Here is a 144,179-nt window from a genome sequence, read left to right on the forward strand (position 1 = left end):
CAAGAGTATGCAAAACAGAATGAGAACTATAACCACAAATAAATATACATACACTAAAACCACATATAAATATGTATACACTATAACTACATATACATCCATCCATCTTCTTCCGTTTATCCGAGTTCGGGTCGCGGGGGCAGCAGCCTAAGCAGGGAAGCCCAGTCTTCCCTCTCCCCACCCACTTCGTCTAGCTCTTCCCGGGGGATCCCGAGGCGTTCCCAGGCCAGCCGGGAGACATAGTCTTCCCAATGTGTCCTGGGTCTTCCCCGTCGCCTCCTACCGGTTGGACGTGCCCTAAACACCTCCCTAGGGAGGCGTTCGGGTGGCCTCCTGACCAGATGCCCGAACCACCTCATCTGGCTCCTCTCGATGTGGAGGAGCAGCGGCTTTACTTTGAGTTCCCCCCGGATGGCAGAGCTTCTCACCCTATCTCTAAGGGAGAGCCCCTCCACCCGGCGGAGGAAACTCATTTCGGCCGCTTGTACCCGTGATCTTATCTTTTCGGTCATGACCCAAAGCTCATGACCATATGTGAGGATGGGAACGTAGATCGACCGGTAAATTGAGAGCTTTGCCTTCCGGCTCAGCTCCTTCTTCCCCACAACGGATCGGTACAGCGTCCGCATTACTGAGGACGCCGCACCGATCCGTGTGTCGATCTCACGATCCACTCTTCCCCCACTCGTGAACAATTCTCCTAGGTACTTGAACTCCTCCACTTGGGGCAGGGTCTCCTCCCCAACCCGGGGATGGCATTCCACCCTTTTCCGGGCGAGGCCCATGGACTCGGACTTGGAGGTGCTGATTCTTATGGTCATGACCCATAGCTCATGACCATAAGTGAGGATGGGAAAGTTGATCGACCGATAAATTGAGAGCTTTGCCTTCCGGCTCAGCTCCTTCTTCCCCACAACGGATCGGTACAATGTCCGAATTACTGAAGACGCCACACCGATCCGCCTGTGGATCTCACGATCCACTCTTCCCCCACTCGTGAACAAGACTCCTTGGTACTTGAACTCCTCCACTTGGGGCAGTGTCTACTCCCCAACCCGTAGATGGCATTCCACCCTTTTCCGGGCGAGGCCCATGGACTCGGACTTGGAGGCGCTGATTCTTATGGTCATGACCCAAAGCTCATGACCATAGGTGACGATGGAAACTTAGATAGACTGGTATATTGAGAGCTTTGCCTTCCGGCACAGCTCCTTTTTCTACACAACGGATCGATACAGCGTCCGCATTACAGAAGACGCCGCCTGTCGATCTCACGATCCACTCTTCCCCCACTCGTGAACAAGACTCCTTGGTACTTTAACTCCTCCACTTGGGGCAGGGTCTCCTTCCCAACCCGAAGATGGCATTCCACCCTTTTCCGGGCGAGAACCATGGACTCGGACTTGGAGGTGCTGATTCTCAATCCGGTCACTTCACATACATATATATATATATATATATATATATATATATATATATATATATATATATATATATATATATATATATATACACACTATAACCACAAATAAACCTGTTTGATGCTTCGAAGAGTTGCTGGGGATCAATTTTGGTTCAGATCAGGTGGAGGTTGAGCTGGTCCATAATTTTATGGCATTTTTAAAATTTAGTAGGGAAGTTCGAATTTGAAAGTCTGCTGGTAGTGCAGAGGTGAACGAGTCGTGTGCAGGAAATGTTCCACAAGCCCCTCAAAAGTTAGTTTCTTTTTCTGTGACACGGTGCAGTCGTCGTATTTACGTGTCAAAATGCGTGAAAAGGAGAAAAAAAAACGTGTGCAAGTCGGATGTTCTGCAATCAGCTCTTCATTGACATACCTGCACATCAAGTACAAACACACAAGCATGCATAGTAGACAGCAGGTGAGTGACACTGGAAAAAACAAAAGGTGTGATTCAAGCATGAGTAGTGACACACTCCTTGTTGCTAGGATACGAAAAATAACAGAAACTGTTTTGATATTTTGACGACTTGAATGTGACAGAGAAGAATTCCCGGTGTTTTTCCCCTCTCGTACGACTGTAAAAGCTGATACAGTAATCTGGGTTAAATTTCAACCTGGTTAACGATGTTAAATACCATTAAAAAAAAGTTTTTTCCTTTGACTTTAGTCAATTACAATAAATGTCGCCAACACTGCTCAGCAACTCTTTTATTGTCTGGGAGCCAATCCTTTTTGAGGGCAAAGACAAAATGTCCCATGATGGACAAGTGGCACTTTAGAACATGTTAATGTACAAACCAACAGTTGGCACGTTGTGTAAATCATAAATAAAAACAGATTAGAATGGTTTGCAAATCCTTCTCAACTTATATTTAATTGAATAGACTGCAAAGACAAGGTATTTAATGTTGGAACTGGTAAACTTTGTTATTTTTTTGCAAATTATAGCTCATTTGGAATTTGATGCCTGCAACATGGTTCAAAAAAGCTGGTACAAGTGGCAAAAAAAGACTGAGAAAGATGAGGAATGCTCATCAAACTTATTTGGAACATCTCACAGGTGAACAGGCTAATTGGGAACAGGTGGGTGCCATTATTGGGTATAAAAGCAGCTTCCACTGAAATGCTCAGTCATAAAGATGAGGATGGGGGGAGGGTCACCACTTTGTGAACAAATGCGTGAGCAAATTGTCCAACAGTTTAAGAAAAACATTTCTCAACCAGCTAATTCAAGGAATTTAGGGATTTCACCATCTACTGTCCGTAATATCATCAAAAGGTTCAGAGAATCTGGAGAAATCAGTGCACGTAAGCGGCAATGCCTCGTGACCTTCGATCCCTCAGGCGGTACTGCATCAAAAAGCGACATCAGTGTGTAAGGGATATCACCACATGGGCTCAGGAACACTTGAGAAATCCCCTGTCAGAAACTACAGTTGGTCGCTACATCTGTAAGTGCAAGTTAAAACTGTAGTATGCAAAGCCAAAGCTATTTATCAACAACACCCAGAAACGCAGCCGGCTTCACTGGGCCCGAGCTCATCTAAGATGGACTGATGCAAAGTTGAAACGTGTTCTGTGGTCTGACGAGTCCACATTTCAAATTGTTTTTGGAAACTGTGGATGTTTTGTCGATCTGGATTGTTCTAAGCGCAAAGTTCAAAAGACAGCATCTGTGATGGTATGGGGGTGTATCAGTGCCCAAGGCATGGGTAACTTACACATCTGTGAAGGCACCATTAATGCTGAAAGGTACATACAGGTTTGGGAGCAACATATGTTGTCATTCAAGCAACGGTATCATGGACGCCCCTGCTTATTTCAGCAAGACAATGCCAAGCCACGTGTTACAATAGCGTGGCTTCATAGTAAAAGAGTGCGAGTACTAGACTGGCCTGCAGGTAGTCCAGACCTGTCTCCCATTGAAAATGTGTGGTGCATTATGAAGCCTAAAATACGACAAGGGAGACCCCGGACTGTTGAACAACTTAAGCTGTACATCAAGCAAGAATGGGAAAGAATTCCACCTGAAAAGCTTCAAAAATTGGTCTCCTCAGTTCCCAAACGTTTACGGAGTGTTGTTAAAAGGAAAGGCCTTGTAACACAGTGGTAAAAATGCCCCTGTGCCAACTTTTTTGTAATGATTTGCTGCCATTAATTTCTAAGTTAATGATTATTTGCAAAAAAAATAAGTTTCTCAGTTTGAACATTAAATATCTTGTCTTTTCAGTCTATTCAATTGAATATAAGTTGAAAATAATTTCCAATCATTGTATTCTGTTTTTATTTACGAATTACACAACGTGCCAACTCCACCGGTTTTAAGTTTTGTAAGTAGTATGACTTCCACACTACACGCCGCTCCTTTTTTCCCCAATGTTTTGAACCCTGGACTTTATACAATGCTGTGTATAATTTATGAATTTGTCTGGGTTCACAAGCTTCAAATGCCGCCAATAAATTTAGCATCGTCACATCAGACCATTGAAAATGTCTTACAGCTCACGGTGGACCAATGAAATTATTGACATTAAAGGCCTACTGAAATGAGATTTTCTTATTTAAACGGGGATGGCAGGACCATTCTATGTGTCATACTTGATCATTTCGCGATATTGCCATATTTTTGCTGAAAGGATTTAGTAGAGAACATCCACGATAAAGTTCACAACTTTTGGTCGCTAAGAGAAAAGCCCTGCCTCTACAGGAAGTCGCAGACGATGACGTCACACGTTTGATGGCTCCTCACATATTCATATTGTTTTTAACGGGAGCCTCCAACAAAAAGAGCTATTCGGACCGAGAAAACGACAATTTCCCCATTAATTTGAGCGAGGATGAAAGATTCGTTTTTGAGGATATTGATAGCGATGGACTAGGAAAAGAAATAAATAAATAAAGTAAAAAACAAACAAAAAAAAACGCGATTGCATTGGGACAGATTCAGATGTTTTTAGACACATTTACTAGGATAATTCTGGGAAATCTCTTATCTTTCTATTGTGTTGCTAGTGTTTTAGTGAGTTTAATAGTACCTGATAGTCGGGTGTCATGAGGCTAGTGTCTGATGGAAGTCGACAGCAGCTGTACGGACGGCACAAGCTCAGCTGATCTCCGGTAAGTAGTGACTTTTTACCACAATTTTCTCACCGAAAACTGCTGGTTGACATTTGGTCGGGATCCATGTTCGCTTGACCGCTGTGATCCATAGTAAACTTTCACGTCCGGGAACAAGGAATCACCGTGTGTTTGTGTGGCTAAAGGCTAAAGTTTCCTGACTCCATCTTTCTACTTTGACTTCTCCATTATTAATTGAACAAATTGCAAAAGATTCAGCAACACAGATATCCAAAAAACCGTGTAATTATGCGGTTAAAGCAGACGACTTTTAGCTGTGTGTGTGTCTGCAGCGCTAATATTTCCCAACAGTCCATGACGTCACGCGTACACGTCATCATACCGCGACGTTTTCAACACGACACTTCGCAGGAAATTTAAAATTGCAATTTAGTAAACTAAAAAGGCCGTATTGGTATGTGTTGCAATGTTGATATTTCATCATTGATATATAAACTATCAGACTGCGTGGTCGGTAGTAGTGGGTTTCAGTACGCCTTTAAATCAAAAGCACTCACTCAATCATTCAGTCAGCCAGTTAGTGCATTATGGACTCACCCTCAACACGGAGAAGATGTGAGGAAATTGCACATGAAACAGGCCCAAAGCCATAGGCGATCGACCCGGCCATCAAAATAGGAAACAGCCGCCGTAAAGAAAGGAACGGAAATCCACCACCACTAAAGAGGACTTTAGGGTTACTGTTTCGAATCTTTTGGGCAAGACACAAGTATAAATAGTCCTTTTCAAAGCAGTCTAACAATGTCTACTGACTTGTCAGTAGGTTGCCTCTCCATCCATGTTGTCATCACTGGCCTCTGCAAAGTCTTCTCCGTTGTCAAATAGATGGCCACCTGGGCCATCTATTCACCTGTCGCTGTCTTCGAGGCCGGTCCTTGCACACCTCGCTCTGCGGCTCTCCCCTACATACTCACCGTTGTGCATTCACGCACAGCATGAAAGTTTTGGTGGACAAAATGAGACAAAGAAGGAGTGGAATATTTTATGTGTAAACAAACTGTTGCGTCACAGTCCACACTATGGTGAGTTCAAGGACTGGACTCTCACATTATTAACTGTATCTACTCGGCATCCATTGCACCGGTCACCCAAGGGGGGTCCCCACATCTGCGGTCCCTTCCAGGGTTTTTCATTGTGCCCGTTGGGTTGACTTTTCTCTCGCACTGATGTGGCCTCTGAGCCAAGGATGTCGTTGTGGCTTGTGCAGCCCTTTGAGACATTTGTGATTAAGGGCTATATAAGTAAACGTTGACTGTTTGATTGCTTGAATTAAAAGCAATGCTTTTAAATTGTATGTAACCATTAACATTTATTTACAAATGAACAAACACAAGTAACGAATATTGGAATCGTGGTATCGTTGAGTATGTCACGTTCGGTGCGCATTGAGATGCGCGGAGTTGTCAACTCAAGATGCATGGGACCAGACAAGCAAGTTAGCAGGTTGGAGCTGGATTTAATTTATAAAATGACAAAAGAACACTGATGTAAATACAAAAGAAAGCGCGTGCAACGCACGGGGAGCTAGGCTAACACTAGCACCGGGTAAAAGTCCAAAAGCTGCGCGTGTCATGCGCCCAAAAGCTAAGGTGGAACTTAGCAAGCCAAAAACAGGACCAGATAAACGAACGTACATGTAATTAGTTACTATGGTAACAGCTCAGGCGAGGCACCAAGCAGTGTGGGTGGGGAGTGTTTCCACAGAGTGTTTCCACAGAGTGTTTCCAGAGCGGAAAGTGGTGTCAGGGACAGACGTGGAAGGAGATTTTTACAATAAAGTCCTAAAGCTTAGTGATGTTTCAGATGTATCAGATTTTAGGTGGGTTTATTTTTTTTACCCTTCGCGGTAATATTTCGCTGTTTGTTGCATTTTTGTTGCGTTTCACTTCATTGTAAAATGTGTCGATCGAAAGGGGGTGTGACGTTCATATGTTGTCAATATTCAGTGTTTTATAGGTACAAAATGCGGCTGCTAGACTTTTGACAAGAACAAGAAAGTTTGATCACATTACGCCTGTACTGGCTCACCTGCACTGGCTTCCTGTGCACTTAAGATGTGACTTTAAGGTTTTACTACTTACGTATAAAATACAACACGGTCTAGCTCCATCCTATCTTGCCGATTGTATTGTACCATATGTCCCGGCAAGAAATATGCGTTCAAAAGACTCCGGCTTATTAGTGATTCCCAAAGCCCAAAAAAAGGTCTGCGGGCTATAGAGTTTTCATTTGGGGCTCCAGTACTCTGGAATGCCCTCCCGGTAACAGTTCGAGATGCCACCTCAGTAGAAGCATTTAAGTCTCACCTTAAAACTCATTTGTATACTCTAGCCTTTGAATAGACTCCCTTTTTAGACCAGTTGATCTGCCGTTTCTTCTCTTTTTCTCCTATGTCCCACTCTCCCTTGTGGAGGGGGTCCAGTCCGATCCGGTGGCCATGGATGACGTACTGGCTGTCCAGAGTCGGGACCCAGGATGGACCGCTCGTCCACAGTCGGGACCCAGGATGGACCGCTTGCCTGTGTATCGGCTTGGGACATCCCTGCGCTGCTGATCCGCCTCCGCTTGGGATGGTTTCCTGCTGGCTCCGCTTTGGACTGGACTCTCGCGGCTGTGTTGGATCCACTATGGATTGAACTTTCACAGTATCATGTTAGACCCGCTCGACATCCATTGCTTTCGTCCTCTCCAAGGTTCTCATAGTCATCATTGTCACCGACGTCCCACTGGCTGTGAGTTTTCCTTGCCCTTATGTGGGCCTACCGAGGATGTCGTAGTGGTTTGTGCAGCCCTTTGAGACACTAGTGATTTAGGGCTATATAAGTAAACATTGATTGATTGATTGATTGATATCCTTCATAGTTAATATCGTAAATACCACATTATTGTCCTTTCTAGGTGTCTCATTCGGTAAAGAAATTTAAAATTCCATTACGTTTTTTTAAGGCTGTCTGTCATAACGTTTTCATCATTTAGTCAGACATTATTGTTAGGTTTTGTATTGGTGTTCCTAAAAATAGATATACCGGCCCCAGACACATTTTTTTTCTCAAAATTTGGCTCTTTAGTCAAAATAATTGCCCAGGCCTGATATAGTTTATATGTGCAATCATTTAGCGAGTTCCCTCTTTATTCAGTGAATTAGTAGCATTTATGTCTAGCCGTTGTTTTGGGGGGGTTTGTGAATGGTTTTGTATTTGTAGTGTCACACCTATGGATCATGTTTTGTTTTGATTTTGGACATTCAGTCACGTTTAGCACTTCCTGGTTTTGTTTGTTTCCATGCCACCTTGTCACACCCCTGCCCTCAGTCCCACACCTATTCCTGATTATCACTAGCCAGTATTTAAGTAATTTTCTTTCTGTTCATCAGTCTGGGAACTTTGCTTTCATTGCCGTTCATACTTCATGCCATGCTTTTCGATTCATCCACGCCAAGTAAGTTTTTGTTTGTATTTATGCCTTTGATAGTATCTTTTGTTTGTTTATAGTTAGTATTGCCATTGTGCTGTTTTTGTTTTAGGTTTTAGTATAGATTATTATCCGCCATCGAGCGCGCTTTTTGTTTTGCCTTTTTTTATTGTATTTTGAGTATAAATAAAAAAACATGTGCCTGAATTCTCGCCTGGCTCGTCCTGTAATCCCTCTGCGTCGAAGGAGCACAAACAATCCTTGTCCAGGTCTGACATGTAGTAATTTTCCTTTGCATTTTGTTTTGATTTATGTGACCGCAGCATTTTTAAATTGCTCTTTTTTACATTGGTGAGTTTTTGCTTTCGGATAACATCTGTTTTTGCTGCCTTGGGACGTTGCTGCACGTTTTTGCCCCCTTTCAGTCACTGTAAAAAAATGCCCCCAGTTAAGCACTGAGTCAATTGTATGCAGGGGCACCGTATAGAGGGGACAAGTCTGGACAATTCCAAGATCCCCGAAAAACAGGACTATGGTGACGGGGGAGGGCGGTCTGATTTTTTTTCAATGGGGCCTAGAATTCCTGGCATTGTCCCTTCTTGTATGGCTAAATAGATAAATAAACTCTTTGACAGTGTTATTCAACTGGCCAGATCCAACCATACCGGCTACCGAGTTCAAATCAAAACTTGAGAGACAAACATTTTTGAAACAAATTTCTAAAACCACTAGAGTGCTGGTGTTGTACATTGCTAGATCCTTGCATTGACATTTTAATCTTGCAATCAAACATAGAACATTGGGGTCCAAATGTGTAATTGACATAACTAAGGCACCCCTTTAAAAAGTAATCTCCATTTTGGCAGTTACAAATATTTTTTAAATATTATTATTATTATTTTTTTTTTAACTAAACCAGGGGTCAACAACCCAAAACATTGAAAGAGCCATCAATTGATTTAGATGGACCCCGACTTAAACAAGTTGAAAAATGTATTCGAGTGTTACCATTTAGTGGTCAATTGTACGGAATATGTACTGTACTGTGCAATCTACTAATAAAAGTTTCAATCAATCAATCAATCAGCCATATTGGATCAAAGATACAAAAAACACATTTGTTTGTTTGAGGCATGACGATGCAATATGTACATACAGCTAGCCTAAATAGCATGCTAGCATTGATTAGCTTGCAGTCATGCACTGGCCAAATACGCCTGATTAGCACTCGAACAATTCAATAACATCAACACAGCTCACTGTAAATGGTCTGTTTGCCGTGAGTGTTCTCCTGAGTCCGAAAGATCCTCCGTGAGCCCGGTAGACAGTTTGAATACAGTCCTTTTTATTTAAACACAACAGTCTGGAAATGCTTTTCAGCGGTCTGTTTTAGGTGTGTGTCCCCTCGCTCTCTCTCCAGCTCCCAACTCCAACTCCGTGTCTCTAGATAACAAGGCCCACCTGGGTCATCTATTCACCTGTCGCTGTCTTCGAGGCCGGTCCTTGCACAACCCGCTCTGCGGCTCCCCCCTCCATACTCACTGTTGTGCATTCATGCACAGCATGAAAGTTTTGGTGGACAAAATGAGACAAAGAAGGAGTGGAATATTTTACGTGTACACAAACTGTTGCGTCACAGTCCACACTATGGTGAGTTCAAGAACCGTTGATATTAGTAGGACAAAACAATACTCACCAAATCCTCTCATCGGTGAAGCATACACACAAACATATTAAACAGTGGGCTTTCTAACATGTGGGAAGGTTTGTGTCATGTTTGTCCTCAAACAAAAAACATACTAAAACAAAAAAAAATATTTTCCCCCCATCTTTTTCAAGCCTTTTTTAAAAATGCTCCAGAGAACCACTACGGCGGCGCTCAAGAGTCATGGGTTGCTGACCCCCGCGTTACTGTAGCTTGTTTACTTCAGATGCAGTCAGTAGTCATCTGTTCAACTACTTTAGTTATTGTAGTTTATCTCAAGGTTCCATTTTAGGTCCTCTTTTTTTCATCATTTGAGCTATTCAACTGGTGCCCCCCCCCCCCCCATCCCCCAATAAAAAGTCTAGCTGTCAACACTGAATGTTGGATTGTTGTATTATTTTTTCACAGCTTATGAACTTACATTCATATCTCATTGAAGTATTATCAATTAAAACATTTATATAGGATTTATGAATTGCTGCTATTTTTTAGAATATTTTTGTTATTTCTCACTTGACCCTTTGCATATACCTTCAAGTATGTCTTCCGGGGTTCGCACACTCCTTAAAAGAGGATTACTGCACCACTACATGTCCTCTCGCACGCTTTTACATCACACAATCAATTTGCCAGCTTCACAACACATTGTGTGAGGCTTGAGCAGAATACTAAGGTACGTGGCTGCAAGACATACTTGGTCAACAGCCATACAGGTCACACTGAGGGTGACAGTATAACAACTTTAACACTGTTACAAATATGCGCCACACTGTGAACCCAAACAAGAATGACAAACCCTTTTTGGGAGAATGTCCGTGCCTTAAAGGGGAACACTATCACAATTTCAGAAAGGTTAAAACCAATAAAAATTAGTTACCAGTGGCTTATTTTATTTTTCGAAGTTTTTTCGAAATTTTACCCATCCCGGAAGATCCTGAAAAAAGGCTTTAAAGTGCCTGATTTTTGCTATCTGCAAAGCCACTGTCCATTTCCCTGTGACGTCACATAGTGATGCCAATACAAACAACATGGCGGATACCACAGCAAGATATAGCGACATTAGCTTGGATTCAGACACGGATTTCAGGGGCTTAAGCAATTCAACAGGTTACGCATGTATTGAAACGGATGGTTGGAGTATGGAGGCAGATAGCGAAAACGAAATTGAAGAAGAAACTGAAATTATTGAGCGAATAGCTATTGACGCTATTCGGCCATGTCTGCCTTAGCATCGCCGGTAAAATGTGCGGACCAAACGATCGGGACTTTCGCACTGACACTGGAGCAACTTAAATCCGTCGATTGGTAAGTGTTTGTTTGGCATTAAATGTGGGTGGAGGGAAACGCTGGATGCAATTACAGTTACAAATGTACATACAGCTAGCCTAAATAGCATGTTAGCATCGATTAGCTGGCAGTCATACCGCGACCAAATATGTCTGATTAGCACATAAGTCAAGAACATCAACAAAACTAACCTTTGTGATTCCGTTGACTTAATCGTTGGAAATGCATCTGCTTTGAGTGTCGCAGGGTATCCATTCATCTCTGTGCCATGTCTGTCGTAGCATCGCCGGTAAAATGTGCGGACCAAACGAGGGATTTTCGCATCTCTTGACACTGGAGCAACTTAAATCTGTCGATTGGTAAGTGTGTTTGTTTGGCATTAAATGTGGATGGAAGGAAAGGCTGGATGCAAATATAGCTACAAATGAGGCATAACGATGCAATATGTACATACAGCTAGCCTAAATAGCATGTTAGCATCGATTAGCATGTCGTGCTAATCGATGCACATTCTACGTGAATCAACTCGAATCTGTCCCTGATCGTGTTGTTACACCCTCCGACAACACACAGACGAGGCATCATGTCTCCAAGGGACCAGAAAACAGTCAAAAAAACGGAAAATAACAGAGCTGATTTGACTTGCTGCGTGCAATGTGTTTGAGAAAATGGCGGTTGACTACCTAGGTGACGTCACGTTTTGACGTCATCGCTCCGAGAGCAAATAATAGAAAGGCGTTTAATTCGCCAAAATTCACCCATTTAGAGTTCGGAAATCGGTTAAAAAATATATGGTCTTTTTTCTGCAACATCAAGGTATATATTGACGCTTACATAGGTCTGGTGATAATGTTCTCCTTTAACACAACTTAAACACAAGAGAACAAATACCCAGAACACCTTGCAGGGCTACAATATACAACACCTCAACCGACGCAAGTAGGGAGGGTGGGGGGTTGGTGGTAGAGGGGGTGTGTATACAGTAGCCCTGAAGAGTCAGGACTGCATGGGATTATGGGTAATTGTTATGTTGTGTTTATGTTGTGTAACGATGCGGATGTTCTCCCGAAATGTGTTTGTCATTCTTGTTTGGTGTGGGTTCACAGTCTGGCACATATTTGTAACAGTGTTAAAGTTTTTTTACAGCCACCCTTAGTGTGACGTGTGTAGCTGTTGATCAAATATATTTTGCATTACCACATTGTCGTTTAGCTTGGCCAAATGCAACATACGACTGGGCTTGTTCACCGTTAGATCGGGTTGTAGGAGTCGCCAAAGACAGTGCCATTATGACACTCCCTGAATATTGTTGATCTGGTAGATATCGACAGTGGTTACTGGCTTTGATAGAATTGGCCTCCTAAGATTGGAGATATACTGGGGAAAATTGGGGACGTCGGCAAGTATGACGCTATCGAGCGGCCTTCACATTAAACTCGCGGGCCGCACCAACATTAAATCGTCATTTCGAAGTGCGGGCCGCATAATAACGTCTCGCGGGCAGCATTTTTGAGACCCCTGATTTCAAGTATACAAATGAGTTTTGAGATTGGACTTAAATGCTTCTACTGAGGTAGCATCTCTAACTGTTATCGAGAGGGCATTGCAGAGTACTGGAGCACAAATACAAACCCTATTTCCATATGAGTTGGGAAAATGTGTTAGATGTAAATACAAACGGAATACAATGATTTGCAAATCATTTTTCAACCCATATTCAGTTGAATATGCTAAAAAGACAACATATTTGATGTTCAAACTGATAAACATTTTTGTTGTTGTTGCAAATAATCATTAACTGTAGAATTTGATGCCAGGAACACGTGACAAAGAAGTTCGGAAAGGTGGCAAATACTGATAAAGTTGAGGAATGCTCATCAATCAAACACTTATTTGGAACATCCCACTGGTGTGCAGGCTAATTGGGAACAGGTGGCTGCTATGATTGGGTAAAAAAACAGCTTCCCATAAAATGCTCAGTCTTTCACAAGAAAGGATGGGGCGAGGTACATACCTTTGTCCACAACTGCGTGAGCAAATAGTCAAACAGTTTAAGAACAACGTTTCTAAAAGTGCAATTGGAAGAAATTTAGGGATTTCAACATCTACGGTTCATAATAGCATTAAAAGTTTGAGAGAATCTGGAGAGATCACTCCACGTAAGCGGCATTGCCGGAAACCAACATTGAATGACCGTGACCTCCGATCCCTCAGACGGCACTGTATCAAAAACCAACATCAATCTCTAAAGGATATCACCACATGGGCTCAGGAATACTTCAGAAAACCACTGTCACTAAATACAGTTGGTCGCTACATCTGTAAGTGCAAGTTAAAGCTCTACAATGCAAAGCGAAAGCCATTTATCAACAACATCCAGAAACGTTGTCGGCTTCTCTAAGCCCGAGATCTTCTAAGATGGACTGATGCAAAGTGGAAAAGTGTTCTGTGGTCTGACGGGTCCACATTTCAAATTGTTTTTGGAAGAATTCGACATCCAGACTGTTATCGACGCAAAGTTCAAAAGCCAGCATCTGTGATGGTATGGGGGTGCATTAGTGCCCAAGGCATGGGTAACTTACACATCTGTGAAGGCACCATTAATGTTTAAAGGTACATACAGGTTTTGGAACAATATATGCTGCCATCTAAGCGCCGTCTTTTTCATGGACACCCCTGCTTATTTCAGCAAGACAATGCCAAGCCACATTCAGCACATGTTACAATAGCGTGGCTTTTTAAAAAAAAGAGTGTGGGTACATTCCTGGCCCGCCTGCAGTCCAGACCTGTCTCCCATCGACAGCAGAAACCCCGGACTGTTGAACAACTGAAGCTCTACATAAAAGAAGAATGGGAAGTAATTCCACTTTCAAAGTTTCAACAATTAGTTTCCTCATTTCCTAAATGTTTATTGAGTGTTGTTAAAAGAAAAGGTGATGTAACACAGGGGTGAACATGACCTTTCTCAACTACTTTGGCATGTGCTGCAGCCATGAAATTCTAAGTTAATTATTTTTTGCAGAAAAATAAAATACATTTTGTGAGTTTGAACATCAAATATCTTGTCTTTGTAGTGCATTCAATTGAAAATGGGTTGAAAAGACTAGACAGCAAACACGGACTAATTAGACAACTGAATACACCTGGACTAGACACAGTAGGAAACGACACAGGTGCAACTCATGACACAAACAAGCACTTGGGGGGAAAAAAAACCATAGTACAACCAGAAACATATTGGGACAGTACCCGCCCCCCAAGAGTACTGGTACAAGGGTACTGATACAAGACGTTCCGAACGGAAGAGGGCATTCCGGAGTACTGGAGTATCGTTCCAAAACCCGCAGACTTTTTTGGGGCTCTGGTAATCACTAATAAGATGGAGATTATTGAACACAGATATCTTGCCAGGACATGTGGTACAACACAATCAGCAAGATAGGATGCAGCTAGACAGTTTAGAATTTTATACATATGTAGCAAAACCTTAAACTCACATCTCAAAGGGGACGGCGTGGCGCAGTGGAAGAGTGGCCGTGCGCAACCCGATGGCCCCTGGTTCAAATCCCACCTAGTACCAACCTCGTCACGTCCGTTGTGTCCTGAGCAAGACACTTCACCCTTGCTCCTGATGGGTGCTGGTTGGCGCCTTGCATGGCAGCTCCCTCCATCAGTGTGTGAATGTGTGTGTGAATGGGTAAATGTGGAAGTAGTGTCAAAGCGCTTTGAGTACCTTGAAGGTGGAAAAGCGCTATACAAGTACAACCCATTTAACATTATCACCAGACCTATGTAAGAGTCAATATATACCTTGATGTTGCAGGAAAAAGACCATATGTTTTTTTAACCGATTTCCGAACTCTAAAAGGGTGAATTTGGAAATTTAAACGCCTTTCAATTTTTTGCTGTCGGAGCGATGACCTTTCACCTGTGACGTTACAATGGGAAGCAATCCACCGTTTTCTCAAACACATTACACACGCCAAGTCAAATCAGCTCTGTTATTTTCCGTTTTTTCGACTGTTTTCCGTACCTTGGAGACATCATGCCTCGTCGGAGGGTGTAACAACACGATCAGGGACAGATTCAAGTTGTCTAACGTGGAGTGTGCATCGATTAGCACGGCATGCTAATCGATGCTAACATGGTAGAAATGCCAAGAATGTGTGGATATCCTGCGACACTCAAAGCAGATGCGTTTCCAACGATAAAGTCAACGAAATCACAAAGGTGAGTTTTGTTGATGTTATTGACTTATGTGCTAATCAGACATATTTGGTCACAGCATGACTGCCAGCTAATCGATGCTAACATGCTATTTAGGCTAGCTGTATGTACACTTGTAGCTATATTTGCATCCAGCCTTTCCCTTTAATGCCAAACAAACACTTACCAATCAACGGATTTAAGTTGCTCCAGTGGTCAAAAGAGGCTATCGTTGGTTAGAAGGCAATCGCCGAATAGCTTCAATAGCTATTCGCTCAATAGCTTCACTTTCTTCTTCAATTTCGTTTTCGTTATCTGCCTCCACACTCCAACCATCCGTTTCAATACATGCGTAATCTGTTGAATCGCTTATGCCGCTGAAATCCGAGTCTGAATCCGAGCTAACGTCGCTATATCTTGCTGGGCTATCCGCCATGTTTGTTTGTATTGGCGTCACTATGTGACATCACAGGAAAATGGACGGGTGGATTGACAGATAGCGAAAATCAGACACTTTAAAGCCTTTTTTTGGGATATTCCGGGATGGGTAAAATTTTGAAAAAAACTTCGCAAAATAAAATAAGCCACTGGGAACTGATTTGTATTGCTTTTAACCCTTATGAAACTGTGATAATGTTCCCCTTTAAGTGCACAGGAAGCCAGTGCAGGTGAGCCAGTATAGACGTTGTGATGACTCTTCTTCGGCATTGTAATGCCGGTGTGGTTTTCCCGTGGATGCGTCGAAGCAGAACACAGCATAAGTAAGATAAAGGGTATTTAATAACAAAAGTCTATGAACAAAAATACTGGTGTAAAGAGAAAAAGTAAACAAAAGACGCTAGCGTGAAAGCTAGGATAAAACAAGGAAAACTAGAACTTGGTACGAGGACACAAAAGAGTAAACAAAACATTTAGCATGAAAGCTAGACAATAAAGTGGCTTGGCGTGAGAGCTAGCGAGAAAATACATACGAATGATGAGAGTCGTCACTGATGCGCGTGGGCAAATTAGGATCCGAGAATGAGTGAACAGAAAAGGTGAGCTTAAATAGGAGGGTGATAATTATTAGCAGGTGTGCGGGGCGAGACTAACAGGTGGACTGATGTGTAACCATAGTGATGGACAAAAACAGGAAATAAACGGGTCAGACTGAGAATGAAAAAACAAACACGTGAAGATCTGAGCAGCAGATCGCAACAGTATTCCCCCCCAACAAAAGACAGATACCAGATGTCTTAAAAAACAAACAAAAACTTGAACCCCCTCCCCAAAACCAGAAAGTTCACAAACGAAGGGAGGGCGGAGGGAGGCCACGGTGGAGGGTCGCCAGATCGCATGTCCCCGAATCCACCGAGGACACATCATGTGGCGGCGGCGGGTGGAACGCTGCTGCCGAAAAAGTTTTGGCGGGCGACCTCGAAAAGGCCACATTAGTGGCCGCCTCGCAGGATGAGGTGCCCGGCGAGGCGGACGACCCGGGCACGGCCACATCCGTGGCCGACATGGAGGAGGGAGTGTCTGGCGAGGAGGATGACCTCGCAGAGGCCACGCCCGTGATCGACGTGGTGGACGACGCCTCAGCACCGAAATCCCAGCAGGCTTGGAAGCAGCAGACGAGGGTGCGGGGACTGCAGCCAAAGCAGGCCCGAGTGCAGCTGGCGAGGATGATGCGGGTGCCGCAGGAGTCGTCGGAGGCGGCCTGGGAGCCGCAGGAGTCGTCGGAGGCGGCCTGGGAGCCGCAGGAGTCGTCGGAGGCGGCCTGGGAGCCGCAGGAGTCGTCGGAGGCGGCCTGGGAGCCGCAGGAGTCGTCGGAGGCGGCCTGGGAGCCGCAGGAGTCGTCGGAGGCGGCCTGGGAGCCGCAGGAGTCGTCATCGACGTGAATGCAGGCGTAGTCGTCGGTGGTGCTGGTGTGGGCTCCAGCCCCGTCGTCGACGCTGGTGTGGGCTCCAGCCCCGTCGTCGACGCTGGTGTGGGCTCCAGCCCCGTCGTCGACGCTGGTGTGGGCTCCAGCCCCGTCGTCGACGCTGGTGTGGGCTCCAGCCCCGTCGTCGACGCTGGTGTGGGCTCCAGCCCCGTCGTCGGCGGTGCTTGGCGGCGCGGAGCTGGCACCGGTGCTTGGCGGCGCGGAGCTGGCACCGGTACCTGTCGTGGTGCTGGTACCGGAGTGGGCTCCAGCCTTGGAGTTAGTGCTGGCGTGAGAACCAGTTTAGAGTCTGAAACTGGCGTGAGAACAAGGCTAGAAACATCTTCTGGTGTGAAAACCAGGTCAGAGTCATGTGCTGGTGTGAGAACCAGACTGGGAGCAGGCGTCGGCTTCAGCCGAGGAGCAGGCGTCGGCTTCAGCCGAGGAGCAGGCGTCGGCTTCAGCCGAGGAGCAGGCGTCGGCTTCAGCCGAGGAGCAGGCACAGGGGTCTGCCGAGGAGAACTAGGGGACTGGCTGTGAGCAGGACTAGGACTATGATGAGTGATAAGACAAACACTAGGACTCGGGCAAGGACTTGAGAGAGGACCAGGACTTACAATCACACTAGTGCTTTGAGAAGGGCTTGGGCAACGACCAGGACTTACAGTCATACCAGGGCTTGGGCAAGAACTAGGACAAACGGTCAAACTAGGGCTTGGGCAAGGACTGGGACTAACAATCAAACTGGTGCTCGGGCAAGGACTAGGACAAAGACTAGGACTTACAGTAACACTGGGGCTCGGACAAGAACTTGGGTAAGGACTAGGGTTCGGACTAAGACCACGAGGGGAATCAGTACTAATATTACAAAGGCAAGAAACAAGACTCGGGACCGGACTCGGACTACGGATCAGTCTACGAGTGGAACTAGGACTACGACGACTACGAGAAAGACTAGGACTACAACTAGAATCAGAACGGAAACTCGGACCAGGACTTGGACTACGACTCAGTCTACAAGTCGGTCTACGAGTAGGACTAGAGCATGGGCTACGAAGAAGGCTGGGACTCGAACTCTGAGAGAGACTGTGACTAAAACTAGAACTAGGGCACAGACGGAACACAGGTGGAGGAGGTATAAGAGGGCGTGACTTGACCGGGGAGAACACCGGTGGAGGTCTAGGAGGCCGTAGTGGTATAACAGGGGTAAACACCGGTGGTGGTCTACTTGGCCCTTGAGACTTGGCCGGGGGAAACACAGGTGGAGGAGGTCTACTAGGAGGAGCTAAGCGTTTAGCGGGCCGAAAAACAGGTAAAGGTGGCCTACATGGAGGTTTTTGTTTAGCAGTTTTAAGAAGAGGTAGCGTCTGCCCTACCTCCGCAACACAGCTATAGGCCGTAGCCCCCCCCTCCAGACGGGAATCCCAGACCCGTTCCCTGTGGTCAGGGACTGACCATAAGGGAGGGTGGTGGGAGGTTTGGAGGCGGGCAGACCCCTCCCCTCTATATTGTCCAGAGTGTCCCTTTGAAAAGGGAGAAAAAACCTTGGACTTGGGCAGAGAATGAGGTTTAAACGGTGGGTTAGAAGAAAAACTAGGTGACTGAGGTTGACTAGAATAATAAGAAAAAATATCCTGATACTTTTGTATCTTATTATTAATGTTATTGTCATTTGAAAATGGCTGAGAAAACGAATCTTCCCCAAAAAATTCCTTGTTGATGACGTCATCATCGGAAGACGGGTTTGCGTTACCGGGGGGCGTCGACGAAATGACGTCATCTGCGCGGGACACAAGTTGGGAATTTGCCCAGTCGGTAAAACTGTTAGCAAAGTGTGTTATTGGGTCCCCAAACAATGGTGTAGGGGTTTTGTGTGCTGACTGTAGGTTGCTGTGTTCGTGAGGAGGGAGACATGGAGTGGGCAAGTCACTGTCGCCCGACGAAGCCATACTTCGCGGCTTCCGCCTACGCGGACGAGCGCGAGCGCTGCGGGAGGGAAACTCACCGCTCCCGGAAGCATCGATCGGAACCAGTTTTCCCTCCAGGTCCCACATCATGCTTTCGTCTGGATTGCATCGGAGAGTTTCAGCCTCCATCGCTCGGAATACCCTCCATGTGCCTTCGTCGAAGGTCTCCTCGTGGTTGCCAGACGCGGAAAAACTTTTTAATGCTCGGATCCTACTGTGATGACTCTTCTTCGGCATTGTAATGCCGGTGTGGTTTTCCCGTGGATGCGTCGAAGCAGAACACAGCATAGGTAAGATAAAGGGTATTTAATAACAAAAGTCTATGAACAAAAATACTGGTGTAAAGAGAAAAAGTAAACAAAAGACGCTAGCGTGAAAGCTAGGATAAAACAAGGAAAACTAGAACTTGGTACGAGGACACAAAAGAGTAAACAAAACATTTAGCATGAAAGCTAGACAATAAAGTGGCTTGGCGTGAGAGCTAGCGAGAAAATACATACGAATGATGAGAGTCGTCACTGATGCGCGTGGGCAAATTAGGATCCGAGAATGAGTGAACAGAAAAGGTGAGCTTAAATAGGAGGGTGATAATTATTAGCAGGTGTGCGGGGCGAGACTAACAGGTGGACTGATGTGTAACCATAGTGATGGACAAAAACAGGAAATAAACGGGTCAGACTGAGAATGAAAAAACAAACACGTGAAGATCTGAGCAGCAGATCGCAACAGACGTAATATAATCAAACAGTCTTGTTCTTGTCAAATGGATGGTTTCAAGACGTTCCAAAGTTCAAGAATAGGAAGATGTTCAAAATTCCACAACAGGCAGGGAAAAGGGAGGCCTTAGGTCCAACATGACAAGTAGCCCGGCTAACCAACCAGAAACAGATCATTAGTTTTCCCTCCCTGACATCCCGCTAATGATATTCCAGCCAGATGTTATCATTAGGACAAGCATGTGAGGTAACAACTCTGGAAGAAAACGCAAAAGGCAAAGGTAAGCAGGTCTTGGATGGCACACGGCCAAGTCCAAATCTGCTGCCGACGACCACTCATCATTTCCTGTTTTCTGTTCTGAGTTTCAAGTCTTGAGGGGGGGGATCTTATCTGGGATTTGACTTCAGCAACTTCACTAAGCACTGGGATTGTAAAAAAGGGAGTGGACAGAAGATATTTCGCCGACTCATGCAGTTTGTAACCTTTAAAAACTCCCTTAAAGCACACAGAGCGTTAGATATAGTTAGCAGGAACATTTTATTTTTGTAATTTTTTTTTTTTTTTTTTCCTGTCCAGCTTCTCAGGCAAATCGAAGGGGGCAACAGCCTAAGCAGGGAAACCCAAACTTTCCTCTCCCCAGCCACTTCGTCCAGCTCTTCCCGGGGGATCCCGAGGCATTCCGAGGCCAGCCAGGAGACATAGTCTTCCCAACGTGTCCTGGGTCTTCCCCGTGGCCTCCTACCGGTCGGACGTGCCCTAAACACCTCCCTGGGGAGGCGTTCAAGTGGAATCCTGACCAGATGCCCGAACCACCTCATCTGGCTCCTCTCCACCTCGGATAAGCGGAAGAAGATGGATGATGTACAATAAATGCCCATATCGATATGTTCAGATTTACTTTACAAAAGAGAAATGTAGGATACTTCTCTTGTTGCCTTATTTGTGTTTGACTTTATTAAATGTATTTACATTATTATTTGGTGCAGCCAAATCATTTTTCTTTTTCTACCCGGAGCGGATAAAAAAAGAAAAGAAAGGAAGACAGAGGGGGAAATTGTGTGGACAACAACAGCAAACACAACAATAACAACAACAATAGAGCAACATCAGCAAATACGACATGTACAAATATGTGATAGCAAAGAAGCAGTTAGCAAAATAAATATTATTAACACAGAAATGACAATGAGCATTATTACACTACAAATGGAGCAAAACAAATAACAATAGAAATAACACTATTGATCAGGAACAATACCAATAATGTACCTCTATTATCAACAATAAAGTTGTTCAAATGCAACAATTCATATATGTAATAATAACTTGAGATACAAAAGAATGCAGAAAAATGGAGTGGAAGAAAGAGAAGCAACCTATATTAGCCTTGTAGATTGTTATAGCAACAATAGGATAAGCTTTGTCAGTGTGCCATGTGTTATCCAGTTTCCCCTAGGGCTTGGGTGTCAATCTCTGGCCCGCGGGCCAAATTTGGCCCGCCATGTAATTTAATTTGGCCCTTGAGGCAATATCAAATTAACATTACAGCTGGCCCGCCGTTATTACACAGCAGCGGTGCCGCTGTAACACCGCAATTTCTCACACTTGCCAATCCTCCCGAAGTTCAGTGCCCCTCCCGAAAATCTCCCGGGGCAAGCATTCTCCCGATTTCCACCCGGACAACAATATTGAGGGCGTGCCTTAAAGGCACTGCCCTTAACATTCTCTACAAGCTGTCGTCACGTCCGCATTTCCTCCATACAAACAGCGTGCAGGCCCACTCGTATAATATATGCGACTATTACACACACATAAGTGAATGCAAAACATACTTGGTCAACAGCCATACAGGTCACACTGAGGGTGGCCGTATAAAGAACTTTAACACTGTTACAAATATGCACCACACTGTGAACCCACACCAAACAAGAATGACAAACACATTTCGGGAGAACATCTGCACTGTAACATAACATAAACATAACATAACAAATACCCAGAATCCCTTGCAGCACTAACTCTTTCGGGACGCTACAATATATTTTGATATTTACCTCAGAAGGCTGCAAATAGAAAAGATGCATTAAATTTGTATTTAAATTGTATTTGATTTGCCATTGATATTTTTTAATTATTATTATTATTATTTGAAACTCAATTTTGCATGTCACTATAAAGTTACTGTATATAAGCCTTGCTTGTTCAATGTTTAATGCAAAACTTGTTTGGGTCCCTATTAAAAGGTGAATTTGTTCAACCTTGGCCCGTGGCTTTGTTCAGTTTAAAATTTTGGCCCACTCTGTATTTGAGTTTGACACCCCTGCCCTAGGGCAAACATCGTTAATATTTGTTTGATGAAACGTGATTATGTGCATGAGTGAATGCATATGTACAGTATGTGTATATGTATGTTTGTACAGTGAATGTATATGTACAGTATGTGTATATGTATGTTTGTACAGTGAATGTATATGTACATGTATGTGTATATGTATGTTTGTACAGTGAATGTATATGTACATGTATGTGTATATGTATGTTTGTACAGTGAATGTTTATGTACATGTATGTGTATATGTATGTTTGTACAGTGAATGTATATGTACATGTATGTGTATATGTATGTTTGTACAGTGAATGTATATGTACATGTATGTGTATATTTATGTTTGTACAGCAGGAATTAAAAAAAAAATGTCAAGACTTAAATAGTTACTTGGGAGGACAGATTTAGATGTGTTGTTACTGGAAGAGTGGTCATCTTTTTTTTTTTTTTTCCTATTGTGTCACACAGACTTTGCTCCAAATCCTATTGAAATCATACCGGGTACAAGTCTAAAGTTCATTGGAGAATCTGTACTGTTGCAACAGTCCAGCACACACACACACAGTGATGGCAGTCTGAATATGCAAATGTCACTAAAAACAAGAGAAGTGTGTAATTGTGGAGGAGATTCAGTCAGGCATGAGTCATTAGTTTGGTTGAAAAAACGCCCACTTTTGTCATTGTGTGTCCATCTTCTTCACAATGTTTGGACTCCTTCTGTCATCAAGGTTGACTAAACATGTCCCAGCTCCTAGAGGAGATGTGAAAGAACCTGTCCACCCCCCAACTGTCCTTTGGTTCTGGTGCATCTTGCATGTCTGTTCTCAAAAAAAAATGCCTCGCTGTTTTTTTTTTTTAAGTTGAGCAGAGACAAGCCCGCTGTAACAATATGTCTTTGACAGCTGCACATGTCTTGAATGTAAGCGGTTGACAAGCAATAAAACAAGTTATTTATTAGGTCTAGGGTGGGCCCAGCCTTTCGCCCAAAGTCACCTGGGATAGGTCCCAGCTTATCAGTAACCCACATAAGTAGTATCAAAAAAGACTGATTGAATTAATTTTCTAGTTTGGCATTTTGCCAATCACTTAACGACTTATTTTGATTTGATTATTTCTAATGGATGACATTAATTACATGAATGATGTATTTGTTATAAAGGCCTGCAAAATGTTTTAAAAAAAGCTGGCACAAGTGGCAAAAAAGACGGAGGAAAAAATTGAGGAATGCTCATCAAACACTTGTTTGGAACATCCAACAGGTGAACAGGCTATTTGGGAACAGGTGGGTGCCATGATTGGGTATTAAAGCAGCTTCCATGAAATGCAAAGAAGGATGGAGCTAGGGTCACCACTTTGTGAACAAATTGCCAAAGAGAGTGAGAACAACATTTCTCAACAAACTATTGCAAGGAATTTAGGGATTTCATCAAAAGGTTTAGAGAATCTGGAGAAATCACTGCATGTAAGTGGCAAAGCTCGTGAACTTCGATCCCTCAGGCGGTACAGCATCAAAAAGAGACATCAGTGTGTAAAGGATATCACCACATGGATTTAGGAACATTTCCGAAAGCCACTGTCAGTAACTACAGTTGGTCGCTACATCTGTAGGTGCAAGTTAAAACTCTACTATGCAAAGCGAAAGCCATTTATCAACAACACCCAGAAACGCCGCTGGTTTTGCTGGGCCCAAGCTCATCTCAGATGGACTGATACAAAGTGTATGAATTTATCATTGGTCTACTGAAAATGTGAGCAAATCTGCTGGGTCAAAAGTATACATACAGCAATGTTAATATTTGCTTACATGTCCCTTGGCAAGTTTCACTGCAATAAGGCGCTTTTGGTAGCCATCCACAAGCTTCTGCTTAAATTTTTGACCACTGCTCTTGACAAAATGGGTGCAGTTCAGCTAAATGTGTTGGTTTTCTGACATGGATTTGTTTCTTCAGCATTGTCCACACATTTAAGTCAGGACTTTGGGAAGGTCATTCTATAACCTCAATTCTAGCCTGATTTAGCCATTCTTTTACCACTTTTGACGTGTGTTTGGGGTCTTTGTCCTGTTGGAACACCCAACTGCACCCAAGACCCAACCTCCGGGCTGATGATGTTAAGGGGGCCAGCTTGCTGCGGGGCGTTCTCCCAGGAAGGCAGACGGACTACTCGGGACATGGCGTGCAGGTAAAAACATGATTTAATCTTTAACTCAGAAGCTACAAAAAAGTACAAAGAAGAGGCGCGCACAAGGAGGAAACACAACTTAGACAAAACTATGGACAGTTAACAAAACTTACTTGACAGGAAAACGAGCATGGTTCTATGAACTTTGGGGTGTAAAAACAAGCTATGTCACCAGACCGACTGACGGACAAAGACAAGTTTAAATACTGCCTCTGATTAGTGCTCGGGATGCAGGTGAGCGGGCGAGCACTAATCAGAGACAGGTGAACACAATGAGTAACCATGGTGACAAAACAAACAAGGCAGTGCAAACGGGAACTAATGAAGTCTTGAAGTAACAGAAGACAACTAAACAAAACATGATCAGAAGACATGACAGATGATTTCAGGTTGTCCTGAAGAATTTGGAGGTAACCCTCCTTTTTTTTTTGTCCCATTTACTCTCTGTAAAACACCAGTTCCATTGGCAGCAAAACAGGCCAAGAGCAAAACACTACCATCACCATGCTTGACGGTGGGTATGGTGTTCCTGGGATTAATGGCCTCACCTTTTCTCCTCCAAACATATTGCTGGGTATTCCGATCAAACAGCTCGATTTTTGTTTCATCTGACATCACATGGACAAAGATAAGATCATCTGGAGGAAAGCTCTGTGGTCAGATGAAACAAAAATTGAGCTGTTTGGCCACAATAAGGCCAATCCCTCTGATAAAGCAATACATTCCTCTTATCAATCCTGATAAGGCACACCTGTGAAGGTGAAACCATTTCAGGTGACTACCTCTTGAAGCTCATGGAGAGAATGCTAAGAGTGTGCAAAGCAGTAATCAGAGCAAAGGGTGGCTATTTTGAAGAAACTAGAACATAAAATATGTTTTCAGTGATTCACACATTCCTTTGAGACATTTGTGATTTAGGGCTATATAAATAAACATTGATTGATTGATTGATTGATGTTAAGTCCATAACCCCACATGTGTTCATTCATAGTTGTGATGCCTTCAGTGACAATCTACAATGTAAATAGTCATGAAGATAAAGAAAACACATTGAATGAGGAGAAGGTGTGTCCAAACTTTTGGCGAGTACTGTATTTGCATTACCGTGTGACTGAAAGAAGACAAAGTAGAAATCTTCTCAGAATATTGTTGTGATATTACAAAAATAATGTAGTCATTTTAGCGAGGGAATGTGAAAATTCCCACACAAGTGCAATGCATCACTCTGGGACCAGCAGCCTGCACCACCACTACAAGAACACCACATCACAAAAAAATGAGTGGTGTTTTAATTAAGGGAACTGTAAAACTTTTATGAAGTAGTCCGTACACTTTTTAACTTAAATTTCATTGCAGCGCAGCATGTTTTTTTTTTTACCGCTCATTTGCAAGTATATGACGTTGTTGTGTGTTCACTTCAGTTCCTAACAAAGTGGACACACAACAATGAAACGTGTACAGCATAGTTTAATAAAACATATCAGTGCAACCTCTCTCAGCAGTACCGCAGAACCAATCCCTGCTCATGCATGAAGAACATCAGAGGCATGAGTCATTTTCCTTTTGGCCGAGAGGTGATGACCTTGCAAGCCTCTCCCATCTCCACCAGTGGGGAGAAGTTGGCCCAGAGCCCAAAAGTGAGATAAGGAGGTACATTCACACACAAAACGACACACAATACACACTGTATCCGCCCTAAAACATGCAGTGGTAGAGGCCAAAAGCAACACACTCAAGAGCACACACACACACACACACACACAGACACAAACACACACACACATTCTTATATTTGTTACCTTCTTGAGACCACCGAAAAATGCCTACCTCTTTAGGACCACCATTTCTAGATATATAAAGATTTGTATTTACAACATTAATAATACAAACATAATACGCAAATATAAAAAAAGCTTGTTGTGAAAAATTTGTTGGAATGTCACAAGAAAAAGGTTACAGTATTACAATAAAAGTCGTAATTTTACTCAACGCAACTCAAAATCTTGCAAGGAAAACTGAACATGTGTGCAGTACTATTATTATATTTCGGGCTCCAGTACTCTGGAATGCCCTCCCGGTAACAGTTCGAGATGCCACCTCAGTAGAAGCATTTAAGTCTCACCTTAAAACTCATTTGTATACTCTAGCCTTTAAATAGACTCCCTTTTTAGACCAGTTGATCTGCCGTTTCTTTTCTTTTTCTTCTATGTCCCACTCTCCTTTGTGGAGGGAGTCCGGTCCGATCCGGTGGCCATGTACTGCTCGCCTGTGTATCGGCTGGGGACATCTCTGCGCTGCTGATCAGCCTCCGCTTGGGATGGTTTCCTGCTGGCTCCGCTGTGAACGGGACTCTCGCTGCTGTGTTGGATCCGCTTTGGACTGGACTCTCGCGACTGTGTTGGATCCATTATGGATTGATCTTTCACAGTATTATGTTCTCATATGTTCTCATAGTCATCAGTATCATCAGTATCACAGTATCATGTTCTCATAGTCATCATTGTCACCGACGTCCCACTGGGTCATTATTGTCACCGGTGTCCCACTGGGTGTGAGTTTTCCTTGCCCTTATGTGGGCCTACCGAGGATGTCGTAGTGGTTTGTGCAGCCCTTTGAGACACTAGTGATTTAGGGCTATATAAGTAAACATTGATTGATTGATTGATTGATACACACACTTGTTATTTCATATGTTGACCGGAGGGGGAGCACTTCAATTTTTTTAAACAAACTTGTTATTTCATATGTTGACCAGAGGGGGAGCACTTCAATTTTTTACACACACTTGTTATTTTATATGTTGGCCAGAGGGGGAGCACTTCAGTTTTTTTACACACACTTGTTATTTCATATGTTGACCAGAGGGGGAGGACTTCAATTTTTTACACACACTTGTTATTTCATATGTTGGCCAGAGGGGGAGCACTTCAATTTTTTTTACACAAACGTGTTATTTCATATGTTGGCCAGAGGAGGAGCACTTAAATTTTTTACACACACTTGTTATTTTATATGTTGGCCAGAGGGGGAGCACTTCAATTTTTTACACACACTTGTTATTTTATGTGTTGACCAGAGGGGGAGCACTTCAATTTTTTACACACACTTGTTATTTTATATGTTGGCCAGAGGGGGAGCACTTCAGTTTTTTTACACACACTTGTTATTTCATATGTTGACCAGAGGGGGAGGACTTCAATTTTTTACACACACTTGTTATTTCATATGTTGGCCAGAGGGGGAGCACTTCAATTTTTTTTACACAAACGTGTTATTTCATATGTTGGCCAGAGGAGGAGCACTTAAATTTTTTACACACACTTGTTATTTTATATGTTGGCCAGAGGGGGAGCACTTCAATTTTTTACACACACTTGTTATTTTATGTGTTGACCAGAGGGGGAGCACTTCAATTTTTTACACACACTTGTTATTTTATATGTTGGCCAGAGGGGGAGCACTTAAATTTTTTACACACACTTGTTATTTCATATGTTGATCAGAGGAGGAGCACTTTTAAAACCGACACATACCCCTTTTTTTTTTGGGACCACCCTCATTTTGATAGATTTCACTACCCCGTGCAAATTAGGCATTTTCTATTAGATGTAATGGTTTTACGTGTTGGGACCGTGATTTCAGTGCTAACTTGTTCACCGGTCCTCACATGGAAGCTACTTTTCCTTCACAGTGGTTAGAGTGTCCTCCCTGAGATCGGTTGGTCGTGAGTTCAAACCCCGGCCGAGTCATACCAAAGACTATAAAAATGGGACCTTTTACCTCCCTGCTTGCCACTCAGCATCAAGGCTTGGAATTGGGGGTTAAATCACCAAAAATGATTCCTAGACGCAGCCACCGCTGCTGCTCACTGCTCCCCTCACCTTCCAGGGTGTGATCAAGGGTGATGGGTCAAACGTAGAGAATAATTTCGCCACACCTGGAGTGTGTGTGACAATCATTGGGACTTTAACTTTAACTTTGTTGAAGTCTGAAGAAAAGTAGCAATACAAGAACACACACACACACACACACGCACACACACACATGCACGCACACACACACACACACACACACACACACACACACACACACACACACACACACACACACACACACACACACCCATTCTTATATGTGTTACCTTCTTGAGACCTCCAAAAAATGCCTACCTCTTTAGCACCACCCTTTCTAGATATATAAAGATTTGTATTTACAACAATAATAATATAAACATAATACGCAAATATAAAAAAAGCTTGTTGTGAAAAATTAGTTGGAATGTCACAAGAAAAAGGTTACAATTTCACAACAAAAATGTGGCAGTATTATAATAAAAGTCGTAATTTTACGCAACGCAACTCAAAATCTTGCAAGGAAAACTGAACATGTGTGCAGTACTATTATACACACACTTGTTATTTCATATGTTGACCAGAGGGGGAGCACTTCAATTTTTTTACACAAACTTGTTATTTCATATGTTGGCCAGCGGGGGAGCACTTCAATTTTTTACACACACTTGTTATTTCATATGTTGACCAGAGGGGGAGCACTTCAATTTTTTGCACACACTTGTTATTTTATATGTTGGCCAGAGAGGGAGCACTTAAATGTTTTACACACACTTGTTATTTCATATGTTGATCAGAGGAGGAGCACTTTTAAAACCGACACATACCCCTTTCTTTTGGGACCACCCTCATTTTGATAGATTTTACCGCCCGGGGTGCAAATTAGGCATTTTCTATTAGATGCAATGGTTTTACCTGGGGATAGGTTGATTGGCAACACTAAATGGTCCCTAGTGTGTGAATGTGAGCGTGAATGTTGTCTGTCTATCTGTGTTGGCCCTGCGATGAAGTGGCGACTTGTCCAGGGTGTACCCCGCCTTCCGCCCGATTGTAGCTGAGATAGGCGCCAGCGCCCCCCGCAACCCCAAAAGGGAATAAGCGGTAGAAAATGGATGGATGGATGGATATTAGATGCAATGGTTTTACGTGTTGGGACCTTGATTTCGGTCCTAACTTGTTCACTGCTCCTCATATGGAAGCTACTTTTCCTTCACAGTGGTTAGAGTGCCCTCCCTGAGATCAGTAGGTCGTGAGTTCAAACCCCGGCCGAGTCATACCAAAGACTATAAAAATGGGACCCTTTACCTCCCTGCTTGCCACTCAGCATCAAGGGTTGGAATTGGGGGTTAAATAAATGGGTTAAATGATAAATAGGTTGTACTTGTATAGCGCTTTTCTACCTTCAAGGTACTCAAAGCGCTTTGACAGTAAATCACCAAAAATTATTCCTGGGCGCAGCCGCCGCTGCTGCTCACTGCTCCCCTCACCTCCCAGGGTGTGATCAAGGGTGATGGGTCAAACGCAGGGAATAATTTCGCCACACCTGGTGTGTGTGTGACAATCATTGGGACTTTAACTTTAACTTTAATTTTAACTTTGTTGATGTCTCAAGTAGGGTTGAAATACAAGAACACACACATACACACGCACACACACACACACAGGAACTGAGGGGGGAAGTTGAGCGTGATATGGCGAACAATGGGGCGGCGGATTCCTTTTTGTTGCTACCGTCAATAAGTAACAATATAAGCTGTCTCGTAGTTAAGAAGAACAACCCTGAGATAAGAAGTTATAAAACAAGAGCAAGGGTGAATGCATCATGGAGTCTTTTTTATTTTTTTTTCATGATGATGTGAAAGTTGTGACAGTAACCAACTTTCCATTTACATGCCACTATTCAAACCTGAATGAAGGAGACCAGACAAGCAGGTATTTAGATAAGCATGCAGAAATTAAACAGTAGAGGTGTCACACACACACACACCAGCAGAACTCTGTGAAACATGAACACAAAAGCAGAAACACACACACATTCCATGAGAGTGCCCTCATAGGGGGAGAGAGGGGAAAAAAACCCTGGTCCTTAAAGGAAAACAAATGGTGCGTCTGTTGAGCCAGTGGAGATCTTGCAGAGGAAAACTCCCTCTTCCCCTCCCTCCCTCCCCCAGCCAGGCCCGCCCCAGGACCAGCACTATATCAGGAGGCTGCTTCTCGCTAACGGACTCCACTCCTGGTTCCAGTTCTCTAACACCTCTCGTCTCCTCTCCTGAAGCCTCTCAGCAGTTATGCAGTCCAGCTACAGCATCAGCAGCGGGCCAGCGATGAAGTCCCGGCAGAGCTACAGCTACTCAACCAGAACCGCTCCGAGGGCTCAGAGCTTGTCCGGTCTGAGCTTTGGGGGTCCTCGCATCTCTTCTGCCACAATGCGCACCGTCTCCTCCGGGTTTGGCGGCGGCTACGGATCCGGAGCGGGCACCTTCGACCTGTCCCACGCTTTGGACCAGAACAGCGTTCAACTGAACGAGAAGGCCACCATGCAAAACCTGAACGACCGTCTGGCCTCCTACCTGGAGAAAGTGCGCTCCCTTGAGGCTGCCAACGCTAAGTTGGAGAAGCAGATCAGAGAGTACTACGAGCAGAAGGGCCCTGCAGCTGAGAGGGACTACAGCAACTACTGGGCCATCATCAACGACCTGAAGGACAAGGTACTTCTGCACTATTGTCAATCATTATAAAGTTTAGCAATGTTACCACCCTGAACCATGATTTGATTGACTTAACTCATCCTTGCTTCAAATGGTAATGCTTGGAGCCAGTAAAACAAACTCATTTTTCTCCAATTAAGATCATGGCCGCCACCATCGGCAACGCAAACATCCTCCTCCAGATTGACAACTCCAAACTGGCTGCCGATGACTTCAGAACTAAGTAAGGAGGTTGTACCTCCTGCTAGCAAACATTGGATTTCCTTATCTTACCCTCTTCTCCAAAATAGATTCGAACACGAGCTGATGATGCGCCAGTCTGTTGAGGCCGACATCGCCAACCTACGCCGCCTGCTTGACCAGACCACTCTGACCAAAGCGGACCTGGAGATGCAGATCGAAGGCCTGCAAGATGAGCTGGCTTACCTCAAGAAGAACCACGCCGAGGTACAAGAAGCGTCAACCTGTCCGTCGGACACACACACCTGACCGGATGTTTAAAATGTTAAAATATTTGCCTTGCTTAGGAACTGGCGGCAATGCGATCACAGCTCTCTGGCAACGTCAATGTGGAGGTTGACGCCGCACCCCAGCAGGACCTCAGCAGAATCATGGAGGAGATGCGCGCCCAGTACGAAGCCATCACCGACAAACACCGCCGCGACCAGGAGGCTTGGTTTAACGAGAAGGTAATCCAAATTGCCGCGAAAAACCCAACTAATACCTTTCGAAGGGCATTGAATCGATCGCAACTGAACTGTGCGGTTTGTCTTAGAAGACTTTTCACCTGTCATCCAAACTCATCAATTCATGCTCATAGCCTTAGATCCGTCAGAACTGAACCGCCCACTTACGATCTACTAAAAACCTTCAGAATACGATGACCTGAATGAACTAGAACAACCATAGACAACGGAATCTCTCCATTTAGTCTCTTTTCCAAGGTGATTTTCCATTTTATCTTTCTAGTCGGCTGCCCTGTCTAAGGAAGTGACCGTCAGCACAGAGATCATCCAGACGACCAAGACAGAGGTCGGGGACTTGAGACGCACGCTGCAGGGTCTGGAGATCGAGCTGCAGTCTCAGCTCAGTATGGTAAGAGACAAAACAGAGCGCCTCACAATCCGGCCTTATATGAGCAAACCTCAAAGCAGCCTCTCTTGTCCGCTGATAAAGGCTGCAGAAGGGGGGGCTTTTGAAGAATGTGTTCGGGGGGGGGGGGGGGGTGGTTGGCGGGGAGACGAAAACATTTCACAGGCGTTTTTCAGATCGTGGTAGACATTAAAAAAAAGCTTGAAGGAAAGGGAAGGAATGCAGAACTTGACTTTGTAAGGCCAAAGGTTCCAGATGGTGACCCTGTGACTTTTGCAACAAAGATGTCAGTTATCATAATCCGGGGTGTGGCAGGTTTGCCGTACTCCTCTGAGCTTTGAATGACACCCGCTGTGTCGACGCTGCAACTAAACGCTTGCTTCTGCGCCGCTTTCTTACGCCTATGCAGAAAGGGGCGCTGGAGAACACGTTGGGGGAGACGGAGTCTCGCTACAGCGCAATGCTTGCCAACTTCCAGACCACCATCAACATGCTGGAGGGGGAACTAGCCAACGTGCGCGCCAGCATTGAGCAGCAGGGCCAGGACTACAGGATGTTGCTGGACATCAAGACCAGACTGGAGCAGGAGATTGCGACCTACAGGAGCTTGCTGGATACCGAAGAGTCCAGGTAGAGCCAAGACACACATTTTCTTTAAAACCTCTCAAAAGATCGCTCGAACATACCATTTATTCTTGTCTTTTTCCTTTTTCTTCTTTGTGTAAGGCCAATTGTCTCAGGTGAGTGAGGCCCCCCTGGCAGTCATATCCCCCTCAGGAACCAGTGTCCACTGCTGTGGACTTTTGTGGGCAAAAACTCGGACAAAAGACACAGAGCAACCACAAATGTCCACTGCAGAGGACACTCGTTCTCAAGAGGTTGAATTAAAAATGGCATAAACACTGATACTAATGTTAATTTTTGCCCTTTTTTCTTCCTCTTCTTCTTCCCAGGGAGCACTAAGACCACAGTCACAAAAACCACCGTGCGCACTTCCAGCTAAAGGGTCCAGTGGACAGGACAGCACACACATGCAAACACACACACTGAGTAATAAAAGCTGTTACACCAAATAAGCAAAGTGGGAAAACACGAGAGAGGAGATGAAAGTTGTTTGATAAGGAGAGGAGAGGAAAATGGACAGGTCACTATAGTAAGTTACTTTTATTAAAAATACCCTGACTATGAAGTAAAGGTCTTTACCTCCCATACTACTGCTGCCTTAAAAACACACCAACCTCCACAACACAAAGAAGCACATTTTAAACATACACGCGAGTTTGAAAAGTCGGAAATGTAAGACAGGTCCCCTTTGGGTTTGTAAAACCGCTCCGAAAAAAAAGTTTTTATGTGTGTGTGTTTGCATGTCTGGAAAAAAAAAATAAACCAGCATGAAAAAAGTGGTGTCCTTTTTTTTTTAATCTTTTCGCCATGACATGGCTGTGTTTGAGCGGTTGTCACGGCGACGGAGTACCATTTTTGGGTGATGGAAATGTGTGTTACGTAAGGGCGGTGTCGAGACGGGGAGAAAATGCAAGTATAAGATAAACAAGGCAAACGACCCCACGGTTTACACTGAGGTTCTTTAACCAGACACGCCTAAATGGATGACTAATCTTTGCCTTTGAGGCTGTCAAAACTCTTACTTGTGTTGCCGAGCAACAAGTACATGCATACTCCCTATATGGACATAAGCAAAGCAAACACTGACAAACTGGTCAAACACACACAATATTGCTACTGGACTTTGGACCTGTACAGTGCATGGGTGCAGTAATGAGGCCTTCACTTTTTTCCAGCAACAGTGTTGTGTTTGCTTTGGACACACACACACACACACACACACGCGAGCACACACGCACGCACGCACACACACACACACACACACACACACACACACACACACACACACTTGTACTCTTGAGACCTCCAAAAATGCCTACTTTTTCAGGACCACCCTTTCTAGATATGTAAACATTTGCATCTACAACATTAATATTATATATATATATATATATATATATATATATATATATATATATATATATATATATATATATATATACATATATATATATATACATACATATATATATATATATATATATCCATCCATCCATCCATTTTCTACCGCTTATTCCCTTTCGGGGTCGCGGGGGGCGCTGGCGCCCATCTCAGCTACAATCGGGCGGAAGGCTAATATATGTATACATATATATATATATATATATATATATATATATATATATATATATATATATATATTCTATGCAAATATAAAAAAATACTCTTTTAGTAAATGTATTTTTTGTTTTGAATTGAATTTTAATCCTCATTATTTACTTAGAGTCTCTTTATAAATATTTTTTTTATTAACTTTGGCCAAAGGTGGCACATTTCAATTTCTTACACACACTTGTTATTTCATATGTTGACCAGAAGGGGAGCACTTTTAACACAGTCAATTTGAAAAATCGCTTCTTTTTGGGACCACCCGATTTTTGATAGATTTCACCACCAAGGGTGCAAATGAGATCTCTAGTTTTTGTTTTTTGTAATGTGCTTAAGGCCGGCGACAAACGAGTCACAGACCACGGATGGTCCCTGTGCCGCACTTTGGACAACCCAGCTGTAAAAGCTAACTGTTTCCGCCTTTGCACTTGTCAATGTTTTCTTTTGTATATACATTAAATCAACCAAAAAATCCTGACTTTGGAGCAATGTTCACAGACTCTGATATTTAGCTCTCTATTAGATGCAATGGTTTTCCGTATTGGGACTGTGATTTGGGTCCTAACTTTTTCACCGGTCCTAATATGGAAGGAATTTTTCCTCGTTGATGTCTCAAGAAGGGTAGAAATACAAGAACACACACACACGCAAGCACGCACACACACACGCACACACACACACACACACGCACACACACACACATTCTTGTTACCTTCTTGAGACCTCAGAAAAATGCCTACCTCTTTTGGACCGCCCCTTCTAGATATATAAAGATGTGTATCTACAACATTAATAATAAATATATTCTATGCAAATATAAAAAAAATAAGCTTTTAGTAAATGTATTTTTTGTTTGTAATTGAATTTTAATCATCATTATTTACTTCAAGTCTCTTTATAAATATTTTTTTTATTAATTTTGGCCAAAGGTGGCGCATTTCAATTTCTTACACACACTTGTTATTTCATATGTTGACCAGAGGGGGAGCACTTTTAACACAGTCAATTTGAAAAATCGGTCCTTTTTGGGACCACCCGATTTTTGATAGATTTCACCACCAGAGGTGCAAATGAGATCTTTAGTTTTTGTTTTTTGTAATGTGCTTAAGGCCGATGACAAACGAGGTACGGACCACGGATGGTCCCTATGCCGCACTTTGGACAACCCAGCTGTAGAAGCTAACTGTCAATGGCCACTATAGTCTTAGTACCGTAGTGTATTTGTTCATCCCATGGTCACATATTGGACACAGGTTGTCTTACGTCAGCACTAGAAGTCGTAAAATCAGCTGGGTTTTTTTCGGGAATGAATAGGGAAGTCCTTTTTTAGCTGCTGTCTTGTTTTATCACATATTTCCGCCTTTGCACTTGTCAATGTTTTCTTTTGTATATACCTTTAATCAACCAAAAAATCCTGACTTTGGAGCAATGTTCACAGACTCTAATATTTAGCTCTCTATTAAATGCAATGGTTTTCCGTATTGGGACTGTGATTTGGGTCCTAACTTTTTCACCGGTCCTAATATGGAAGGAATTTTTCCTCGTTGATGTCTCAAGAAGGGTAGAAATACAAGAACACACACACACGCACGCACGCACACACGCACGCACACACACACACACACACGCACACACACACACATTCTTGTTACCTTCTTGAGACCTCAGAAAAATGCCTACCTCTTTTGGACCACCCCTTCTAGATATATAAAGATGTGTATCTACAACATTAATAATAAATATATTCTATGCAAATATAAAAAAAATAAGCTTTTAGTAAATGTATTTTTTGTTTGTAATTGAATTTTAATCATCATTATTATCTTCAAGTCTCTTTATAAATATTTTTTTTATTAATTTTGGCCAAAGGTGGCGCATTTCAATTTCTTACACACACTTGTTATTTCATATGTTGACCAGAGGGGGAGCACTTTTAACACAGTCAATTTGAAAAATCGGTCCTTTTTGGGACCACCCGATTTTTGATAGATTTCACCACCAGAGGTGCAAATGAGATCTTTAGTTTTTGTTTTTTGTAATGTGCTTAAGGCCGATGACAAACGAGGTACGGACCACGGATGGTCCCTGTGCCGCACTTTGGACAACCCAGCTGTAGAAGCTAACTGTTAATGGTCACTATAGTCTTAGTACCGTAGTGTATTTGTTCATCCTATGGTCACATATTGGACACAGGTTGTCTTACGTCAGCACTAGAAGTCGTAAAATCAGCTGGGTTTTTTTCGGGAATGAATAGGGAAGTCCTTTTTTAGCTGCTGTCTTATTTTATCACATATTGCCGCCTTTGCACTTGTCAATGTTTACTTTTGTATGCACATTAAATCAACAAAAAAATCCTGACTTTGGAGCAATGTTCACAGACTCTAGTATTTGGCTCTCTATTACATGCAATGGTTTTCCGTTTTGGGACCGTGATTTGGGTCCCAACTTTTTCACCGGTCGGAAGGCACTTTTCCTCATTGATGTCTCAAGAAGGGTAGAAATACAAGAACACACACACACACACACACACACACACACACACACACACACACACACACACACACACACACACACACACACATTCTTGTTACCTTCTTGAAACCTCAGAAAAAGGCATACCTCTTTTGGACCACCCTTTCTAGATATGTAAAGATGTGTATCTACAACATTAATAATAATATATATATTCTATGCAAATATAAAAAAATAAGCTTTTAGTAAATTTATTTTTTGTTTGTAATTGAATTTTAATCATCATTATTTACTTCAAGTCTCTTTATAAATATTGTTTGTATTAATTTTGGCCAAAGGTGGCGCATTTCAATTTCTTACACACACTTACTATTTCATATGTTGACCAGAGGGGGAGCACTTTTAACACAGTCAATTTGAAAAATCTCTCCTTTTTGGGACCACCCTATTTTTGATTGATTTCACCACCAAGGGTGCAAATAAGATCTCTAGTTTGTTTTTTTTGTAATGTGCTTAAGGCCGATGACAAACGAGTGCCACAGATGGTCCCTGTGCCGCACTTTGGGCAACCCAGCTGTAGAAGCTAACTGTTAATGGTCACTATAATCTTAGTACCGTAGTGTATTTGTTCATCCTATGGTCACATATGGGACGCGGGTTGTCTTACGTCAGCACTAGTAGTTGTAAAATAAGGGTTTTTTTCCAGGGATGAATAGGGAAGTCTTTTTTTTATCACATATTGACGCCTTTGCACTTGTCAATGTTTACTTTTGTATGCACATCAAATCAACAAAAAAATCCTGACTTTGGAGCAATGTTCACAGACTCCAGTACTTGGCTCTCTATTACATGCAATGGGGTTTTCCGTATTAGGACCATGATTTCGGTCCCAACTTTTTCACCGGTCCTCATATGGAAGGAACTTTTCCTTGTTGATGTCTCAAAAAGGGTAAAAATACAAGAACACGCACGCACGCAAGCAAGCACACTTACAGACACACACACACACACACACACACACACACACACACACACACACACACACACACACATTCTTTTTACCTTCTTGAGACCTCTGAAAAATGCCTACCTCTTTTGGACCACCAATTCTAGATATATAAAGATGTGTATTTACAATATTAATAATATATACATGCCATGCAAATATTAAAAAAGCTTGTTGTGGAAAATGAGTTTGACAAGAAAAACTTTGAATTTGGGCATTATTGTAATAATGTCGTCACTTTACTCAATGCAAGTCAAAATTTTACAAGAAAAATGTAACATTTGTGCAATATTATGAAAAAAGTTGGAATTTTACTCAATAACAGGCGCAATTTTACAAGAAAAGCTACAAATGTTGGCAATTTTAGGATTTCTCTTGACAAAAGTCACAATTTTATAAAAAAAAATTAAAAATGTTGGCAATATTATAATAACAATCGGAATTTTACTCGGCAAAATGATGACAAAAGTCATAATTTAACTCAAAAAATGTCACTATTGTGCCAAAAAAAAATGGCAATATTGTGATAAAAGTCTGAATTTTATCTGAGAATGTCACAATTTTGCATTAAAAAGTAACGGTTTTAATTTAAAAAGTTAGAAATTTTACAAGAAAATATTGTAATATTACAGAAACAGAAAAAATATGAGAATTTGTTCCCAATTTCAAAAGAAAAAAGTTGACAGATTGTGAGAAAAAAACTGCTTTTAGTTCATTTTTTGTTGTTGAATTTTTTGTTTGTAACTGGTTTTTAAACTTCATTATTTACTTCAAGTTATTGCAGTATGTCTCTATATACACATTTATTTAAAATACATTTTGGCCGAAGGGGGAGTATTTCAATTTCTTACACACACTTGTTACTTCATTATGTTGGCCAGAGGGGGCGCACTTCAAATTTTTACCATACTTTTTATTACATATGTCGACCAGAGGGGGCGCACTTTTAAAACCGACACACAGTCAATTTGAAAAATCCCTCCTTTTTGGGACCACCCTCATTTTGATAGATTTTACCACCAGGGGTGCAAATGAAAAATTCTCTATTAGATAACTGTATTTTTCGTATTATTCTCCGTATTGGGACCGTGATTTATGTCCTAACTTCTTCCCCGGTCCTAATATGGAAGGTCATTTTCCTTTTTGATGTTTCAAGAAGGGTAGAAATACAAGAACACACACACACACACACACACACACTGTACAGAGGCCAGGAACTGATAAAGCAAACATCCCCCTAAAAAGCTTGAGGCGCCCATATTTGGATCCATCTGGCCATGCACAAGCATCTCCAGCACTCTGTTACACGCACTGTTTGTTTAAAAGTCCTACCCAACAATGCAAACACTCGGATAATTCAAAACAAGGATGATTATAATGTTTGCAGTATAAAGTAAACATCTACTACATGCTGGAGTTTAACTTGATTATGGCTAAATTGCCTTTTTAAAATGTGTCTTTGTTTGAAAAATGCTGAATGCATGTTGTTTACTACTTTTTTGCCATGACAACATTACTGTAATAATATTAGGTCCTATGGAGGAATGGTTTATCAAATTGTTATACTGATACCCTGTACATAAACACACCATAGCTGGTCACAGTTATATTATCAAAAAGTAATTAATTGAAATACAAAGCGATCAAATACAAACCCCAAAACCAGTGAAGTTGGCACGTTGTGTAAATGGTAAATAAAAACAGAATACAATGATTTGCAAATCCTATTCAACTTATATTCAACTGAATAGACTGCAAAGACAAGATATTTAAAGATCAAACTAAAACTTTTGCAAAAATTGGATCGTTTGGAAATTGATGCCTGCAACATGTTTCAAAAAAGCTGGCACACGTGGCAAAAAAGACTGAGAAAGTTAAGGAATGATCATCAAACACTTTTGTGGAACATCCCACAGGTGAACAGGCTAATTGGGAACAGGTGGGTGCCATGTTTGGGTATAAAAGCAGCTTCCGTGAAATGCTCAGTCATTCACAAACAAGGATTGGTCGAGGGTCACCACTTTGTGAACAAATGCCAGAGCAAATTGTCCAACAGTTTAAGAACAACATTTTTCAACCAGCTATTGCAAGGAATTTAGGGATTTCACCATCTACGGTCTGAAAAATCATCAAATGCTTCAGAGAATCTGGAAAAAGGCTGAAAAGCAACACTGAATGCCCGTGACCTTTGATCCCTCAGGCAGTACTGCATCAAAAAGTGACATCAGTATGTAAAGTATATCACCACATGGGCTCAGGAACACTTCAGAAAACCACTGTCAGTAACTACAGTTTGTCGCTACATATTCTGTATGTGCAAGTTAAAACTCTATTATGCAAAGCGGAAACCATTTATCAACAACACCCAGAAACGACGCCGGCTTCGCTGGGTCCGAGCTCATCTAAGATGGACTGATGCAAAGTGGAAAATGGTTCTGTGTCACGACTAGGACTTGGGCGTGGATTGTTTTTCCGAGGCAAAGGAAAGTTGGCACGAGCAAGGCGTGAATGTAAGTACATATCTTTATTATACTAATAAACTACAAAAAAAAACAGGAACAAACAAAAGGCGCACACAATGGCGGAGAACAAACTTGACTAATGAAAAACAAATGACTAGCACAAAGGCAATTAACTATGAACTATAAACAAAAACTTACTTGACATGGAACTGTGAACGGGACATGGATCATTGCAAGGTGCGTAGCAAGTGGTAGACGTGGGAAGGAGGTGATGTTGCCAGACTGGCTACCTGGTAACTTGGGCTTAAATAATACTATGGTAAATGGTGAAAACGGGTGCGTGACATGGAGACAAGGTGAAAACTATTTGGTTGACATGGTAATAAGACGAGTGGAAAAACAAGAACCAATGGAGCAAAACAGAACATAACTAAACAAAAACATGAACAGACATGACATTCTGTGTCTGATGAGTCCATATTTCAAATTGTTTTTGGCAACTGTGGACATGGTGTCCTCCAGAACAAAGAAGAAAAGAACAATCCAGATTTCTATAGGCGCAAAGTTCAAAAGCCAGCATCTGTGATGGTATGGGGGTGTGTTAGTGCCTTGGATATTATACATATACATATATATATATAATATTGTTATATATTATATTATTTATTATTATCATTGTTTATTGTGAGCGAACTGTGGTGCTGAATTTCCCCCAGGGATCAATAAATTACATTCTATTCTATTCTATGTACAGTAGATGGCAGTATTGTCCTGTTTAAGAGGGTCACAACATTGCTGAGTCAGGTCCGCATGGAGCTGGAGGGGGGGTGGCCTCAAGCTCTGCCAGAATTTCGGGAGATTTTCGGGAAAAAAATTGTCCCAGGAGGCGCTGAGTTTCGAGTCTCCCGGAAAATCCGGGAGAGTTGGCAAGTATGGCAAGAGGAAAGTCTGGGCTTCCCTGCTTAGGCTGCTGCCCCCATGACCCGACCTCGGATAAGCGGAAGAAGATGGATGGATACAAAATAATTACAATCGATATGTTTTTAAATTTTGTTGTTGTTTTTGTTTGGTAACACCATGCAGGGCACCGTTCTAGAACCTCTTCAATTTTCTTTCATCACTTTTTGGATAAGGCTACCATGCCCTTAATCAGCTCTAATAATATAGCAATATTTTTCTTTATCATGACAGGTTTTTAATTTAAGTTGTGTTGGGATAAACAGGGGTGTCAAACTCAAGGGCTGCATGGAGGAACATTAATGCACAATTTAACTATTAAAATCATGGCATTAAAACAAACAAAAAAAATAAAGAAAATATATTTTGAATATATTACAATAAAAATATATAAAAAAAGATGTATGAATGTTTATAACTGAATACGTTTACATATGCATAAAAATGTTTGTCTTTTCTATTTTTGTTTTTTGTTTTTCAATGAATTAAGTAACATTTTTGACAACCTTTTTCCAAAACACAATATAGAATGTGAGATATAACAGGATAATTCATACACTCATCATTTGTTTTCAAAACGGTTAGAAAAAAGTGGGACCCCAAAACTTTGTCGTGGGACCCCATTTTTAAGACTTGATGGGGCCCCCGGGACCCTAATTTGAAAATTCCTAGCGCCAACACCGATGGAGTATTGGTGCGTGTAAAACAGCAGCAGGCGGCTGTGGCCTGCGGGCCGGTTCTAATGCTAATCAAATATCATCTAAAAGTAGGGGGCCATAGCTCATTAATTTGCAGGCCCTGATTTTGACACGTTGGGGATAACTAAATGCAAACTACTGAAAGTTTTTTTTTTCCCATTTATAAATATAGTAAAAAATACTATAAATTAAATATTTTTTGCAACATTTCCAACTCTAAAGCTCTTGTAGGCAACAAGAATTAGCCAATAGCATGTCATAACTTCATGGTAAATCATATACTTGACCATAGGTCTCTTTTCTAGCCGTTGAGCTCCTCATTAGCAGACTTTACGACTTGCAAGAGCAAGAATCTAGTAGTTTACATTCCCTGTAAGTGGGAGGCTCATGGCTAAAGGGTGAGTGGCCGGCTTGCAATCTAATGTTTACTGTTTTGTTTTTTTTGGTAATACAATGCACTTTTTCCACATTTGATTATGTTACAGACTTATTCCAAAGTGAAAAAAAACATTTTTGATCTTCAAAATTCCAGACAATACCCCATAATGACAATGTAAAATGGTTTTAATATATATTAAGACAAAAAAAACTACAAACCCTGTTTCCATATGAGTTGGGAAATTGTGTTGGATGTAAATATAAACGGAATACAATGATTTGCAAATCCTTTTCAACCCATATTCAGTTGAATGCACTACATTTAAAATATATGTTGCAAGGTAAAATTGTGCTGTATATATATATATATTTTTTTCGGGAGGGGGGTGGGTGTGTCAGCACTAATTAAGGTGATTTCAAATCATTTCAATGGGCGACGGTGGTTTGAGATAATGTTTTAAGTTAAGAGCTCCGTCACCTTAATTGGCCAGAAATTGAGGTGCTACTGTACTTTAATATCATGAAACAGAACATCATAACCATTATTCTTGTTCCTCCAAACACGACGAGTTGAGTTTATACAAAAAGTTCTATTTTGGTTTCATCTGACCACATGACATTCTCCCAATCCTCTGCTGTATCATCCATGTATCCATTTTGGTACAAACTCAAATCGTCGTGTTTGGAGGAAGAAGAATACTGAGTTGCATCCCAAGAACACCATACTTACTGTGAAGCATGGGGGTGGAAACATCATGCTTTGGGGCTGTTTTTCTGCTAAGGGGACAGGACGATTGATCCGTGTTAAGGAAAGAATGGATGGGGCCATTTATCGTGAGATTTTGAGCCAAAACCTCCTTCCAACAGTGAGAGCTTTGAATGGTTGACCAAATACTTATTTTTCACCATAATTTACAAATAATTTTTTTTAAATTCCTAAAATGTGGATTCCTGGATTTTTTTTTCACATTCTGTCTCTCACAGTTGAAGTGTACCTATGATGAAAATTACAGACCTCTGTCATCATTTTAAGTGGGAGAACTTGCAAAATCGGTGGATGACTAAATACTTTTTTGCCCCACTGTGTGTATATATGTATATATATATATATATATATATATATATATATATATATATATATATATATATAAACATATATAAACATATATATATATACATATATACATACACACACATATATATATATTTTATATATATATATAAACATATATATACATATATAAACATATATATATATATATACACACACACATATATATATGTATATATATATATATATATATATATATATATATATATATATATATATATATATATATATATATATATATATATATATATATATGGGCTTCACGGTGGCAGAGGGGTTAGTGCGTCTGCCTCACAATATGAAGGTCCTGCAGTCCTGGGTTCAAATCCAGGCTCGGGATCTTTCTGTGTGGAGTTTGCATGTTCTCCCTGTGAATGCGTGGGTTCCCTCCGGGTACTCCGGCTTCCTCCCACTTCCAAAGACATGCACCTGGGGATAGGTTGATTGGCAACACTAAATGGTCCCTAGTGTGTGAATGTGAGTGTGAATGTTGTCTGTCTATCTGTGTTGGCCCTGCGATGAGGTAGCGACTTGTCCAGGGTGTACCCCGCCTTCCGCCCGATTGTAGCTGAGATAGGCGCCAGCGCCCCCCGCGACCCCAAAAGGGAATAAGCGGTAGAAATGGATGGATCGATATATATATATATATATATATATATATATATATATATATATATATATATATACTGTATATATATATATATATATATATATATATAAATGGATGGATTTTTGCCACTTGTGCCAGCTTCTTTGAAACATGTTGCAGGCATCAAATTCCAAAAGAGCTAATATATGCAACTGAGATAGGCGCCGGCGCCCCCTGCGACCCCAAAAGAAAATAAGCGGTAGAAAATGAATGGGATGGATGCAAAATATCCAGTTTGAATGTTAAATATCTTGTCTTTGCAGTCTATTCAATTGAATATAAGTTGAAAAGGATTTGCAAATTATTGTATTTTTATTTATTTATTTACAATTTACACAAAGTGCCAACTTCACTGACTTTGGGTTTTGTACAAAATTGCACCAATTAGTGCGATCGCGAAATCGCAAATTCCAGGAGGTATTGATAAGAATAAATGCAGCAATCGGAATAAAACTTAAAAAGTAAAAGTTGCATTACAACTTCTCTGACAAGTATAATATATCCGAAAAGTGACTTAAGTAAAGAGTAAAGTAAGAGAGTAAATGTAGTGAGTTGCCAACCACCTCCGTCATGATGCATCAATTTTATCCAAAGCCTGACGTTGGCATCTGGAGGAACCTGAAAATAGAGTAGAGGAGTGAAGGAGCATTCTTTGCATGGTTTGAGTCGCGTTAGCGTTGACACACCAGCTGAGAGGAATGCTGAACCTCTCTGCAAAAACGCTCTCTGCCATCAAACCTCGCCGTGTGAAACTTTGCAAAGCGGGCCTGCAGTTGTAAGTGGGAGTGGGAGATGGAACACCACCACATGTCATGCAGGAACACGTCTTTATTTGGCTCTTCCTTCCTGCGGTAATTAGCATGCGGGCCGGCCGGACGGTAGGTGCCGGCTTAACAGGTAGGACTGGTTTTAAGTACAACACCCACTTTTAATCCCGGGAGTCAAGGACCAAGTAGGACCGACATGGGCGGGGCTTGTATTATTAGCTACCGATACACAATGTGTGCCTTTAATAAAGTGAAGGTTTACACAAAGAATGGCTTGGCTCCCACACTGCATACCACATCCACCTGTCAAAGCCTCTGCTGGGGTGGGTTTGTTTGTTCTGGAACACATCCCAGTATGAGCCGGGTGTGGAAACAAAGAGGTAGTATGTTTTCACACAGCGCTTTGTTCTCATCAATGATTCGCATACAACTGGCATTGCTGGGTGGAAAAAAAAACTAACAAACACTATGAAGCCTTAAAAGTGAGGGTGAATATGTTGCACACGTTCGATTTTTCCAAAGGCGCACAAAAATACAAAATCAAAAAAATATTTAATGCTTGCACTTTAAAAGCTGCCATTAAAAAAAGGCGGAACAATTAAAGGCCTACTGAAATGAGATTTTCTTATTTAAACGGGGATAGCAGGTCCATTCTATGTGTCATACTTGATCATTTCGCGATATTGCCATATTTTTGCTAAAAGGATTTAGTAGAGAACATCCACGATAAAGTTCGCAACTTTTGGTCGCTAATAAAAAAGCCTTGCCTGTACCAGAAGTAGCAGACGATGTGCGCGTGACGTCACCGGTGTGAGGGCTCCTCACATCCTCACATTGTTTACAATCATGGCCACCAGCAGTGAGAGCGATTCGGACCGAGAAAGCGAGGATTTCCCCATTAATTTGAGCAAGGATGAAAGATTCGTGGATGAAGAAAGTTAGAGTGAAGCAAGAAAAAAAAAGAAAAAAACTTAAAAAAGGAGAAAAAAAGAAAAGGTGTCGGCAGCGGGAGAGTTTAAGATGTAATTAGACACGTACTAGGATAATTCTGGAAAATCCCTTATCTGCTTATTGTGTTAATAGTATTTTAGTGAGGCTTCCCGGTGGCAGAAGGGTTAATGCGTCTGCCTCACAATACGAAGGTCCGTCAGTCTTGGGTTCAATCCCAGGCTCGGGACCTTTCTGTGTGGAGTTTGCATGTTCTCCCCGTGAATGCGTGGGTTCCCTCCGGGTACTCCGGCTTCCTCCCACCTCCAAACACATGCACCTGGGGATAAGTTGATTGGCAACACTAAAATTGGCCCCAGTGTGTGAATGTGAGTGTGAATGTTGTCCGTCTATCTGTGTTGGCCCTGCAATGAGGTGGCGACTTGTCCAAGGTGTACCCCGCCTTCTGCCCGATTGTAGCTGAGATAGGCGCCAGCGCCCCCAGCGACCCCAAAAGGGAATAAGTGGTAGAAAATGGATGGATGGATAGTATTTTAGTGAGATTATAAAGTATTACCTGAAAGTCGGATGGCTGCGGTGAACGCCAGTGTCTCTGAGAGAAGCTGAGGAGCCAAGATCACAGCTGCCTTTTTGAGCTGCAGGATGAGGTCGCGTAATCCACTCAGGTCTCCGAATAGGGGCAGACTTAATATCACAATTTTCCCATCCAAAAATTTGCTGGTTGACGTAGAGAAACATGTTCGCTTGACCGCTCTGTGTTAAAGCTTCACAACAAACAAAGAAACACCGGCTGTGTTTCGGTCCCAAAGGCAGCTGCAATCCACCGCTTTCCACCAACAGCATTATTCTTTCTAGTCTCCATTATTAGTTCAACAAATTGCAAAAGATTCAGCAACACAGAAGTCCAAAATACTGTGTAATTATGCGATGAAATGAGACTACTTTTAGCCGTAAGTGGTGCTGGGCTAATATGTCCCCTCCAACCAATAACGTCACAAACACGTATCATCATACGCGTCATTTTCAACAGGAAACTCCGCGGGAAATTTAAAAGTGTAATTTAGTAAACTAAAAAGGCCGTATTGGCATGTGTTGCAATGTTAATATTTCATCATTGATATGTAAACTATCAGACTGCGTGGTCAGTAGTAGTGGGTTTCAGTAGGCCTTTAAATGTTCTTCCACTGGAGAGAAGAATGATAAATGGGTTGTACTTGTTTAGTGCTTTTCTATCTTCAAGGTACTCAAAGCACTTTGACACTATTTCCACATTCACCCATTCACACACTGATGGAGGGAGCTGCCATGCAAGGCCCTAACCACGACCCATCAGGAGCAAGGGTGAAGTGTCTTGCTCAAGGACACAACAGACAAGGTTGGTAGAAGGTGGGGATTGACCCAGGAACCCTCAGGTTGCTGGCACGGCCACTCTCCCAACCACGCCACGGCCTCCCCAAGAAGATACATTTTGAATCTTAGGGTTTCCCACACATTCATTGATTTGTGGCGGTCTGCCACGAAAGAATTACGGCTGCCACAAATAAAAATAAAAAAAATAAAAATGTTTTTATTTTATTTTTTTGGGGCTTTTGATTTGCTCGACCGCTCATAAAAGCAATGGGACTCTGTCTGTGAATGGAGTTTGTAGTTACATATTATATAAATATGTAAATATTATATAAATATGTACATAAAGTGTTGTAATTATATTCCAACTCCGCGTTCTTCTTGGTCATCGCCGCAAATTTCACCACACGTAGTGTGTGGTGACAATCATTGGTACTCTAACTTTAACCCATCCCCATCAAAGGTTGGAATTGGGGGTTAAATCACCAAAAATGATTCCTGAGCGTGGCCATCGCTGCTGCACACTGCTCCCCTCACCTCCCTGGGGATGAACAAGGGGATGGGTAAAATACAGAGGACAAATTTCACCTCACTTAGTGTGTGTGTGACAATCATTGGTACTTTAACTTTAACTCATCCCCATCAATGGTTGGAATTGGGGGTTAAAGCACCAAAAATGATTCCCGAGCGTGGCCATGGTTGCTGCTCACTGCTCCCTTCACCTCCCAGGGCGTGAACAAGGGGATGGGTGAAATGCAGAGGACAAAATTCACCACACCTGGTGTGTGTGTGAGACAATCATTGGTACTTTAAAGGCCTACTGAGACCCACTACTACCGACCAGGCAGTCTGATAGTTTATATATCAATGATGAAATATTAACATTGCAACACATGCCAATACGGCCTTTTTAGTTTACTAAATTGCAATTTTAAATTTCACGCAAAGTATCCTGTTGAAAACGTCACGGGATGATGACGCGTGCGCGTGACGTCACGGGTTGTAGCGGACATTTTGTTCCAGGCCCGATCCCAGCTATAAGTCGTCTGCTTTAATCGCATAATTACACAGTATTCTGGACATCTGTGTTGCTGAATCTTTTGCAATTTGTTCAATTAATAATGGAGATGTCAAAGAAGAAAGATGTAGGTGGGAAGCGGTGTATTGCGGCTGCCTTTGGCAACACAAACACAGCAGGTGTTTCTTTGTTTACATTCCCTAAAGATGACGGTGAAGCTTTAATATGGAACAGAGCGGTCAAGCGAACATGGTTCCCTACCAGATGTCAACCGGCAAGTTTGGGTGAGAAAATTGTGGTAATAAGTCGTCTCTTACCGTAGACATGAGTGGAGCTTGTGTCGTTCCTCCTGCAGCTGTCAAAGAGGCAGCTGTGACTCTCTTGGCTCCTCTGTGGTTTCCCTCATAGACACTGGCAATCACCACACCCCTCCCAATTTCAGGTATGACTATATAATCTCACTAAAACACTAGTAACACAATAACCAGATAAGGGATTTTCCAGAATTATCCTAGTAAATGTGTCTAATAACATCTGAATCGCTCCCACTGCCCTCGCCTTTTTTCTTTCTTCCTAGTCCTTCACTCTCACTTTCCTCATCCACGAATCTTTCGTCCTCGCTCAAATTAATGAGGTAATCGTCGCTTTCTCGGTCCGAATCGCTCCCACTGCTGGTGGCCATGATTGTAAACAATGTGCGGATGTGTGGAGCTCCACAACCCATGATGTCACGCGCACGTCGTCTGCTACTTCCGGTACAGGCAAGGCTTTTTTAATAGCGACCAAAAGTTGTGAACTTTATCGTGGATGTTCTCTACTAAATCCTTTCAGCAAAAATATGGCAATATCGTGAAATGATCAAGTATGACACATAGAATGGACCTGCTATCCCCGTTTAAATAAGAAAATCTCATTTCAGTAGGCCTTTAAAATACAACTTGAAGAATGTTGGTTTACTCAACTTTTTAAAAACACACTGCTATTATTGTGTCCATAACGGTGTTTTCTTAGCTTTCAGTTTGACCTTTAAAGATCTCAACAAAGATGACGTACAAAGTTATTTATGATGTCTTTATTTTTTTTTATAGGGGAACCACATGTACTTTAAAAGGTTATACAGCGCTGTACACTTGAGAGAAGCGCAGACAGACTGGATAAGTCTAATCTTCTCCTGTTAAATACTATTTATTTAAATGTCCTTTAATCTTATAATGATACAGTGATACAATAAAAGCTCGTCTAGCTGGTCCTGCACGTTTTCTGATATGTCAATATCATTTTTGTAAGGACAGTTATCTCCTTGTATTTGTTTTCCAAAAAAGGAAAATAAAAGCGATGATCAAACAGGCGGTAAGACTCCCAGTTCACTCACACAATAGAGAGAAAGAGAGACAGACAAAAAGGAGAAGGGAAGTAGAGATAAAATGTTTATGTTCTTGAAGGCTGGTCCATGGTGGAAAGACAGTTCCTAGTGAGGCGCAGAAAAGCACAAATGTTTTGCACGTTCTGCAACCGCCACTTTCCCTCGGTTCGTCCGTCACCAAAAAAGCTCACTTCCATAGCTGCGTGCTCAGAGTCTGGCCGGATCCCGGTGCGGCCGCCCAACCCCCCATAGCTGATGGCGGTTGACCGAAGGCCATGTGTCCTGCTGCACCATTTAGATGCAACCCTGACATCTGCTGGCTCATCTGGGGATGGCAGACACATCACAGTTAACGTCAGTACAGGAAAATAACAGAATTAAACTCAACAATCAACTTATATCATCTCCTAAAAGTATATCTTCATTGTAGAGAATAACAACATATAAGAGGTCTGCAGTCCCATTGTTTAAGATGGGCTTCTTTGTACCACTTTCACTTTTCATAAATAAATATAATAAAACATCACAGTAAACCCTTATTCACTGCTGTTAATTGGTCACGGAGCTGTGTCAATTTCCATGGAGTAGGATTTATTCATCATAGTGTTGTCCCTATACCAATATTTTGGTACTTTTCTAAATAAAGGGGACCACAAAAAATGTCGTTATTGGCTTTATTTTAACAAAAACAAATCGTAGGGTACATTAAAAATATGTTTCTTCTTGCAAGTCTGTCCTTAAATAAAACAGTGAACATACTGTACAAGACAACTTGTCTATTAATACTAAGTAAGCAAAAAAGGGCTCCAAATTAATCTGCTGACATATATAGTAACATATTGACATTTTCCATTCTATTATTTTGTCAAAATTATTAAGGACAAGTGGTAGAAAATAAATTATTAATCTACTTGTTCATTTGCTGTTAATATTTGCTTACTTTCTCTTCAAATATGTTCTATCTACACTTTTGTTATTCTTGTGTTGATAGATACTTTACATTAGTTTTGCATTATACCACAAATGTAGGTATCAATCCGATACCAAGTAGTTACAGGATCATACATTGGTCATATTCAAAGAACTCATGTGTCCAGGGACATATTTCCAGAGTTTATAAACACAATATAAATAAAAAAATAAGATTTTGCGATGCTAAAAAATATCAACGTAAACATAGTAGTATTGACTAGATCATCACAGTGGATGTTAGGTGGAGATCCGCCAATGGCATTTTGTTTGTATTGTAGCGTCCCGGAAGAGTTGGTGCTGCAGGTAATTCTGGGTATTTTTTCTGTAGAGTTTGTGTTGTGTTGCGGTACAAATGTTCTTTCAGAATGTGTTTGTCATTGGTGTTTAGTGTGGTTTCACCCAATGGCACATTTAACACAATTTCCCAACTCAAATGGAAACGGGGTTTGTAAGTACTCCGTGATTGTGCACTGCCGTAAATGCTAGTCTGCAAAAACACTGTCACGTCGGGTGGATTACCGGTACTTTTTAGAGGCGGTTTAGTACCGAATATGATTCGTTAGTATTGCAGTACTAACACCGTACAACCATAACTCATTGTAAATCAAATATTGTCATAGCAAGCTAGAGCATAAAAAAAGTAAATACAATTTAATATTATGAAATCCCTTCCACATAGTCACTTTTTCACTTGGACTGGATGTTGCATGAGGCTGGGCCAATCAGTAACCACGATACTAAGCTCTAATTTGTTTGTTCTCATCTAGTGGCCAATAAATAGAGGAGTTCGGATTTTTTCAAATTTGCCCCAATGCATTGCTGATATCCATATTGAAGGACGGAAGTTAGCGAAACGCTAATTGTCACCGATAACATATCTTGTAATATTCATAATGCCGACGACGTGTGCCACCGTCTACTGCCACAATCAAGGTGGGAGAGATATTACTAGCTTGTATTGCATTCCTAAACTTTTTTCTGGACAAACAGAAGAGTTAATGGCTAAGGAAAAATGGATTGCAGCCATCAATCAAGATGTAACGTGCTGACTACGTCTTCTTTTTTTCGGATCATTTCAGGTAAAACATATTGATGAAAATAGTACTCATTTCTCTTATCCTGACTGTAGCCTCCACATAAAACAAAAGTGAAGAGACATGAGAACAACGTTCCCTCAATCCTGCCTTACAGTCACAGTGTGCTCAGATGACATTAGATTGGTTATCCACGATTATGCAGGATGTCAAACTTGGGTTGGATCATTTCTGTGAGTGCATTATTCTACCCTGTCTTGACGACACAATGTCCAATGGATTTAAACAGATTGACATAAACGTCACAAACCCATCCACAAACAAAGCCGTCATAGCTTTCTAGACTGTTGTAATTTTGAAAGATCTAAACGTCTTATAAAGTGTAAAATTGGCTGGGTTGAACAATTAATTAGTTCACCAATTCCAGGTATGAGACTTTCAGGAAGATGTCGTGCATGGTCTCTGCTCCAATCAGACTTGTCAATTTTGTATGGATCCCTGCATTCAATTATGTCCAAAAGCTCAGTGGCCTAGTGGTTAGGGTGTCCGCCCTGAGATTGGTAGGTTGTGAGTTCAAACACCGGCCGAGTCATACCAAAGACTACAAAAATGGGACCCATTACCTCCCTGCTGGGCACTCAGCATCAAGGGTAAGAATTGGAGGTTGAATCGCCAAAAATGGTTCCCGGGCACGGCGGTAGCTGCTGCCCACTGCCCCCCTCACCTCCCAGGGGGTGAACAAGGGGATGGGTCAAATGCAGAGGACATATTTCACCACACCTGGTGTGTGTGACAATCATGGGTACTTTTACTTTAACTTAACTTTAAAAGGGACTTCTTATCTAATGACTCCGTATTTCTCCATTATATCACAGTCGGTGCAATGTTATTTTCCACAGAATAGTTTGGAAATATTACGTGTTGCACTATCAAGATGACGTTCGTCCTTCAAAATAGATTCCGGCATGCATTCCCAGGAAAAATCTGAACGCCTCCCTACTACCGTAGTATTGATCTTTTTAGTTCATTGAGCCATTCATTGTATGCTTGAAAATGCTTAATTTAGGCCCAAAGTATGTAAAATGTGCATAACAATACATACATACATACATACATATTTAACCCCTGTTTGAAGTGCAATGTGAAGATGGACAACTATACACAGCGTTATGTCTGCCTCCTCGTGGTCCGAATTTCCATTGCAGCTAAACCCCAAACCACTTCCTATACAATAAAACATTTAATACTACCGTACTGGTTGTGTAAAATTGTGTTATCAGACATACAATTGTGTGCATTACAGGCTAAAAATCACATAATAAGTAAGGAAAAACATATTCTTGTCAAGAAGGGAGAAGGAATACCTATTTAAAAGTAGCAATTTTGAAGGATTATAGGCATTTCTGTGTGTGATACCTGGGCCATGTTCCACTGAGCTTGTTGACCATGCTGGATGGCATACATGCCCTGAGCAGGCACCATGCCTGCAGGCATTGCACCGCCATGTGGCGACATCATTCTGGGAGCCATGCCCATCACGCCGCTACCGGGGGCGTTTCCCATGAAACCGTTGGGCACCGTCATCCCAACCATCATACCCGGGCTAGGCCCCATCATGGCCGCACCGCTCTGTGCCATCATGGCGCCCATGACTGTTGTAGGGGGCATGGCTGTGCCCATGCCAGGGAAGGCCTGATAACCGGCAGAAGTCTGGACAGGAAACTGCATCTGAGAGGGGCCCATGAACATGCCGGCTGATAGGAGGAAACGTGGAAGACAGACAATAGGGAATACATATTAATATCAATGTACTGAGACGAACCAGGCATTCCTATTTAGAATGTACAAAATCATAAACATCAACTTGCTTATTGTAGCGTAAGCTTTACAGCTAATAAACTAACGTTTTATACAGGAAATTATTTGTTTTGTAATGACGGTTAAAATTCAGGATATTTACATGAAACTCAACAGTAGAGCTACCGAGAAGAGGAAAAAAATTGTATACAATAAATAGAAAAAAAAACAAAAAACAGCTACAATGAGTACGGAGCGTGTTTAAACCACTTTAAATTGACTCAGTTTCATTGCAGCCATTTGCTAAAATTAAAAAGGTTAATTTTATTTCTGATTAATGTACACTCAGCACCCCATCTTGACAGAAAAAAACAAAATGTAGAATTTTTTGCAAATGTAATGAAGAAAATCTGAAATATCACATGGTCATAAGTATTCAGAGAGAAAGACCCTTTAGAGCAGGGGTCTCAAACTCAATTTACCTGGGGGCCACTGGATGCAGAAACTGGGTGAGGCTGGGCCGCAAGAAAAGATTTCTTAAAATATCTAACATGCACTTTTTAAAGAATTCACCTTCTAGATAGATAGATAGTACTTTATTGATTCCTTCAGGAGAGTTCCTTCAGGAAAATTAAAATTCCAGCAGCAGTGTACAGAGTTGAGATCAATTTAAAAAAAGTAAAAAGTAAATAATGGGTGTTTAAATGGAAACAAAATAGAGAAATATTACAACAACAATAAAAAATAAAAAGCAACAATGGGGAAAAAAAATATAACATTTATTCAAAAATATAATATATATTCTATGAATGGCTTTCCCGTCCTAGCAACATACTTGCAAACCCTCACGATTTTTCCGGGAGACTTCTGAATTTCAGTGCACCTCCCGACATTTTACCGGTGCAACCATTCTCCCGAATTTGTACCAATTTTCACCCGGCCGACATTATTAAGGGCGTGCCGTGACTGCACTGCCTTTAACGTCCTATACAACAGTAGTTCTCAACCTTTTTTCAGTGATGTACCCCCCTGTGAACATTTTTTTAATTCAAATACCCCCTAATCAGAACAAAGCATTTGTGGTTGGAAAAAAGAGATAAAGAAGTAAAATACACCACTATGTCATCAGTTTCTGATTAATTAAATTGTATAACGGTGCAAAATATTGCTAATTTGTGGCGGTCTTTTTTGAACTATTTGAAAAAAAGGTATAAAAATAACTAAAAACTTGTTGAAAAAAAAAGTGATTCAATTATAAATAAAGATTTCTACACATAGCAGTTATCATCAACTTAAAGTGCCCTCTTTGGGAATTGTAATAGAGATCCTTCTGGATTCATGAACTTAATTCTAAACATTTATTCACAAAATAATACATCTTTAACATCAATATTTATGGAACATGTCCACAAAAATATAGCTGTCAAAACTGAATATCGCATTTCTTTTCACAGTTTATGAACTTGCATTCATATTTTGTTGACGTATTATTCAATAAATATATTTATAAAGGATTTTTTAATAGCTGCTAGATTTTAAAACGTTTTTTTAAAAATCTCACGTACCCATTGGCATAACTTCAAGTACCCCCAGGGGTACGCATACCTCCAATTGAGAACTACTGCTCTACAACATGTCATTGCGTCCACTTTTACATTATACAACCAGCGTGCCGGCTCTGTAACATGTTGTATGAGGCTTGCGCAGATCCACGTAAGAGGCTGCAAGACATACTTGGTCAACAGCCATACAGATCACTTTGAGGGTGGCCGTATAAACAACTTTAACACGGTTAAAAAATATGCGCCGCACTGTGAACCCACACTAAACAAGAATGACACACATTTCGGGAGAACATCCGCACCCTAACACAACTTAAACAAAACAGAACAAATACCCAGAACACATTGCAGCCCTAACTCTCGCGGGCTACAATATACACCACCTCAACCTATGCAAGTAGGGAGGGTTTGGGGGTGTTGGGTTTGGTGGTAGCGGGGGTGTATATTGTAGCCCAGAAGAGTTAGGGCTGCATGGGATTCTGTGTATTTGTTCTGTTGTGTTTATGTTGTGTTACGGTGCTGATGTTCTCCCAAAATGGGTTTTTAATTTTTGTTTGGTGTGGGTTCACAGTCTGGCACGTATTTGTCCATCCATCCATACAGTTCCCACCGCTTATTCCCTTTGGGTCGTGGGGGGCGCTGGTGCCTATCTCAGCTACAATCGGGCGGAAGGCTGGGGGGGGAAGGGGGGGGGGGGGTACACCCTGGACAAGTCGCCACATATTTGTAACAATGTTAAAGTTTTTTTACGGCCAACCTCAGTGTGACCTGCTGCTGATCAAATATGTCTTGCAATAACACACGCGCGTTTTTGATAACCAGATGCAACATATACCTGGGCTTGCACGCTGTCTGTACAGGTTGTAGAAGGCGTTAAAGGCAGTGCTATTATGGCACCCCCTAAATATTGTTGATTGAGTAAAAATCGACAGGAATTCGAGGGAATGGATGCCCTGAAATTCAAGGGTCTCCCGGGAAAATTGGGAGTGTTGGCAAATATGACGCTGTCAAGCGCCGTTCATTTTAACTCGCGGGCCGCACCAACATTAAAATGTCATCTCAAAATGCGGGCTGCAAAACAACGTCTCATGGGCCACAATTGGCCCGTGGGCCGCATGTTTAGGACCCCTGCTTTAGAGCTAGTAGATCCACAAGTCTTCTTGGGAATGATGCAACAAGTTCTTCACACCTGCATTTGGGGATCCTCCGCTATTTTTCCTTGCAGATTCTCTCATGTTTTGTCATGTTGGATGGTAAACGTTGGTCTCTCCAGAGATGCTTAATTGAGTTTAGGTCAGTCAAGAACGCTCACAGAGTTGTTCCGAAGCCACTCCTTTTTTATTTTAGTTGTGTGTCTTTGTCTTGGCCACATTCATCTTTCTTTCAGTTGCAATCAGTTGTCCTGTCCCTGCAGCTGAAAAACACCCTCGTAGCCTGATGCTGCTACCATCATATTTCACTGTTTGGACTGTATTAGGCAGGTGATGAGCAGTGCCTGGTTTTCTCCGCACATTACACTTAGAATTAACACTAACAAGTTAAATATTGGTCTCATCAGACCAGAGAATCTAATTTCTCATAGTTTGGGAGTCCTTTATGTGTTTTTGGCAAACTACGTGGTCTTTCATATGTCTTGAACTGAGAGGCTTCTGTTGGGTCACTCTGCCAAAAAAGCCCTGACTGGTGGAGGGCTGCAGTGATAGTTGACTTTGTGGAACTTTCTCTCATCTCCCTGCTGCATCTCTGGAGCTCAGCCACAGTGATCTTTGGGTTGTTCTTTACCTCTCTTACCAAGGCTTGTCTCCCACGACTGCTCAGTTTGGCTGGATAGCCAGGTTTAGGAGGAGTTGTGGTCGTCACAAACTTATTGCATTTAAGGATTATGGAGACCACTGTGCTCTTAGAAACTTTAAAAAATATATTTTGCAACATTAGCCAGATCTGTGCTTTGCCACAATTGTCTCTGAGCTTTTTGGCCAGTTCCTTCGACCTCATGATTCTCATTTGCTCTGACATGCACTGTGAGCTGCAAAGTCTTATAAAGACAGGTGTGTACCTTTCCTAATCAAGTCCTATCAGTTTAATTAAACACAGCTGGACTCCAGTGAAGGAGCTGAACAATTTCAAGGTGAATCAGCAAAAATGGACAGCATGTGAGTTCATTTCGAAAAAAGGGTTTGAATACTTATCACCATGTGATATTTAAATTTTTATTTGTAAATACATTTGCAAAACATTCTACATTTCTGTTTTCTGTCAATATGAGGTGCTGAGTGTACATTAATGACAAATAAAATAACTGTTTTGATTTTAGCAAATGGCAGCAATTAAACTAAGAGTGAAAAATGTAAAGGGTTCTGAATACTTTGTGTACCCGGTATTATAGTTCTATAATTTCCAATTGTCTGTGAGGCTGTGAGTACAGGCTGAGCTTTAATTAGGGATTGAGGCTCGGGAGTGAGCGAGAGAAGACGGCTGCATGTTAAGAAGAAGTTGATTGATCCGACACCAACGTCAGTGAAGATGCGACAGTATTTTATCCAAACATGGAACCTAACGATCCAGGAGATTTTTAATTTCAGTCAGACCATTTGCATTAATCTCTTGCAGAAATTGAAGAGATGGTGGCTCTGCGTGGAGTCCACTAGTTGACTAGTTCTCAGAAGTAGCAGCTGTAGCTCAGGATTATACAATGTCCAATGGAACATTGATATTGAAATGCATTTTTGGCCTGTTGTTGCATAAGCAAACATAAGATTTTTTCATTAAAAATTGCTTTGGAAACCTCTGTCCAAAGTGGGAGTAAAACTGTGCTTTTTGGTTTGTGTGTCAAGAAATGTGCAACATTATCTTCTGACATTAACTAATCGTTTTGTGTAGTGGCAGACGTATAACCCGCACAGGTCATCAAAAAAAATATTCATGTTTCCTGGGCTCTATGAAAGTGTGCACTGATGTAGAAAATAACGTACTCGTCATGGTACGTCTGAGATCTCACTATATTGAAGAGGGGCAGTATAATGCCCACAAGGTCATCGGTGGCAACTTTTTCCGGCTTCTGATTGGAAAAAATGTGCATGACTGCCTGTTTTTGTGTGAATGCAGAGTTCAAATGGATACAGCCTAAAGACGGTGAGGATCGTAGCCAAATGTATCATAAATCTGCGGAGATTACTTTTCTTGGTTTATAGCAAAAAATACAGTAATTTAGTTGCTGTCCGTTTGTTGGTGTGTCATGGGTTGAGGACAAATACTGACATGCACATATACTGTACATGCGACTTTATTGGGATTGCTCCATGACAGTTACATTTGCTAACCACTCAGGGCTGTCCCGGGCAAAATTGGGGCCCTGAGCAGAATTTTATTTAGCACCTCACACCCTCCCTGTTATAAAAAAATAAATATAAATGTTTTAGATTATGTAAAACCATTTTTATACTTTTTAATTAAACATGAATTCAGTCTGATGCATTTATGGGAAATAAATTGTTCAGTAACATATATTTTTTCTTGCAAAATAAAAATAGTTACGTAATTAAAACATTAAGCTATAGACCTGTTTTGCGTTTACCAACCACCTTTCATAATTGAAAGGTCCCAAAATAATCCACAAACTCAAATTAAAGCCTCGTCATGTATTCAAAGAATGTGTTTTATGTAGGGTCCTTGTACCCCAGTTTTGATCTGGAGTTTAAATAACATAAAAATACAGCCCTCCCTTGTTTGTCGCAGGTAATTGGGGCCGGGCATGACCACGATGTAAGGATTTCTGCAAAGTAGGATTAATATTAATAAACCAAATATTTTCCGATTTAGAGCATAAAATATTGTTTAAAACCTTTTAAATACAATTATGAGAGCCCTCTAAACATGAATGTCACTTTTACACGCGTTTCTTCCAAGTGAGTGTTTGGTCTATAGTAGATTACAGTACTGTATTTTCAGATAGGCAGGATAATCCTCCAAGGTCGTCAAGGCTTCCAGCACAACCACTATGTGAAAATACTTCATCACATCCTGTGTAATTCCTCCAAATTAAAACTGTGTTTTGTGCAATGAAACCAATGACGTAAATTGTTTTGCACAAAGTTGCCATAGTTACAACAATTAGCTGTAATGTTAGCATTCCATGTTAGCTTTGCGTGTGTTATGGATATAGAAGATTAAATGCATCAAAAAAGTTCATCTCCATTAGGGCCGGGCAGAATACCGGTGTTACACTTAATACCATTAAATTTTAGAAAGGGATATATATATATATTTGAGACAATACCTACAGGTATCATTTGCTTTTCTCTGCGCCTAATGGGTGCAGCACTGGGCATTTTCCTCGGCTCTACCTCACCCCTTGTGTTTTTACGTAGGCTTCTTTGACGCACAATGACACAACACAACAAACTTTTCAAAATAATTTGGCTGCTTCAGGGCCGACTTCTCGACACCCAAGTGATGCAATGTTTTGGTCACCGACTGCATTTGGTGTTTGGTAAGTGACTACAGCTTTATTTAAACATAAACCCATTTTCTTGAGAACCTACATCTCTCCTTATAGCCCCTTTATCACTAATCTCATCTGTTTATGTTGTTCAGTTCGGTTAGCAACTTTGCACAGCTCCTAGCAATGGCTCCTCTCTGCTGCATGCACACCGTGTCAAATGTTTAGCTACTACTCGGCATGAAAGTGCTTCTCCCCAGAGAATGTGTGTTGCTCACCATAGCCCTAGTATAGCGAGCGGCTGGGTGTCTAAAGAGTAGTTTCAAACTAAACACCCAACGGCTCTCACCGCAGTGCGCGAGTAGAACCTACAGCTATGCCCCCGCACAAGCTTGAGGCTATAAACCTAGCGTTAATGAGCAAAATTAATGAAAACTGCTTTACCATGAATTGATTAACGTGGACCCCGACTTAAACAAGTTGAAAAACTTATGTGGGTGTTACCATTTAGTGGTTAATTGTACGGAATATGTACTGGACTGTGCAATCTACTAATAAAAGTCTCAATCAATCAATCAATCAATCAATCAATGGCTAACAAATGTACAACATTTACGTTACTTCTTACAACGAAAATAATTTGAGTACTCTCAACACTGGTTATTTAGCCAAAAAAAACTTGGCCAACCTTAAGCACTTTAAACGTTGTGTTTAAGATACTTGTATATATCGTATAACATCATTCAGCCTAAAAACACCGGAATAACAGTGTTGGTCCATATTGCCCCGCCCTGATCTCCACCTTGGGCAGGCATCTGCTGATAGCTGATAGTTTACAGCAGTTTCAGCTTGCCCATTCGAGTGCTCTGCCAAATTTTTAATGCTATTTCCAGCAGTAGTCATTCAACATTATAATATGGGTGTTCAAAATGTGGCATTGGGGCCATTTGTGGCTCGCAGCTCTGAAAAAACTAGTAGAAATATAAGACAAAAAGATATGATGTAATTAGAAAAGGTTGAAATATTAAAACTAACAATGATACACTTTGTCACCTATAGCTCAAAGCTCACACAAATTGTTTTAGGCATTTTTGTATTTTTACAAAAAAATAAAATATTTAGAATGGCCCGCGCATGCTTTAATTTTTCAGACACAACCTGTATTAAAAGCTCACCATTGTGGGGATGTTTTGATGAGGCAGTAGGTGATGACAAAGTGCATAAAAAAAATGTTCTGCCAAAAGTTAACTTGAGATTGTCGCGGGGAAGATAAGAGTACAAAACAAAATTGGCCGCCTATTGTTAGCAGTGTAAACCTTAACCCAGAAACGGAATTTTGCTTGGTGAATATGTTCACATTGCCACAACATAATGAATAGAAAAAAAGTGAATACAGCACAGTAATACACATACAAAACACATGTTTAACACTTAATTAAAGCATGTAGAACAGGGGTGCTCGTTCTTTCTGCAGGCGAGCTACTTTTCAATTGACCAAATCGAGGAGATCTACCTCATTCATATTTATAATTTATAATTATTTATTTATGAAAGAGACATTTTTGTTAACAAGTTAATAATGTTTAATGATAATACAAGCATGTTTAACACATATAGATTCCTTTCTTTCGTGAAGACAAGAATATAGGTTGGTGTATTTGATTCTGATGACTTGCATTGATTGGAATCAGACAGTGGTGCTGATAACGTCCCCATTTTCAAATGGAGGAGATAAAAAGTCCTCCTTTCTGTCCAATGCCACAAAAAGTGGTTGGATTTGGCATCTCATTTGTCCAACTTGCATACTCGTTTTTAAACACTTCGTTATGAGAGTAGCATATGTGTGTGTGGCCCTTTAATGTGTTGACAGCAGGTGAGTGACGTCAGTGAGTGTGTGGGCGGGAGAGGAGAGGGAGCGGTCGCTGAGGGCGGGGGAGAAATACATTGGCATCAAACTCCGTAGCTTGCTAGCTTGTGCGCGCTAGCTTTCTGAAAGTCTTATTTTGTTAGCACAGGCAGGATGAAGCAGGTCTTTTATGGTGAAGACAGGAACTGTGCAGTCGGTCTTTAGAGTTTTGACAGCAGGTACGGACCAAGAGTCTGTTGAAATAAAGTGTTTCTCTCCGTCCAGTGATTTTATTCTTAATAATGAGCTTGCAGCAGCCAGCGTCATCTCACAAGATCCTCGGGTGCCGAGACTGTCAAACAACTGACGAAAGTAAATTCTTGGTGAAGATTGATGATTGCTCATTTTTATGTCTATTTTTTTAATGCCTGGCTTGCGATCGACTGACACCCTCCGCGATCGACCGGTAGCTCGCGATCGACGTAATGCCCACCCCTGATGTAGAATATGCTTTAAAAAAAGTTTACAAAAGTAGTTTTTTTAAAAAAATTAGATCCGCAATTTGAAGCCGTGAGATTTGAAGCTCGACGTAGTGCGGGACGACAGTATCTTGACCTTGTTGTAATATTTTATACAATGGTATGGGAAATTTGTCTTACCAGCAGGAGCCTGCTGCGACATGTTGTTGGTTCCATACAACGACAAAATAGAGTCCTTGGACAGCGGCTTCTTTGCACTGTCTTCAGTCTTAGATGTGTTGCTGCTGCCATCACTAAACAGGTCGAGGTCACCCTGTCCCGACCCTCCACCTACTGCTGCTGCTGCTGCTGCTGGGACTTGTGTGGGGGTTCCTGCCATGGTGCTGGAGCTCGCCTAGGTGGATGAAAACCATCACTCTAAGCCCAACAACTATCAATTGACGAATCAAATATGACAAAAACTGTACAGTATGACAACTAGTGTAATGTAGGGGTTCTTAAAGTTTTTTGATCTTGGACCCAACGTTCCCACTATAGAGGGTCCCACTCAAATATTAACACTAAATTAGTAATCTTATTCTTGATTTTAAATGGTATTCAATAATTATGTCTAACCTAGATACAGTATATAACCCGGTCAAATAGTGGAAAACCATGTGTTTATAAAAAAGATTGATATTTATTTACACAAACACTAAGATATTGGTCTAATAAGCCTGACCCTAAGTATTAACCAAATATATTACATTAGAAGGGACTCATAAATAACTGATGAAAAATAAATGTATACAAAATGATTTTGTGCTAAAATAAACTAATTTAAAATTGGGTGATTGGCAACATTAAATTGGCCCTAGTGTGTGAATGTGAATGCTTGTCCGTCTATATGTATTGGCTCTGTGATGAGGTGGCGACCTTCGGCCCCTGTGCAGCCGATGTAGGCTCCACCCTCCTTGCTACCCATAAGGGACAAGCAGTAGAAAATAGATGGGTGGAATAACTAATGTTTCTTAACTAACCTGTCATAACAAATATATTGCAAATGAAAATACAGCTTCACCACTTAAGTCATAATATTTTGCACTTAAAACTTCTCAATGATTTTAGCACCACATGTCTTCTGTCTGTTTGACATTATTACTGTCACAAATTGTAGAGAAGTGAAATACAACTAAGTAACGCTGTGGCCCATACGGAACACAGCTGAGAAACAGATATTTTTGGCAGATATTTGCGGCCCAGCAATGGGCCCCTGCCCTATTGTTAAGAAGTATTTCTCATACATTCATTTATTTGTGGCGGCCGGCCATATATAGATTTGGTGCTTCATATTCACCCTCACTCAGAAACACATTACAATGCACCCGGTCTGCCAGTGAATTAAAAGACAAAGCAGAAGGGAGCAGAGTTTAGGATTTAAAGCCTGACACTATATTTGCTAAAAAGCAACTAGAAACAAATCTAGTGACATGAAAGCAGGTCTTTTCAACAGGAAGTGGATGCTGTTCAGGCCGCCTCGCCCCATCTAAAAGCACTCACAGATGGCTCTGTCTTGCGCCGTAAAAAAAAAACTACGAAAAAAAGCAACAGAAAAAAGTAGTCTCCTAGTATTTTTGCTGTTCATGATTTTTCTTACCGAGTCATGGCCAATTGTGATAAATTGACAATTACATCACTATCGCCACACATTGATTGTGTTGATAAACTGATTGTATGCAAAAAGTGTGGACAGTTCACAATATTTTGGACCATAGTTTTCATGTTTGGCTCTACCTGAGAAAACGAAGCAGCTGGCGTGGAAGAGGGTAGTGGATTGGACACCATAGGACCAAATATATCCAGGTCGTTATTGTTCTGGCTTGTGCTCATTATGCCATTGTTGCTTGGTGCAGCAGCCGGTGCATCTAACAGAAAACATGAAACAACATACATTTTAACTTTTAAGAATGAAACACACCAAGTTGGTGAGCGCTGTGGGGCACTTGCAATACAATTCAGTAAAAGTTTTGGAAAATCACGTTTATATGTCAATACATGAAAAATAATTTAATAGAACGTCCATCATAACATTTTTTTTATCATGTGTTCTACCAACCCAAACACTTGTGAGAAAGCAGGATTGTTAAAATAAAAAAAATAAAAATGATTACCACCACCAATGATGTACACAATGACAAAAAGAAAACAATGGCAACCAACACTTTCTCTCTTTAATTCATGAAAATTGTGGTGATGAATGTCCGTAAGTCCCAGGATGTCCTATATGCCTCCACCCAGGGATCGTATCTTGGATGAAGGTATACAGTAACAGACCTATATAAAGGGGGAGAATGAGACCAGAATCCGTGCAACTATTTTAATTCAAACACAAAAATAGGGCCCTAAGAACAAAAGGTCTGGTATTTGTGTGTGATTAAAGTAACCTAGTGTTTTTTGCTACATTGAAACATTTAAAAGTTACAAGTCAGCAACAAGCGTCAGACACTGAGTCAGCAACTTGAACTTCCTGCCGACAAAATCCCCTCCGATTCACTTGGTACAACATTTTTCGTGCAGAACAGCTGGAGGAAGATTTAACTTTTCATTATAAGCAAAAGGTTATGTTGCAGCTGCTTGCTGGTGGCTATACGGAATATAACATGAATTGCACAATATACTAGTGTCTTTACAGACAATATGGCTTTAAGTTTCCCCAAGGGAAAGGATCATCACCCCCAACACACACACAAAGAAAAAGAAAGAAAGAAAAAGGTATGCTCTATAGTGTGACTTTTACAAAGGTGGAAAGGAACACACCTTATTAAAACCAACACCTGTCATCAAGTCTTCAGTCATTATTATTGCATTATAGTTTGCAGTGTGTGGAACTTTACAGCAAACATTCCGCACATTTTATATTCTGTTTCCATTTTTAAAAAGTGGTACACAGAACCATAACAATTACATTCTTGTTTAAAAAAGCAAGCAAAAAACTATTTTCACTTAAGAATAGTAGGACCCAAATGTGCCTAAAATGTTTCTTTAAAAAATACTAGATATACTCCACCATTACAAGTGTTTGTTTAGTGTGTCATGTTTCTCTTTTTTGTTGAGTTCATTGTCTACTATTTACATAGCTGACAAAGGTATCGCTATCAGCGTTTAACGTTTCAAACTGCACAGGAACAACATGAACTATATCGCTGGATAATTTTCATCATTTCCATTATATACTTTTACAACATTGAGATAAAAAAATACTCTTAGGATGATGCATATATAATGCATAAAACAGTAAATTGACAAGTGAGCCATACCACAGACACATTTTTGATATAAGAGTGATTAGAAAATGTCAGTGTTTTAAGCATATATGTATTACAATATATAAAAACTAGGGATGTACCGAAATGAAAATTTGTGGACGAAACCGAATAAAATTTAAACGCTTGGCCGAAGACTGAATACCGAATGCAGTTTTTCACAATTTTTTTAATATTGCATAAATAGCCTAGAATAAATATTTAGACATGTTTTTCAAATAAAGTATTTTTTTTATTGAATATTGACATTTTTTTAATATTCCAGTAGCCTTTGATTTTCAAAAAAAGCACAAAGTTTTTCATTTATATTAGGCCTTCAAACAAAACATGCATTCCAAAAAAAAATAAAGTTCATTAAAGTGGATAAACTCACAACAAATGAATTATTGTAGTTTTGGCAAAAGTCTGCTTAGCCACAGTAGATATGCTAATAATGTAAACAGAAGGCTCAAGTAAATCTCAATTAAGTGTGTGCTTGTAACCTCTTACACTTATACAGGTAGCCTACACAACAGGCTAATAATGTAAACAGAGGCCCCATTAAATCTCAATAAGTGTGTGCTTGTAACCTCATACACTTATACAGGTTGCCTACACAACAGGCTAATAATGTAAACAGACGCCCCACCAAATCTCAAAGAGTGTGTGCTTTTAACCTCATACACTTATACAGGTACACAACATATCCCAACGTCACCGCGTCACTGCACGTTGGTTGATTGCGTCACCGCGTCAAAAAATTGCATCACACCCCACTATTCGGCCTTGTTTTTAACTCATTCCACCGAAGGCCGAATGTGGCTTTTTTTGCCATATTCGGCCGAATATATTCGGTTACCGATTAATCGGTGCAACCCTAATAAAAACATATATAAATATACATTCACACATATTTATTACACGCACACATATATTACACACAATATATATATATATATATATATATATATATATATATATATATATATATATATATATATATATATATATATATATATATATATATATATATATGAATCTTTGGGTGTCCCACGATTCAATTCAATATCGATTCTTGGGGTCGTGATTCGATTATATATCGATTTTTTCCGATTTAACGCGATTCTTGATTCAAAAAAGATATTTTTCCAATTCAAAACGATTCTGTATTCATTCAATACATAGGATTTCAGCAGGTTCTACCCCAGTCTGCTGACATGCTAGCAGAGTAGTAGATTTAAAAAAAAAAAAGCTTTTATAATTGTAAAGGACAATGTTTTATCAACTGTTTGCAATAATTTAAATTTCATTTAACTATTAAACAAACCAAAAATATGACTTATTTTATCTTTGTGAAAACATTGGACACAGTGTGTTGTCAAGCTTATGAGATGCGATGCAAGTGTAAGCCACTGTGACACAATTGTTCTTTTTTTTAATTTTTATAAATGTCTAATAATGTCAATGAGGGATTTTTAATCACTGCTATGCTGAAATTATAACGAATATTGATACTGTTGTTGATAATATTCATTTTTGTTTCACTACTTTTGGTTTGTTCTGTGTCGTGTTTGTGTCTCCTCAATTGCTCTGTTTGGTTTTGGAATTGGATTGCATTGTTATGCTATTGCTATGTATTTGTTTGTTGGATAGATAAAAAAATAAAATAAAATAAAAATAAAATAAAAATTGATTAAAAATTTTTTTTAATCGATTCTGAATCGTACAACGTGAGAATCGCGATTCGTATTCGAATCGATTTTTTCCCACACCCATAAAATATAGATTTCACAAATGCATATTTATATACACACACATATGCATGTTTATATTTTATTTGTGCGTAGTTAGTAGAGATACGCGGTTTGCGGTCTCATCCGCGGAGTCCGCGGATAAACTGCGGGTCGGGCGGTTGACATGACGAAAAAATAGATTTTAATTAGATTCGGGCGGGTGGCGGTTGAACCATCCGGAAATATTTGATATGCATGGTTCTGTGATCGGTATTCCTTTGCCATTCAAAGTGGCGTTTAAGACTCGTGTCATAAAGCGAAGTAGACAATGACAGACGCTATTATTCTCCTGAATGACTGCCGGTAGTCACCCAGATGATAATTATTAGGGCGTGCTATGAAGTCTTTGGCTTTGTCGCCTACTACAACGTGCGATCTGCCTGTCAGTCCAGCATCATGTTGGGTGTGGCTTCCGCGGCAACACGCACATGAATGCAAGGCATACTGGGTGACACAGAGTACACTAATGGTTGTGATATAAACAATTTTAACACTTAGTAATATGCGCCACGCTGTGAAGCCACACCAATTAAGAACGACAAACACATTTCGGGAGAACATCCTCACAGTAACACAACATAAACGCAACACAACAAATACCCATAATCCTTTGTATTCATGACACTTCCTGACTATTTTATACACCCCGCTAGCAGCACCCCCCCCCGTGCGTCGGTAAGTTGGGCGGGGTTGGGGGCGCGGGGATGTAAAATATATTCAGGAAGCGTCACGAGTACAAAGGACTATGGGTATTTGTTGTGTTGCGTTTATGTTGTGTTACTGTGAGGATGTTCTCCCGAAATGTGTTTGTCAATCTTGTTGGGTGTGGCTTCACAGTGTGGCACATATTAGTACGTGTTAAAGTTGTTTATATCACAACCATCAGTGTACTCTGTATCACCCAGTATGCCTTTCAATCTTGAACGTGTAATTGCGGTAACTGCACACATGTTGCCGGTCCAACAATCGGTTCGTACATGTTGTTGAAGATGTCTAAGGCAATGGCTTCACAGCACGCCCTTATTCTTGTAATCAGAATGAACGCTATTGGATAGTTGCGTTAACGTTAGCGGCTCCAACTGTCATCATTACTCTGTGAAACAGGTTTAAATAGCTCTGTGAGTGGTAGAGGCGGATAACCTCTGATGTAATTCAGAGGGCGGTTGGCGGGCGGGTACGGCCCTGATAAAATGTTGGTTCGGGTGTACGGCGGGTGGATGACGACTTTGGCGATGCGGATGGGGATGATATAATTACCTATCCGCGCATTTCTAGTAGTTAGAAAATTAGCAATTCAAATTGCTAATATAGCTAACATTAAATGGATATATATTTTATAAAAGACAACAACATAACTACAAATTTTAGCCGCTTCTATCGGACTACTTTAGTGTTTATGCACACGCTCCCTGGTGAGACAGTGGAAAGCCTGAATGCCAAAAAATTCCTCAAATTAATGAGCAATTTTTATTTCCATATAATTAGTAAGTGAAACATGTGTGTCGTAGTGGTTTGTGCAGCCCTTTGAGACACTAGTGATTTAGGGCTATATAAGTAAACATTGATTGATTGATGATTGAATTGAAAATATATATGTTCTGTTAAAACAGTAATAATGGTAACAAACTAGCCGGTGGGGTTTCAGTTATATGAGGTGGCGACTAGTCCAGGGTGTACACCGCCTTCCGCCCAATTGTAGCTGAGATAGGCACCAGCGCCCCCTGCAACCCCAAAGGAAATAAGCGGTAGGAAATGGATGGATGGATGGATGGGTTTGAAAAATGTAATTGTAAGTTTTAAACAGTCACTTTATGTGGGAGGTAAGTGCATTGCACACTGCCATAGACACGCTACCTCATATTGAGGTCCTGAACACTTTAAAGATATCCGTCTCACAAGCTTAAAAAATAAACACTTATAACAATGCACCATTTTACAAGCGATAAATCCATAACCTATATGTCGATGTTCCGTGGAGACTCACCAAGTCCTAGTAGGTTAACAGAAGGTTCTGGTGTCTTAACTGGGCTGATTTTGGGGGCTGGCCTAGACTCTTCACTCTTCTTAATATAAAAGGTGAACAGACAAGTTTGATTAGTGGAGGAAAAACATCACCGATGAAAGCCGAGGAGAACGTGTGAATGTGTACAATACATGTTGACTCACTTTTGTGTAAGATGACACCTTGCTCCCTCGCTCTGTCTCTTTCTCTTTCTTATTGCACTCTTTCGGCTGAGGAAACAAACACAGATCAAATTAATCCAGAAATCAGAAACACTGATCATTACTGAGCGATGAATGGTAAAAAGGTACAGGAATAAAGCTCAACATACACTGCCTCCGTTGGTCACATTCTTACTGTAGTATTTCTTCTTCTCATATTTATCCCTGATGAAGAATTCAACTGCTCTGAGGTCACACTTAAGGCAAATTCAGTCAGCACACACATGTTGAAAGGTACACAAGAGGTGCAATGCAGAAGCATTAAGAAAGCTCATAAAACACCGTCAGATACCGTATTTTCCGAACAACAAGAAGCTACTTTTTTCCCCAAGCTTTGAACCCTGCAGCTTTAACAAAAGTGTGGCTAATTTATGGATTTTTTTTGCAAACAGCTATATTATTGAATGGATTAAGAAAAGGAATCTAAAGATCAACTTTAAGAAACTTTTCAAACTTAAAAACTTTACAAAGTAAAAGGAGAAATAATCCTGATAAACATTTTGTATTTACTTAAATAGGAGAAAATATTTTTCATTTCAAAAGGATGAATAAAGACATGACTTTTCTGCCGTTTTACTGCGACGTTACAGACACCATTTGGAAACAATTATGTAAATTAAGATTTACTAAATCGTTCTATGTAAATATCTAATTTCACAACATACCTGCGGCCTATATATGGAAAAAATTTTTTTTTCCAAATTTAGTGGGTGCGGCTTAGTTATTAGCAGGGCGACTTATAAGTCCGAAAATTTCAGTCACACTATTAATATTGGTTATTGTGACTCTATGCTCAATTTGAATTCTCTTCCTCGGCCCTTGTTTGTTTTAGCTCTTGACACTTAGTTTAGCACATTCATGTAAATCAAGTGGGGTCTGATTTCTCTGTCAGGTAAGTGGGGTGAACAAAATGTTAAGGCCCCGCAACACCTCGAAACGAAGTGAGCTCGGGACATTGCTTGCTGGGTAGAAATTCATAGCAGCACACCATAAGGTCTTTTAAATGTTTGTGTAAATACAAACGCTGTCTCCATGTGAGTTGTGAAATTGTGTTTCATGTAAATATAAACGGAATACAATGATTTGCAAATCATTTTCAACCCATATCCAGTCTAATATGCTACAAAGCTAACATATTTGATGTTCAAATTGATAAAACATTTTTTTTTGCAGATAATCATTAACTTTAGCATTTGATGCCAGCAACACCTGACAAAGAAGTTCGGAAAGGTGGCAATAAATACTGATAAAGTTGAGGAATGCTCATCAAACACTTATTTGGAACATCCCACAGGTGTGCAGGCTAATTGGGAAACAGGTGGGTGCCATGATTGGGTATAAAAACAGCTTCCCAAAAAATGCTCAGTCTTTCACAAGAAAGGATGGGGTGAGGTACACCCCTTTGTCCACAAATTTTTGAACAAATAGTCAAACAGTTTAGAACAATGTTTGTTAAAGTGCAATTGCAAGAAATTCAGGGATTTCAACATCTACGGTACATATTGTCATCAAAAGGTTCAGAGAATCAGGAGAAATCACTCCACGTAAGTGGCATGGCCGGAAACCAATATTGAATGACCGTGACTTTCAATCCCTCAGATGGCAGTGTATCAAAACCAAACATCAATCGCTAAAGGATATCACCACATGGGCTCAGGAACACTTCAGAAAACCACTGTCACTAAATACAGTTTGTCACTATATCTGTAAGTGCAAGTTAAAGCTCTACTACGCAAAGCGAAAGCCATTTATCAACAACATCCAGAAACGCCGCTGGCTTCTATGGTCCCAAGATCATCTAAGATGGACTGATGCAAAGTGGATAAGTGTTCTGTGGTCTGACAAGTCCATATTTGAAATTGTTTTTGGAAATATTCAACATTGTGTCATCCGGACCAAAGGGGAAGCGAACCATCCAGACTTTTGTCGACGCAAAGTTCAAAAGCCAGCATCTGTGATGGTATGGGGTGCATTAGTGCCAAAGGCATGGGTAACTTACACATCTGTGAAGGCACCATTAATGCTGAAAGATAAATACAAGTTTTGTAACAACATATGCTGCCATCCAAGCGCCGTCTTTTTAATGGACGCCGATGCTTATTTCAGCAAGACAATGCCAAGCCACATTGAGCACGTGTTACAACAGCATGGCTTCGGAAAAAAAAGAGTGCGGGTACTTTCCTGGCGCGCCTGCAGTCCAGACCTGTATCCCATCGAAAATGTGTGGCGCATTATGAAGCGTGAAATACGACAGCGGAGACACCGGAATGTTGAACGACTGAAACTCTACATAAAGAATTCCACTTTCAAAGCTTCAATAATTACTTTCCTCAGTTCCCAAACGTTTATTGAGTGTCATTAAAAGAAAAGGTGATGTAACACAGTGGTGAACATGCCCTTTCCTAACTACTTTGACCCGTGTTGCAGCCATGAAATTCTAAGTTAATTATTATTTGCAAAAAAATAAAAAATAAAGTTTATGAGTTTGAACATCAAATATATTTTCTTTATAATGCATTCAATTGAATATGGGTTGAAAAGGATTTGCAAATCATTGTATTCCATTTATATTTACATCTAACAATTTCCCAACTCGTATGGAAACGGGGTTTGTAGAAAATTACAGCAAATCAATCAATCCACTGTAGAATTGATAAAGTGAGGTATCAATATAAGGTGTGTCAGAAAAGTTCCAAGACTGTGTATAAAATTATTGTGTTCAGACAAATCTTTTTGTGTAAGACAGGTTTTGGCTGACACTTCCGCCTTCGTCATAGCTGTCGTAGCTTCCTGGTGTGACATGTCTGAAAACAGCTGAGCGGGTCAGGAAAAACACAAAATGATTTGTCTGAACACAAGAATTTTAAACAGTTATTGAGAACACAAGATGAAGGCAATCATTTTAAGTTCCAAGACTGTTGATGTTGATCACATTCTTTATCTAAGAGAGTTCTTGCCACAGACAAAAAAAAGAGCACCCCTACAGAGAAATCCTGTGGCATTTGCTTTGTTCAGTGTAGGAAAACTCATGACTTATTTATCATGACAACGCTCCTGCCGGCAATGCCTTCAGCATCGACAAGCTCCTGCCGAGAAGAACATCGTCATGCAGAAGAACACCCAACTTACCCCATTTTGAAGACATCAAAATTGCTGTGACGAGAATTTTTTTTTAAAGAGTGAATAAGGGTGTGGCAGTAAAGGCTGGGAAAGTGCAATAGACTAATCACTTTGAAGCAGAAACCTACCGGATGTGGATTTGAAGTGTAGCTTTTAAGACACCAGTGCTGAAAATGTTCCCACACACTTTGTTTATCATTATCCTTGGCTGTCTTTTTATTCTTGATTTGTTGTCTTTTGAATTTTATAGCTAAGGGGTTTACATACAGAATGAAAGTGTCAAGTATTTGCAGACATTGAAGGATACTGGTCTGTTTGAGGTCTTCTGAAGTTCTCTGGAAGGTTGGCTTCATAACGTTGCCTGGCCTTAGTGTTTCCCATATCCTGTATGCTCTAAGGAAACAGAACACAGGTGAATAAAGACATTTAAACATTCACAAATACACTGCCTGGCCAAACAATTTCAAAACCTAAATTTAAGTAATCAAATAGGGTTGGGGTCGCTGCAGTTATTCAGGCCAAGGTTAAATATTGTGCTGTGCCCAAGGATGGAAGTAATCTGACTAACTGAATAAAGTGAATGACCTTATGCCATCAATTATTTTTTTCTTTCTAAGATGACAGACGTGCTCAAATTGTGAAGGCTCAGAGAGCATGTTACATTACTATTATGAGACACTGCCTCATAGTAGTCCAAACCTGAACCCAATTAGGATTCTCAGGGGATGTGCTAGAGAAGACCTTCACATCTATACAATACAAGTCATTAATACAAGATTTTGGTGTCATTTGAATGCAACTTGAACAGAGATAAACACTGTGACAGAAGCTTGTGGAAATTATGTAACAGTGAAAGTATATTTAAAAGCTAAAAGCAGCCCAATAAAATATTCGTGTGTTTGACCTTTTTTTGGCCAGGAAGAGTATGTAGAGGTGTGTACTTTCATGGTGAATGCATGTATGAATTATTCACTTAAAAGGGTCCTTTTATGTAAAGCCAACATTTATTACCTATTGATACCTGTGTTTGTGTGTTTGGGATGTGCATGATTCCCCATAACTCCCGAATTTCAGTGCCCCTTCAAAAAATCTTCCGGGGGCAACAATTCTCCAAATTTTCTACCGATTCCCACCCGGACAACAATATTGGGGGCGTGCCTTAAAAGGTACTGCCTTTAGCGTCCTCTCTCACCTGAAAAGGAGACTATTATATATGTCTCCGATCTCCATAGGTTTATCTATAACCCATAAAATAGGCAGGCACGGAGCTATTTCTCAGCGTGTATTTATTCCAGTTAGCACGTTAATATACTGACACACAACATCCGGATTCCTATCATGCATTGCTTCAAAACTAACGCAATTAGTAATGTCCAACAACATAAAAGAGACGAAGCAGAAGAACGAAGAAGAGACATGGCGACGACGAGTAAGAAGAAGTACGCTTGCAAGTTCCAAAATGATGGGAAAAAAAATATTTCAGTTCATCCAGGACAGCTCAAAGGGGAAGGGGTATGCTGCCTGTAAATTTTGTAGATCAGACTTTTCCATTGAACACAGTGGCCGAACGGATATACTCATGTCTCAAGGTTTGCAAGTATGCATTGGACACCTTTTTACCTGCACACTGCCTACCGCTGTTACCGACATCTACAAAGCAATTAGCTACTGGCTGCCACCTACTGATATGGAAGAGTATTACACAGTTACTCTGACAAGCTCTAGACAGCACAGACATTCAAAAACAACACATAATTGTCAGACTATAATTACTGGTTTGCAAAAAATATTTTTAACCCAAATAGGGTGAAATTAGATAATCTCCCACGGCACAGTGGTTGAAAAACATTGCCCTAAGATACAAAAATAGAAAATTATTTTGAAGAAACAATACCTGAATTTGATCTGAGGTCCATTGGTCCAAGTTCACCGATTTCACTCGGGATATGTGTACACCGAGGTTCCTATGAATGCCGGCACATCGGATACAGATAAACACCCCCAGGTTCCAGGACGCCCATCTCGGACCTGGTAAAAAAAAAAAAGATGAGCCGTTGGTGGATCAGACCACGCTGATGTATGATTTTTCAATTACACCATTTTGTAGAACACAGTGTGTGAATGTTGTCTTTCAATCTGTGCTGGCCCTGTGATGAGGTGGCGACTTGTCCAGGGTAGGGCTGGGCGATATATCGATATATTACGGGCTTGTCTTTGTGCGATTTAGAAAATGACTTAGGGCTGGGCGATATTGCCTTTTTTTTAAATTGCGATTTTTTTAGGCCATATCTGACGATATACGATATATATTACGATATTTTGCCTTGGCCTTGAATGAACACTTGATGCATTAAATCACAGCTCTATGATGATTCTATGTGTCTACATTAAAACATTCTTCTTAATACTGCATTCATATATGCTACTTTTAAACTTTCATGCAGAGAGGGAAATTACAACTAAGTCAATTGACCAAAAGTGTATTTATTAAAGTTATTAAGCAATGGCACAAACATTCAAGTCATTTCCAAAACATAAATTGCAAGATGGTCAGAGACATTTTAAGTGTCAAATAAAAATGAGCTGCATAATAGGAAATCAAATAATATTTGTCCTTCACTATGTGGTAGGTTACTAAGGTTATGAAATTCTCTTCATTCTCTAGCGAGTGACTTTTCAAATGATGCTACATATTAGCAGTAATGCTACTTTATATAGCAACGCTTTTCCCCCCCACACTTGAAAAAATTACAGTTGTCTGTTCGACATATTCCCACCTGAAGCTGAACCACCGCCAGATGATGGAAACGCTGCTGTTTTTATTGGGGATTAAGTCTTCCTTTATTTGTTACCAGATCCGCACCTTCTTTCTCTCGTACGGCTACGTTAGCCGCTAACGTAGCCCAGTATGCTAACTTTCTGCTCCGTGAGGGCGTATACGTATGTGACGTATGACGTGACAGTATGTGACGTATGTAAGAATGTGCGCCTGCTTGTCTGCGAGAAGAAGAGACAAGAAAGAGCGAGGAGAGCAGCTTGAAGTGTACGCCCACAGCTAAAAGTACTGTGTGTGAACGTGTACTCGAATACTACAATAAATTCATTTTCTATATCGCAGAGACAAACCCGCGATATATCGTATATATCGCCCAGCCCTAAAATGACTATATCGTGATATTCCAGTATATGTTCTCAGGCAGTTGTTTTTAGCTGTGGGCATTACACTGCATGTGTTTCTCTCTCTTTCTTGTCTCTCCTTCTCACAGAGACTTAAAACAAGTGCACCTTCTTACACACGTCACGTGTGCAACGTCACACGCCCTCCCCGAGCAGAAAGGTAGCGACATGGTAACATTAGCTGTGATGCTAACGGAGTGGTGCGGGTGGTAATACGGGGGAGAGAGAGAGAGAGAAAGAGAGAGAGAAGGTGCAAATTTGGTAACAAATGAAGGAAGAATTCATTCCCAAGAAAACAGCACAGGGTGCATCGTCTGGCAGTGGTTTCGCTTCAACCACCCACTAATATGTTGAACAATTATGCGGCAAAAGCGTTGCTACGAAAAGTAGCAGCACTGCTATTTGATTTCCTATTTAAAGCTCATTTTTATTTGACAGTTATTGGAATATTTAGTGCATCTGCCTCACAATTCGAGGGTCCTGAGCAGTCCTGGGTTCAATCCTGGGCTCGGGATCTTTTTTGTGTGGAGTTTGCATGTTCTCCCCGTGAATGCGTGGGTTCCCTCTGGATACTCCGGCTTCATCCCACCTCCAAAGACATGCACCTGGGGATGGGTTGATTGGCAACACTAAATTGGCCCTAGTGTGTGAATGCTGTACACTTCAGGCTCTTCCCACTCTTTCCTGTCTTTCCTTCTCACAGAAAAGCAGGCGCACATTCTTACATACGTCACATACTGTCACGTCATACGTCACATATGTGTCCACCTTCAAAGAGCAGAGAGGTAGCAGACTGGGCTATGTTAGCTGCTAACGTAGTCGTACGAGAGAAAGAAGGTGCGGATCTGGTAACAAATGAAGGAAGACTTAATTTCCAATAAAAACAGCAGGGTTTCCATCGTCTGGCAGTGGTATGGCTTCAAGTGGAAATATGTCTAACAGACAACCGTAATAAGTCAAGCATGCTATACAAGCGTTGCTATAAAAAGTAGCATTACTGCTAATATGTAGCATCATTTGAAAAGTCACTCGCTAGAGAATGAAGAGAATTTCATAACCGTAGTAACCTACCACATAGTGAAGGACAAATACTATTTAATTTCCTATTATGCAGCTCATTTTTATTTGACACTTAAAATGTCTCACACAATCTTGCACTTTATGTTTTGGAAATGACTTGAATGTTTGTGCCATTGCTTAATAACTTTAATAAATACAGTTTTGGTCAATTGACTTAGTTGTGATTTCCCTCTCTGCATGAAAGTTTAAAAGTAGCATATATGAATGCAGTATAAAGAAGAATGTTTTAATGTATACACATAGAATCATCATACTGCTGTGATTATATGCCTCAATTGTTCATTCAAGGCCAAGGCAAAATATCGTAATATATATCGTATATCGCGATATGGACTAAAAATATTGCGATATTAAAAAAGGCAATATGGCCCAGCCCTACATCAAGTGTTCATTCAAGGCTGAGTCAAAATATCGCTGTACATAACGTGTATCGCGACATGGCCCTAAAATATTGCTATATTAATAAGAGGCCATATCGCCCAGCCCTAGTCCAAGGTGTACCCCGCCTTCCGTCCGATGTGACACCAAATTTGTGCCCAGCGAAATAAGTGCTCGGGGGGGGGGTGTGCGCATGCGCGCACCTGCGCAGTCCAGTGCGCAGTGACCAGCCGGGCAGTTTTTTGGCAGGGCAGCGTAATTGACAAACCAACGTGTGTGTAGGGAGAGAGAGACCATCCTAGTAGTGACTTTCATCCTGCCGTTTCTCCATATTTAATAGCCAAATGCAATATATATCACAGTAACTTTGGTATGATACGGTTTTTCTTTTACCTAACAATATCAGCAAATCCAAGTTTAACTAATGAGTATACCTCGTATGCACTCTCACTGAGGCCACAGGGGCAATTATTTGGCAAGCCGTCCAATACACACTGTATACCAGTGGTTCTCAACCTTTTTTCAGTGATGTACCCCCTGTGAACATTTTTTTAATTCAAGTACCCCCTAATCAGAGCAAAGCATTTTAGGTTGAAAAAAAGAGATAAAGAAGTAGAATACAGCACTATGTCATCAGTTTCTGATTTATTAAGTTGTATAACAGTGCAAAATATTGCTCATTTGTAGAGGTGTTTCTTGAACTATATGGAAAAAAAGATATGAAAATAACTAAAAACTTGTTGAAAAATAAACACGTGATTCAATTGTAAATAAAAATTTCTACACATAGACGTAATCATCAACTATGAAGTGCCCTCTTTGGGGATTGCAATAGAGATTCATCTGGATTCATGAATTTAATTCTAAACATTTCTTCACAAAAAAAGAAACCTTTAACATTAATATTTATGGAACATGTCCACAAAAAATCTAGCTGTCAACACTGAATAGTGCATTGTTGCATTTCTTTTTACAGTTAATGAACTTACATTGATATTTTGTTGAAGTAATATTCAAAAAACATATCTATAAAGGATTGTTGAATTGTTGCTATTTTTACAATATTTAAAAAAAATCTCACGTACCCCTTTGCATACCTTCAATTATCCCCAGGGGTACGCGTACGCCCATTTGAGAACCACTGCTGTATACAATAGGGTGGGCATATATAATATACTGTATTTCCTTGAATAGCCGTCGGGCATGTAATAAGCGCCTGCCTTGAATTAGTGCTGGGTCAAACTCGCTCCCAAAATGTATTAACACATGCTTACTTTTACAGCTGGGTCAAATGTGTGACGCCACGAGTGACGCTTCCCCTGTTGTCATTTTCAAAATGACGGAGGATTTTTTTTTTGCTTTTACTATGTGTAAACCAGGGGTCTTGTTCCACAGCCATACAGATCACACTGATGGTTGTGATATAAAACAACTTTAACACTCTTACTAATATGTGCCACACCATGTGAACCCACACCAAACACATTCCGGGAGAACATCGGCTCTGTAACACATTATAAACGCAACGTAAGAATTACCCACAATGCCATGCATCCATGACTCTTGGCTATATTATACACCCCGCTAGCAACCCCCCCCCCCCCCCCCCCCCCCACCGTGCGTCGGTTGAGGTGGGCGGGGTTGGGGCGCGTGTATAATATAGCAAAGAGTCATGGATGGATGGCATTGTGGGTAATTCTTATGTTGCATTTATAATGTGTTACAGAGCCGATGTTCTCCAGAAATGTGTTTGGTGTGGGTTCACAGAGTGTAGCGCATATTAGTAAGAGTGTTAAAGTTGTTTATATCACAACCATCAGTGTAAAAGGTATGGCTGTTGACCAAGTATGCATTGCAATCTCGTATGAGAATTAGCGAAATGCATGCGTCCGGCCGGCACGCAGATAGCGTTGTGTCAAGGCGGTCGCGATGACATGTTGTAGAGCAGTGGTCCACAACCACCGGGCCGCGGAATCATTTTTTATAATTTTTTTTTTTTAATCAGACTCAATTTTTTATTGAATGTCGTTGGTAAAAGCTGGGGCGAGAATAGGTTTTAAAATTATTAGCGCCTGATTACTTTTACCGCATGCCTTGAATAAGCGCAGGAGTGAGAAGAGGTTTTAAAGACCTACTGAAATGAGATTTTCTTATTTAAACGGGGATAGCAGGTCCATTCTATGTGTCAAACTTGATCATTTCGTGATATTGCCGTATTTTTGCTGAAAGGATTTAGTAAGAGAACATCCACAATAAAGTTAGCAACTGGAGAAAAGCACTGCCTCTACCATAAGTCGCAGACGATGACGTCACATGTTGATGGCTCCTCATATATTCACATTGATTTTAATGGGAGCCTCCAACTAAAACAGCTATTCAGACAGAGAAAACAACAATTTCCCCATTAATTTGAGCGAGGATGAAAGATTCGTGTTGGAGGATATTGATAGCGACGGACTAGAAAAACAACAACAAAAAAAACAAGTAAAAAAAAAAACGTGATTGCAATCGCGTTGCATTGGGACGGATACAGATGTTTTTAGAGACATTTACTAGGATAATTCTGGAAAATCCTTTATCTTTCTATTGTGTTGCTAGTGTTTTAGTGAGTTTAACAGTACCTGATAGTCGGAAGTGTACGTCCAAGGCCTGGTGTTGACGTGCAGTGTCTCGGGGAAGTCGACGGCAGCTGTACGGGGCTCACAAGCTCAGCTGATCTCCGGTAAGAGGCGACTTTTTAACCAGAACTTTCTCACCGAAACCTGCAGGTTGACATTCGGTTGGGATCCATGTTCGCTGTGATCCATAGTAAAGTTTCACGTCCGTGAATTTTAAACAAGGAATCACTGTGTGTTTGTGTGGCTAAAGGCTAAAGCTTCCCAACTCTGTCTTTCTACTTTGACTTCTCCCATATTAATTGAACAAATTGCAAAAGATTCAGCAACACAGATGTCCAAAATACTGTGTAATTATGCCGTTAAAGCAGACGACTTTTAGCTGTGTGTGCGCGCAGCGTTTATATTCATAACAGCCCGTGACGACACGCGTACACGTCATCATTACGCGACGTTTTCAAGAAAAATGTCCCGGGAAATTTAAAATTGCAATTTAGTAAACTAAAAAGGCCGTATTTAGTTTACTAAATTGCAATTTTAAATTTCCTGCGAAGTATCCTGTTGAAAACGTCGCGGAATGATGACGCGTGCGAGTGACGTCACCGGTGGTAGCGGACATGTTCTTCCAGCACAGATCACGGCTAAAAGTCGTCTGCTTTAATCACATAATTACACAGTATTCTGGACATCTGTGTTGCTGAATCTTTTGCAATTTGTTTAATTAATATTGGAGACTACAAAGAAGAAAGATGTTGGTGGATAGCCGGTGTTTCTTTGTTTACATTCCCTAAAGATGACGGTGAAGCTTTAATATGGAACAGAGCGGTCAAGTGAACATGGTTCTCTACCACATGTCAACGGGCAGGTTTTGGTGAGAAAATTGTGGTAATAAGTCGGCTCTTACCGTAGACATGAGCGGAGCTCGTGTCGTTCCTCCTGCAGCTGTCAAAGGGGCAGCTGCGACTCTCTTGGCTCCTCCGTGACTTCCCTCAGAGACACTGGCAGTCACCACACCCCTCCCACTTTCAGGTAGGACTATATAATCTCACTAAAACACTAGTAACACAATAAGCAGATAAGGGATTTTCCAGAATTATCCTCGTAAATGTGTCTAATAACATCTGAATCGCTCTCACTATCCTCATCCACCAATCTCTCATCCTCGCTCAAATTAATGGGGAAATTGCCGCTTTCTCGGTCTGAATCACTCTAGCTGCTAGTGTCCATGATTGTAAACAATGTGAGGAGCTCTACAACCAGTGACGTCACACGCACATCGTCTGCTACTTCCAGTACAGGCAAGGCTTTTTATTAGCAACCAAAAGTTGCTAACTTTGTCGTCGATGTTCTCTACTAAATCCTTTCAGCAAAAATATGGCAATATCACGAAATGATCAAGTATGACACATAGAATGGACCTGCTATCCCCGTTTAAATAAGAAAATCTCATTTTAGTAGGCCTTTAAATTAATTAGCGCCCCGGTGGCTAGTCAGGGAAATACGGTATGCCCCGACACGCTTGGGCACTTATTTCGCTTGACACCGGATGCAGCTGAGATAGGCTCCAGCGCCCCCTGCAACCCCCAAAAAGGGACAAGCGGTAGAAAAATGGATGGATGGATATACGAGGGGAGCAGCTGGACATGTGCTTTTAATAAAGGAAGTTGGGAAATGTAGCTGAAAGGCGTTAGCTTGCTAGTTAGCCACTTAGCTTGAGGGCACTCTTGCGGTATCAGCTGACTAAGCTACTTCCACACATTACAGCTGGCTTGTTAAGCTAACACAGATAATACAATGGGGTTTTGACACCTATAGGAAAGTGGAGGTAAAAAGACCGAATATTATTTCAAAACAACACTCTTTTTGAGAATGTGAATAGTGTACCTTTCGCCTCGCAGTCGGCACAGTACTTGTTGTCTTCCTCTCGGAGCATTTTGGACAGGATGGCCTGGTGCTGCTCATTCAGCTTCTGGGCCTTCTCTCTCTCCGAGCGGGTAGTCATGTTCGCTTCTTTACTCACTCGTCAGACTTTAAAAAAAAAAATACCCTACTGTAATCCGTCGATGGTCGAGAAAAGTTTCCGATAAAAGACCATAATCGGAAACGACACCGACTGCTATGAAGACACCCGGAACCGGAATCGCTCCTCCGCCCACAGGAATTGTCCACATGACGCAGGCGACCACGTGATTGGACGGCCGTGATGACGTCACGTGACGCACCGCGTTGCGACACCATTACGTTTCTATTAAAAAAAAAACACACAAAAAAACACAAGTCACGTTTTTCAACTTTCTATAAAAAATAACTCTAGGAACACGTTCACTTGTCCTTAAATGACATAAACTTGAGTAAAACATTTGATGGTAATTTGAAATCGCGTAAAGGGAAGAAGATTAAGAGCTATTCAGTCGGATTTAAGGTCCAAGCTTACGACACACTCACATTTTTACTGCATGCCTTTGGTAAGTGGCCCTGCGATAAGGGAGCGACTTGTCCAGGGTGTACTCCACCTTCCGCCCGATTGTAGCTGAGATAGGTAGGCACCAGCGCCCCCCGCGACCCCAAAGGGAATAAGCGGTAGAAAATGGATGGATGAACAAGAAATGCGAGGAGCAATAGACACGGCAAAGCCTACACATTACACATACTTAGACTTACACTTAGACAAACTTTAAAGGCCTACTGAAAGGAGATTTTCTCATTCAAACGGGGATAGCAGGTCCATTCTATGTGTTATACTTGATCATTTCGGGATATTGCCATATTTTTGCTGAAAGTGAAGTGAAGTGAATTATATTTATATAGCGCTTTTTCCTCAAGTGACTTAAAGCGCTTTACATAGTCAAACCCAATATCTAAGTTACAATTAAACCAGTGTGGGTGGCACTGGGAGCAGGTGGCTAAAGTGTCTTGCCCAAGGACACAACGGCATTGACTAGGAAGGCGGAAGCAGGGATAGAACCTGCAACCCTCAAGTTGCTGGCACGGCCGCTCTACCAACCGAGCTATACCGCCCCAAAGGATTTAGTAGAGAACATCGACGATAAAGTTCGCAACTTTTGGTCGCTAATAAAAAAGCCTTGCCTTTACCGGAAGTCGCAGACGATGACGTCACAAGGGTGAGGGCTTCTCACATTGTTTATCATGGGAGCCGCCAGCAGCAAGAGCTATTCGGACCGAGAAAACGACAATTTCCCCATTAATTTGAGCAAGGATGAAAGATTAGTGGATGATGATGTTGATAGCAAAGGATTGGAAAAAAAAAAAAAATAAAGTTAAAAAAAAAGGCGATTGCATTGGGACGGATTCATATGTTTTTAGACACATTTACTAGGATAATTCTGGGAAATCCCTTATCTTTCTATTGTGTTGCTAGTGTTTTAGTGAGATTAAATAGTACCTGATAGTCAGAGGGGCCCCCCGCAACCCCAAAAGGGAATAAGCGGTAGAAAATGGATTGATGGATAGTCAGAGGGGTGTGTCCATGGGTTTCTTGACGCCAGTCTCTGAGGGAAGTCGACGGCAGCTGCATGGACGGCGCAAGCTCAGCTGATCTCCGGTAAGGGGCGACTTTTTACCACAATTTCGTCACCGAAACTTGCCGGTTGACAAGTGGTCGGGAACCACGTTCGCTTGACTGCTCTGATCCATAGTAAAGCTTCACCTCCGGGAATTTTAAACAAAGAAACACCGTCTGTTTGTGTGGCTAAAGGCTAAAGCTTCCCTCATCCATCTTTCTACTTTGACTTCTCCATTATTACTGAACAAATTGCAAAAGATTCAGCAGCACAGATGTCCAGAATACTGTTTAATTGCGCAATGAAAAGAGATGACTTTTAGCCGCAAATGCTGCTGCGCTAATATGTCGCGCACAGCGTCATCATTCCGCGACGTTTTCAACAAGAAACTCCGCGGGAAATTTAAAATTGTAATTTAGTAAACTAAACAGGCCGTATTGGCATGTGTTGCAATGTTAATATTTCATCATTGATATATAAACTATCAGACTGCGTGGTGGGTAGAAGTGGGTTTCAGTAGGCCTTTAAATGACATAAATGAGTAAAACATTTGATAGTTTTTGAACAAGAAATGCATTAACACGGGGAGCAGGAGACAAGGCAAAGCCTACACATTACACATACTTAGACTTACACTTAGACAAACTTTAATGATCCACAGGGCCCAGGGAAATTGTTCAATCCAATCCAATCCACTTTATTTATATAGCACATTTAAACAACAAGAACGTTTCCAAAGTGCTGCACAGCCATGTTAAAATCAATATGGAGTTTGCATGTCCTCCCCGTGACTGCGTGGGTTCCCTCCGGGTACTACGGCTTCCTCCCACTTCCAAACACATGCACCTGGGGATAGGTTGATTGGCAACACTAAATTGGCCCTAGTCTGTGAATGTGAGTGTGAATGTTGTCTGTCTATCTGTGTTGGCCCTGCGATGAGGTGGCGTCATGTCCAGGTTGTACCCCACCTTCCGCCCGATTGTAGCTGAGATGGGCGCCAGCGCCCCCCGCTACCCCAAAAGGGAATAAGCGGTAGGAAATGGATGGATGGAATATTATGCTCCACCAATGACTGAATAAAAACAAAAAATAAATATAAAACCAATATAAAAACAATATAAAAATAAATATGATTAAAAACTATTTTAAAGGGTAAAATAAATTAAAACAGTAAAATATAAATCAAAAAGTATATAAAAACCCCCCCGAAAAAACACAGAGGACGGACGACCACACAACTCACGTGGTGTTAAAAGCCAAAGAATAAAAGTGGGTCTTAAGATGAGACTTAAAACACTCCACTGTGGGAGCAGTTTGAACATGGAGGGGCAGAGTGTTCTAGAGCTTAGGGCCGACCACAGAGAAGGCCCTGTCTCCCCTAGTTTTAAGTCTGGTCTTGGGCACCACGAGCTGGAGCTGGCTCTCGGACCTCAGAGCGCGCGCAGGAGTGTACATTTGGATGAGGTCCGAGATATAATGAGGTGCCAGTCCATGTAAAGCTTTAAAAACAAACAGCAATGTTTTACAATCAATTCTAAAAGGAACACAGAGATAGTGCAAACTCTGAAGAATTGGGGTTCTATGCTGGCGTTTCCTGGCCCCTGTTAAAAGTCGTGCTGCCGCGTTCTGGACTAACTGCAAAAAGGAGAGAGATTTTTGGCTAATGCCAAAAATTGTTCCACACAGTAGCTCAGTTACAAATAGACTTAAAGCAATATAAAATATAACATATATTGATTGATTGATTGAAACTTTTATTAGTAGATTGCACAGTACAGTACATATTCCGTACAATTGTCCACTAAATGGTAACACCCAAATAAGTTTTTCAACTTGTTTAAGTCTTAGTCCACACTAATCAATTCATGGTAGTATATGTAATATTTACGCCGTGATGAGGTGGTGACTTGTCCAGAGTGTACCCCACTCCTACCGCCCAAATGCAGCTGAGACAGGCTCCAGCGCCCCCCCACCACCCCGAAAACCTTTACACATTCATATATGTATATATATGCAGTGTTTCCCACAGGTCATGCATCTATTTGTGGTGGTGTGGTCGGCCGGTGGCAGTGGCGATGACCAAGAAGAACGCGGAGTTGGAATATAATTACAACACTTTATGTACCACATCATATCATATTTACATATTTATATAATATGTAACTACAAGCTCCATTCACAGACAGAGTCCCATTTCTTTTATGAGCGGTCAAGCGAGTCAAAACCTGAAAAAAAAATCCCCCCAAAAAACATTTTTTTTATTTTTTATTTGTGGCGGCCGTAATTCTTTCGTGGCGGGCTGCAACAAATAAATGAATGTGTGGGAAACCCTGATATGTATATATACACACACATATATACACACATATATATATATATATATATATATATATATATATATATATATATATATATATATATATATATATATATATATATATATATATATATATATATATCCATCCATCCATCCATCCATCATCTTCCGCTTATCCGAGGTCGGGTCGCGGGGGCAGCAGCCTAAGCAGGGAAGCCCAGACTTCCCTATCTCCAGCCACTTCGTCTAGCTCTTCCCGGGGGATCCCGAGGCGTTCCCAGGCCAGCCGGGAGACATAGTCTTTCCAACGTGTCCTGGGTCTTCCCCGTGGCCTCCTACCAGCTGGACGTGCCCTAAACACATCCCTAGGGAGGCGTTCGGGTGGCATCCTGACCAGATGCCCGAACCACCTCATCTGGCTCCTCTCGATGTGGAGGAGCAGCGGCTTTACGTTGAGCTCCTCCCGGATGGCAGAGCTTCTCACCCTATCTCTAAGGGAGAGCCCCGCCACCCGGCGGAGGAAACTCATTTCGGCCGCTTGTACCCGTGATCTTATCCTTTCGGTCATGACCCAAAGCTCATGACCATAGGTGAGGATGGGAACGTAGATCGACCGGTAAATTGAGAGCTTTCCCTTCCGGCTCAGCTCCTTCTTCACCACAACGGATCGATACAACGTCCGCATTACTGAAGACGCCGCACCGATCCGCCTGTCGATCTCACGATCCACTCTTCCCCCACTCGTGAACAAGACTCCTAGGTACTTGAACTCCTCCACTTGGGGCGGGGTCTCCTCCCCAACCCGGAGATGGCACTCCACCCTTTTCCGGGCGAGAACCATGGACTCGGACTTGGAGGTGCTGATTCTCATTCCGGTCGCTTCACACTCGGCTGCGAACCGATCCAGTGAGAGCTGAAGATCCCGGCCAGATGAAGCCATCAGGACTACATCATCTGCAAAAAGCAGAGACCTAATCCCGTGGCCACCAAACCGGAACCCCTCAACGCCTTGACTGCGCCTAGAAATTCTGTCCATAAAAGTTATGAACAGAATCGGTGACAAAGGACAGCCTTGGCGGAGTCCAACCTTCACTGGAAACGTGTCCGACTTACTGCCAGCAATGCGGACCAAGCTCTGACACTGATCATACAGGGAGCGGACTGCCACAATAAGACATTCCGATACCCCATACTCTCTGAGCACTCCCCACAGGACTTCCCGAGGGACACGGTCGAATGCCTTCTCCAAGTCCACAAAGCACATGTAGACAGGTGGTGATCGGTAGAAAGCTCCGCCCCTCTCTTCACCCGAGTGTCCAAAACATGAGGCCGCAAATCCGATGACACAACTACAAAGTCGATCATGGAACTGCGGCCTAGGGTGTCCTGGTGCCAAGTGCACATATGGACACCCTTATGTTTGAACATGGTGTTTGTTATCGACAAACTGTGACGAGCACAAAAGTCCAATAACAAAACACCACTCGGGTTTAGATCCGGGCGACCATTCTTCCCAATCACGCCTCTCCAGGTTTCACTGTCGTTGCCAACATGAGCGTTGAAGTCTCCCAGTAGGACAAGGGAATCACCCGGAGGAGCACTTTCCAGTACTCCCTCGAGTGTACCCAAAAAGGGTGGGTATTCTGAACTGCTGTTTGGTGCGTAAGCACAAACAACAGTCAGGACCCGTCCCCCCACCCGAAGGCGAAGGGAAGCTACCCTCTCGTCCACTGGGTTGAACTCAAACGTACAGGCTTTGAGCCGGGGGGCAACCAGAATTGCCACCCCAGCCCGTCGCCTCTCACTGCCGGCAACGCCAGAGTGGAAGAGGGTCCAGTCCCTCTCGAGAGAACTGGTTCCAGAGCCCTTGCTGTGCGTCGAGGTGAGTCCGACTATATCCAGCCGGAACTTCTCTACCTCGCGCACTAGCTCAGGCTCCTTCCCCCCCAGTGAGGTGACGTTCCACGTCCCAAGAGCTAGCTTCTGTAGCCGAGGATCGGACCGCCAAGTGCCCTGCCTTCGGCTGCCGCCCAGCTCACAATGCACCCGACCTCTATGGCCCCTCCTATGAGTGGTGAGCCCATTGGAGGGGTGACCCACGTTGCCTCTTCGGGCTGTGCCCGGCCGGGCCCCATGGGAACAGGCCCGACCACCAGGCGCTCGCCATCGTGCCCCAACTCCGGGCCTGGCTCCAGAGCGGGGCCCCGGTGACCCACGTCCGGGCGAGGGAAATCTGGGTTCATTTCGTTGTAATTCCATAGAAGTCTTTGAGCTGCTCTTTGTCTGATCACTCACCTAGGACCTGTTTGTCTTGGGAGACCCTACCAGGGGGCATGAAAACCCCCAGACAACATAGCTCCTAGGATCATTGGGACACGCAAACTCCTCTACCACGGTAAGGTAGCAGCTCAGAGAGGAGATATATATATATATACATACATATACAGTATATACATACATACAAAAAAAAATATATACACATATATATATATATACATACATATATACACGTACATATATATACATACATATATACATACATACATACATACATATATATACACATATACATACATATATATATACACATACATATATGTATATATATACATACATACATATATATATACACACATACATACATACATACATATATATAAGTCATGGCGTGATGCTACAGGTGGTGACAGTACACCTACTTTGAGACAAGAGCTATAGTGATGCATGCTTGGTTATGGTTTAAAGTCATATCCAACAATTGCGACAATGAATTTTTACTGTCAACTGAGCTTTGTTTTTTAATGATTTCTGCTGGTAGTGTGCCTCTGGATTTTTTAAACTCAAAAAATGCTTTACTAAAGGGTCTAGCTCCCTCCTGTCCCCCCACATTTGCCGTCCCCTTCAATTTTTGTCATTGTTTTTTTTGCCCTGATGTGGGATCTGAGCCGAGGATGTCGTTGTCACTTGTGCAGCCCTTTGAGACACTTGTGATTAAGGGCTATATAAATAAACTTTGATTGATAGTTTTTGAACAAGAAATGTATCAACGTGAGGAAAAATAGAAAACATTCATAATACGCATACAATAGGACCATAAGGGGAAGAGGGGATAGTGCATCTGCCTCACAATACGAAGGTCCTGAGCAGCCCTGTGTTCAATCCCAGGCTCGGGATCTTTCTGTGTGGAGATTGCATGTTCTCCCTGTGACTGCGTGGGTTCCCTCCGGGTATTCCGGCTTCCTCCCACCTCTAAAGACATGCACCTGGGGATAGGTTGATTGGCAACACTAAATGGTCCCTAGTGTGTGAATGTGAGTGTGAATGTTGTCTGTCTATCTGTGTTGGCCCTGCAATGAGGTGGCGACTTATCCAGCGTATACCCCGCCTTCCGCCCGATTGTAGCGGAGATAGGCACCAGCACCCCTCGCGACCCCAAAGGGAATAAGCGGTAGAAAATGGATGGATGGTTAGGACCATACGATGCAGCACTGACTCGTCTGTCCTCTGCAACCCAACCAGTGCAGCTTAAAAGATCTAATCGAGTTCGACGACAATGCAAAAGACTAAAGAAACGGGAAAAAGTCATATAACCACATGCTTTAAAGACACAAAAAGAAGAAGACAAATACAATTAACTTTATGAAACCATGATCAGATGTATTACATATTTACATAATGTGCATGAGGGGTAAAGTGAAAACAAAGTATACTAAACAAACATGACATAGTCCACTGTACATTATAGAGGTTACCCATCACTTTCTTTTGCACCTAAATATTGAGCCATCTGCATGTCATGCAGTGTAGAAAACCACAATAAAAAAAATATATATATATATATTTATACATTTGACGCAGATATTGTAGTCGTATGTCAGTGTTTGTCCTATGAGTACATAGTGCATCCAGAAAGTGTTATTGAAAGGGATGCTAGTTACTGTGGCTGTACTATTACATAATGTATGAACCTCACTTCTCCCTCACCTTAAGAGCTGTGCTCGATCGTACATAATTCAGAAAACAAATGTGAATTCATTCCATTTTGAAATCAGGCTGCCACTTAAGAACATTTTGGATTCACTGATAGTTTTCACCAAAAATGACCAGATACCGGGTATGAAAAAGGAAACTGAAATGCTCAACTGCTTCAGAAAAACGTTTCCAGGCGGATCTTGAAGTAGTTTTCGTGATGTCTCACAGCAATACCATATCGGAGCAGCATCTCTACATATGGCGGCCAAAAAGTGGAGTCTATTGTCACGTAAGGGTCATGTGACGTGTTCAGGACCTTGTTCATGAGCAGCTGAAAGGGACAGGAGACGGTGGTTATAGGTAAATTGTGAATATGGTGCAGTCTTTTCCATACATTAATTTATTTGTGGTGTTAGGCCAAAAATATATACTGTATTTTTTGGAATATAAGTCACAGTTTTTTTCATAGTTTGGCCAGGGGTGCGACTTATGTGTGAAATTATCAACACATTATTGTAAAATATCAAATAATATTATTTAGCTTATTCACTTAAGAGACTAGACATATAAGATTTCATGGGATTTAGCAATTAAGAGTGACAGATTGTTTGGTAAACGTGTAGCATGTTCTATATGTTATAGTTATTTGAATGACTCTTACCATAATATGTTACGTTAACATACCAGGCACCTTCTCAGTTGGTTATTTATGCGTCATGTAACGTGCACTTATTCAGCCTGTTCACTATTCTTTATTTATTTTAAATTGACCTTCAAATGTCTATTCTTGGTCTTGGGTTTTATCAAATAAATTTCCCCCAAAAATGAGACTTATACTCCAGTGCGACTTATATATGTTTTTTTCCGTCTTTATTATGCATTTTCGGCAAGTGCGACTTATACTCCGGAGCGACTTATACTCCTAAAAATACGGTATTTGGCCTTACCCCCAGGTAGGGCTGGGCGATATGAACGAAAAAGTATATCTCGATATATTTTTACTTAAACTCGATATTCGATATATATTTTGATATATTTTGCGGTGAGTGTGAATGTTGTCTGTGTTGGCCCTGCGATGAAGTGGCGACTTGTCCAGGGTGTACGCCGTCTTCCGTCCGAATGCAGCTGAGATAGGCTGCAACAATCCCTGCGACCCCAAAAGGGACAAGCGGTAGAAAATGGATGGATGGAGTATACATATAAAGATATTCATTTTTGAGCGACATTCAGTGAAATTGAAGTGAAAGACAGTCGCCCGACATTGCGGCGTAAGCGCGATGTCACGTTATCCGTGGCAAAATGCATTTTTAGACAACATGATTTGCCTGAGTATCTTGGAGACCCCAAAAGATACAAGCGGTACAAAACGGATCAGAAAACTAATAAATTTTTTTTAATCCGCGTTTGCACTTGCACTTGCATGGCTTAATCTTTGAGACAAGCATATGCTACTGGCAGGATCAACCAGGTAGACCCGGTAGAGTTTCATTTTCAAAATATAATGTAATGTAATTGTAACCGTTAGTACTCCCCTCGATTTTGGTGAATGTCTTAAGTCAGGGGTCTCAAACATGCGGCCCACGGGCCAATTGCGGCCCCTTTATCCTGAACTGGCAGCGTGCAAGCCCAGTTACATGTTGCACGTGTGTTATTGAAATAAATATTTGATCAACAGCTACACAGGTCACAGTGAGGCTGGCTGGAAAAAAAAACTTTAACACTGTTACAAATATGTGCCAGACTGTGAACCCACACCAAACAAGAATGACAAACACTGGCCCGTGGGCCGTAGTTTGGGGACCACTGGTTTACTGAGTGCAACCTACCTCGAGAATGTCACTGAGTGAAATCAAATCTTCATTTGTTTCGTCTGGGATATTCTTTAAAGAAAAAAAAAAAAATCATATTGAGCTATATTTGACTAGAAACGGCACATATGTTGCATGTGTCTAAGCTGCATTAACAATGTCACAACAACAGCAACACCACCAAGTCACCTTCTTGTTTGCACTGACGGGGGGCGGAATGTGTTTTTCTAGAATTTCTCCCAGAGACTCCATAAGTTTTTCCTGGTAGACTTTCATTTTCTGGATCTTGTCCTTGGTGTCCTGCAGCACACTAGAATATAGGTGGACACACACGATCAATACAATCATTTTCAGTTTCAGGAATGACAAAATGTGTGCCTGCTTGATCAATAAAATAGCGTACAACGTTTTATTCTGACAAATAGTGACTCCATAAAAAAACTTTTTCCAACGAGGGCAGACCACTGAAAAACTAAAGCATGCAGGTACCATTTTGATATTTTTCATTTTCGTAATGTAATGTAATTGTAATCGTTAGTACTCCCCTCAATTTTGGTGAATGTCTTAAGTATTGGGGACCCAAAAGGGTCTCAGTCATTAAGTGATAAAAACAGGTCATATAATAATATACCTGTATATACAATCTTGGTCAAAAGTTTACATACACTTGTAAATAACATAATGTCATGGCTGTCTTGAGTTTCCAATCATTTGTGCTACAACTATTATTTTTTTGTGATAGAGTGATTGGAGCACATACATACACAAAACATTCATGGAGTTTGGTTCTTTTATGAATTTATTATGAATTTACTGAAAATGTGACCAAATCTGCTGGGTCGAAAGTATACTTATAACAATGTTAATATTTGGTTACATGTCTCTTGGCAAGTCTCACCGCAATAAGGCGCTTTTGGTAGCCATCCACAAGCTTCTGGTTGAATTTTTGACCATACTTCTTTACAAAATTGGTGTAGTTCAGCTAAATTTGTTGGTTTCCTTACATGGACTTGTTTCTTCAGCATTGTCCACATGTTTAAGGACTTTGGGAAGGCCATTCAAAACCTTTTGGCATGGTGTTCCTGGGATTAAAGGCCTCACCTTTTCTCCTCCAAACATATTGCTGGGCATTGTGGCCAAACAGCTCAATCTTTGTTTCATCTGACATCACATGGACAAAGATAAGACCTTCTGGAAGTAAGTTCTGCGGTCAGATTAAACAAAAATTGAGCTGTTTGGCCACAATACCCAGCAATATGTTTGGAGGAGAAAAGGAGAGGCCATTAATCCCAGGACCACCATACCTACCGTCAATCATGGTGTTGGTAGTATTATGCTCTCGGCCTCTTTTCCTGCCAATGGAACTGATGCTTTACAGAGAGTAAATGGGACCATGAAAAAGAAGGATTATCAACGAATTCTTCAGGACAACCTAAAATCATCAGCCCGGAGGTTGAGTCTTGGGTGCAGTTGGGTGTTCCAACAGGACAATGGCTAAAAGAATGGCTAAATCAAGCTAGAATGAAGGTTTTAGAATGGCCTTCCCAAAGTCCTGACTTAAATGTGTGGACAATGAATTCCTTTAATATGCACAATATTCAATTAATGTTATGTGATAAAACATTTTATACTCTATTTTTTTGTTTTGTTTTATGTACTGTATGTGATTGTATGTCTACTTGGACGTTGGAGTCTGCAATAAAGCTTGATGATCTATATCCTTTTACTTTCAATGTTTAAATATCTATAGCTCAACTTCAGATCTATCCGTTGACATAGTTTGAATTTTCTAAAATGTTTTATTCCTTTTTGTCAAGGAACCCCTGTTTTAAGGGCAAAAACACAAACAATATTTTCCCCCCAAAAATGTTCAAAGTAGAATATAAAATTTAAATAGGTAAATAATTCATAACAACATTGCTTTTGGTTATTTTTTTTGCTTTCTGAGCAATGACAGTGTTAAAAACAATACTACATGTAGGCCCCCATCACAAAAGTGTTACAAATAATTAATATACGGTATATTATTTTTACTTTCAATGCTTAAATCTTGAGATCAACTTCATCTACAGAATCCGTTGATTGTGAGTTTTTAGTATTTTCTTCTAGGTTTTCTATTTTGGTTTTATCTGACCACATGACATTCTCCCAATCCTCTGCTGTATCATCCATGTATCCATTTTGGTATAAACTCAACTCATCCTGTTTGGAGGAAGAAGAATACTGAGTTGCATCCCAAGAACACCATACCTACTGTGAAGCATGGGGGTGGAAACATCATGCTTTGGGGCTGTTTTTCTGCTAAGGGGACAGGACGATTGATCCGTGTTAAGGAAATAATGAATGGGGCCATGTATCGTGAGATTTTGAGCCAAAACCTCCTTCCATCAGTGAGAGCTTTGAACGGTTGACCAAATACTTATTTTCCACCATAATTTACAAATAAATTCTTTAAAATTCCAACAATGTGAATTCTTGGATTTTTTTTTCACATTCTGTCTCTCACAGTTGAAGTGTACCTATGATGAAAATTACAGACATCTGTCATCACTTTAAAAGGGAGAACTTGCACAATAGGTGGCTGACTAGTGTATATGTTTTTTTCCTTCTTTATCATGCATTTTCGGCAGGTGCGACTTACACTCCGAAAAATACAGTATATTAAACTATACTTTGCCGTTACACTCACCTGTGTTCTGATAATTTCTCATTTTGCTCTTGTATGAGATTAGCATGACTGGTGGCAGACTCTAGCACCTGCCGTTTCTCTTCCAACCACTTCTCTTCACTGGAATACACAAAAAGCAAGAAATGTGGTAAATAGTCGGAGCACAATGCATGATGGGAGACTAATGAACACGCTTAGGCAAAAAAAAAAACAATAACGTACAGCTTTTTAGTTTCTCTCAAGTTATCTCTCTTTGCTTCAACACAAGAGAGAACCATCTCAAGTTCTGAGCACAACTTGCGCATCTGTGGAAAAGAGAGAATTTAACATTAATTTTATGTAGTAACCATATACCTTTTTTGTACACATACAGTACCTCTTCCTTTCCAGCTTTAAGTAAAACTTCAGGGTTTTCTGCCAGCACTACACAGAGTAAAACAAATACAGAACATTTAAATGCAATTCCTTTCTTTGATATGTTGCCTGGGTTACACAAAATCCACACTCTCACTTTCTTGATATGTCAAGGGTCTGGATATACAAAACCCAAAACCAGTGAAGTTGGCATGTTGTGTAAATCGTAAATAAAAACAGAATACAATGATTTGCTAATCCTTTTCAACTTATATTCAATTGAATAGACTGCAAAGACAAGATATTTAATGATCAAACTGAGAAACGTACATTTTTTTGTGTGCAAATAATCATTAACTTAGAATTTAATGGCAGGAACACATTGCAAAAAAGGGGCATTGTTACCACTGTGTTACATGGCCTTTCCTTTTAACAACACTCAGTAAACGTTTGGCAACTGAGACGACCAATTTTTGAAGCTTTTCAGGTGGGATTCTTTCCCATTCTTGCTTGATGTACAGCTTAAGTTGTTCAACAGTCCGGGGTCTCCGTTGTTGTATTTTAGGCTTCTTATTGCGCTACACATTTTCAAAGGGAGACAGGTCTGGACTACAGGCAGGAACTTGGCGCCTATAACAGTCCAGATGGTTCTTTTCCTCTTTGGTCCGGAGGACACAACAATATCAAAAACAATTTGAAATGTGGACTAGTCAGACCACAGAAAACTTTTCCAATTTGCATCAGTCCATCTTAAATGAGCTCGGGCCCAGCGAAGCCGGCTGCGTTTCTGGGTGTTGTTGATAAATAGCTTTGGCTTTGCATAATAGAGTTTTAACTTGCCATTACAGATGTAGCAACCAACTGTAGTTAATGACGGTGGTTTTCTGAAGTGTTCCTGAGCCCATGTGGTGAAGTCCTCTAGGCACTGATGTCGGTTTTTGATTCGGTACCACCTGAGGGATTGAACGTCACGGGCATTCAATGTTACGTGCAGTGACTTCTCCGGATTCTCTGAACCTTTTGATGATATTACAGATCTTAGATGGCGAAATCCTCAAATTCCTTGCAAAAGCTTGTTGAGAAATGTTGTTCTTAAACTGTTGGACAATTTGCTCACGCATTTATTCACAAAGTGGTGACCCTCGCCCCATCCTTGTTTGTGAATGATTGAGCATTTCATGGAAGCTGCTTTTATACCCAATCATGGCACCCACCTGTTCCCAATTAGCCTGTTCACCTGTGGGATGTTCCAAATTAGTGTTTGATGAGCATTCTTCACCTTTCTCAGTCTTTTTTGCCGCTTGTGAAAGCTTTTTTGAAACATGTTGCAAGCATCAAATTCCAAATTAGCTAATATTTGCAAAAAATAAAGTTTTCCAGTTTGAACTTTCACTATCTTTGCAGTGTTCATTTGAATATAGGTTGAAAATAATTTGCAAATCATTGTATTCTGTTTTTATTTACAATAAATGTGCCAACTTCACTGGTTTTGGGTTTTGTGCTCTGAATGTTACAATGACTGCATTATTACTTACATTGAGGTTCCACTGTGTGCCACCGGTCCAGTTCGGCTTCGGTTGCCAACAGCCGATTCACTGACTTGAAAAAACAAATGTCATTAATACTCAAATACATATACTGTACTGTACATGACTGTCATTAGTTTTACATTAGGGCACATAAAAAAACGAAAAGTAGTTTGATACCCTTGCACAGTACACTTCTATAATCCACTACACACTGTACTAGTAATTATTTGTCATGCTATTTTCAGAGAAGTATTAACAATTACTGTTTGTTATTGTGGTTTATGGTAGTTTCCTGAACTAGCATTTATAATATTTTGACACTTCGGCTTGATAAACTGTATTTTCTTCACTAGAAGCAGTTACTTTTTTTCCCCCACGCTTTGAATCCTGCGGCTTTTAAAACAGTGCGGCTAATTTATGGAGTTTTCCTCGTTAATGGCCACAATTTTTTGTATTCAACAAACAGTTTTCATATAACACTGACAGAGAAACTGAAAGGTGTGTTTGTGCTATGGCGTCATTTTTTGGACGAATTTGCTCAGTGCAGGGGTTTTGGGTTGAAAAAGTACTTCTAGTTTCATGCCTTGAACTGGAAGTACTATATTTCCCAGACTATAGAGCGCACCAGCATATTAGTCGCACCCACTAAATTTTAGGGATTTCCCCCTATATATTAGCCGTACTGGACTATAACCCACAAATGTTGAAGGAGGCTTCGCTCCTTCAACATTTGTAGAAAACTCCTGTGGATGTACTACCAGTCTGTGGTTGCCAGTGTTCTGTTCTACAGGGTACTGTGCATGTGGGGGCAGTACATCTAAGAAGGACAGCATCAGACTGGAGAAACTGATCAGGAGGGCCGGTTCTACAATCGGAATGAAACTGGACTCACTCTTGACGGTGGCAGAGAAGAGGACTGTGGACAAACTAGTGAGCATCCTGGATGATGCCTGTCACCCTCTGCATAGCGTTATCAGTAGCCAGAGGAGCCTGTTCAGTGCTAGACTGCTTCTTCCCAAGTACAGGACTAATAGACTCAAAAACTCCTTTTTCCCACATGCCATTAGACTGTACAACTCCTCTCTGGGGAGGGGAGCGAGGGGTACTAGGATGACAGGGGATGCAAAACAATAACAGTGCAGTGCGTTTTCATGACATGGTCACTACTGCCTACTTTCTCTTGTTATAGTCTTATTTTACTATTATATTTTTATTCCCATTGTTGCTTTTTATTTTTATTGTTATTGTAATATTTCTCTATGTTTTTTCCATTCAAACCCCCATTATTTACTTTTTATTTTTTAAATTGATCTCAGCTCTGTACACTGCTGCTGGAATTTTAATTTTCCTGAAGGAATCAATAAAGTACTATATCTATCTATCCATCTATCTATCTATCTATCTATCTATCTATACGCACGTTGCGAAATTTGTTATTCACACAGCAAGATTGTGCAAATGTTTATTTGCATACCATAATTGTTTCTAAACGGTGTCTGTAACACGGCAGTAAAACTGGTGATCTAACAAAACACAAGTCATTGTCATGAACCCACTAGCTAGCGAGCTTTCCAGTCAGCTTAACAGACTCAATAACTCCACTGTGAAGTGCTGGATAGAGATGTCCGATAATGGCCTTTTTGCTGAAATCCGATATTCGGATATTGTCCAACTCTTAATTACCGATTCCAATATCAACCAACACTGATACATGCAGTTGTGGAATGAACACATTATTATGCCAAATTTTGTTGTGATGTCCCGCCCGATGCATCAAACAATGTAACAAGGTTTTCCAAAATAAATCAAATCAAAGTTATGGAAAAAAAATGCCAACATGGCACTGCCATATTTATTATTGAAGTCACATAGTGCAATTTTTTTTTTAACACGCCTCAAAACAGCAGCTTGGAATTTGGGACATGCTCTCCCTGAGAGAGTATGAGGAGGTTTAGGTGGGCGGAGTTGGTGGTGGCTGTATTGAGGTGTGTGTGTGTGTGTGTATGTGTGTGGGGGGGGGGGGGGGTTGTCATTCTTGTTTGGTGTGGGTTCACAGTGTGGCGCACATTTGTAACAGTGTTAAAGTTGTTTATACGGCCACCCTCAGTGTGACCTGTGTGGCTGTTGACCAAATATGCATTGCATTCACTTGTGTGTGTGAAAAGCCATAGATATTAAGATATTAGTGACTGGACCTGCACCCAAAAGCAGTGCCTTTAAGGTTTATTGGCGCTCTGTACTTCTCCTGACGTCCATGTACAAAGCGGCGTTTTAAAAAGTCATACATTTTACTTTTTGCAACTGATACAGATAGTTTCCGATATTACATTTTAAAACATCTATCAGTCCGATATTATCGGCCATCTATAGTTATGGAGAATTTACTAAGGAATTTGTGAAACTGAAACAATACAAAAATAATGCCAATTAGGAGGGTTGGCAAGTATGAGTATTAGCGGTGAATGCGGTGTTACAGCGGCACCGACGCTGTATAACACCGGCGGGCCAGCTCTAATGCTAAATTAATATTGCCTCAAAGGCCAAGTTAAATTACATGGCGGGCCAGATTTGGCCCACAGGCCAGAGTTTGACACCCATGGTTTAAAGCACACTTTGTGTTTGCGACATCATACCACACCATGCTCCACAACATGTACACACTCATCTCTTACTCCAAACCATTTGATGTTCAAATAGCGTGTGGAACATCATGTTCAACATTGTATGTTGTCCCATATTGCCATTTCATGCAGACCTAAGGTCACCCTTTCTGTATTCTCTCCCTAAAGTTGATTGTTCTACCTGACAAAAAAATGAAGGTTACTAAACATATGATATTGTATTACTGTGTTTTGCACTCACTTGCTATTTACAAGACAAAGTTGGTGAGACTTAATTTGACACTGCACCAGAGTAAATCAAGTAGAATGAGCACCAATTTTTTTTTTTCCAGAAATAGTGTGTTTTTATAAACACTGAAATGTTAACACATTTTTACTATTTACTAAATATTTTCTTCACTTTATTATCAAACCTTATCAGAGTTATTTGAACACCAAAGCAGTGATAATGAGCAAATACATTTAATTTGGTGTACATTTATCGTCACAGAAGAGTAATTTATCAACACTACTCAAGAGTAATATTTACACTAATCAGAGTTAAAAAATAAGTTGAACAACACTCTACAGTGTTAGAATTTTTGACTCTATTTAGTGTTCATTTAACTCTATAAATTTAACACTATGTAAAGAGTACATTTAACACCAACTCAGGTTAAGAGCAAATAGACGTTTGAATAGTGTTAAATTTAACTCTTTAAGTCAGGGGTCGGGCTTCATGGTGGAAGAGGGATTAGTGCATGTGCCTCACAATACGAAGGTCCTGCAGTCTTGGGTTCAATCCCAGACCCGGGATCGTTCTGTGTGGAGTTTGCATGTTCTCCCCGTGAATGCGTGGGTTCCCTCCAGGTACTCCGGCTTCCTCCCACTTCCAAAGACATGCACCTGGGGATAGGTTGATTGGCAACACTAAATTGGCCCTAGTGTGTGAATGTGAATGTTGTCTGTCTATCTGTGTTGGCCCTGCGATGAGATGGCTACTTGTCCAGGGTGTGCCCCGCCTTCCACCTGATTGTAGCTGAGATAGGCGCCAGCGCCCCCTGCGACCCCAAAAGGGAATAAGCGGTAGAAAATGGATGGATGGAAGTCAGGGGTCTCAAACTCAATTTGCCTGGGGGCCACTGGATGCAGAAACTGAGTGAGGCTGGGCCGCAAGAAAAGATTTCTTAAAAAATCTAACATGCACTTTTTAATGAATTCACCTTCTATGAATGGCTTTCCCGCCCTAGCAACATACTTGCCAATCCTCACGATTGTTCTGGGAGACTCCTGAATTTAAACAATCTAGCGGTGCAACCATTCTCCTGAATTTGTCCAAATTTTCACCCGGCCGACATTATTAAGGGCTGCCGTGACTGCACTGCCTTTAACGTCCTCTACAACAGTTGTTCTCAACCTTTTTTCAGTAATGTACCCCCTGTGAATATTTTTTTAATTCAAGTACCCCCTAATCAGAGCAAAGCATTTTTGGTTGGAATAAAGAGATAAATAAGTAAAATACAGCACTATGTCATCAGTGTCTGATTTATTCAATTGTATAACAGTGCAACATTTGTAGTGGTCTTTCTTATTTTTCCACAGTTTATGAACTTACATTCATACTTCATTGAAGTATTATTCAATAAACATATGTATAAAGGATGTATGAATTGCTGCTGTCTTTTAGAATATATTTAATAAATCTCACTTGTCCCTTGGCATACCTTCAAGTACCTCCAGGGCAAGACGCCCACCCCCAAAAGAAGACTTTACATCACACAACCAATGTGCTGGCTCTGTAACATGTTGTGTGAGACTAGTGCAGATCAACATAAGTGGCTGCAAGACATACTTGTTCAACAGCCATACGGGTCACACAAAGGGTGCCATATAAACAACTTTAACAATGTTACAAATATGCGCCACACTTTGAACCCACACCAAACAAGAATGACAAACACTTTTTGGGAGAATTTCCGCACCCTAACACAACTTAAACACAAGAGAACAAATACCCAGAACACCTTGCAGGGCTACAATATACAATACCTCAACCAACGCAAGTAGGGAGGGTAGGGGTGTGGGGGGTTGGTGGTAGCAGGGGTGTGTGTATTGTCGCCGGGAAGAGTTAGGTCTGCATGGGATTCTGGGTAATTGTCCTGGTGTGTTTATGTTGTGTTACGATGCGGATGTTCTCCTGAAATGCGTTTGTCATTCTTGTTTGGTGTGGCTTCACAGTCAGGCACATATTTGTAACAGTGTTAAAAGTTTTTTTACGGCCACCCTTGGTGTGAAGTGTGTAGCTGTTGATCAAATATGTCTTGCAATAACTTACGTCCGTCTTGCATGGCCAGATGCAACACATAACTGGGCTTGAATGCTGCCAGTTCAGGATGTAGGGGGCGCCAAAGGCAGTGCCATTATGGCACTCCCTGAATATTGTTGATCTGGTAAAAATTGACAGGGGCTTCGAGTGGATTGGAGCCCTGAAATTCAGGGGTCTCCAGGGAAAATTGGGGATGTTGGCAAGCATGACCTATCAAGCGACCTTCATATTAAACTTGCGGGCCGCACCAACATTACATTTTCATATCAAAAAGCGCGGGCTGCATGATAACGTCTCGCGGGCCGCAATTGGCCCACGAGCCGCATGTTTGAGACCCCTGCTTTAAGTGTTGATTTTACTCTATAGAATTTACTGTGTATTATTCACTTACAATGGCATTATTTTTGTTTCGTTTCAGTTTGATAAATTCATCAAGACGCCACCGTGGAGATGTTTAGTCTGTTTAGCTGATTGGAGAGCTTGCTTGACTTCAATTTTGTTTGCTCAGCCGTTATTACTGCCGTGTGACAGGAACCGTTTGGAAACAATTAAGGTATGCAAATAAACATTTATAAAATATTTTGTACCAGTAAATACTTGCGGCTAATATATGTAAAAATATTTATTTCTTCTCAAATTTGGTGGGATGCGGCTTAAATAGCCCGAAAAATATGGTGTTTCGTCCAATTTCACATTATGTGGCCTTACCTGTTCTTGAGGATTTTCGCTTAAATCTGGCTCACATAGAATAATCTCATTTTGAAGCTGAAACAAAAAAACAAACATATTGTTAGGTTCCAAAGAAGTTGAATTTGCACGAGAACTCAAACGTACCTTTTCTAGCTGTTCAAACTGCTGCTCACATCTGATCATTAGCTCCTCCTCCGCAGCTTTTGATAGCTTAGACTCGGCATTGTCAGCGGGCACATCATCCTGGGCACACAGGGACGGGTGGCGTAAGAAGGAACAATGGACACATGTAGGGCTGGAAGATATATCGCGGGTTTGTCTCTGTGCGATATAGAAAATGACTATATCGTGATATGTTCTCACACAGTTGCTTTTAGCTGTGGGCATTACACTACAGGCGTTTCCCAGTCTTTCTTGTCTCTCCTTCTCACAGAGACATAAACAAGCGCACCTTCTGACATACGTCAAGCGTGCAACATCACACACCCTCCCCGAGCAGAGAAGTAGCAGCATGGGTAACATTAGCTGTGATGCTAACGGTGCTTTGCGAGTGGTATCACGAGAGAAAGGTGTGAATATGGTAACAAATGGACGAATAATTAATTCCCAAGAAAAACAGCACGGGGTCCATCATTTGGCAGTGGTTTGGCTTCAAGCGGGAATATGATGCAGCAAAAGGGTTGCTACAAAAAGTAGCACCACTGCTACTTTGTAGCATCATTTGAAATTTCACCCGCTAGAGAATGAAGAGTGCGTGAAACTGCATGTCAACATCTCTGTTCGGTGCCACACCAACAAAATGCCGAAGCAAAAATTTCCAGATCAACACCATATGGAAAAAAAAATCAACAACCGAAGGAGATAACGTCCGCAGGAACCTACCACATAGTGAAGAACATACACTGTTTGATTTCCTATTACGCAGCTCATTTTTATTTGACAGTTTTTGAAATATCCTGTGTGACATCATACACAAAAGTGCACTTTATTTATTTTCAACCTTTGTAGTGGCGTTCTGTACAAAAAGTGCACTTTAATTTAGTGTTGTTTTGATATGTCATCTTAGTGACATCATGCACAAAAGTGCACTAATAGCTTGTATTAAAATGTCTCTGACAATCTTGCGCTTTCTGTTTTGAAATGGCATGAATGTTTGTGCCACTGCTTAATAACTTTTTAATAAAGACAGTTTTAGTCAAATGACTTATTTGGAACTTCCCTCTCTGCATGAAAGTTTAAAATGAGCATATATTAATGCAGTATGAAGAATAATGTTTGAATGTAGACACATAGAATCATCATACTGCTGCGATTATATGCCTCAAGTGTTCATTCAAGGCTAAGGCAAAATATTGTGATATATATCGTGTATCGTGACATGGCACAAAAATATTGAGATATTGATAAAATGCCATATCGCTCAGCCCTAGGCACATGTATCCAGCCAAGGCCAGCCCATGGCATAAACACTCTATGTCAGGGGCCACATTGCAATCATGGCTGCCCTCAGAGCGCCTCTTGTAACAGTGAATGCAATAACAAAGAAGTATAATGACCTCATTATATTATTGCCTTATGAATTTGGTTATTTATGGTTTATTGGCAACACTAAATTGGCCCAAGTGTGTGAATGTGAGTGTGAATGTTGTCCGTCTATCTGTGTTGGCCCTGCGATGAGGTGGCGACTTGTCCAGGGTGTACACCGTCTTCCGCCCGATTGTAGCTGAGATAGGCGCCAGCGCCCCCTGCGACCCCAAAAGGGAATAAGCGGTAAAAATGGATGGATGGATTTTTGTACGTACAAATTGATGGATAACTTGATTTAAAATCGTAAGTCAAGGTTACAAGCAGATATTTAAGTGTTTATTGTTATTTTTACAAACTATATAATAAATAGGGGTGCTAAAAATGGTTATTCATCACATTTGAATGCCGATTTAAGTCATTTTCAAAAATCTAATTTATTTTATTATTTTGGACGAATTAATTAAAAAAAACAACTAAATATTTTAGACCATCTCTATGCTTCTTTGGCGTACGTATGTATCATACGTCAGCAAACAAGAGAAGTTTTTGTAACCTGTAAGCTGTTTTGTTATGGTGTTGTTATCATTATACCAAATAAATACATTGCAAAAATCAGTTTGAATCGAGAATCGTCTTGAATCGAGAATCGATTATGAATCAAATCATCACTCCAAGAATCGGAATCGAATGGCTCGGTGCCCAAAATTCACACCAATAACAATATTTGTATGCATATCAAAGTTTAAAACCTAACATTTCATTTATTGTATAAATTTTTGGTAACACTTTAGTATGGGGAACATATTCACTATTAAGTAGTTGCTTATTAACATGCAAATTAGTAACATATTGGCTCTTAATTAGTCATTAGTCATGTCAGAGAGGAGAAGTCTAGCAAAACTCCTAGCCATTATGGACAACACCTCCCACCCACTACACTCGGACCTTGCGGAGAGAATAAGCACGTTCAGTGGAAGGCTCAGACTCCCAAAATTCAACACGGAACCACACAGGAGGTCCTTCATACCGAGAGCCATCAGACTGTATAATGCATATGTTCTTTGACTGCACTTAAATGTAGAATATATGCAGAATACATTTATATTATTCATATATTATATATCAGTGGTCCTTAACCTTGTTGGCGGTACCAAACCCCACCAGTTTCATAAGCACATTTACCGAACCCTTCTTTAGTGAAAAATAAAGTTGTTGTTTTTTTTCTCAAATTCAAGACAAAGTTATGTTTTTTTAATAGTGCACAAAATGAACCGTGCATGAACATCACCTTGTTCAAGGGACAAAACCAACACAGTGCATGAACTCACGACAAATCACACACTTGCAAATCAGATGGAAACTTAGAGGGAACATTGTTTGGGGGTATCAATAATACTTAGACTTCCTTTTTATTGTCATTCAAATTTAAACTTTGCAGTACAGATACGACAATAGGGAGAAGTTTTTATTTACTTGATTGATTGATTGATTGATTGAATGAATGAGACTTTAATTAGTAGATTGCACAGTTCAGTACATATTCCGTACAATTGACCACTAAATGGTAACACCCGAATAAGTTTTTCAACTTCTTTAATTAAGTTGGGGTACACGTTAATCAATTCATGAGTGTGGTGTGTCTTGACCGCTGCGGCGGAGGCTCTGCCGAACCCCGGAGGCCGACTCACCGAACCCCTAGGGTTCGATCGAACCCAGGTTAAGAACCACTGTCATATATATAATATATTATATTATTATCATTGTTTATTGTGAGCGAACTGTGGTGCTGAATTTCCCCCGGGGATCAATAAAGTACATTCTATTCTATTATTAAGTACTTATTAATGCCTTATTCTGCATAGCCCAATTATACTCCCCTAAACGTAACCAAATAACTCTAAATTAAGTCTTTGTTACTTACAATATGTTCCCCTAGTGTCCAAATAACTCTAAATTAAATCTTTTTTACTTAGAATATGTTCCCCTAGTGTACAAGTAACTCTAACTTAAGTCTTTGTTACTCAGAATACGTTCCCCTAGTGTCCAAATAGATAGATAGATAGATAGTACTTTATTGATTCCTTCAGGAAAATTAAAAATAACTCTAAATTAAGTATTTTTTACTTAGAATATGTTCCCCCAGTGTCCAAATACCTCTAAATTAAGTCTTTTTTACTTACAATATGTTCCCCTCGTGTCCAAATAACTCTAAATTAAGTCTTTGTTACTTAGAATATGTTCCCCTAGTGTCCAAATAACTCTAAATTAAGTCTGTTTTACTTAGAATATGTTCCCCTAGTGTCCAAATAACTCGAAATTAAGTTGTTACTTAGAATATGTTCCCCTAGTGTCCAAATAACTCTAAATTAAGTATTTTTTACTCAGAATATGTTCTCCTAGTGTCCAAATAACTTTAAATTAAGTCTTTGTTACTTACAATATGTTCCTCTAGTGCCATAATAACCCTAAATTAAGTCTTTCTTACTTAGAATATGTTCCCCTAGTGTCCCAATAACGCTAAATTAAGTCTTTTTTACTTAGAATATGTTCCCCTAGTGTCCAAATAACTCTAAATTAAGTATTTTTTACTTAGAATACGTTCCCATAGTGTCCAAATAACTCTAAATTAAGTCTTTGTTACTTAGAATATGTTCCCCTAGTGTCCAAATAACTCTAAATTAAGTATTTTTTACTTAGAATATGTTCCCCTAGTGTCCAAATAACTCTAAATTAAGTCTTTGTTACTTAGAATATGTTCCCTTAGTGTCCAAATAACTCTAAATTAAGTCTTTTTTACTTAGAATATGTTCCCCTAGTGTCCAAATAACTCTAAATTAAGTCCTTTTCACTTACAATATGTTCCCCTAGGGTCCAAATACCTCTAAATTAAATCTTTTTTACTTAGAATATGTTTCCTTAGTGTCCAAATAACTCTAAATTAAGTCTTTTTTACTTGGAATATGTTCCCCTAGGGTCCAAATAACTCTAAATTAAATCTTTTTTACTTAGAATATGTTCCCCTAGTGTCCAAATAACTCTAAATTAAGTCCTTTTCACTTACAATATGTTCCCCTAGGGTCCAAATAACTCTAAATTAAATCTTTTTTTACTTAGAATATGTTCCCCTACTGTCCAAATAACTCTAAATTAAGTATTTTTTACTTAGAATATGTTCCCCTAGTGTCCAAATAACTTTAAATTAAGTCTTTGTTACTTAGAATATGTTCCCCTAGTGTCCTAATAACTCTAAATTAAGTTGTTACTTAGAATATGTTTCCCTAGTGTCCAAATAACTCTAAATTAAGTCTTTTTTACTTAGAATATGTTCCCCTAGGGTCCAAATAACTCTAAATTAAATCTTTTTTACTTAGAATATGATCCCCTAGTGTCCAAATAACTCTAAATTAAGTCTTTTTTACTTAGAATATGTTCCCCTAGTGTCCAAATAACTTTAAATTAAGTCTTTGTTACTTAGAATATGTTCCCCTAGTGTCCTAATAACTCTAAATTAAGTTGTTACTTGGAATGTTTCCCTAGTGTCCAAATAACTCTAAATTAAGTCTTTTTTACTTAGAATATGTTCCCCTAGTGTCCAAATAACTCTAAATTAAGTCATTTTTACTTAGAATATGTTCCCCTAGTGTCCGAATAACTCTAAATTAAATCTTTTTTACTTAGAATATGTTCCCCTAGTGTCCAAATAACTCTAAATTAAGTCTTTGTTACTTAGAATATGTTCCCCTAGTGTCCAAATAACTCTAAATTAAGTCTTTGTTACTTAGAATATATTCCCCTAGTTTCCAAATAACTCTAAATTAAGTATTTTTTACCTAGAATATGTCCCCCCAGTGTCCAAATACCTCTAAATTAAGTCTTTTTTACTTAGAATATGTTCCCCGTGTCCAAATAACTCTAAATTAAGTCTTTGTTACTTAGAATATGTTCCCCTAGTTTCCAAATCACTCTAAGTTAAGTCTTTTTTACTTAGAATATTTTCCCCTATTGTCTTAATAACTCTAAATTAAGTTGTTACTTAGAATGTTCCCCTAGTGTCCAAATAACTCTAAATTAAGTCCTTTTTACTTAGAATATGTTCCCCTAGTGTCCAAATACCTCTAAATTAAGTCTCTTACTTAGAATATGTTCCCCATACTAAAGTGTTACCCATTTTTTTCTGTCAAAATGGAAACAATTAAAACATTTAGTAAGAAAGTATGAAGTATCCACATTATTTCAAGGCTTTCGCGGGCCACATTATAAAACGTGTCGGGCCTAATCTGGCCCCCGGGCTTTGAGTTTGACAAGTGTGCTCTACGTGGTTGTTTAGAGCCATAACCACATATGGATTACATGATCATGGACTGGAATTTTCTGAAAATGTAAAAATGTATTCCCTATCATTTAAATCAGTCAGTTCTACAATATGATGTCATACAAGTTCAAATAAAATCAGTTTTGCTGTGACAGATGTCATCAACATCATCAACTTTCAAGTCTATGCATTCACACAGAGAGCGACAACAATTAAGGAACCAGGAGTTTGTGATACAACAAAGGTAAAAATATGATACAACTATTCGGGCATAGCACATAACTGTGGTGCACTCAAGACACCTTGATTGAAGTTTCACACAAAGTTTGGGGGATGGGGTTAGAAAAACCCTGGGCAATTATTTTGACTTGGGGGGGGGGCCACATTTAGAAAAAAAAAAAAATGTCTGTGGGGACCACACACACACGCACACGCACACGCACACGCACACACACACACACACACACACACACACACACACACACACACAAACACAAACACACATACATACACACACACACACACACACACACACACACACACGTATTTATTACCTTCTTGAGACCTCTGAAAAAAACCTGCCTCTTTAGGACCACCCTTTCTTGATATATAAAGATTTGTATATCCAACATTAATAATATACCGCATTTCCTTGAATTGCAGCCCGGCATATATTATGCGCCTGCCTTGAATTACTGCCGGGTCAAACTCGCTTCGCAAAATAATTAGCGCATGCTTAGTATTACCGCCGGGTCAATCTCGAGGAGGCTGATTTCAATAATTTAAAAGCGCATAAAGGGAAGAAGATTAAGAGCTATTCGGTAGGATTTAAGGTCCAAGCTATTGAATACCGGTATGCTAAAAAAAAAAACACTAAGCAGCTATGTTTTATTAATATACCGGTACCTGTGGAGAGGTGGAGCCGACGGTCTGACAGACAGGCAGGGCACGCTGGAGCACGGCCCAAGATGGTGGCGAGGAGACGGTGAGCGAAGAGGAGCGAAAGAGCGACCTGGACTGAGGTTTTATTGAAAAATAAAGTCAAACTGCTCAAGCAATGTCCTTCCTTGGTGGTCCTGGGAACCCGCAAGACGACGGCTTGAGACCGTCACAATACCGTGGCTGTGTGTGTCAAATATGAGTCATAAAATGACTCCCGCCTCCTGGTGGTAGAGGGAGCTAGTGATCCTTCTTGCAAATACTCGGCTGCAGAAGAAATGACAATGAGTGACGTGTTATGTGCTGGGACGGATATGATGGACCTTTTAGGATGCAACTGTTATGGTTTACTAAGGGAGGTGACGGCAGACTAACACCAGGGGGGTGGAGTGTACAGACATTTATTATATATAGTAAATATATACATATATATATATATATATAGTAAATATATATATATATATATAATAAGAAAACAAAACAAAACTAATAATAAATCAAGGATATGAAGTGTGACAAAGACTCAAGAGTGTATGGTGTAAGGCTAAGTGTGGAAATTAACTGAAGTGTCTTACCAAAGTGTTGGAGGTGCGTGTTGAGAGACGCGATGCAGGCAGGGTAGTCCATGGGCGGAAACGAGGAGTCAGAAGACGAAGGAGGCAGTCGGAATCTAGAGGGAGACCCGGGGAAAAGAATGAGACGCGCAGCTCACTTTGCAGGCGACGGAGGATTTGTACGTAAATTGAGAATTAAGTTCCCGCGAGGATCCCTGGGTCCACTGGTCTTTTAAGCAGCTCACTCCATCAGTCACAGGTGGGGACTGCGGCCAGCTGCGGCGTGTCCGGGTGCGCTGTCAGCGGGCCCTCTGGGTAGAACCGCAGCGGAGGAAGATGCCGACCGCAAGTGCCACAACAGTAACACTCGTATGCTGGCTATGTAAACAACTGGGCTGAAATAAAGCATGTTCCAGTCCTAAATACCCAGTGTATTATTTATACAATAACACTTCCTGGTGGCAGCGGTGGGATAAAGAGATCACCCACGGAGCAGAACGAGAGGGGGAGTTGTCCGAGGGTAATTCTGTCGTCGCCCTTGAGAAGCCGAGCTAACTGATAGCAGCGGTCTGCACGTCGGGAGCAACCCAAACGAGAGCGCGCTATGGCTACACACCGACCGACCATGAACTGGACCAGGACGAGTGAGCAGCGTGTGTTTATCAAAATGAAACAGTTTTCTAAACTGGAATTTCAATCGAAGCAGGAGGTAATAAAGGAAGATCTCCATCGAGACAGAGAGACTTTTAAAACTGAAGAAAGATAAGGAAGACTTCTGTAAACAAGTTATCGATGATTTGATCAGAAGGAGCTGGCATGGACTATATTTATAAGTAAAGGTAAGACCATAATAATGTTTTTTTTATTAAATGTGCTTTTCATGATGGTATCCTTACATCACACTCAAATTTTTACTGCATGCCTTTGGTAAGTGCCGGAGTAAGAAGAGGTTTTAAAATAATTAGCGCATGCTTACATTTACCGCATGCCTTTGGTAAGCGCAGGAGTGAGAAGAGGTTTTAAATTAATTAGCGCCCCGGCAGCAATTCGAGAAAATACAGTATACATACTATTAGGGTTGGGTATCGAGTATCGATTGGAACCGGGACTAACTTTCCGATTCTCCCAAAATCGTTCAAAAATTTAAATTTCGATTCCTAGTTTCGATACCCAGTCCGCCGACCGGAAAAAAATAATAAGTCCGCCGACCCGGAAGAAGAAGCCGCTGAACACCAATGAAGAAGTGCCCACCGCCGGATGTGTTAGCATAGCCGAGCGAGTCAGTCAAGCATGGGTAGCAGGCGTCGACGGTCGAAAGTGTGGCTTTATTTCACTAAAAAAAAAGAAATATTGGAGAAATGTAACACGTGCGACAGGACTTTTTCGTGTTTAGGGGGGTGCACGTCGAACATGATGAAGCACCTCCGAGTTCATGGAGTACAAATAAATGCGTGTCCCGTCTTCGACAGGAGACACTATCTGTCCAGAACGCTCACGCATCCTGCCTGAGAAGGCGGATATGGTCATTTTCCTAAACACGAACTGTCTCTGATTTTATACTGTACCTGCTGCTAATCAGGACTGGGTTTTGCAAGTTGTTTCTTATTTTTATTTGCTTTTCTGCACCGGGTTAGCCCATCAGTGGGAGCACGGTAACATGTTTAAGTACCTGCAGCATCATACACTTGTGTGTGTAAATGTGTTTTCATGAGGTTTCCTGCAGCATCATACACTTATGTGTAAATGTGTTTACATGAGGTTTCCTGCAGCATCATACACTTATGTGTAAATGTGTTTTCATGAGGTTTCCTGCAGCATCATACACTTATGTGTAAATGTGTTTACATGAGGTTTCCTGCAGCATCATACACTTATGTGTAAATGTGTTTTCATGAGGTTTCCTGCAGCATCATACACTTATGTGTAAATGTGTTTTCATGAGGTTTCCTGCAGCATCCTACACTTGTGTGTGTAAATGTGTTTTCATGAAGTTTCCTGCAGCATCATACACTTATGTGTAAATGTGTTTTCATGAGGTTTCCTGCAGCATCATACACTTATGTGTAAATGTGTTTTCATGAGGTTTCCTGCAGCATCATACACTTATGTGTAAATGTGTTTTCATGAGGTTTCCTGCAGCATCATACACTTGTGTGTGTAAATGTGTTTTCATGAGGTTTCCTGCAGCATCATACACTTATGTGTAAATGTGTTTACATGAGGTTTCCTGCAGCATCATACACTTATGTGTAAATGTGTTTTCATGAGGTTTCCTGCAGCATCATACACTTATGTGTAAATGTGTTTTCATGAGGTTTCCTGCAGCATCCTACACGTGTGTGTGTAAATGTGTTTTCATGAAGTTTCCTGCAGCATCATACACTTATGTGTAAATGTGTTTTCATGAGGTTTCCTGCAGCATCATACACTTATGTGTAAATGTGTTTTCATGAGGTTTCCTGCAGCATCATACACTTATGTGTAAATGTGTTTTCATGAGGTTTCCTGCAGCATCATACACTTATGTGTAAATGTGTTTACATGAGGTTTCCTGCAGCATCATACACTTATGTGTAAATGTGTTTTCATGAGGTTTCCTGCAGCATCATACACTTGTGTGTGTAAATGTGTTTCATGAAGTTTCCTGCAGCATCATACACTTATGTGTAAATGTGTTTTCATGAGGTTTCCTGCAGCATCATACACTTATGTGTAAATGTGTTTTCATGAGGTTTCCTGCAGCATCATACACTTATGTGTAAATGTGTTTTCATGAGGTTTCCTGCAGCATCATACACTTATGTGTAAATGTGTTTTCATGAGGATTCCTGCAGCATCATACACTTGTGTGTGTAAATGTGTTTTCATGAGGTTTCCTGCAGCATCATACACTTATGTGTAAATGTGTTTTCATGAGGTTTCCTGCAGCATCATACACGTATGTGTAAATGTGTTTTCATGGTTTCCTGCAGCATCATACACTTATGTGTAAATGTGTTTTCATGAGGTTTTCAAAAATAAAGCTCTCTTGATGAAAGTGTACCCCTGTGAAACTGTATTCATAATTTATAATATTTATATTCAAGTTCACAGATTTGATATTTATATTCTAGTTGAAAACATCCCTGTGAGGAATTTATAGTAAAGTTCATAAAAAGTTAATAGAATTAAAATTGATGGAGGATGTCAGACTATTTCATTCAGAAAGACTGTAGGTTAGCTAGCTCATTTAAAATATCCTAAACTTCTTTTTTGACCCTGCCTTTTTTTTTTTTTAAAAGAAAGAATCGGAATCGAAACAAAGAATCTGAATCGTTCGAATTCAAACGATACCCAACCCTACATACTATATGAATATAAAAAAGTAAGCTTTAAGTTAATTAGTTCCTTTTGGGAATATTTTACTTGTGATTGTTTTTTAAACTTCATTATTTACTTTAAGTTATTACATTATGTCTCTGTATAAATATTTAAAAAGTGTTTAATTCATTTCAGCAAAAGGGGGGCACATTTCAATTTCTTACACACACTTGTTATTCCATATGTTGGCCAGGGGGGGAGCACTTCAAATTTTTACACACACCTGTTATTTCATATGTTGGCCAGAGGGGGAGCACTTATGAAACCGACACACAGTCAATTTGAAAAATCCCTCCTTTTTGGGACCACCCTCATTTTGATAGATTTCACCACCAGGGGTGAAAATGAGACATTCTCTATTAGATGCAATGGTTTTCCGTATTGGGACCATGATTTATATCCTAACTTGTTCACCGCTCCTCATATGGAAGCTACTTTTCCTTGTTGATGTCTCAAGAAGCGTAGAAACTCACGCAACACATGCACACCCACACATCCCATTTTTAAAAACACTAATACAAAACCTCACAATAATGTCTGACTGAATGCTATAATCGTTATGACAGATATGTCATCTGATATTCTCTACTGCTCGCTAGTGTTACCATATCTAAGTTATTGTGCAGAAATATGGGAAAACAACTACAAAAATACACTTAATTCATTAACGATGTTACAACAAAGATCAATTAGAATAATACATAATGTTGGATATAGACAACATACAAACACTATATTTATTAAATCACAATTATTTGAAATTCAGATATTTGGTGCATTTGCAAACAGCTAAAATTATACACAAAGCAAACTATTATCTGCTATCCATAGAACATACTTTTCTCTAATTCTTCTCAACAAAAGAGGAGAAATATAACCTTAGAGGAAAATCTAATTTAAAACATTTGTATGCTCGTACGACACTGAAAACCTTCAGTATATGTGTATGTGGAATTAAATTATGGAATGGATTAAGCAAATAAATCAAACAATGTACTAATAGATGGATAGATATGATCCAATTCTAGAAACTCTTCAAACTTAAAGTGTTCACAAAGTACAAAGAAGAAGAACCATGATAAACATTCTGAATTTATTTCAACCATCCATTCATTTAGACAAGGGGTCTGCAACCCAAAATGTTGAAAGAGCCATCTTGGTGCAAAAAATAAATAAATTAATCGGTTTGGAGCCGCAAAAAATTTGTGATATAATGAAGTCAACATATGATGTACATGTCTGTATTAGTTATATTAGCCTACTATCAAAATGACTTTAAAAGTCTTATACAAGTGAAGACAACGCATGATTCAAGTGTCTCTATTATCTTTATTAGCCTAATTTTATTTTTTCAACGTGGAAAAACATTAGTAAACCTTCTCTTAGGTTTACTCAAACCGTCTCCTCTAAATGACTGTCTTCGAATGGCCAAAGGTATAGATGTGTGTGTCCAAGTTAAAAGGAAATGGCGGGCTGTCTTCTTCTAATGAATTTATTAGAATCTATGCAAGCTGGGTAACGTTTGCTGTGGTCTGGAACAACATGGCACACAAACAACTATCTGAAATGCAGCCAATATTACATACAGACAATACGTCATGAGAAATGCAGATAAAAATTAAATGCACAGAGGACATAGGAAATTAAATGAGCTCAAATATACCTACAAGTGAGGCATAATGATGCAATATGTACATAAAGCCAGCCTAAATAGCATGTTAGCACAGATTAGCTTGCAGTCATGCAGTGACCAAATATGCTTGATAAACACTCCACACAAGTCAATAACATCAACAAAGATCACCTTTGTGCATTCACCCACAGTATAAAACATTTGGTGGACAAAATAATACAAAGAAGGAGAGGCATCTCTGGCATGTTGAAGAAAGTTATACATGTAAACAAACTACGGGGAGTTCAGGGACCGCCAAAATTAGGACAAAACGGCGCTCACCAAATACTCTCATCATATGTTATATAAAATAATATATATTTCATATAAACCAGAGGTGGGCATTACGTCGATCGCGATCGACTGGTCGATCTCGGAGGGTGTGTCAGTCGATCTCAAGCCAGGCATTAAAAAATAGACATAAAAATGAGCAATCATCAATCATACCAAGACTTCACTTTCGTCAGTTGTTTGACATTCCCGGCACCCGAGGATCTCGTGAGATGACGCTGGCTGCTGCAAGCTCATATTTAAGAAAAAAATCACTAACAGGGCGGACGCAGAGAAACACTTTTTATTTCTAGAGACTCCGTACCTACTGTCAAAACTCTGAAGACCGACTGCACAGTTCCTGTCTTCACCATAAAAGACCTGTTTCATCCTGCCTGTGTTAACAAAATAAGAGTCTCAGAAAGCTAGCGTGCACAAGCTAGCAAGCTACGGAGTTTGATGCCAATGTATTTCTCCCCCGCCCTTAGCGACCGCTTTCTCACTTGCTTGCCCACCCGCACAGTCACTGACGTCACTCACCTGCTGTCAACACATTAAAGGGCCACATACATATGCTACTCTCATAACAAAGTGTTTAAAAACGAGTATGCAAGTTGGACAAATGAGATGCCAAATCCAACCACTTTCATGTGGTATTGGACAGAAAGGAGGACTTTTTTTTTCCTCCATTTGAAAATGCGGACGTTATCAGCACCACTGTCTAATTCCAATCAATGCAAGTCATCAGAATCAAATACACCAACTTATATTCTTGTCTTCATGAAAGAAAGGAATCTATGTGTGTTAAACATGCTTGTATTATTATTAAACACCATTAACTTGTTAACAAAAATGTCTCTTTCATAAATAAATAAATATAAATTATAAATAGGATGAGGTAGATCTCCTCGACTTGGTCAATTGAAAAGTAGCTCACCTGCAGAAAAAGTGTGAGCGCCCCTGATATAAACTGTGGGATTTCTAACAATTAGGGAGGATTTTTTCATGTTGTCCTCCTACAGAAACCATATGAAAACAAAAATATATTTTTCCCCCCATCTTTTTCTATTTTCATACCTTTTCGAAAAAGCTCCAGGGAGCCAATAGGCTTAGAGAAACTTTACTGATCTACAAGGGAAAATGTTCCACACAGTAGCTCAGTTACAAAGGATGGAAAGTGTAAGGATGGAGAGGATAATGCAGGTTTTATAGTTTTTTATATAATCTTATTTATCTCACCGTATGAAATATAACTTGCCTATTACTTACACTAATTATTATTTATTTTTTAAGTTACTAGTGATGGAGTGAATAAACAGAACGGCAAGTGAACAAAAGTTTTAGCAACTGCTATGTAAAGGAAAAGGGGTAAGAGCAAATAAGCTCTGCTTCTTCCTACTCCTTTTCGAACATGTTGAATAGAGAAACTGGAAATTGTAACGTATCATGTTGTATGCATGCATGTTCCACATAAACTCAAACTCAACTCAACTCAACCCATCATATACGTGTACAAAGTGCAGATTATGTGTCCAATGACTTCCAAAAGTGTTATCTTGAAATATAAACTCTATCCGTCATGATTCATTTCGATTACAACTCGGCTGTAATTCCCGTTATCATTGCAGATGCGTGATTCGACCGTTTAAAAAGTAAAAGTAACGTACGCACCCACACCACCAGCGGAGTCATTATAGGATCATAAACGAAGGGACAAATGCTCACCATATTTGTTTTGTGCTCCTGCAGACGCGTCTTCTTTCGCAAAAACCGCGCCAATGTTGTCAATGACGTCACTTTCCCGCGCTTTCGGAGAGTGTTAAAGCGCATCAATGCTGCGCTGACATGCGCAGTCTCATTTTTAAAAAGACGTCTCAAGCGTTTATAGTTTTTAAAACCTAAACCTATTTTTTAAGTATATTAATAGATATATTTTTGTGCCCTGCTTTTAAACTTCGACCTATAGTTTAATAAAATAAAATAAAAAACATTTTAAAACTAATTTCTCGTTCTATCTCGACTAAAAGACCTTAACAGAACATTTAACTGATTTTTCACATTTTAAAATGTAATACACAAAGCATTATAGTTTATTACACAAAATCGTTGCACGGTTGCAAGGCAAAAAACGCGGAGAGTATAATTCATGGTTTATAATTTATCATTTATCATTTATAATTATAATTTATCATTTATAATTTATCGTCTATTATTTATTTAGTCACCATTCCCTTACAAACAGAGAACAAGGAAATGGGAGAAAATTGTTATGATATGAAAAAGGGTAGGATTAAACTAAGCTCTGCTTTTCATCCATCCATCTTCTTCCGCTTATCCGAGGTCGGGTCGCGGGGGCAGCAGCCTAAGCAGGGAAGCTCAGACTTCCCTCTCCCCAGCCACTTCGTCTAGCTCTTCCCGGGGGATCCCAAGGCGTTCCCAGGCCAGCCGGGAGACTTAGTCTTCCCAACGTGTCCTGGGTCTTCCCCGTGGCCTCCTAGGGAGGCGTTTGGGTGGCATCCTGAACAGATACCCGAGCCACCTCATCTGGCTCCTCTCGATGTGGAGGAGCAGCGGGTTTACTTTGAGCTCCTCTCGGATGGCAGAGCTTCTCACCCTATCTCTAAGGGAGAGCCCCGCCACCCGGCGGAGGAAACTCATTTCGGCAACTTGTACCTGTGATCTTATCCTTTCGGTCATGACCCATAGCTCATGACCATAGGTGAGGATGGGAACGTAGATCGACCGGTAAATTGAGAGCTTTGCCTTACGGCTCAGCTCCTTCTTCACCACAACGGATCGGTACAACGTCCGCATTACTGAAGACGCCGCACCGATCCGCCTGTCGATCTCACGATCCACTCTTCCCCCACTCGTGAACAAGACTCCTAGGTACTTGAACTCCTCCACTTGGGTCAGGGTCTCCTCCCCAACCCAGAGATGGCACTCCACCCTTTTTCGGGCAAGAACCATGGACTCTGACTTGGAGGTGCTGATTCCCATTCCGGTCGCTTCTCTTCGTACTCCTATTCCGACTTGCTGTAATGAAACAACTGGAAATATGTGATGAATTATATCATATTTGTATATTATATCATATGCATGTTCGAAATAAACTGACACTGAATGTTGTCTGTCTAAGATAGGCGCCAGCGCCCCCCCGCGACCCCGAAAGGGAATAAGCGGTAGAAAATGGATGGATGGATGAATTGAACTGAACTGTAGTTGCTCTAATGTACCAGCAGATGTCCCTGTTTCCTCATCAATATTTTGCTCCATCCATCCATTCCTACCGCTTATTCCCTTTGGGGTGGCGGGGGGCGCTGGTGCCTATCTCAGCTACAATCGGGCGGAAGGCAGCGTACACCCTGGACAAGACGCCACCTCATCGCAGGGCCAACACAGATAGACAGACAACATTCACACTCACATTCACACACTAGGGACCATTTAGTGTTGCCAATCAACCTATCCCCAGGTGCATGTTTTTGGAGGTGGGAGGAAACCTGAGTACCCGGAGGGAACCCACGCAGTCACGGGGAGAACATGCAAACTCCACACAGAAAGATCCCAAGCCCGGGATTGAACCCAGGACTACTGAGGACCTTCGTATTGTGAGGCAGACGCACTAACCCCTGTTACACTGTGCTGCCTTATTTTAGCTCTCATGTATTTTAATGAAATTCTCCGAGATCAACTTGTCCATAGGAGAAGAATGGGATAAAATTGCTATGACGTGAAATGGGGATAGGACTGAATAAGATCTGCTTCTTTCTACTCCTTTTCAGACGACCTGTTTTGATTGAGACTTTTTTTTAGTATATTGCACAGTAGAGTACATATTCCGTACAATTGACCACTAAATGGAAACACCCGAATAAGTTTTTCAACTTGTTTAAGTCGGGGTCCACGTTAATCAGTTCATGGTAAATAATAAACAAGTAATAAACAGCAACTCTACTATTTACTCATTCATTCTTACTTAAGTTCCTGTGCAGAAGTTTGGGGAAATAATTATAAAACCAACATACATCCCTTAAAAATCTTACAAAAACGGTCACTTATGATTATCCATAACGTGGGCTTTAAGGGGCACACAAATATCTTATTTTTTAGGTCAAAACTGTTAAAATTTCCCGATTTAGTAGAATATTTGACAGGGTTTATCATGTTTAAAGCTATACATTATCAATTGCCTGCAAATATTCAAAGTGTATTCATATAAAGAGATTTGGGGTATAACCTCAGAGGAACGGCAAAATATAAACACGATTTAGCACTTAAAACAAGGAAAGGTTTTTGTGTCTCAATCTGTGGGGTTTAGTGAGGTCTAGACTTATTTTTCATATGATTATGAATTACTTATATGACCTACTTATGATGATATATTGAGAATTGTAAGCACATAGGCAATTTGAGTTATGTGGATCCAGGTGAATGTGATAAAATGTGGTTCAGAGGAAACTGGAAATTAATTATAGTAACTGTCTGAAAAAGGCAGGTACAAAAGTTTAATTTAATTTAATTTAGTTGTATTCTATTTTCTTTTCTTATTTGGCAAAATAAGAATATTGCCATTGAGCACAAGACTGTTCAATGGAGATATGTATGCATATTTTGTACTACATGTATGATGTGGAGCTGACTGTGACATACTCAATAAACAACAACAACAACAACAACAACAGCAACAACAAAACAAAAACATTGGAAATATGTGATGCATTACATGTATCGTATGCATGTTCGAAATTAACTGAACCAAACTGAACTGAACTGAACTGTAGTGTGGTGTACATGCCTTTGCCCTAATCTGCCAGCAGAGATCACTGTTTCCTGGTCAACATTTTGCCAGTTTCTTCTATTTGAGCTCTTTGATTGATTGATTGATTGAAACTGATATTAGTAGATTGCACAGTACAGTACATAGTCAGTACAATTGACCAGTAAATGGTAACACCCACAAAAGTTTTTCAACTTGTTTAAATCGGGGTCCACGTTAATCAATTCAAGTATTTTAATGAAATTCTCACAGATTAGTAGTTGTCCATCGGAGGATAGTGGGATGAAATTGCTATGGTATGAAATAAATGGGTTGTACTTGTATAGCGCTTTTCTACCTTCAAGGTACTCAAAGCGCTTTGACACTACTTCCACATTTACCCATTCACACACACATTCACACACTGATGGAGGGAGCTGCCATGCAAGGCGCCAACCAGCACCCATCAGGAGCAAGGGTGAAGTGTCTTGCTCAGGACACAACGGACGTGACGAGGTTGGTACTAGGTGGGATTTGAACCAGGGACCTTCGGGTTGCGCACGGCCACTCTCCCACTGCGCCACGCCGTCCCTATGGGGGATAGGATTGAATAAGATCTGCTTCTTCCTACTCCTTTTCGGACGTGCTGTAATGAAACAACTGGAAATGTGTGATGCATTACATTGTAGCGTATGCATGTTCCAAATAAACTGAACTGAACTGTAGTGTGGGCTTCACGGCGGAAGAGGGGTTAGTGCGTCTGCCTCACAATACAAAGGTCCTGCAGTCCTGGGTTCATTCCCAGGCTAGGGATCTTTCTGTGTGGAGTTAGCATGTTCTCCCCGTGACTGCGTGGGTTCCCTCCGGGTACTCCGGCTTCCTCCCACCTCCAAAGACATGCACCTGGGGATAGGTTGATTGGCAACACTAAATTGGCCCTAGTGTGTGAATGTGAGTGTGAATGTTGTCTGTCGATCTGTGTTGGCCCTGCGATGAGGTCGCGACTTGTCCAGGGTGTACCCCGCCTTCCGCCCGATTGTAGCTGAGATAGGCGCCAGCGCCCCCCGCGACCCCAAAAGGGAATAAGCGGTAGAAAATGGATGGATGGATGGATGAACTGTAGTGTGGCGTACATGCCGTTGCCCTTATTTGCCAGCAGATGTCACTGTTTCCTCGTCAACACTTCGCTCGTTTCCTCTATTAGAGCTCGCATGTATTTTAATGAAATTCTCACAGAGATTATTAGTTGTCCATAGGACAAGAAAAAATATGAAAATATGAAAATAGGTAAGTACACGCCTCAGAAAAAAGTGGTGAGGTGTAATTTATTTGGATTATGTACGGGTGAATTATAGTGGGGAATATAGTGTGCACTGCCTGTGCAAACCCGACTCATATATCATCTTTACCACACAATGTTCTTGGTCTAGTTCATTTATCTAGCTGGAAAAAAAATATTTCATGATATAGTGTCTACTAACAGTAGGGTATTTATCATCACAAAACTCCTGCATGTAAAAAATACTGCTGCACATACTGTATCATAGACACACTTCCACTACAGTTGTTAATATGCATGATTTAAAGGTAGGCTGTTGTCTGTTCATGTTGTGTCAGTTCGGTCAAATTAAATGTTTGGTGCAAATTGTGCCACTTAGTGGACGTACTTTCTCTGCTTTCAAGCTGCCTGGAAAAAAACCCCACTATATATTATTTGAATGATCAACTAGAATTTGATTAATATGCAAATTTGCCACCAAACCGTTCCATGTGAGCCTTCAGCAAAGCCTAATTAATCAACAGTTAAAGGAAATTAATACATACATCAATTCTGTCAGAAACATGCTTAGCTCAATCGCCCGTAAAATTGAAGTTTGAAGTATTAACTGGCTCTGCAGGAAGGCTATGATTAAAACTCTGCATTCCCACTCCATTTAGATATATAGAGTGACTTAACTGCAGGCTAATATCAAGTCCTTCATTGGTCTATTTTTAACAACAACAACAGCAACAACAACAATAAGGCTTTATTCTTTTTAAGGCCTATTGCCAACCCCATTCTTCCATTTCTTTAATGCTGTCACTCGACCTGGTGTGTCTCAAAAATTCATTTTGCTTTGCACCTGAGACTGTTTTCCACAAGGTGCAAATAATCAAATAAAAGAGAAACCACAGGGAGGCCAAGGGGAGGACTGTACTATTGTTTCAGTAGGGACTCATGCATCAAACTTCAATTTTCCGGACGATTGAAGTAGTGATTTTCCCCCCATCTCGAAGTGAAATACTGAAATACATTTAAGACCTCCAGATTAATTACCATGAAGTGGTCCCACAGACTGTAATATTACTTATCATGGGGCCGCCTGACAAGCCTCCATAAAATAAACAAGTGAAATCCATAAACTTGGCCTGCCTTAACACTCCCTTCATGACTATATGTGCTTGATTCAGGAAGGATGGAATATAATAGAAATAGAGTAGAATGTTCAGCAGGACTCCCAACTCAATGGCAACAATACATAATAATTCGTTATTATAGTTTTTATTAATTCCAGTTGTTTATTATTTTAAATTTTAATGGATAGAACCACATACTGAGCAAACCACAGTTTCCTTTGGTTACGAATCAGTGGGAATAATTTTCTTATTTACTGTACTGAAACATTTATTATAATTGATTTCTATTATTTTATAGCACTGCTTCATAACATAAGCTAAATATTTTAGTTATGTTATGAATCAGTGCTAATTATTTTGTAACTCATTTCATTAATTTTTTAAATTTTTCCAAATTATTTGTATTATTGTAATTTTAACTTAGGTTATGAAGCAGTGTTATTTTTTTCATAATTTAGTGCATTACTTTATTTTTGAATGATTTGTATTATTGTTATTTATTGAGCAATTGAACACATTTTTGCTTATGCTATGACGCAATGTTAATTATTTTCTAATTCCACTTACTTAAATACTTAATTTTTTTAACGACTTATATTATTGTGGCTGCATATACTGGGCAAATCAACACACTTTACTCATGTTATGAAGCTGTGGTTTTCAACCTTTTGTCAGTGGTATGTTATATTATTACTAATTTATGTATTTTTGGTTGGAAAAATAAATAGATACAACCAAGAATAAAAACAGCATTTTATCACTGTCTAATTCTGCTTGTGCTTATCTGCAGTTCATAATAAAAAAATAATTATTTTAGAGAAAATGGAAATAACCAACCCATGCATTGAAAGCTTTGTGCACATATATAGTTTTTAAAATTACCGATGACTTCCTAAATTATATATATATATATATATATATATATATATATATATATACTGTATATATATATATATATATATATATATATGTGTGTGTGTGTATATATATATATATATATATACACATATATATGTGTGTATATATGTATATATATATATATATGTGTGTGAATATATATATATATGTGTATATATATATATATATATATATATATATATATATATATATATATATATACAAAAACATATATAAAAATTTAAAAAATAGCTTATTTCCGCCCCAATCATATTGTTGTTTTTCTTATGTTTTGCCTATATTGAATTAAATTGTATTTAAATGAATCCCAATGTAATTGTTATGATCTTAAATTAAATTACAATTAAAATATTTGTTGTTTTCCTTTTTTAAAAATCCTATATTACAATAACATTTACAATAAAGGGTATGGACTCTTCAGTGTGGGATTTTTTGGCCTTTGAGTACCATTCTCAAATCAAATTTAAATGTAAATAAATGTCAATTTAATTATAAGATGCTACATTAAATTAAATCTTGTGTAAGAAAATATGTGTTCCTTTTATATCTTAATATGTAACAGTAACATTTATAACAGGTGTGGACTGTTCAGTGTTTTTGTTGTTGTTTTCCCTTACTGTGTTTATATTAGAAACATCTCAGTACGTTTTCCAGGTGTGCCTAATGTTGTGGCCCTACAGGATTAATGGGCTTTTAATTAGGACTTGGGGATGTACAATAGTCATACAGTCCTATATATTCAAGTTTTAAGATGTGGAAAAAAAAAGAAGCAAACACTATAAAACAAGTCCCAAAAGAGACAGGCCTACTTATCATTTCTTTCAACAAAGCGGGTTAAACTGGAGGCAAACCTTTTGAGTTGCTGCTCTTTTTTCCCCCTCTCCCATCACCATGTTTTCTACTTCATTAAACTCCTGAAAGACAAAAGAAATAAAGAAGAAAACAAACAAAAGGCTCCCTAAGCAGACTTTGGCATCAATGCCACGACTCTTTATGGGCTGCCTGCTTAACATTAAACAAAAAAAAACAAAAAACAAAAAAAAAAAACTTTCCAATCTTGTTTAGAAACCCTTCTTGGACAGAAGTCAAACATATTATCCCCCACACACAAAAAAAGGCCACTTTCATTGTAATTCATTGACTTGTTGTAAACGGCGAGGCAAAGAAAAGGGCCAGACAGATGCCCTCATGAAGGCAGAGTCTATGTAGGCTTTGTTCACACCCACTTAAACTGGTTAAAAGGAGGGTTAACGCAATCCATCAAATTGTCTGAAATTGTGAGGAAATTTCCAAAACCATATGGCCTCCAAACGTTTTTGTGCGGTGGGACACACTTGTCTCAGTATTGCGGCCGGCGGGGGGTCGGCCCTGCGCCTTTGTGGCTCGTCCCATCAGGGAAGGCGGCTCATTTGTCCACACTTTTCATGCTTTACGCTCAAAATTACACAAAAAAGGGCCTCCATAAAAGGCCCTGAAACGTTGCTTTTTTTTTTGCTGTCTTTATTTGCCGTGGGCCAGATTTGTGCTTCTCACATAAATTTTTGGCCCCCGAATGGAGATACACGTCTGCAGGTCAAGATGCCAGGCTACGCATTTAGGACGTGAAAGGAGAGGAGAGAGCATCCTCCTATATAAGCAACACAAAGGGGTAAAATAGCCTGGCACACAGATGTCAAACTCAAGGCTTGGGTGCCAAATCGGGCGCGTCGCGTTATTTTATGTGGTCCGCGAAAGCCTGGAAATAATATGCGTTAATAAATAAAAGTTAAAGTACCACTGATAGTCACAAACACACTAGATGTGGTGAAATGAATCTTTGCATTGGTCTTTTCATGTTTTTGTGATAAACTCATTTTAGATCGGGGGCCACTTAAAGAAAAATCTACTCCCAAGTAGGCGGGACTGGTAAAATCACAGCATGATAACAGAAAAATAAAGACAAGTTCAGATTGTTATATCCATCCATCCATTTTCTACCGCTTATCCCCTTTTGGGGTCCCAGGTGCCTATCTCAGCTACAAGCGGGCGGAAGGCGGTGTACACCCTGGACAAGTCACCACCTCATCGCAGGGCCAACACAGATAGACAGACAACATTCACACTCACATTCACACACTAGGGCCAATTTAGTGTTGCCAATCAACCTATCCCCAGGTGCATGTCTTTGGAGGTGGGAGGAAGCTGGAGTACCCGGAGGGAACCCACGCATTCACGGGGACGACATGCAAACTCCACACAGAAAGATCCCAAGCCCGGGATTGAACCCAGGACTACTCAGGACCTTTGTATTGTGAGGCAGACGCACTAACCCCTCTTCCACCGTGCTGCCCCAGATAGTTACAATAACAACATAATTATATATATACATATATATATATATATTATACTAGTATGATAAAAACATGCCCTTGTTCCACCCCCTGGTAAATGAGGGGAGCAGTGAGCAGCAGCAGTGGCCGCGCTCAAGAATCAAAAGTGTTCTTTTCCTTTTGACATTAAAAATCATGCACCGCATGCAATTGCATATCTTTTAAAATTCAAATTCCAGAATTATCAAAATCAAAATATCCTATTATTATTATAGTCCAAAATATGTTTTATTCAAGTAAAAATAAACATCTGCCTGACTCGTGATTTCAAAACAAATTAACAGTCAAAGTGTAGACTGTAAAATAGACTCCAGATTTGACGGTTCAAGTCCGCGGACTAAGGTTTTTTTTTGTTTTTTTTTACCGTAAAATCAACTTTGGTACTTTTTTTCCCCCCACATACAGCAGGGGTGTCGAACATCTGGCTCGAGGGCTGGATCACACCAACAAACAGGTTTTATCCGGTTTGCTAAATATAAAAATGATCCTGAAATTTTTGAATGAAAGAAACTGCTGTTCTAAATGTGTCCACCGGATGTTGCAATAGCAATTCTTTGTATCTTTGTAGATGATGCTACATATGTACAAAATAAACCACATGATGTTAGTACATCAGTTGAGGAAAATGATCAAACTACATAAATAACATCCTGTAATTTGATTTTGGTATTTTTTTTTTATCTTGATGGATTGAAAATTAACACCAATGAGTTGATTGAGGATCATTATCACATAATATATTCAGAAAATATAAATAACGACAAATAAAGATGGAATATTATTAACCGCAACATGTAAGTGTAAATAAAAAAAAAATGATTTGTACATTTTCAGAATGTGCTTGTTTTATTTTTAAACAAAGAAAACAATCTGAAGTTGTCTTTATTTTTAAGCTATCATGCCGCGATTTTACCAGTCCGGCCCACTTGGTAGTAGATTTTTCTCCATGTGGCCCCCGGTCTAAAATAAGTTTGATGCCCCTGACATACAGTAAGACACTAAAACATTAAAATAACAAAAAACAAAAAAAAAACATCAAAACAATAACATTTTATGGTAAAAACAAACAAACTAGCAGTTCTATTGCTTGAATTTTACCGCTAAAAACAGTAGTATTGTTAATCCATTCCATTTATTAAATTTTTTATATGCTGCAAAAATCATATATATATATATATATATATATATATATATATATATATATATATATATATATATATATATATATATATATATATATATATATATATATATATATATATATATAACATATATGTAATATTTGCATATTATATATACAGTATATTTTATACATAAATATACATATATATATATATATATATATATGTATATATGTATACATATATGTATATATGTATAATATGCAAATATTACATATATGTTGTATTACTGTATATATAATATGTAAATATCACACGTATGTTGTATTTTATATTGCTACTACATTACATTTTTAGTCTACTTTATACCTGCATTATCCACTTTCCATCCTTTGTAACTGAAGTACTGCCTGGAACAATTTCCCTTGTGGATCATTAAAGTCTGTGATGAGGTGGCGACTTGTCCAGGGTGTACGCCTCCTTCCGCCCGAATGCAGCTGAGAAAGGCTCCAGCACCCCCCGCGAGCCCAAAAAGGGACAAGCGGTAGAAAATGGATGGATGGATCATTAAAGTTTGTCTAAGTCCAAGTCTAAAACCCACAGTTTTCACCATAAAATTCTGGTGACTGAGCTAACTGTAAATATTTTTTTTGCAGCTTATGTAGAAAAAAATTGTTAATGGACATATACATATATCAAAGGTCAACAACCTTTTTGAAACCAAGAGTTACTTCTTGGGTACTGATTAATGAGAAGGGCTACCAGTTTGATACACACTTAAATAAATTGCCACAAATAGCCAATTTGCTCATTTTACCTTTAAATAATAAATCTATATATATATAAAAAATGGGTATTTCTGTCTGTCATTCGATCGTACATTTTTTTCCCTTTTACGGAAGGTTTTTTGTAGAGAATAAATAATGGGAAAAAAACACTTAATTGAACGGTTTAAGAGGAGAAAACACGAAAAAAATGAAAATTAAATTTTGAAACATAGTTTATCTTCAATTTCGACTCTTTAAAATTCAAAATTCAACCGAAAAAAATAAAGACAGAAAAACTAGCTAATTCGAATCTTTTTGAAAAAAAAAAAAAAAAAAGGATTAATGGAACATCATTAGTAATTTTTCCTGATAAAGATTAATTTTACAATTTTGATGACATGTTTTAAATAGGTTAAAATCGGATCTGCACTTTGTTAGAATATATAACAAATTGATTTCTCACAAAGACAAATCATTATTTCTTCTAGATTTTCCAGAACAAAAATTTTAAAGAAATTCAAAAGACTTTGAAATAAGATTTAAATTTGATTCTACAGTTTTTGTAGATTTGCCAGAATATTTTTTGGGAATTTTAATCACAATAAGTTTGAAGAAATATTTCATAAATATTCTTCATCGAAAACACAGAAGCCAAAATTAAGAATTAAACTAAAATGTATTTATCATTCTTTACAATAAAAAAAAAACAACTTGAACATTGATTTAAATTTTCAGGAAAGAAAAGGAAGGAATTTAAAAGGTAAAAAGATATACGTGTTTAAAAATCCTGAAATCATTTTTAAGGTTGGATTTTTTCTCTAAAATTGTCTTTTTGAAAGTTCTAAGAAGCAAATAAAAAAAAAAAAGAATTTATTTAAACAAGTGAAGACCAAGTTTTTATAATATTTTCTTGGATTTTCAAATTGTATTTGAGTTTTGACTCTCTTCGAATTAAAAATGTCGAGCAAAGCGAGACCAGCTTGCTAGTAAATAAATACAATTAAAAAAATAGAGGCAGCTCACTGGTAAGTGCTGCTATTTGATCTATTTTTAGAACACGCCAGTGGGCTACTCATCTGGTTCTTACGGGCTACCTGGTGCCTGTAGGCACCACGTTGGGGATCCCTGATATATATATATATATATATATATATATATATATATATATATATATATATATATATATATATATATATATACTTACACACATACACACACACACACACACACACACACACACACACACACACACACACACACACACACACACACACACACACACACACACACACACACACAAGCGGCTCTGAGGGCAACCATAACTGCGATGTGGCCCCCAATGAAAACAAGTTGGAAACCCCTGGCCCTAGCATATATAATATGTCTACATAAAGAATTAAAGGAAATATTCCGAAAAAAAAGCAATTTTATTATTCCCATTGTTGCCTATGTACATTGCAGTCTGTGCAGTAACTGGTTTGCAAATCCTGATTTTGATAAGAAAAGGCACTTATAGGTGTACAAAACATGTATCCAAACAATCCCAAAAAAAAAAAAAAAAAAAAAATCACCGCAATAACAACAACAAAAAAAGGTTCAATTTTTTTCCGTCATAATGTGAAGGGACAAATATTTAAATAAAGTCCAAAATAAATACATCACAAATCATGCATTTCCATGCAAACAATAAGAAGAAGAAAAAATGAACTGGGGTGTTAAAATGATAATAATAATAATAATAATAATAATAAATTACAAGTGTGGTTTTTGACTGTATTGCTTTGATTGCAAAGTTGTTACTGTATCCATGCGTGTTCATATAAAAGTATAATTACATTTTGGTACATTGTTCTGGAAAGTGAAAGTCCTTTTCCTGTTTATTCGAGTGTCCTTCGCCCTCATTTTTGTCTGTCAATGCAACCCCACCCCGCGCCGCATTAGTCATCCACGTCAATCTCCACGTCCTCGTCCTCCGAGCACTCTTTACTCGTTGTGTGGTCCGAGAAAGGAGACAGCGGGGCCCTGCGCAGTTTCTGCACGAGATCGAGCTCCTGCTGGCCGCCCCGCGCGGGGGACTCCGGGCGCGGATGGCCCAGCGTGCCGTTGGCGCATTTCTCCAGGTCGGCCAGCTTGGCCAGCTTGTCCAGCGGGACCTGACCCACTGCCTTGGCGGACTCCACGTCCGCCTTCATCTCCTCCAAGTCCCGCTTTAGCTTGGCTCTCCGGTTCTGGAACCACGTGATGACTTGCGCGTTGGTCAGGCCGAGCTGCTGCGCGATCTGGTCGCGGTCCGCCGGGGACAAATACTTCTGGTAGAGGAAGCGCTTCTCCAGCTCGTAGATCTGGTGGTTGGTGAAGGCCGTGCGGGACTTCCGGCGCTTCTTCGGGGTGGTTCTCTGGCCGAACAGGGTCATCCCGTCCCGGCCTGCGGAGGAGGAGGGCGGCCAACCGTTAGTCATTGCGCATGTGCAAAAAATAAAAAATAAAAAAATAATAAAAAATGCATTTTCAAAATAAAACAAATGGTAAACACAAATTATTCCGCAGCGTTCCAACACTAAAATGGCTTAAAGCAGGGGTCACCAACGTGGTGCCCGTGGACCAGATGAGTAGCCCGCTGGCCTGTTCTAAAAATAGCTCAAATAGCAGCACTTACCAGTGAGCTGCCTCTATTTTTTAAATTGTATTTATTTACTAGCAAGCTGGTGTCACTTTGCTCGACATTTTTAATTCTAAGAGAGTCAAAACTCAAATAGAATTTGAAAAACCAAAAAAATATTTTAAAGACTTGGTCTTCACTTGTTTAAATATATATATATATTTTTTTTTACTTTGCTTCTTATAACTTTCAAAAAGACAATTTCAGAGAAACAAATCCAACCTTAAAACTTATTTTAGGATTTTTAAACACATATACCTTTCTACCTTTTAAATTCCTTCCTCTTCTTTCCTGACCATTTAAATCAATGTTCAAGTTTTTTTTTTTAAATTGTAAAGAATAACAAATAGATTTTAATTTAATATTTAATTTTGGCTTCTGTTTTTTCGACAAAGAATATTTGTGAAATATTTGTTCAAACTTATTGTGATTAAAATTAAAAAAAAATATTCTGGCAAATCTAGAAACTCTGTAGTCTTTTGAATTTCTTTAAAATGTTTGTTCTGAAAAATCTAGAAGATATAATGATTTGTCTTTGTTAGAAATATAGCTTGGTCCAAATTGTTATATATTATAACAAAGTGCAGATCGGATTTTAACTTTTTTAAAACTTTTCATCAAAATTCTAAAATTAATCTTAATCAGGAAAAATTACTAATGAGGTTCCATTTATCCTTTTTAAAATTTTTTCAAAAAGATTCGAATTAGCTAGTTTTTCCTCTTCATTTTTTCCGGTTGAACTTTGAATTTTAAAGAGTCGAAATCCAAGATAAACTATGTCTCAAAATTTAATTTTCATTTTTTTCCTGTTTTCTCCTCTTTTAAACCGTTCAATGAAGTTTTTTTTCTTCATTATTTATTCTCTACAAAAAACCTTCCGTAAAAGGAAAAAAAATGTACGACAGAATGACAGACATAAATACCCATTTTTTTTATAAATAGATTTATCATTTAAAGGTAAATTGAGCAAATTGGCTATTTCTGGCAATTTATTTAAGTGTGTATCAAACTGGTAGCCCTTTGCATTAATCAATACCCAAGAAGTAGCTCTTGGTTTCAAAAAGGTTGGTGACCCCTGATTTGGAATATAGTAAAATAATAATATATATATATATATATATATATATTTTTTATGAAATACTGAATATTATTAGCTGTAAGCTATTATTATCATCCAAAAAGGATGAGAGAAATGTAAGAAATAAATTATTAGGAACAACTTTAATTATTAGGAAACAAGCCATCGTTGCCATTTTCTTGAAATAACACACAAATGTAAAACAAATGGTTGACAAAAACAGCATTAAGCACACAAAGTAACCACTGCAAGTCAGAGTAACATTATATATATATATATATATATATATATATATATATATATATATATATATATATATATATATATATATATATATATATATATATATATACTGTAGTAACAAGGCTCCAGCTCAGTGACCCTTAAAAAAGGCCAAGCGGTATAGAAAACGGATGTACAAATGTCATTTTTAATACATGTTTTCACCTTTACATATCCTCCTGAGCGTCCTCTACAGGGGACATGACTGGAACTCTTAAATTCAACAATAAATGGCTCAACATTAAAACACACAAAACATTGCTCAATTAGTTTATGCACTTTTACATTAAAGTAAAAGTAAATATGTTTTAATGAAACACTATATTTTATTAGAGATAAGCTATAATCATCTAAAAAAAAATGAATTCAGAAATGCATTCTATATTATCCTGATTGTCCTATGCATTGTTTTTTTGTTGTTGTTTTTTTTTATGAACCACTGAATTGTATTAGCTGTAAGCTATCAAAAATGATGAGAACAATTTAAGAAATACATTCCATCTCCTGCTGAGCGTCCTCTACAGTGGACATGACTGGAAACCTTAAATTCAACAATAAATTATTATCAAAATAAAACATGGCTCAATAAGTTTATGCACTTCTCGATAAGAGTACTATTTTTTTTACATGCATACATGTTTTAATTAAACATTTTATTAGGGAAACGCTTCAATAAATATACAAAAATCTGAAATACATTCCATGTCATTCTGATTGTCCTATGCAGTGGATACGAATCTCCAAAACATTAATTCAACAATGAATTATTAAAAAAAACAAGACATATAACTTTTTTTCATCTCAAATAGAACACATGCATTATGACATAGTTTTTTAAAAGTTTTTTTTTTTTTTATAAACCACTGAATTTTATTAGCTGTTAGCTGTCAAAAATGATAAGATACATTTAAGAAATAAATTACATGTCCTCCTGAGCGTCCTCTACAGTAAACATGACTGGAAACCTTAAATTCAACAATAAAGTATACTCGACATTAAAACAAATACAACGTGGCTCAATAAGTTCATTCACTTCTCGATTAGAGTACAATTTGTACATGTATATATGTTTTAATGAAATATTTATTTAGAGATAAGCTATAATCAATTAAAAAAAAATCGGAAATACATTGAGTGTCATATGCAGTGGACACGAATCTCCCCAAAAAATATTTCAATAATGATTTATTTAAAAAAAAACAAAAAAAAAACACATATTTTTTCACATCTCGATTAGAGCACATGCATTACGACATGTTTTTTTTTATTTTTTATTTATTCATTTTTTTTTAGGATACATTGAATTTTAAGCCATAACTATATAAAAAAATAAGGTGAGTGGAAACACGTTTTCAAAACATACATTCAAAAGTTAATTAGCATTTTTTTTGTGCATCTCGATCATGACATCGTTTTTTTGGTTTTGTTTTATGAAACATGGAATTGTATTATCTCAGGTATAATCATAAAAAAAATGACGAGAGACGTTTCGAAAATAAATTCTACACCTCATGAGCGTCCCCTGAATTACTTTTCGTACTTCTCAAATAGAGCACATTTTTAACATACACTGAATTTTATTAGCTGCAAATAATTCAGAAACATAGTATGTTTCTTCTCAGCGTCTTCTGCAGTAAACATGACTTTGCAAAAAAGAAAAAAATTGTTAAAAATTTTTTTTTCAATATATTATCAATACATTATAATATAGTAAAAAAAAAAGCCTTGCATGCACTTCTAGTTTACAACACATTTTGTAAATTCAAAAACAAATGAAACACTACTTAATTAGACGACAACCACAAAAACATTCGGAATTAAATCCAACATCCTCCATAGCATCCTCTGCAGTGCACACGACTTTCCAAAAATATTAATGAAACAATACATTAGAATAAAGTAGGAAAAACCGATAATGATAATAAAAACTCATGTTTTTGCACTTCACAATTCAACTTTTTTGGCGACATTTTTTTTTAATGAAACACAGAATTGTATTAGACTTAAAAATAAATTAATAAAAAAGAATAAATATAAATAAATATATACTGTATATATATATATATATATATATATATATATATATATATATATATATACGATGAGGTGGTGACTTGTCCAGGGTGTACGCTGCCTTCTGCCCGATTGTAGCTGAGATAATCGTCAGCGCCCCCCGCGACCCCAAAAAGGAATAAGCGTAGGAAATGGATGGATATATATATATATATATATATATATATATATATATATATATATATATATATATATATATATATATATATATATATATAAATGATACATTTTAAAGGATAAACATCCCCAAAAAATGATACAGAAATAAATTCTTTATCTGATCTTGAGCATCCTCTGCAGTGGACATTTATGTCTAGCTATGGTAATATTCTTTATAACCAATATGTGTACAGTAACACACACACACACACACACACACACACACACACACACACACACACACACACACACACACACACACACACACACACACACACACGCAAACACAAGCCCTCCCCCCCAAACAAAAAGTCCACTGCAGAGGACGCATGGTGCATGGAAGGGATATTGGAGAGGACGTTGAGGAATTAAAATAATTGCTATTTTTTCATCTAAATTAATATTAAAATGTAAATGAATTATACTGGCTGAATCCTTGTATATATACATATATACGCATATATATACTGTATGTATATATACATACATATAGGTCAGGAAAAAACACAGAGGCTATCTCATCCCGACAAGCCTCTTTCGCAGCTTTCCCTGCTCTTCAGGGGAGTTTTGCATATATTTCTATGTACATATGTGTATGTATTGATTAGTGAAAGTGTTGCACCGTGCACGCACGCACGCACGCACCTTCCGCCGCCTGCAGCACGCTGACTTCCAGGCCCTTGAAGGTCTTGCTGGCCAGCTCCTCCAGGGCGCACAGAGGCGAGGTCTGGGTGAGAAGAGCGCGGCTGGACAGCGGCAGGCTGGAGGCGCGGTGCTTCTCCGTGGACGAGATGAGGTGAGCGGTGCCACAGATGGTGTAACTTCTCTTCACCGAGGGCTTGTTGAGGATGTCCTCGATGCTGAAGGGGGTGAGCGGCTTGTTGGAGTTGGCGGGGGGCGGCAAGTGGTCCAGCGGGCTGCGCCTCCTGCTCTCCCCCGCGTCGCACTTGCCCACTTCTTTGGAGGTCATCATCATTTGGAGTTGGTGCAAAATCACACCAACCAACCCCAAAAAAAAAAAAAAAAAAACACACACACAAAAAAAAATCAAGGGTATGAAGTGGAAATGGAGGAAAAAGTCACATAACAGAGAAAGGTGGAGGGTTTTAATCCAGAAGTGCGCAAAGGGGGTTGGGGGGGAGAAGAAGATCCGCTGCAGCCAGGAGCCTCCTTGCAAATGGCGACTTGACGATTACTAACAAGTTATCATTGACTGCTAGCTAATCAATTATTTCCACTGGCACTTTCACCCTCTTCCCTTTCACTCTTTGACTATGTTGCAGTCCGGCGCAGAGCTTTTTGCGACTGGGGGGGGGGGATGAGGGGGGAGGAAGGGTGGGGTGGGGTGGGGGTGGGGGGGTCCCATTAATTAGGATGCATGGCTGGAAGGAGGAGGAGCCCGGCGGAATTATCATGCCTTGTTCTCATCTCATCTTTGCTCTCATTTAGTCGTGTGGTGACTTTTCCAGAATAGCTTTGTGCGCTAAATGAGGAGAGAGAGAAAGAGAGAGAGAGAAGACCCGGGAAGGGGAGGGGAAGAACCGGGGGGCCCACTTGCAGGGGAGAGAGGGAGAGAAATAATCATATTTAAGCCTTTTTTTTTACGCGTAAAAGTTCACTTCTGTTTGGATTACATCGACAAGAAGTTTTTTTTTTTCCCCCCCTTTTCCAACGGTGGATGATTGTTTGTTGCGTAAAGGTAATATAGAGACGCGCCATAGATCAGCCGTGATGACGCGTCCACAGGGGCCGCGCGCAGGCCTCGGAAAGCGCTCATAATTCAGACCATGCATTTTTTTTTTTTTATTACTTCATCTTTCTCTCAAACATTCCTTCAGGTTTGCTATCGCAGGTTTAATGTAATAATCGTTATTTCTCATTTCTTTCTTTAATTTGGATTTGAATTCTAATGTAGAATGGACGTTTTATGTTTATGTTGCATATCATATTGTGAGGATATGCAAACAAAATATAAATATTATTGTTAAACACTTTTAAAAAATTAATTTCAACATCTTCTCCTGTCAATTGTGAAAGTCGCCGACAATGTGTTGTATATTTATATAAAAAAAATAAAAATATATAGATATAAATATATGCATTTTTTTATTGATAATTTCAAATGTAAAATTGTGTTTGTTTACTAATGCAACGTTTTGTGCTGTAGTTATGCAAAAAAAGGGGTGAAAAGTAAAAAAAAAACATTATTTACCAGGATTTCATAATATTTCACAGTAAATACTGCAATCAAAATGAAAATATTACTGTACAAATTATAGCACTCTTATATTTTACAGTAAATTACTATGAATGATAGGTTAATTAATGCACAATTTCCTGTACATTTACAACGGAAGTGTTTACAATAAATATGAACGCATTTAAAATGCATGCAAACTTAATAATGTTTACTTAATAACAATAAGCCATGCATTTTTTTTGATAGCTAAATGCTGCTATACTGTACATTGTGAAAAGTAGCATTTCACAGTAAAAATACATGCAATCAAAATGAACTCTAACCTGACAACACATTACTGTAAAAATGACAACAGCCTTATATTTCACGGTAAATTACTATGACTGTTACATTAATTAATGCAAATTTAACTGTAAATGTGCAATGGAAATGTTTACAGTAGGAACTTAGAATAATTATTAAATGATATAAATAAATTTAAAATGCATGCAAACTTATTTAATTAGTTATTTTGATATCGGAATTCAATATTTACTGAATAACTATAAGCCATGAATTTTTACATAATTCAGTTTCACAGTAAAATACTGCAATCAGAATGAACTCTAACAGATCCATCCATCTATTTTCTACCGCCTGTCCCTTTGAGGTCGAGGAGGGCGGTGGTGCCTATCTCAGCTACAATTGAGCGGAAGGCGGTGTATACCCTGGACATGTTGCCACCTCCTCGCAGGGCCATGAACGCTAACCTTACAAGGAATTACTGTAAAAATTACAGCGCCCTTATATTTCACAGTGAATTACTGTGAATGTTATGTTAATTAAAGCAAATTTTAATGTAAATTTACAATGGAAATGTTTTCAGTGAAACTCAAAAATATTCTTCAATAAAGATGAATACATAAAAAAAATGCAAACTTATTTAATTAGGCTAAGTTATTTCTTATATGGGAATTAAATATTCACTTCATAATAATAAGCCATGCATTTTTAGATAAATACATGCTGCTATACAGTAAAAAAAACAACAACTTCACACTAACATTACTGCAATCAAAATGAACTCAAACCTTACAATAAATTACTGTAAACATTATAGTTCCCTTATATTTTACAGCATTTAACTTCACAGAAAATTACTGTGAATGTTACGCTAATTAATGCAAATTCTACTGTAAATTTACAATAAAAGTGTTTACAGTGAATATAAATATGAATACATTTAACAAACATGCAAACTTATTTAATTAGGTATTTTTATATCAGAATTAAATATGTACTTAATAACAATAAACCATGCATTTTTAGATAATTAAATTCTGCTATACTGTAAAAAAATAATAACAAAAATACAATGCAATCAAAATGAACTCTAACCTTACAAAAAAAACTGTAAAAAATACAGCACCTTTATATTTTACAACAAATTACCATGAATGTTATGTTAATTAATGCAATTATTACTGTAAATGTACAATGAACATGTTTACGGTGAAATTTAGAGGTATTCTTTAATAAATATGAATACAACTAAAACACATACAAACTTATTTATTGAGTTATTTTTATACGGGAATTAAATATTTACTTAATAACAATAAGCCATGCATTTTTAGATAGATACATGCTGCTATACTGTAAAAAAATAAAAATTTCACTGTAAAAATATTGCAATCAAAATTAACCTGAACTTTACAAAAAATTACTGTAAAAATTATGGCGCCTCATATTTCACAGCATTAAACGTCACAGTAAATAACTATGCATGATATGCTAATCAATGCCACTTTTACTGTATATTTGCAATAAAATATTTATAGTGAAACTTGGAAGTATTATTCAATAAATATGAATACATTGATGCAAACTTATTTCATTAGGTTTAGTTATTTTTATGTCATAACGAAATATGTACTTATTAACAATAAGACATGCATTTTGAAATAGATACATGCTGCTATACTGTAAAAAAAACAACCCTTTCACAGTAAAATACTTTAATCAAAATTTACTGTAGCCTTTCAACAAATTACTGTACAAATTATAGCGGCCTTATATTTCACAGCATTTAACTTCACAGAAAATGACTATGAATGTTATGCTAATCAATGCCAATTTTACTGTAAATTTACAATACAAATATTTATAGTGAAACTTAGAAGTAAAGTTCAATAAATATGAATACATTAGTGCAAACTTATTTAATTAGGTTGAGTTGTTTTTATGTCATAACTAAATATGTACTTAATAACAATAAGACATGCATTTTTAAATAGATACATGCTGCTATACTGTAAAAAAACAAAAACAACCCTTTCACAGTAAAATACTTTAATCAAAATTTACTGTAGCCTTACAACAAATTACTGTACAAATTATAGCGGCCTTATATTTCACAGCATTTAACTTCACAGTAAAATACAATGACTGTTATGCTAATTAATGCCAATTTTACTGTAAATTTACAATGAAAATATTTAAAGTGAAACTTAGAAGTAATGTTCAATAAATATGAATACTTTTATGCAAACTTTCACAGGCTAAGTTATTTTTATATTATAACTAAATATGTACTTAATAACAATAAGACATGCATTTTTAGACAGATACATGCTGCTATACTGTAAAGAAAAACCCCAAACAACCCTTTCACAGTAAAATACTGCAATCAAAATGTGCTATAACCTTAAAACAAATTAATGTAAAAATTATAGCGCCTCATATTTCACAGCATTTAACTTCACAGTAAAATACAATGAATGTTATGTTAATTAATTCCAATTTTACTGTAAATTTACAATGAAAATAAATATTTATATCCATCCATTTTCTACCGCTTATTCCACTTCGGGATCGCGGGGGGTGCTGGTGCCTATCTCAAATCCAATCGGGCGGAAGGCGGGGTACACCCTGGACAAGTCACCATCTCTTCGCAGTAAATATTTATAAAGAAACTTAATTGTATTCTTTTATAAAAATGAATACATTTATGCAAAAGTATTTAATTAGGTCAAGTTTTTTTAAATATATTTCATAACTAAATATTTACTTAATAACAATAAGCCATGCATTTTTAGATGGATACATGCTGTTATACTGTAAAAAACAAAACAAAAAAAACCCTTTCACAGTAAAATACTGCAATAAAAATTTACTGTAACCTTACAGCAATTTACTGTAAATATTAAAGCGCGCTTCACATTTCACAGCATTTAACTGCACAGTCAATTACAATGAATGTTATGCTAATTAATGCCAATTTTACTGTAAATTTATAATGAATATTTACATATATAAATGTATGGATAAATGCTGCTATATTGTAAAAAAAACAACAAAAAACAACCCTTTCACAGTAAAATACTGCAATCAAAATGTACTGTAACATTACAGCAAATTCATGTAAAATTCATGCCATTCATTAGTGGAAGATTTTCTGCCCTTGTATTATTTTACAGTAAATTCCTGTCAATGTTCCTGTGAAATCCATGCATGGTATTATTGGCCACAATTCCTTGTAAATAATTTCGTAACGCAATAAAAAATATTATGTTTAATTTATTGTTGTCAGCTTCGACCAGTGGTTCTCAACCTTTTTTCAGTGATGTACCCCATGTGAATATTTTTTAAATTCAAGTACCCCCTAATCAGAGCAAAGCATTTTTGGATGGAAACAAGAGATAAAGAAGTAAAATACAGCACTATGTCATCAGTTTCTGATTTATTAAATTGTATAACAGTGCAAAATATTGCTTATTTGTAGTGGTCTTTCTTGAACTATTTGGAAAAAAGATATAAAAATTGAGTGATTCAATTATAAATAAAGATTTCTACACATAGAAGTAATCATCAACTTAAAGTGCCCTCTTTGGGGATTGTAATAGAGATCCATCTGGATTCATGAACTTAATTCTAAACATTTCTTCACAAAAAAATAAATCTTTAACATCATTATTTATGGAACATGTCTACAAAAAATCCAGCTGTCAACACTGAATAATTGCATTGTTACATTTCTTTTCACAGTTTATGAACTTACATTCATATTTTTTTGAATATATTCAATAAATATATTTATAAAGGATTTTTGAATTGTTGCTATTTAAAAAAAAAAAATCTCACGTACCCCTTGGCATACCTTCAAGTACCCCCATTTGAGAATCACTGCCTTGGACTATTGCAGAAATGACCCCTTCTACACCTTTCCACGCCCACTTCAGTCACACCCTGCGTTTTCTGCCCAGCTGACCTCCTTTCGGTTGGCATAAGTGATTCAGATAGACTCGTTATGTGGAACCCCTGTTCTGCAAAAATGCTCCCCAACAACCCCCCCCACCCCTCTCTGCTCTTTCCCAACCAGGTGTTGACGATTGGGCCGTGCAGGCTGCAGGCACACTGCGGTCTGTTAGCTCCAAGTGGCGTCCAGCGATGTGTTAGTGACCTCATGCAAGGAGACGCAGCGCCCGCTGCAAGCTCAGGCGGCTGTTAGCCGACAGCTGCGGGGGGAGAACCGTACACATTGTAGCCATTTTGTGAGACCCCAAAGTTGGGTGTCAGGTCTCTACTCTCCCAAAGGCCTTTTCACTCCCAGCACAGCACATACAGACGGGAATAGAGACAGAGTGATACCCCAGCTTGTGTGCCTCTGTATAAAACATGTACTGTATAAATCACACATCATTACAGGAAGGGTCACTCTCCGAGGCGCGCCATTGGACGCTTTTTCTTCGCCGAGGCCGTGCGTGATTGGAGGAGAGCGGATTTATTTGGCGGTGGGCTCTCCGGAGAGGCGGCCATATTTTATGTGACTGGAGATGTAATAACAGGCCCCTTACAAATCCCTGACGGCCCGGCTTTTTCCCTGCCTTGCAGTGCTGTTGGAAGCTTAGTTCACGGCCATTAGCGCTGCAAGAACAGTAAAAGCTGTAAGAATACAGTAGGAAAAAAACAAGAACAGCAAGAATAGTCAGGTATCTATTTATTATTGACTGCCCAAGCACATTGACAGTACATTTCTCAAAAATCTGATTAATCACACTTTTGAATTTGGATTAATCATGATTAATCGCAGGTTGTTATTCACTAGCGTTATTTAAATTAATTAAAAAATAAAATAAAAATTTGACAACTAATTTGAACTAGGACTGTTTTCCAATGCAATTTTAAAATCAAATGAATCACACTTCTGAATTTAGAATAATCATGATTAATCCATGCCCCGGCATAATTTAAATTATTATAACAAATACATCAAAACTGTATAATTTGACAGAACTAATTTTAACAAATGCTGTTTAATGATGGATTTAAAAATAAAGATTAATCACTCTTTTGAATTTGGATTAATCATGATTAATCACAGGTTGTTATTCACTAACGTAATTTAAATTAATTAAAACATTTACACCAAAACACTATAATTTGACACAACTAATTTGAACTACGGTTGTTTAATGATGCATTTTTTAAATCAAAAGAACCACACTTTTGAATTTAGATTAATCATGATTAATTAATGCACTTGTATAATTTAATTTTTCATGAAAGATATTCCACCAAAACTGTATAATTTAAACAGAACTAATGTTTACTCATGCTTTTTTATGATGGATTTGAAAATAAAGATTAATCACACTTCTGAATTTGGATTAATCATGATTAATCGCAGGTTGTTATTCACTAGCGTAATTTAAATTAATTAAAAAAATTACACTAAAACACTATAATTTGACACAAATAATTTGAACTGGGGCTGTTTAATGATGCAATTTTAAAATCAAATGAATCACACTTCTGAATTTAGAATAATCATGATTAATCCATACACCAGCATAATTTAAATTATTATAAAAAATATACACCAAAACTGTATAATTTGACAGAACTAATTTTAACTAATGCTGTTTAATGATGGATTTAAAAATAAAGATTAATCACACTTCTAAATTTGGATTAATCCTGATTAATCGCAGGTTGTTATTCACTTGTGTAATTTAAATTAATTAAAACAATTACACAAAAAAACAGTATAACTTGATACAACTAATTTGAACTAGGGCCGTTTACTGATGCAATTTTAAAATCAAATGAATAACACTTCTGAATTAGAATAATCATGATTATTCCATGCACCAGCATAATTTAAATTATTATAAAAAAATAAAAATACACCAAAACTGTACAATTTGACAGAAGTAATTTTAACTAGTGCTGTTTAATGATGCATTTTTAAAATCAGAGTAATCACATTTTTGAATTTGGATTAATCATGACTAATCACAGGTTGCTATTCACTAACGTAACTTAAACTAATTAAAATAATTACACCGAAACACTATAATTTGACACAAGTAATTTGAACTACGGTTGTTTAATGATGCATTTTTAAAATCAAATGAATCATACTTTTGAATTTAGATGATTAATTCATGCACTTGTATAATTTAATTTTGTATGAAAAATATTTCACCAAAACTGTATAATTTGACTGAACTAATGTTTACTCATGCTGTTGTATGATGGATTTGAAAATAAAGATTAATCACACTTCTGAATTTGGATTAAACATGATTAATCGCAGGTTGTTATTCACTGGTGTAATTTAAATTAATTAAAAAATTACACCAAAACATTATAATTTGACACAACTAATTTGAACAAGGGCTGTTTAATGATGCAATTTTAAAATCAAATGAATCACACTTCTGAATTTAGAATACTCATGATTAATCCATGCCCCAGCCTAATTTAAATTATTATTAAAAAACCCCCACCAAAACTGTATAATTTGACAGAACTAATTTTAACTAGTGCTGTTTAATGAAGCATTTTTAAAATCAGATACAAAAATTACACCGAAACACTATAATTTGTCACAACTAATTTGAACTAGGGATGTTTACTGATGCAATTTTGAAATCAAATGAATCACACTTCTGAATTTAGAATAATCATGATTAATCCATGCCCCAGCCTAATTTAAATTATTATAAAAAATCAACACAAAAACTGTATAATTTGACAGAACTAATTTGAACTAGGGCTGTTTACTGATGCAATTTAGAATAATCATGATTAATCTATGCCCCAACATAATTTAAATTATTATAAAAAAATACACCAAAACTGGATAATTTGACAGAACTAATTTTAACTAATGCTGTTTAATGATGGATTAAAAAAAAGATTAATCACTCTTCTGAATTGGGATTAATCATGATTAATCACAGGTTGTTATTCACTATCTTAATTTAAATTAATTAAAAAAAATACACCGAAACACTATAATGTGATGCAACTAATTTGAACTACGGTTGTTTAATGATGCATTTTTAAAATCAAATGAATCACACTTTTGAATTTAGATTAATCATGATTCATTCATGCACTAAAATAATTTAATTTTGTATGAAAAATATTACGCCAAAACTGTGTAATTTGACAGAACTAATTTGAACTAATGCTGTCTAATGGATGGACTTAAAAATAAAGATTAATCACTCTTCTGATTTTGGATTAATCATGATTAATGACAGGTTGTTATTCACTAGCGTAATTTAAACTAATCCCAAAAATTATACCAAACAATATAATTTGACACAACTAATTTGAACTACGGTTGTTTAATGATGCATTTTTAAAATCAAATGAATCACACTTTTGAATTTAAATCAATCATGATTAATTCATGCAGTAGTATAATTAAATTTTTTAGAAAAGATATTACACCAAAACTGTACAATTTGACGGAACTAATTTTAACTAGTGCTGTTTAATGATGCATTTTTAAAATCAGAGTAATCACATTTTTGAATTTGGATTAATCATGATCAATTGCAGGTTGTTACTCACTAGAGTAATTTATCCATCCACCCATTTTCTACCGCTTATTCCCTTTTAGGGTCGCGGGGGGCGCTGGCGCCTATCTCAGCTACAATCGGGTGGAAGGTGGCGTACACCCTGGACAAGTCGCCCACTCATCGCAGGGCCAACACAGATAGACAGACAACATTCACACTCACATTCACACAGTAGGGCCAATTTAGTGTTGCCAATCAACCTATCCCCAGGTGCATGTCTTTGGAAGTGGGAGGAAGCCGGAGTACCCGGAGGGAACCCACGCATTCACGGGGAGAACATGCAAACTCCACACAGAAAGATCCCGAGCCTGGATTTGAACCCAGGACTGCAGGAACTTCGTATTGTGAGGCAGACGCACTAACCCCTCTTCCACCGTGAAGCCTAGAGTAATTTAAATTAATTAAAAAAATTACACCGAAACACTATAATTTGACACAACTAATTTGAAGTACGGTTGTTTAATGGCCTACTGAAATGAGATTTTCTTATTTAAACGGGGATAGCAGGTCCATTCTATGTGTCATACTTGATCATTTCGCGATATTGCCATATTTTGGCTGAAAGGATTTAGTAGAGAACATCGACGATAAAGTTCGCAACTTTTGGTCGCTAATAAAAAAGTCTTGCCTGTACCGGAAGTAGCACACGATGTGCGCGTGACGTCACCGGTGTGAGGGCTCCTCACATCCTCACATTGTTTATAATGTGAGCCACTAGCAGTAAGAGGTAATTCCGACCAAGAAAGTGACAATTTCCCCATAAATTGGAGCAAGGATGAAAGATTCGTGGATGAGGAAAGTTAGAGTGAAGCACGAAAAAAAGAAAAGGCGACGGCACCAGGCAGCAGCAGTTGGACCGTTTCAGATGTAATTAGACACATTTACTGGGATAATTCTGGAAGATCCCTTATCTGCTTATTGTTTTAATAGTGTTTTAGTAAGATTGTAAAGTCATACCTGAAAGTCGGATGGCAGCAGTGAACGCCAGTGTCTGAGAGAGAAGCCGAGGAGATTAACCACACTTTTGAATTTAGATTAATCATGATTAATCCATACACGAGCATCATTTCAATTATTATAAAAAAAATTATACCAAAACTGTATAATTTGACAGAACTAATTTTAACTAATGCTGTTTAATGATGGATTTAAAAATAAAGATTATTCGCACTTCTGAATTTGGATTAATCATGATTAATCAAAGGTTTTTAAGCCCTGTTTGATTTAAATAATTAAACAAATTACACCAAAACGGTATAACTTGACAGGACTAATTTGAACTAATGCTGTTTAATGATGAATTTTTAAAATCAGATTAATAACACTTTTGAATTTGGATTAATCATGATTAATCACACATTTGAATTTGGATTAATCCTGATTAATGACAGGTTGTTATGCGCTACATGATTTAAATAATTAAACAAATTACACAAAAACTGTATAACTTGACAGGGCTAATTTGAATTAATGCTGTTTAATGATGCATTTTTAAAATCAGATTAATCACACTTTTGAATTTGGATTAATAATGATTAATCACATATTTGAATTTGGATTAATCATGGTTAATCACAGGTTGTTATGAGCTAGCATAATTTAAATTAATTTAAAACATTACACTAAAATAGTATAATTGGACAGAAGTAGTTTGAATTTGTGCTGTGTAATGATTCATTTTTAAAATCAGAGTAATCCCAATTTTGAATTTGGAATAATCATTATTAATCACAGGTTGTTATATGGTAGCATGAATTAAAATATTTTTTGAAATTACACCAAAACTGTGTAATTGGACATAACTAGTCTTAACTATTGCTGTTTAATGATGCATTTTTAAAATCAGATTAATCACTCTTTTGAGTTCGAATTGGGATTTATCATGATTAATCACAGGTTGTTATGCGCTAGCATAATTTATATTAATTTAAAAAATGACACCAGAATGGTATAATTGGACAG

At 39.4% G+C, this 144,179-nt stretch overlaps 4 protein-coding genes and 1 long non-coding RNA gene across 10 annotated transcripts; 2 read left to right on the forward strand and 3 right to left on the reverse strand.

Annotated features, from left to right (window-relative positions):
- Positions 1–7,902: 7,902 nt before the first annotated feature.
- LOC133538966 (uncharacterized) lies at positions 7,903–20,769 on the forward strand. Of its 2 annotated transcripts, XR_009803145.1 has the most exons (3): positions 7,903–8,038; positions 11,285–11,362; positions 20,373–20,769. It is a non-coding gene; the product is annotated as an uncharacterized LOC133538966 (long non-coding RNA). The 2 variants fall into 2 exon arrangements; XR_009803144.1 differs by lacking the exon at positions 11,285–11,362.
- Positions 20,770–30,367: 9,598 nt separating this feature from the next.
- On the forward strand, positions 30,368–35,011 carry krt94 (keratin 94). Of its 2 annotated transcripts, XM_061880928.1 has the most exons (8): positions 30,368–30,862; positions 31,003–31,085; positions 31,153–31,309; positions 31,390–31,551; positions 31,832–31,957; positions 32,364–32,584; positions 32,681–32,694; positions 32,908–35,011. In XM_061880928.1, exons 1-8 carry the CDS (start codon positions 30,443–30,445, stop codon positions 32,955–32,957), a joined length of 1,233 nt encoding a protein of 410 aa, XP_061736912.1. In that variant the 5' UTR covers positions 30,368–30,442; the 3' UTR covers positions 32,958–35,011. The 2 variants fall into 2 exon arrangements, with proteins under 2 accessions (XP_061736912.1, XP_061736913.1); XM_061880929.1 differs by lacking the exon at positions 32,681–32,694.
- Positions 35,012–49,056: 14,045 nt separating this feature from the next.
- LOC133538969 (stromal membrane-associated protein 1-like) lies at positions 49,057–81,322 on the reverse strand. Of its 2 annotated transcripts, none has more exons than XM_061880931.1 (10): positions 81,042–81,322; positions 73,802–73,935; positions 72,215–72,300; positions 68,898–68,973; positions 68,731–68,796; positions 68,549–68,624; positions 63,264–63,394; positions 61,671–61,884; positions 52,785–53,122; positions 49,057–49,687 (listed from the first exon to the last, which is right to left on the reverse strand). In XM_061880931.1, the coding sequence occupies exons 1-10, from the start codon at positions 81,157–81,159 to the stop codon at positions 49,550–49,552; spliced, it is 1,377 nt and encodes a 458-aa protein (XP_061736915.1). In that variant the 5' UTR covers positions 81,160–81,322; the 3' UTR covers positions 49,057–49,549. The 2 variants fall into 2 exon arrangements, with proteins under 2 accessions (XP_061736915.1, XP_061736914.1); XM_061880930.1 differs by having other exon boundaries at positions 68,549–68,627.
- Positions 81,323–88,612: 7,290 nt separating this feature from the next.
- cenpk (centromere protein K) lies at positions 88,613–115,413 on the reverse strand. Of its 3 annotated transcripts, none has more exons than XM_061880932.1 (10): positions 115,302–115,413; positions 101,087–101,185; positions 100,961–101,017; positions 95,333–95,396; positions 93,820–93,866; positions 93,666–93,748; positions 93,465–93,563; positions 90,965–91,085; positions 90,794–90,847; positions 88,613–89,298 (listed from the first exon to the last, which is right to left on the reverse strand). In XM_061880932.1, the coding sequence occupies exons 1-10, from the start codon at positions 115,404–115,406 to the stop codon at positions 89,143–89,145; spliced, it is 885 nt and encodes a 294-aa protein (XP_061736916.1). In that variant the 5' UTR covers positions 115,407–115,413; the 3' UTR covers positions 88,613–89,142. The 3 variants fall into 3 exon arrangements, with proteins under 3 accessions (XP_061736916.1, XP_061736918.1, XP_061736917.1); XM_061880934.1 differs by lacking the exon at positions 115,302–115,413 and adding an exon at positions 115,248–115,297; XM_061880933.1 differs by lacking the exon at positions 115,302–115,413 and adding an exon at positions 113,754–113,849.
- An 11,902-nt stretch (positions 115,414–127,315) lies between these two features.
- lbx1b (ladybird homeobox 1b) lies at positions 127,316–133,413 on the reverse strand. The gene is made up of 2 exons (XM_061880252.1): positions 132,804–133,413; positions 127,316–128,332 (listed from the first exon to the last, which is right to left on the reverse strand). The coding sequence occupies exons 1-2, from the start codon at positions 133,132–133,134 to the stop codon at positions 127,845–127,847; spliced, it is 819 nt and encodes a 272-aa protein (XP_061736236.1). The 5' UTR covers positions 133,135–133,413; the 3' UTR covers positions 127,316–127,844.
- Positions 133,414–144,179: the final 10,766 nt, after the last annotated feature.

This window comes from Nerophis ophidion, linkage group LG20, assembly GCF_033978795.1.
Source record: "Nerophis ophidion isolate RoL-2023_Sa linkage group LG20, RoL_Noph_v1.0, whole genome shotgun sequence".
In the NCBI taxonomy this organism is placed as follows: Eukaryota; Metazoa; Chordata; class Actinopteri; order Syngnathiformes; family Syngnathidae; genus Nerophis; species Nerophis ophidion.

Bases quoted from the DNA above. Each gene is read 5' to 3' on its own strand.
- krt94 (XM_061880928.1), top strand. From the start codon at position 30,443: ATGCAGTCCAGCTACAGCATCAGCAGCGGGCCAGCGATGAAGTCCCGG. The intron at 30,863-31,002 runs GTACTTCTGCAC...TCTCCAATTAAG, and splicing joins TCAACGACCTGAAGGACAAG to ATCATGGCCGCCACCATCGG. The intron at 31,958-32,363 runs GTAAGAGACAAA...ACGCCTATGCAG, and splicing joins TGCAGTCTCAGCTCAGTATG to AAAGGGGCGCTGGAGAACAC.
- LOC133538969 (XM_061880930.1), bottom strand. From the start codon at position 81,159: ATGACTACCCGCTCGGAGAGAGAGAAGGCCCAGAAGCTGAATGAGCAG. The intron at 72,301-73,801 runs GTATTGTTTCTT...CTGTTTCCTTAG, and splicing joins GGACCTCAGATCAAATTCAG to AGCATACAGGATATGGGAAA. The intron at 49,688-52,784 runs GTATCACACACA...TGCCATCCCCAG, and splicing joins CTCAGTGGAACATGGCCCAG to ATGAGCCAGCAGATGTCAGG.
- cenpk (XM_061880932.1), bottom strand. From the start codon at position 115,406: ATGCGCTTTAACACTCTCCGAAAGCGCGGGAAAGTGACGTCATTGACA. The intron at 93,867-95,332 runs GTAAGTAATAAT...TACTCTGTGTAG, and splicing joins GCACACAGTGGAACCTCAAT to TGCTGGCAGAAAACCCTGAA. The intron at 93,749-93,819 runs GTACTGTATGTG...TCTTTTCCACAG, and splicing joins TTAAAGCTGGAAAGGAAGAG to ATGCGCAAGTTGTGCTCAGA.
- lbx1b (XM_061880252.1), bottom strand. From the start codon at position 133,134: ATGATGATGACCTCCAAAGAAGTGGGCAAGTGCGACGCGGGGGAGAGC. The intron at 128,333-132,803 runs GTGCGTGCGTGC...CCTCCTCCGCAG, and splicing joins CGTGCTGCAGGCGGCGGAAG to GCCGGGACGGGATGACCCTG.